Raw genomic sequence first — 144,179 nt, 5'->3', positions numbered from 1 at the left:
CATCGATAAGGTATGCTTGATCCGGGTCCCAGATGGCCGACGCATATTCGATTTTAGGCCGTATTAAGGTAACGTATGCTAGTTTTTTTAGGTGAAAAGGCGCTTGTTTAAGGTTACGTTTTAGAAGACCCAGAGAGCGGTTAGCAGCTGCAAGAATATGGCTAATATGGTAATTCCATGTTAAATTGGACTGAAGGTGTAGTCCCAAATACTTGTAGGAAGTAGAAAGTTCAACCGGGTTATTAAGGAGAGTGTAAGATGTCGGGATGCGGCAAGACTTGCGAGTGAAAGAGACAAGTTTAGTTTTAGAGGAATTAAGGGTCATTAACCGAGAAGAACACCAATTACTAATGGAATCTAAATCAGTTTGCAAAGATTGGCGGTCAGAGTCGTTAGAAATGCTACGGTATATAACACAGTCATCAGCGAATAATCTGATTTTGGATGATACGCAGGCGGGTAAGTCATTTATGAAGATTAGAAAAAGTAAAGGTCCCAAAACGCTTCCCTGGGGAAGACCGGACTAAACGGGTGAGGAGGACGAAAGATGATTATTGACAGAAATGAACTGAGATCGACATGCAAGAAAAGCTTTAACCCAGGCAATAACATCGGAATGAATGTTCAAGTGGGTTAGTTTGAGCAAAAGTCTGTGATGGGGGACCCGGTCAAATGCCTTAGAGAAGTCAAGGAATAGCGCATCGACTTGTTTGCCTGCATCCACTGATGAAAAGAGGTCGTGAGTGAAGCCGGAAAGTTGAGTGTCACATGAAAAACCCCTTCGAAATCCATGCTGGTATTTGAATATGATGTTGTGGTGCTCAAGATAGCTGATAATATTAGTGTAAACAACATGTTCCATTAGCTTAGATACGGAGCTAGTTAAGGATATTGGACGATAGTTGTCTACTTTCACAAAATTTCACTGTTATATCTCCAGTAAATTGTTTTGTATTATGCATTTTTCCTCTGAATCCTGTGAAAAGCTGCAGAGGTGAGACGATGTGGCAGAAGGTTGATTTAGCATTCATTGTGTTCTTACTGGCATTGTACTTGTGAAACATTCTTAGAAATTTTTTTTTTTTTGCAAAACAGATTTTTGTTTTGAATTTTTGTGGTGCAGTGTTGGTTCTGTTTAGAATATCAAGAGTGAGAAGAAGATATGATTCAAGAAATTTAAAATTCAGAAATTTGAAAAACAAAGAATGTCTTGACCTACAGTGTAGTGTGGCTCAGAAATGGGACAAAACGGGGTCAAAATAGATAGTCATGAAGAAATCCGCTTCACAAGGCGAGCAACCAGTCGGAAAACCAGGACAAAAGAAAACACCGATTGTTCAAGCATTTCCCTGCAATCCGCAGCTGCCACACTTCATAAAACTTTTTTAGAGTAGTATCCTGTTGATTTCTGCAATAAAAGTTTGGGACAGCTTAAAAAACTAGGCATACAACAGTTTTCAAAAAAATCAATTTTTTGGCCACATTTTTTGGATTGCAAAGCTGCATCCCCCCTTAGCTGGTCTTAGAAAAAAAATTTTTGTTGGTGGAGTCACAATAATGGAATCTGCAAGAAACAGGTATTTTTGCGTGCTGATTCCAAATATGTAATTTAATTTTATGTAAAACAACTTCTTGTGCACTTATACAATATGTTATTTAACTTTTTGCCGAGAGCTTTCAATAAATTTTGCTGCAGGAAACTTGCTGGGACGCATGCCATTGGCCTCTCTTGACATCAAACTAAGCAATAAGGGCAAAATTATTATCCTGCCCTTCATAGAGGTTGAGTTAGAAGGTTTTGAATGTGCCACTTCACAGATGGGAAGAAAGTGATAATTTCACAATACTATAACTCGCCTTCTATCACAGGCAGGATGATGATTTTACCCTTACTGCATAGCTTGATGTCAAGAGAAACCAATGGCATGCAGCCTAACAAGCTCCCTGCAGTAGAATTTCTTTCAAACCCTTGGCAAAAGTTACCTAACATATTGCATAAGTACACAAGGACTTGTTGTACATGAAATTAAATTACATATTTGGAATCAGCATGTAAAAATGGATGTTACTAGAAGATTCCATTATTGCGACTTGATTGTCATAAATTTTTTTTCTAAGACCAGCTTCCCACCCCCCTTAAGTCATTTCTGAATTGTTGTCCTTGCGAAGATGAATGCTGACTGTGTAGCTTGACTGCGCACGGGTGATAAAGTGAGAATGTCGGAGCAGCTCACTGGTGAGGTGGCATTCATCATGTGAACGCACTCGCAGCAGCAGCAGTGAATGAGGCAGCAACCTGACAGGTGACCGCATTCCAGTTTGTGCATATTCAGTGGAGCCAAAAGTTTCAATATTTCTAATGGCGCAAAAAGGCACACACACAGGAAAAAACAGAAGGAAACGGACAATAAGAGCGCCGTTTCTTTCTGTCTTTTCCTGTGTTGTGGCCTTTTTTGCGCCCTTAGAAATATTGAACATAAACCAACGAGCCCTGCATCAAGTACTTTTGCAACCAAACATTTCGTTGCAACGCACTGAAGCGAGATTGTCCCAGAGTAGCCTACAACATTGTGACTGGTGTTGTGTAGTTGAAGGTTGACCTGCGTTGTGCTGCTTTCTCTTTTTATGCCTGAGGGCGTTTGTGGGGAGTTCTGTTGCCGCACTTTTGGCGATTCTTGGCTTGTCGTCTCATTTTTTTTCCCCTCTGGGATGCATTGTCCATTTGCCAGATGCATTCAGCCAACCATACGTGCAGCCCTTTGTGCAGCAGCAGGACACGTGTGTGTGCTTTCAGGGGCCGGTAGACTGTGCACCTACGTACCATATTTCTTCAAGAAATGCTTCCGCGCGGCAGGCAAGGACAAAACGTAGAAAACACACCACAGAGCGCCAACCAACAACTGATTTTTATTGGAACCCGCGTCAATGAGTATATGCTTTGCTCTCATCAAAGACAAAAAAAGAAAAAATACGGTGAAGAGATCACTAGGTACAGATGATTACCAAACACGGCACGTGTGACACAAGCGAACATCGTCTTGCACCAAATCTAATCATTTTGATAGAAATTCTCATTCTCTCTTGAGAAGCGTCACAGATGGATTGCTCACGCATGTGTTTGTAACTGTACCGGTCTTCAGCGGTACAGTTATTTTATGCCGGAGAAAACACCAGTTTCAAAGAGAAAAAATTTTTGAAGCAGCAGTCATTCTTCGTTCGGGGACAAACACATGCGTGAGCAATTCATCTGTGATGCTTCTCAAGATGAATGAGATTTCTATCAAAATGATTAGATTTGGGGCATGACGATGTTCGCTTGTGTCACACATGCCATGGGTGCCAATCATTTTGTACCTAGTGCTCTCTTCACTGTATGTTATCTTTTTTGTCGTTGATAAGCGCAAACCATATATTCGTTGACGTGCGTTTCAATAGAATCAGTTGTTAGTTGGCACTCTGTGGTGTGTTTTGTACGTTGTGTCCTTGTCTGCTGCGCCGAAGCATTTCTTGAAGTGTGGATCACCAACTGGCCTACAAAACAACCCTTCTAAACCATATTTCTGCATGCTGAATACTACTGAGCTATATAGCATGTTTTTTGTATTTCACTGTACGAGGCATCTTTGGTGCCTTGTGTTTTTTTTTTTTTTATAAGAACGGATGTGCATTTCAACGAGAAAAAAAAATTGAGCTTTTGCACCTTTTCCTTCAGTCAACTGCCTCGTAATATTTCTTGAAGCAATTTTCAAATTTGATTCAAGTTGTCTGATAAGTACTGAGGGAAGGATCTTTGAATAGGATCGAATAGGGTCTTTATTCGAAGTCAGTGGTACAACTGTGGGCCTCTTTTTCTACAAAACCAGTAGTCGAAATGTCTCGAAAATGATGTCATTCAAAGCCTATAGCCATTCTGAGTGCAATGTCACGATTTGTATGCATGTGAGACATGCACACAGTTTGCACTTTATAAGTGCTTAATTAACAGTACCGTCCGAGCAACAGACAAATGGCCATACAGGGAACTGTGACAAAGTGAAGCGGGAAGATCAGTGCGAATACATGCATGAGCACAGAGTCTATGCCATAACAAGGTGCTGATGTTGTTGAACACCCTTGTATGACTGAGAAGTTAATATCAATTGCTCTTGCTTGCAGTATCAGCCAGGCAATGCGTAACAACAGATTTCAAAGTGCTGTTTGTATTACATCTTCCAATGATGTGATTGCTGCGACAATTGCACCAAACTGTGCATAACGCAGAGGCAGCGCCTAAACTCTGTATTTCCTTAGAAAGAAAATTCTCGGGCACTGCGTGTTATCCTATCCCTGCGTTAGGTAGCACTTGCAGAAAAGGCAATTTTTCAAAGAATCCTTCAGTCCTTAGTATATATATATATATATATATATATACATATATATATATATATATATATGCGGACAGGCGTCATGCTGGCCGGGCATTTTGTCACCCAGCCTAATGAAAACAGAGAAGTGAAATAGACATGCAGCACACAGAGATTTACTCTGTTGAAACCGAAACAACATGAGAGAAAAATTCGATTATAAGTTATTTAGCGGTCGTAAGCGAATACCACATGGTGGTTCATGCATAGTAGTGTCTACCGCATCATTGTAGAGAATAAAACATGCCATAAAAATTAAATGTCTCTACATCTTTAAAGAATTGACTGTAAGTGTCTGGCTACTGCTGCTATTCTGTGAAAAAAACAGTTGGATACAGAGACGGCTGATAGAAATTTGGGCATGATACGAATTCATAAAATTTCGTGGTCGAAATGCATTGTGTACTGTACTCCATCTGACTAGTCATTTGCAGTGCTATGAAGGCTGCAGTGATCTGAGATTCAGAACGAATGGTGCGCGCTGCAAAACGTGTCCTCACCCCCACGATTGGCGGCTCCATCCCTGGGATAAAAAGCTCCAGTATCCAGCTGCAGGAGACTCTCTGACAACTCGGCAGACACCATGCTTACGAATGACGATGCAGCACTTCGCAGCAGACCTCCGTATTGCTGAGTTTGTGCGGTCTTTCTCTGTCAATTTAATCAGTGATGAAATGCTTCCATAGTTACAGCGTGAAAGACAGGACAAGAGAGGATGACAGAACACAGTGTTGTGAGCGCTGTGTTCAGTGGTCTTCTCCTGTCCTGTCTTTCACGCTGCAACTATGGAAGATCGGCACCAGCTCGCCCAACAACTTGCTTTATCGAGTGATCAAATGCTCACTATACTTCAAACATCATCCTGAACTACCTTTCAATCACTGCAATAATTGTTTTGAAAAATAGGCACAACAGTGCTCAAATATTTGGGGCGCTATTTGTTGTCTTCCTTGGTCCTGATTGGACGAGAGAGCTCTACCTTTCACAGTGCTGCGGTAAACTTGTGAGATGAAGTGTATGTGCAAAATTTTGGGTGTTCCAAACGCACAGTGTATGCTGCATGCAGTGTGGGTGCGTGGCAGTAAAGAGAGTGTGAAGCCAGTAATTCCGTGCTTCAGCATACAGATTTTGTTTATTTTTGACGACAGAGGTATTTCTTGGGGACCTGTGAGATGCTGCGCAGTTAATGGCTGCAGGATTTTGTCCACGAGTGTTTCCCTGTGCTGTGGCTGTGCAGGTGCCATCCGCTGTGACCAGTGTGGCTTCCCGTCGGCCAGTCGGTCGGCCATGTTGGCACACCGGCGCTTGCACGTGGGCCGGCTCTCCCTGTCGTGCGTGTTCTGCCCACGGGTGTTCACGCAGAAGCCCCACCTGCGAGATCACGTGCGCACCCACACGGGCGAGCGACCCTACGTCTGCCCCGTGTGCGGCGCCGGCTTTGCCCAGAAGTCGGTGCTGACACGCCACAGCCGAACCCACAAATCGTGACTGCGAGGGCCCTGGTGCTTCAGGCCTCGATTTCAGTTACTTCCCCTGCCGTGTGTTCTAACATTTGTCTGACTGAATGTTCTGTGTGATACTCTTTGAATGTGTGATCTAACAGCAACTGAATTTTTAGCGGAACACTGTGTGGTCAGGATGAAGCATTGTCACAAAGCGAAAACTTGGTACCAAGGCAGAAGCCAACTGCTGTTCAGTTTTCTTGGCCAAGTCAACTGCACTCACCGAATGAGTTGCTTTTGATTTGGGCAGTGACCCAGCTTTGTCGAATAAGAATTTTGTTGCTTTGTACCTCCTGGGCGAGGGTGTTCATTCGTTTGTATTAGAAGCCCCACCGTGGAAAAGAAATTGTCCGGCATCGTGTTATGTGCACCTGCCGGTGATGACAGGTGGCGAAGTAGAAAGAAATCTCAGACTCCACTTGTAGAGGAAAAGGAGGGATTTAGAAGAGTGTCACTTTGGGCTAGATGGTGCATTATTTGAGACAGAAATGGTAATAGCGCTACAGTAAGACATACACAGTCCTGTGTCAGTCTTCCTTGGGTACGTCTTGCTGTAGCGCTATTACCATTTCTGTCCCGAAAAGGAGGGAGAGGCCAAAAGGTGGGTGCCATGGAAAGGACCCCCCCCCCAAAAAAAAATGACTTGTAATATTCGGAGTGACTGGTAATGACCACGAACGACTGTAAAAAGGAAGAAGGCTTAGAGTGATTCAGCACAGTACGTAGCAAAGCTGCTCATCAGTTGATCCAAGAAATACGTGGGAAAGTAGCAAAAAAGAATATGAAGAGGACATCGGAGGTGAGAGGCAGTCAGAAAGCAAGGAGGAGACCCAGTGGTATTGCATTGTCATCGCATAATGATAATTAAAGGGGCTCTGAAATACTTTCTCAGGAGAGCCCAACATGTAGCAGAGAACCCACAATCGCGCACGAAAGTTCGCGAGCCCTTGACTTTTTGAAACTCTTGCTTTCTTCTGTGTTGTGCATCTTCGTATGATGGTTAAGTCATGCTTTGCAGCTCATCTCCTGAGTGGCTTAGCAAGGCAATGTCATCAGCGAATCGCAGATTACTCAGGAATACCTCGTGAAAACAGACGGTGAATAGCATTGGTGAGATCGTGTCTCCCTGCCTGATACCTTTCCTTATTGGTATTTTATTACTGAATTTGTGAAGGACTATGGTAGCTGTGCAATCGTTAGATATCTTCTAGTATTTTCATATCACACTCACCCTGATTCCGCAATGCCTGCTCGACTGCTGAGGTTTCCACTGAGTCAAATGCTTTCTCGTAATCAATGAACACTGTGTATAGGGGTTGGTTATATTCTGCGCATTTCTCTATAACCTGATTGATAGTGTGTCGAATATGGTCTATTGTCATGTACCCTTTGCGAAAGCCTGGCTGATCATTTGGTTGATTGAAGTCTAAGGTTGTCCTGATTGTTTAAGTGCCTCCAAACTTTTTTGGTTCACTGTAGTAACGCTAGTTGCTATCCGAGTCTCGGACCTTTTGTCATTGTGTACTGTCATGCGGACAGGATATGGAGTCTGCCGCCACTGTCAGTCACTTTTCCTTTAACAAGATGAAAGTTGGGCTGATTTGGGCATGATCTTGTGGTGAAAAACCGCTTAATCGAGACAGAGGAGGGTGGGCTGTCTAACAACCACATTTTATTGCGCGTTGTTCAGTTACATACTTCTTGTTTGTACAGGAAGTGAAAGATATGCAAGAAACAAACACCAAAAAGTAACAGGTGCCATATTACACAGATATTCAGTTTCTCCACCACAAAGTGCAATTGACTATTGCTCTTTTTGTGTAATGTTGATGGCTTCGTTAATTTCCCAAGTCCGTTGATGGTGGTACATATGCCCCTCGACTTGTCTGGTGCTGACATATGCTGGGACTAGGTCATCATCTACATAGCAGAACACCTGTGCGATGCTTTTCACTGCAAGAGCGGTCATCAGACTTCGGTCAATTTACACGAGAAACAGATCACTTGGAATGGAGATGAGAGATGACCTGATGTATGTCCCCTCCCGTCGAATGTACAGGCTACCTTTATGACTGGTGACGGTGGAATGCAGGAAGCTAGTGAGCAGTTGCGTGAAATTTTCTTTTGCTGGACCACTGGAATTTTGGAATTTGACCATGCCATGTGAGGTACGGGTCGTCCTCTGTCTGGAGGTCGGAGAAAGCCCTTTTTCAGGAAACTGCCCACAATCCAGCGCCAGTTTCTTTTCTCAATACGGTGGCTCTGAAGTGGCTCTGAATAGATGCTTCTCTGTGTGGTGTTTACTGCCTAGTAAAAGATATTCCTAACAGGTGCCACCGGCAGCAGCAAACTAGCGAAGCACTGCTGCAAGCACGAGTGTGTTCCCCAGCTCAACAAGAGCACCGTCATCTCCTCATTAGTCAATCAACGAACCTGGGAAATTAACGAAGCCATCAACATTAGAGAAAAAAGCGACGCATGCATCAGCATGTACCTTAAATCGCACTTCCTGATGCAGAAATTTAATATCAGTGTCTGTGTGATACGGCACTTGTTGCTTTTTGGTTTTTTAATGCTTTGTTTGCATACCTCCCCTTCCCTGTGCGAACAGGAAGTATTAGCTGACAAACTTGGAGTGAAATGTGGTTGTTAGACAGCTGTGTTTCCCCACTCTCCTCTTGTCGTGTGTAAGCAGTGTTTTTCACCGCAACACCTCACCTGCTGTGCACCTCTGAGGATACGCGACAGCAACACACATGTGCTGTGTACAGCAGTGCCAGTTGTTGCTGTTCGAGCCTGTTTTGAAGTTTTCGTCTTTTTGTGACGCTGTGTACAGAAAGTGTGTTCACACTTTACACATGCTTATGTTTGATACACACCCTGGTCTTGATTTTGGCTCCATCATGCTGCTTCCTTTTTGTTTCTCTCAGTCATGAGTGGAATCTGCTGTGCTGTTATTTATTTTTAGCTTAATTTTGAAGTTCAATTTTCTTCCAATGTGCAATAGTTGTGGAAATAGACGCGAGCTCGAATCTCACCGTTTTACTCACTGCTCTGCTTCCTGCTGTGTAAGCACTCAAAAGGGAACAGGTCTTTTTCCGTTCCCATTTATTTCTTTCATTTTCCTTCTTAGCCTTTGCATCATTGCCATCGGGCATGGTGTGCTACAGTGTGTGACATTTTGCAGGGAACATAATGTGGCATTGATGTACAACACCCTTTGAGCCCGAGCTGTGCTTTGTGCATTGGCAGCACTCCAGATACCTCGGAAGATGTGGACGTCCCTTATGCAGATCGCCCTAGTCATTACTTCACCGGTTGCTATGAGGGCTCCACCACGTGGCGTAGAAGGTTTTTTGCCTATGAACAAGGTGGTTAGGGATTTTGTAATTTCAAGATGTAATTGTACTTTTTTTTTTGTTATTGGGGCAAACAGTTGTAGACAATTAAGGGAGTAATTACTCATAGGGGTCTACCTGAGCGCAGCTTCACGGTCTTCTCAGAGGTTTTTAATTGGCAGCAAGACAGCGCAAAAAACGACAACCGCAAGGGAGGACAAGACACAAAAGAACGCTGCTATCAACTGATTTATTTTGTCATCAAGTCACGTTTATATAACCAGCCAGTCACATCACATCACACTTTGCAGTGCCAGCTGTCTGAGACTAACAGATATGAAAGGTGTTATCACCTCTTCAGCTGTAAAAGCAGCTGTAGTCATATACAGATTGCAAAAAAAAGAAAATGAAAGAACCGCACATGACATAAGACCAGGCAAGTAAGAAAAATCTGCTACAAAGATTGTTATAAAAATTCTTCCAAAAAACCGCGCTCCGCTGAGTACAGGCTTATAGACGGATCGCTGATGCAGTGGCCCGCCTTCTTGTTCTCAGAAGTTGTGCAGTGGAAGGAAAATTTGCCCTGGTCTGCGTCCAGGTGAATGTTTACGTGAGCTTTGTCTAGAAGAATTCACACCAGCTGTTTCATGATGAGTAGGTGTGAGTGTTCTATCGAGGGTTGCACAACCGAGACATGAAAGCGGGTCCTCGTCTCATGTCTTTATCCTCACGCTCTGTACAGCCCTTCTGCATTTCACCGCCACATGGGCATTCTAGCTAGTTATTAATGCAATACCATTTAGGTTGTCGTCTTTCGAAGACCACCATGTTTCTCCATAATGGAATTCCCTGGTTAGTCGAGGGACATTGTGTCATCAGTGCCGCCAAATTTCAAAATTCGAGGACTAGAGTGTTTCCGTCCCTCCCATTGGATTATCATATGGGATTATACTAACAGGACCACCCACTCTTCCATTTTAATCGACCTTAATGCACCCTCTAATCCCCACTGTAGTGAAAGTGCTGCGGTGTTCTTTGATGCTCTTTTAAAGGTCTGAGCGTTATTGGAATAAATTACATTGCATATATCCCTCATCTGTAAACAAACCTCCATCAGGAATGATGTCAGGTCAGTGATGAGCTCGAGATAGACCACTCGGGTTGTTGTGCGTCTAGAGGGCTGAATGTGTCTCTGTCATTTCAGAATATCATCTGGCTACGGGTTGGCATCTTTGTCGCTGACAGGGAATACCATGTAGCTTGTCTTTCTCAAAGCAACCAGTAGCGCTCACAGAGATGGCGCAGCGTGTCTCGCACTCCACCCCGTAGCAAGCACTTGTGCTCGCCAGTGATGATCAAGAATGTGAGCGGAGATCACTACAGGGTGTTCTGTCTCTTCTTGTTCTGTGCTGCACTGAAGTCTGCTGCCAACCCTGAGTGCACCGTCAGCGCCGAGAGTGGGGTGGAGAGTAGTAGTGGTGGCCGATCTCTTGTCCAGTGGAGACTGAAGGGCATTTATTTCCTTCAACACGTTTGCCACATTTGAAAGCAATGCTTGTCAGCCTCCACCCGCTCTGATGCAGTTCATTCGGCTGCTGTGCTGTTATGTGGAGAACTCTGGCGAAGGAGGTGTTGTTCTCAGTGTCCAGGATCGCGCTGCACACAAATGCATTAAGCACCTTCACCACCCTTTGCTTTTCTACGCAGGCCCCGGAGGCGTGGGACACACCCCTTGTTGTTTTCACCCCACTTCACTTTATTTTCCTTAGATGCCCCAGTGGGGGTCTTTGAGGGGTCGGATTTGCAGGGTGCAGGCATTGACAGCAGTCAAAAAAGTTGATGGACAGTTTATGGCAGCGATATGATAGGAAAAGTTGTTCCAGTCGGCTGCTACTCGACAAAAAAATGAGTTGGCAAAGGCTTCTTGAATAAACAGCGCGAACGACGACAAGCACAAGAGACAAGGAAACGGACGACACAGCGCTGTGTTGTCTGTTTCCTTGTCTCTTGTGCTTGTGGTTGTTCGCGCTGTTTATTCAAGATGCTTAACCAAGGAGAACTTTAAGAGGGTGACTGATGCGATGGGATCTGCGAGGTGGGGATCCACAGATGTAGGGTTTTTGTCTGAGCGGTGAATCAAACAAACTTGTGAAACAAGACGAGATTGGCAGTGTGACAACAGCCAGAAAGATTACGCAAACCTGACTGCAGTTTTAGAGACGATATGCTATACGAGTACATAGAGTGAATGAATCTGGTGGCTCTGTTTTGTGCAGCTTCAAGGGCATTTGTTTGATGAGGGTTCCAAATGGCCAATGTGTATTCCAGTTTAGTTCTGATGAGCGAAATGTATTCTTGTGGTCTCACATGGTGAGGGGCATCCCACAGGTGTCGTTTTAAGAAGTCAAGTGTTTTATTAGCCGATGATATCGGGTCAGTCACATGGAAACTCCAAGATAGATCTTTAGAAATAGTGGCGCCTAAGTATTTGTATGACTGTACAAGGTCAAATGGGGAGTAATAAATTGTGTGTTGGAAAACAGAAGGATTCCAACTGCGGTGAAAAGACATGTACTTACAATTGTTAAAGTTAAGCATCAACAGCCACCTCAAACACCAGTTTTGCGCATGATATAGGCCTGCCTGTAGAGATTCATGGTCAGATTGGTTAGTGTCTGAACGATAACGCAGTCATCAGCAAACAAGCAGATATAACATTATACGTGCTGGGGTAAATCTTTAATGTATACGAGGAACAACAAAGAACCGAGGACGGAACCCTCTGGAACACCGGAGGTGACTGAAAGCGGGTGGGGGGGTTGCTTATTAATGAAGACAGACTGAAAGTGACACATGAGGAATTCTTTAATCCATGTGATACGCGACTGGGAAAGTTTAAGAAGCAAGCATTGATGAAGTACTTTGTCAAATGCCTTAGCGAAGTCTATGAATGTAGTGTCAGTTTGTAGATTAATGTCAAGGTTGGTGCAAATGTCGTGAAGAAAAATTAGGCAATGGCTTAGCTCTGGTTAAGCCTGGATATGCAAGCGAAAAGCTTCAGTTATGCTTGGTTTGACGGCCGTCCACGCACTGCCTGTACGGAGGCGGAGGAGGAGACTGAAATCGGCGCGGTTAAAACTGCCCGCAGGAATGCGGAGAGGAGGGCTGCCGGCTGCGATGCGGGCAACACGAGGCTGCAACGAAAGGCCAAACGGTGGGCGAGGAGGCGAAGCGCGCAGTTGTAGCGACAGCGAGGAGGCGACGCACATGCGCAGTAGCGTGCGGCTGCGCCGAAAGGAAGGTCAGGCGGTGGAGTCGGCGACAGCGGCAAGGAGTGACCACCTGCGCGGCGCGTGACATCACTCGGTTTCGTGCAAGCGCATAACTCACCAGTTCGGCTCACGCGAAGCTCGACTCTGACTAGTGTAGTGAAGCTTTTCACTTCAAAAATGGCTAGTTGAGCTTGGCGGGAGAAACCCTTGTTAAATCCATGCGTTACTGAAACCTAGGAGTTGCGTGATTCCTCCACGTTTGACTCTCAACCAAAGTGGAATGCATGACGTCTCTTGTTAACAAGCCAGCCAGGTTCTTCTTCCCAGGGCAGTGCCTCTAATCTGGTTAGCGATTAGATTTCTTGCAGTCGGTTTGCCGCAAATTGCTTCCACCTCACTTCACTGCAGAGTTTCTTATCGAGCTCAGGGCAATGGTTGAATCATTCCAGCAGTGCACAGAAATGGCTCCCACTTTGAGCTGCTGAACGAGTGTTTTAGCCAACCGGTCTCCAACCATTACCTCCAACGGTGGGAGCAACAGACGCTTTAATGGAGCTATTCATTATTTGACCATTAAGGGGGGAAGCTGGCCTTAGAAAAAAAGTTTTGTTCATGAAGTCACAATAATGGAATCTTCAGGGAATATGTATATTTTTGCGTGCTGATTCCAAATGTGTAATTTAATTTTATGTAATACAAGTCCCTGTGCACTTATATAATATGTTATGTAACTTTTTGCCAAGAGCTTTCAATAAATTTTTCTGCAGGAAACTTGCTAGGAAGCATGCCACTGGCTTGTCTTGACATCAAAGGGCAAAATTATTATCCTGCCTATCATGGAAGAGTTACAGGGTATTGAATTTGCCGCTTCAAAAATGGGAAGAAACTGGTGATTTCAAAATCCTGTAACTCACCTTCTATAACAGGCAGGATGATAATTTTACCCTTATTGCATAGCTTGATGTCAAGAGAAACCAATGGCATGCAGCCTAACAAGGTCTCTGCAGTAGAATTTCTTTCAAACTCTCGGCAAAAGTTACCTAACATATTGCATGAGTGCACAAGGACTTGTTGTACGCAAAATTAAATTACATATTTGGAATCAGCACGCAGAAATGCGTGTTCCCTGAAGGTTTCATAGTTGTGACTTCATTAATAAAGATCTTTCGCTAAGACCCTCTTCCCCCCTTAGAAGAGCCGCGGTGAAACTCCCATCTTGTCTTTACATAGGTGCCGTAGGCCTTAGAGCTGGCATCACAGATTAGATGTGAAGCTCTGGTGCAGCACAGTCCTCTTTCAGTGGTTTTTCAAGCTTACTAGGGACACGGTGAAGCTCGGGAAGCTGCTGGCACCATTTGTCCCATGAGCCATGTACATCAGCCTTCTTCTATCGCAGCCAGTTCCTCGCTCCCAAAGGGTTTGAAACAAGTTCCGCTGCGATGGAAATAGCCGCGAGGAAGCTGAAGGGGTTGAAATATTCTTACTTTTGGACAACACCACCGCAAACTCCGTTGGGTTACACCGCCACTTGAGAGGATGCATTCCTGCCTTCTCCATAATGGACTGCAATTCCCAGCAAGATGTGTCCAGTCTCCTCTGTGGTGTCAGTGCCTGTTATAAGATTGTTCACATATAGATCATTTTCTAAAATCTTTGATGTGCTCGGTATCCGTTTCGCACTGACCCTGTGTTGTATCTCGGTTAATGCGAGAAGTTGGGCTAGTTTCAGGCATGCCAGTTGCTCGAAACACACACAAGATGGGGTACGAGATGAGCGCAAACTTACAACTCTGTAAGTTTGCACTCGTCTCGTACCCTGTCTTGTGTTTTTCGCGGAACTGCCATGTCTGAAGTATTGAACCAACTAACCCGACCACACGTTCTACTTGTGCTAGTTGGTACGTATTCTTGGTTAACGAGCGCAAAAAGACAATGATGGCAGCGAAGAAAACACAACTCTTGTCTTCGTCTTTTTCGCGCTTGTTAACCATGAGTGGTATCTCGGGGGTTGCAGCGAGCAGAAATAAACATTGTGTTGCCCCGAGAGTCGCGCTGGTCATTCGGTACTCCTTAATTCGAGGTAGCCCCTCTGATTTCTTGGGTGCTCGCTCGTACCACAGAAAGAGCCGGGTGTCACGGTCACTCTCGATGAGCTGCACCTGTAGGAATGCCACATCTTTTTCTGAGGGGACAGCAGTGCTGTGGGTTTGGAACCTGGTCAGCATGTCAGAGCTTTTTGGCAAAAAGAACGTCATTAAGGGAAAGCTGACCTGGTGCGCTCGAGGAGGCTTCGAAAGCAACCCTCAGCTTAGTTGTTTCGCTGGTTCGTCTGTTAACGCCTTGATGAGGCATGTAGTAAATAGCTCCTCGCCCCTTTCATTGGTCTTCTCGGCATGCCCAGCAACCAGGCAGTCCCACAGCACTTGGTCATAAGCTTGCATGATGTCATCATTCTGTATCAGCCTTGTTATCAGAGACCGAAGCTTTTGAATAGCTGTGGCCCTATTGTCCTCCAAATCTGAGGCATTCTCCTTGGGCAGGTCGACCCGATATCTACCTTCTCAGTTGGTGGCACTTTCATTAAACTCTTGAAGCACATCGTTCCGTCTCCTTTTCTATGCTCTGTGTCGACTGTTCCCGATGTTCCAATTCCCAAAACGACTTGAGCTGCCTGGAGAGGTCGTCCTGTTCGGTGGTCACCATCGCGCTAGACTAGTGGCCATCAAACATGTCGCTGTTGTTCTTGACACTGTGCCTTGCATTCTCATCAGCAGCAGCCTGATAATGCCTATAATAACAATAATTGTTTTTTTATGGGGGGGAAAGGAAATAGCGCTGCCTCACATATCTCGGTGGACACATGATAATGCCCACTGCAGGGCAAAGGCCTCTCCCATGTCTCTCCAATTAACCCTGTCCTTCACCAGTTGCGGCCACCGTATTCCCGCAACTTTGTTAATCTCATCTGCCCACCTGACTTTCTGCCGCCCCCTGCTACGCTTGCCTTCTCTTGGAATCTAGTCCGTTACCCTCAAGGGCCAGCCTAGTTCTGGTACTTACGCCTGGCAGACCGTGCTGAAAGTTAGCTCTCAGGGTCCAAAAAATTGGCTGTGGCTTAGCTAAGGTTAAGCCTGGATAAGCGAAAAGCTCTCGCTGCTTTTCAGCCAACTCCCAAGCTACCACTTCTGAATCGGTGTTTCTGCGACTGTTGCTTCTCCTTCCATGGCTAATGTCTGTGCGTGTTCTATGGGCAAGCGCGCCTTATGTACCCCACCTTTCAAATGCACACGGCTGCGGCAAGAGATCAAACGTTGGTGAGGAGGAGAAGCGGTGACAGCAGCCACCTGCGCCGTGCGTGACATCGCTCAGTTTCACGCATGCACAGAGGTGGCAAATCTGGCTTTCAGCTCCCACAAAGCGCGGTGTTGACTAGCCTAGTGAAGCTTTTCACTTCAAAAATGCAAATCTGGCAAGCACGTTGTGCTGCAAGTTCTTCGTCACTGACCGTTTCGGGCAGTGGTTGGGAGTTGGCAGCGTTTGGTTTGTGTTTGTGCAAGTGCTTGGCTGAAGAAGGTTCTGCGGTCCTTGTTGGCTCAGTACTTGCAGAAACTGCCGCTTCACCACATGCCTCTCTTTTCCTAGCGGATGCCTGCAGCAGCTTGGTTTCTGGATCAAAATTGTTTTTTTGGGGAAACCGCGGTCAGCGTTTTGAGCAGTGCTGTTTGGTGGTCGCAGCTCTCACCTTTGCTATTGTACCCCGGGGAGTAGTGGGTTTTTTTTCCAGAGAAGTCAGAGGCAATGAGGGAGAGACAGAGGAAAGGAAAAAAAAGGGCAGGGAGGTTAACCAGGCATAGCCTGGTTGTTTGCCGGGGCAGGTAGTGACAGCTGATACGGATCATGAGAGGTGGCAGGTTCTCTCGGATCATGAATGGCAGTTTACCAATATCCCTCAAGAGAAAAGCATACAACAGCTGTATCCTGCCGGTAGTCATCTATGGGGCAAAAATGTGGAGGCTAACAAAGAGGGTTCAGCTTAGGTTAAGGACAACGCAGCGAGCTATGGAAAGGAAAATTATAGGCGTAACGTTAGGAGATCAGAAGCAGAACGGAGTGGGTGAGAGAACAAACGCGGGTTAATAACATCCTAGTTGAAATCGAAAGAAATGGGCTTGGGCAGGGCAAAGGCAAGATAACCGCTGGTCTTTAAGGGTAACGGAGTGGATTCCAAGGGAAGGCAAGCGTAGCAGGGGGCGGCAGAAAGTCAGGTGGGCGGATGAGATTAAGAAGTCTGCGGGAATACAGTGGCCGCAACTGGCAAAGGACAGTGTTGGTTGGAGAGACATGGGAGAGGCCTTTGCCCTGCAGTGGGTCAGGCTGATGATGATGATGATAAAGGGCACGAAAGAAAAGAGGCCGAGACTTTTTTGAAAGCTGAAATTAAGACCTTGCGTGCACTGTTCCGTCAAGCGGACAAGTGCTTGTTGCATGAGCCGGCCACACCTGCCACTGGGGAGGACGGGGGGGACAAGTGGGAAGGAGCTGTTCCATTTTGACCCAGGGGCAGTGGCAGTTCTGGCAGGAGAAGTTTGATTGCAAAAAGCCTATGGGGGCAGCCGGGGTGATGAGTGCATTAAGTTGTATGGCTCTCGACGTGCAAGGTGGTAATTGGGGGAAGGGGGGAGTTGTTGTATGTAATGTTGCTAACTAGGAGGGACACCCGCAGTGAATGTACAGCCATGCTGGTGTTTCGAGCAGACAGCAGTGCTTAAGGAAAACCGAATGTCATTGCGTTGCACTGCGATGAGTGAACGCTGGTCCATTTTGGTTAAGTAACGCAGACTGTTGCATCAGTTGGCAAACGATCATTTCAAAGAAAGTCTTTGCTCAAAACATACAGCACTCGCCATTCTATCCCAGCTCCAACTGCACAAAATTTTGTCACACTCATAAATTGCGGCGAGTTCTAATACTGCAACTGATGCAGTGGTTAAGTGATGTGCTACTGCACTGGCAGGTGGCTGCTTCAAACACGGCCGCCGATGGGGCTTGTCAGACCCAGGTTGCTCTTCCCGGGCAGTGCGAGGAGGAATAGCCTCCACAAGCACCATCTTTGTGGAGAGAGTTCTTCGGAATGCTCGATATTTTGCACAGCGGCCTGCTGTTCTCCCCCCCCTCCCTTGCAAAGGGAGGCAGACATCACCCAGGAGCTGGAGGCTTCATTGCTATGGCGTTACAAGAGGAAGAAAATGTGCAGTCATCATTTTCTTGTTTGCGCAAACATACCCTGCCTCCGTGATCTCTCTCAGAGCCTCTTTTGGCAGCACAGTGTGCTCGTTGTGGGACAGTCGTGCCTTTGTTGCCTGACCTGTGGTGCAGCTTACGAATTGGCTGTGGTGTCATTGTTGAGTGAAAATGAGCCTACACTGGTTTGCAACTGTGAAAAAAAATATATGTATATATGTTTCTCTTATGCATGAAATTCCTTCTGATGTGCTTTTATGCTTGGAAACACTGGTGTGCTTGGAGGGTTATTGCATGCCATACAAATGGATGCTGTGAACAGAGAGCCCTTTGATCATACCAATCACAGAGTATCTTACTGAGTTTTTGTATTGAGATCCTAGTGTGATTAGGAAAAAATTCGGAAATTAGTGGACAGCCGCAACAACTGTGGGCAATGATGTAAACTTTGTTCAAGTTACAGCTCCAAGGTGATGACGCACCTTAACACCTGGCACCAGAACCAGTGAAGCAGATGTGGTCATAAAAAATGACATGAGATAAACTAAGAGCTAAGACCAGCAATACGTTTCAGCATATAATGGTAATGGATGCCCACAGTTTTTGTTTGCTGCTCCTGGTTACTGCCTTCTTCTGCCAACCCCTGTGGAGTGACCTAGTCAGGTTTTCAAGGGGAGTTTCACTGCTGGTGTGATCAAGGAGCTCTGGTTACAAGAGCTAGTGGTATAGAGCAAAAGCGTGTACAAGCCTTGCTCAAATGCCTCTTTTAATTGTTCCAAAATAAACTGGGTCATGGCTACTTTCATTTCTCTTGAGGGGGTTAGGCATGTTGCACTGAAGATTTCTGTTCAATCTGTGGAAACTTTGTGCTGAGATTTTGACTTGTGAAAAAATACCGAGTCTCTCTTCTGTTCCGAGATGCTAGTAACAAGTTTAGTTAGCTGATAACTTGTATGTTCTGGTGGATACATCTGTTATGCTCCCTAGCACTTCTCTGTGAGGAGATCTAAATATGGCTAATTGGTGGTAGCTTATGGTTGATAGAACAAAGCAGAAAAGATGCTGACAGAGGAGCAGTACAGGACGGCACAAACGACAGAGTTAGTACAGTATTGTGCATTTTTTTTTAGAAGATATTTAAAAAATTTTCCACTTTTAACTGCTGGCTCGCTTGTGGCGGGACTGTGCACAGAGCTTAGATATTGTGGTAACTTTTGTCTCTTAGTAGTACTGAGAGCGGTGCTTATCTGTTTCAGCCATGCATCATGCAAGCCCTTAATCGTCTGCTCTCAGATCAACGAACTGAATGCCGCCTGTGCAGGGTTGCTGTCAAAGGTACCATCAAACAACCCTCGCACCTTGCAACGCTCGCCTTGGCGCTTTTCGCGTCATAGTGCTTTCCTCTGTGGACAACAGATGGCGTCACCATCACCCTTCAGTGAAAACCCGGCATTGGCAGCTTTCAGTTCGCCAATCTCAATAAACACATCACGGGCTAGTTGGTTCATCACAAGGCAGAACAGCGCAAGCTACACACGGACAAGAAAGTAGACGAGACACACACAGCGCTGACTTTAAGGTTTATTCTTTCAGACACTTTGGTAAATATAGAGCAGCATCAATATTTACCGAAGTGTCTGAAAAAATAAACCTTCAGTTGTAATCTAGCAGAACTTTTTGCTGGGCTAGTTGGTCCATTCTGACATTAGTGAAAACAGCGCGAAAGAAGAAGCCCGAAGGCGAAACGAGGAAGTGACAGGAAAGAGCGCTGACTGACAACTGAATTTATTGAGCGAAACTCGCGCAATATATAGGAAGGCAGTGGCAAAGATAGTCAGATGCAGTCAGCGTCACATGGTGCAAAGAGCCATAAAAGCGATAAAAACAAAACGGTGATAAAGCTAACAGTGAACTGAATCTCAAAAGGGATGGTAACAAAATGAAAACTACACTCAATGACTATAAACAGTTAATGTCACATGGTGTAAAGAGACTATCTTTGCCACTGCCTTCCTATATATTGCGCGAGTTTCGCTCAATAAATTGAGTTGTCAGTCAGCGCTCTTTCCTGTCACTTCGTCATTTCGCCTTCGGGCTTCTTCTTTCGTGCTGTTTTCACTAATTTCAGTTGTAAGTCAGTGCTGTGTGCGTATCGTTTACTTTCTTGTCCTATGTAGCTTGTGCTGTTCTGCCTTGTCGATCTCAGCACAGGTGATTATGGGTTTGCGTCTGGCATGACTGAACCAAGTAAGTACCATTGTCAATCTTACTACGAGAACAAAAGTTACCGCAGTACCTGAGCTCTGTGTGCAGTTTCACCTCAAAAGAGCCAGTGGTTGAGGTGGCAAAGTTTTTAAAAGTCGTGATAAAGATTCACAGTACTGTATAAGGCAACGCAAGCACTTGTGTCCTCCTGTAGTACTTGTTATTTTCAGCTCTGTTTCGTCAACCATTCGTAGATCTGTTGAATGAAAGGTAGGGAGGGCCTGCCGTGCGATACTGACACGTGAACATTTGTCTGCCTCACACGCAGCGCCATCTAGCAGCAGGGACGGCTGCGGTGTGTTCGGCTATGACCAGGGGCGCCCCGTGCACCGGTTGCCCTGCCCCTACTGCCCAATGCGGTTCAAGCGCAAGTGGAACCTCAGCATGCACCTGCACACGCACACGGGCGAGCGCCCCTTCCGGTGCGCCTACTGCTCGCGGGCATTCGCCGACCGGTCCAACATGCGCAAGCACATGCTCATCCACACGCGCAAGTACCAGACCAAGGCCTGACGACGGTGCTGTGGCTCTGCGGTTGCCACGACGCTGTTTTCCAAGCACACTGCAGAGATGGAGACGAGAGAGCGAGTGCACAGTGGCCGCAGTAAAGGACGTGGAGCTTCTACATGGTGCAACTGGCACGGTGAAAAGAACGGAACCGCTTGTGAAGACTCATTTTCGCATGTATTTGCTTAACTCATCTGAGTGCCTTTAAATTGTGCATTGTCTGAAAGCATTCAATTTAGTATATTGGAAATGCGATTTGTTGAATGCATTGTATTGTGCTGCACTTTCATTGTGAGAGTGTTTCACGAATGGAGTGAGTTGGTCACACTGCATGACTGCAGTGTAAGAAAGGCCTTGCTTAGTTTGACTTGCAAAGTCCAAGTCTGGCTGTTTACCGCACCTAAGTAGCACGTTGAGCACAGATTCACCACACAACCGTTATGAGCAGCCACTTTCTTAGTGTCATGTGCCTTTCCTTTGCTTTCGAAGCTGCTGCTGTTCACTGGTTTTGTAGCTTAAAGCGTGACTAAGGTGTCCACTGTCCCAGGGGGCCAGTTATGCACTTTCCTTTTTTTTGCTCTATCTCTATGTCAAATGAAGGTGAAATCTGCAGGCATGGTGACCTTGGCTTTACGTACCTTAGTGAAGCTTTCACTTCAGAATGTTACCATCGTGGCGGCAAATGCAGATTCCAAGGTGATAAACTTATGTGACAGCTTATTCCATAGTTCTGTGACAGATGGAAGGAAGGAATATTTGATGCATTACAGTGGGAAATAAATGTCCTGATACAGCTCTACTCTTGTCATGGTTTGTTCTGACTGAGCACTGGTATGATAGCTTAGGTACTCTTGTTCGTTGACATGAATGCAGTCATCACAAACAAGTTTAAAGAAGCAACACTTCGCCTGATCATCAAAATTTGAGTGGTTGCCTTGTTGCATAGTGCAGTTATGCTGCCGTCACGTGAATACTGTGAGTGGACAAATTGAAGTGTGTTATTTTGAATTCCTTCCAATTGAATAACCTTTTACCTACCGCTGTTCTAAAATTGGAAGACGTGAAGTCCAATTTGTTATGTACTGCACCATGTCAGTGCACAATAAAGAACCCCAGGTGGTCGGAATTTCCGGAGCCCTTCACTACGGCGCCCCTCATAGCCTGAGTCTCTTTGGGACATTAAACCCCACTAAACCAAACGAAAGCAATTTTTTTATTTCCCTTCAGAATACATCTCTGTTCAAAATTTTTGTTTTCGTATGTTGTATAATGATTGCGGAAAACAGCAGACTATAATTCCGAAGAAAACATCTGACGTAGGTCTGTCTGGTTGGAAAAGTAATTTTAGGTAGAAAAGAGCGGCAATGAAAAAAAATAAAAACATGACGTTTCATAACTTACTCGGTTCTTTCCTGCTTCAGGTCCGACTGAAGGTGAGTTACCATGCACAGACTGTAGACCATGGCTGTAAGATACTGGAAGGGTTCCTGGGGAGTGGTTTCATGACATGGTGTACCAGCACATCATGGTTTTATGTATTTCAGGCACTAGGCACGATGTTGTTATGTGTACTTAAAAAGGAAGTAGGGTTCTACATGTGCATTTGAGCTGGAAACTACAATTAGAATTTATTGGCCCTAAGCCCCTCTCCCGCTTGCACTGTTTGACACTTGGTATCACTGGAGTTGAAGCGGTCTCGACTAGCTAAAATAGAGTTCATGTAAACGCACCGTCGTTGAGTTGGGCTGACCTTGCTCATCTTGATCCCCTGACTCGACCCGCCACTGTCGGGTTCATGTGAACGCTGCTACTGTACGAGATGCGGTTGCGCACGTTGGCTCCGACGGTTTTGTTTCTGCCATCCACTTTATTCTTGTCACCTGCACCTTGAGATACACAATTTAGAGATTCCGATGATTCTATGGGAAGAATGCGGCTACCGCAATGACAGTGAACAAGCGCACGCGTACCGCAGCTTCGCACGTGCTAGGCATGCTACCTCTTTACTGGTAAAAACCTTCTACAGACAGCTGCTCAGAAGCAGAATCGACATTTGAGCTAGTTGGTATAGCAACATGGAAAAAATAGCACACTCAGTAAGCGTTTGTTTTGTTTGGCCTTCCACGTCTGTTGTCTTGAGTGCACTATTTATTCCATGACAGCTGCTCAGGCTATCCGAGACTCATCGCAGTGCATTTCTGAAGTTGTGCACATGCAGAATGATTGTCAGAACCACACAGCCTTGCTAATACCGGAGAAGGATATTGTGCACACCTCATAATAATGAAACAAACTGCAGGCAACAGTGCAAAATTTTTTCTCATGCTAAACATTCAGCTACTACGTTTCCTGGCTGTTATGTTTTTTTTATTTTTGTTCGCGGTCCTATGAAAAACTCTGCAGCAATGTTCTGTTGTGTTCGACGCTCTGGTGCATTTAACAACTATATGTGGACACTTGAGTGCACTCTCAACTCTCACTTTAGGTTGTACATGCATATGTGATGGTGGCCCAAAAATTATGGTTTATGGTTTTATGGGGTTTAACGTCCCAAAGCGGCTGAGGCTATGAGAGACGCCGTACTGGAGGGCTCCGGAAATTTCGACCACCTGGGGTTCTTTAACGTGCATTGACATCGCACAGTACACGGGCCTCGAATTTCTCCTCCAAAGAAATTCAACTGCCGCGGCCGGGATCTAACCCGCGTCTTTCGGGTCAGCAGCCGAGCACCATAGCCACTGAGCCACCGCATTGATCTTCATATTGTCTCTGGCACTTTAAATAAAATAAGTGATGTTTTCCTGTATATAATAAGATCAGATCATCTTGAGAACATCAAATTGCACCTATATGATTCAGCATATTAGCATACCAAAAAATCACGTATATTAATGTCCCCGGTGCCAATGGCGAAATGCGACCCAGGTTGGCCTGCCCTAGATGGGCAGTCGCATATGCCCGTCTTCCTTCGCACGGAGGATCTTTGGCAAAGTCGCAAAGTGTGAAAGAACGGCTGGTGGCAGAGTGTAGCAACTCACTCACATGTATATACAGCTAAGTGGCAGCAGCAACTGCTGCGAAATGGAGGGAGAGGTGTGCATGGCCCCTAGGGGCATTGTCTCCCAGATGCACACAAATCTCGTACATCATCACCTGGATGACATGACCGCAGCTGTCATGCATACTCAAGAATGCTGATTCCAGGGCTGCAGTTGAGGTTTTCAGCCAGAGGCGTGGGTAACGGGGCGAGCTGGCACAGGTTGATCGCTTGCAACAGAGAAGTCATCACTAGCAAAATGCGTCGCAGTATGTGCACTGACATTTGCAGCTGAAGTGGTTTCTATTGCAATGTGAAATGTGTAGTAGTCACTGAAGAACAAGAAGATAAGTAAAGCGTGTATTGCACAAAACAAACAAAAATAAAATTCATTCAGCTGGTGAACGTGAGAGTTTTCAGTTGCAAAGTATATATGCCAATCCTAATTTATCTTCGACTCAGCACAGTAAGTGCCAGCAGCCCCTGTGGAAGAATCTAAATGCCCAGATGATGGCAGTATAAATCAGTCATCAATCTATATGTTCAAAACAATGCTTGCGAATTTTCAAATCGGGCCATTTATTGAGCGGAACGAATAGAATGTACTGCACTCGTCCTGTCTATGCGTTTTTGAAAAGGCATGAATGCCTGGTCATGTACCAGACCTCTCTCCTGTTCACCTTCCATTCGCACAATACTAAATTAAAGAATAAAATAGCCTGACAATTGTAGATACATAAGGGTGAACTATATAATTACTCCTACAGGAAGCAAAAGAATCAAAATAAGCAACAAGAAACAATTATCCCAGGCACAAAAAATATGCATTAATTTTTTTCTGTTTGAAACGTTAGTCATACTGATCCTAGTGCATCGATAATGAGAACGTTATTTTGCAAGAAGTGTGTGCTATCATGTAGAATTAATTTTCATGACATGTTATCTATTGTGCCGAGATTAAACATTTTCAGCCTCACCTTATTTATGTTCTTTCCCAAGACGCCACCTGGGAAAGGTACTTCCATTTAACTTGCACACACACACATCTTTTTCACTGCCAGAAGACTGCGCATGGTAACGCAGCAGTTTCAGTGGCCCCTTCAGGCTCTGCACAGTAAAGAGCTCATTGTGTGATCCATCAAAGTTGTCAGGTACATATATGCCAGTGTGCCGCCTTCCTGTACCTAGCTAAATTTCGTGGTTCCGCAACTTTCGATGGGAAGTGGATTTTGTTGAAAAGTTTCATATCTAAAAATGGTGATGAGTGACTGTTTGTAAAAAAGACAATGGAAAGACCTAGAAACAGGAAAATGAGAGCAGTTGATGACATAAGAGAGAAATTAAAAACATTTCAAACATCCTTCAAGCTTTACGGGCCACATGGCAAACGTGAAGGACTTGAAACAAATAATGTAATACCTTATCTGAGAGTATTATATGTGAGTTTCTATATTGTTTTCTTTCATGGATACTAGAGCCAAAGATTTCACATTAAAGAGCAGCCATGGAATCTCCCGTAATGTGATGCAAACATAACTGAAGTAGTCACACCATAATATTTATTTATTTATGCAAATTACCCCTAAAGGCCCCCAGTTCGAGGATATTACATAGGGGGGGTACAGGCATGTATTCAAAAGTAAACAAATAAACCACAACTTCAAGGAAGTTACAATGAAACAGATAAAAGCATATGAGTAACTGCAAGAAAAATACAAAATGCAAAGTTAAACATTGAAGCGTAAAGGGGAAAATAAAAACATGAACATAGCAGCAGACAGTAGCGTTAATACAAGTTGTACAATGTCTCAAACCACAGCATGAAAATAAAACTAGAATTGCCAATAACATAAATACAAGACAGAAACCTAATGCACTAGTAATGTACTAAAAAAACTTAAGCAGCTTAAGCAAAAAATAAGCTACTATTATAGTATAAGAGAATATGCTATGCTAGGATATTTGATTCAGTTCACATATTCTATTGGTTTACAGCTGCAGGAGAGAGAAACACGGTTAAGTAAAAATACCACTGTATCTGTTAGCGTTCAAAATATTCCTGAAACAGATAATTTATTTGTGCATTAACTGAAATTCCATTGTCAGAAAACCATTTACAAATAATTTGTTTTCCTGCAACTAATGCATTGCTGTCTCAAAGTGTGCTTGATCTGTGAGCAAAACTGTGCTGTCCATGCACTGGAAGACCAAGCACCTGAAGTTATCGAGCTGAAGTCATTAGAGATTAAATTTTTTCAAAGAGTATGGAAGATGAAATGGAATACAGCAGTTTACCAGACTCTCTAATTGGCAGTTTATCACCAGGTTCAGTTTGGTTATTTAATTTATGAACCACCGTGCAAAAAATTCTCAAGGATTGTGAAAAAGGGACCTCGAACGCCAAGTAGTTACAGTTTGCTTGGTAAAATGCCATGATTCACCACATCAATGATTTTCTGAACACTGAGAAAGGAAGCGCGGTTAAACAATTTGTCAAATGATGAATGCAGCTCATCTGCAAATTTGTCTACAATTAATGCAATGCCCCTTCCTGTACTCCAGCCTTATTGATGATTTAAAAAAAACAGAGAATGTTAAAAAAATTTGTCATGCATTTAATAGGAATTTTTCTAGTATTTGGGATGGAATCAATAGCGGGTAAATTGGCCAGTAGTTCTCAATGCGTTTTTTGTCTTCCCTTCAATAGTGGCATATACTAAATCTTTTCAAATCATATTACAGTATTTTCATGAAACTGATCAATCAAAAAGAACAGAATGTTTTCAAGAGCGCGATGATACCATGGTAGCAGTGAAGTGGGCTTATTTCGCCTGAAAATGCACTAACCTAGCTAGGTCCCCTTTCGAGAGCCTCGGAAGATGTGTTAAAGCAGGTAAAGGTTTTTTTTTTAGTGCACAAGACGTGTCGTGTTGAGTTACTGCCATTCCTGTTGCAAGCCTGAAATACTGATTGAAATTATCAGCTTTTTATGCAGGATCATCCAGCAAACCATCGGTGCAAGGCGAGACCTTATCTCTGCCGTGAAGGGGGTTAATCTGTGACACTTTTGCAGGTTTCTTTTTTTTAATTAGTAACAACAGTAACAATAATGATAATGCTTTATATGCATTAAAACAACTCTGTTTATAAAAAAGGCTTCTAAAATACTTCAGCACAAGCACTCACATTCGCTCGAAGACGACACAAAATAATCTTCTTGTGACAACATGAGAGGATCTCTCTTGCAGCCTTCCTGTTCCTGAAAAACCTCTCACCGCCCCCCAACTTTGTATTCTTCAGTGCATCCTTTTTAAGATACACCCCTCACCCCTGGCCATATTTTCGTCTACCGTCTCGGAGCCTGCCCTGCATGCCCCATTTGCTACGATCCCTATGCTAATCTGGAGCATTCCCTCATCTCCTGCCTCATTGCCTTTCAATGGCAGCATTACCCACCATAGCCTCGGACAAGCTGATGTGGACCAGTTGGCTTTGGTCACCCTGGCAGAGGACATCCATGGTCTTTCATGTTGCGTCATAATAAAGGTTTCTCTCGCTCTCTCTCACACACACACGGCTGCTGCAGCATCCGCACGTTTCTTCCTTAATTCGAATGTAGGTGTTTGCGCTGCATTTACGTCTGAAGTGTCAAACAAACTTGCCTAAAACCTCGTTTTCCTCTTAGTATTAACAGTGGGTAGCTGGGCCCTTGGAGTCTGAGCTGAGTGCTGGCCATCTCAGAGCAGCCGCCAATATAGACTTACCATTACGGTAATACCGTAACATCACCGTAACATCTTTTGGTGGAGTTGCCGGGTATGTTACGGTTTTACCATTACGGTAAGTCTATATTGGCGGCTGCTCTGAGATGGCCAGCACTCAGACTCCAAGGGCCCAGCTACCCACTGTCAACGTCGTCGTCGTCCAGCGCACCGCCACTTCTTCGTTCACAATTCGTTCACTCATTCAGTAAGCAGTTCACAGGTAACAATATTTTTTTTTTACTGGTGATTATATTGGTGTGCCTATCTATTTTTTGGATTGGTGGGTGCCATATATCAACTTTCTTCCCTTTGTATAAACTGAATGGATGATTTGTTGCTTCGTCTCACGTCTTTAAATAATGCTGCTCATTCACCTACTTCTTTTTTGTATCGTATATTGGACAGTTGATCACTTGCTTTTGTTCTGCTGTTCAGTATGCAGTAATGAGTATGTGTGTGCATGTTTATGACCAAGTTGGATGAGCCCATGCTTCTCTGTGGTTTGGTTTTATGGGGTTTAATGTCCCAAAGCGACTCAAGCTATGAGGGAAGCTGTAGTGGTGGGCTGTGGATAATTTCAACCACCTGGGGTTCAATTAAATTCAATTTTATTTTCCAGAAAGATTCAGGCAGGTTTATAGGCAAAAAGCTGTTCCTGACAGCTTGACAAAGGCCTGTACAAAACCACCAACGAGGCAGTAGGTGATGACCTGATGATGCAGAGTATTAAAGAAAAATCAAAATATGTTTTACACACCATATATGACTAAAAACATAGATAACTGCAAAGTAACAAAATATACATCGACAAGAATTACATTTTAAAAGTTCACATCAGTTCTACAGCAAACAGTTTTGTATTGTGGGTTTTTTGCGCAAAAGACACGACACAAAGGAACGAGGTAGACAGGACAAGCGCTTTCTGGACAAACTGGCAGGTGCCTTAATGAAAGGCTGAGGGAGCACGCAAGAGATGTAAAGAACAAGTCAGGTAGCAAAATGATTGACCATATTCGGAATTGCCGCAACTGCACTCCCGCGCTCGAAAAAACTTCAGTACTGCGCCGGTGCAAGACACAACTTGGAAGAGAGATAATTGAGGCCAATGAGATAGGAAAATCGGGTAACTCGTGTGTCAGCAATCCTTCAATTTTGCTCTCAAAAAAAGAAATCAGTTATCTTGCGCAGAATTAGAGCTTAAAACATGCATTCACTCGTGCGATGGTGGGATCTGTGCTGATCTGATATATGTATGCTAAGTCTCTTCTTTCCCTTTTCGTGTTTGATAAGAGCAGCTGCTGTATTTAAGCAAATGTTATGTCAATAAACACCTGAGTTGTTAGTAAGCGCTTGTCCTGTCTACCTCGTTCCTTTGTGTCGTGTCTTTTGCGCAAAAAACCCGCAATGCTTAGGCACCAACTAGCCTGCAAAAACATACTCGCAAGCAAACAGTTGTAGGTACGAATTGCGCACAAAAGACACACACAGGAAAAAACACACACGACGGAGACTGAAAGAGCGCAAACTATCAACAGGTGTTTATTGGATTCAGTGCCGCTTGATAGGCAGTGTGCACACGTGCCTACAAAGAGGGGAAAGAGAGGATGCACCAACTCGCCCAACAAGAAGTTCTTCTTAACTACCTACAGCAAACAGTATTGACGAAGTATCGGTTATACCTTCAAAGGAAATTTACACATAATGTTTTGGTAAACAATTATGTGCCATACAAACATAAAAGACCTCAAAGCTAAGCAATAAGTAGCATGAACAAACTCTCCACCAAACAGTTAAGTGGTAATATTTCAAGGAAAAAAAAAAAATGTGCACTGACATTGCACAGTACAAAAGGCCTTTAGCATTTCACCTTCACTGAAATGCAGCCAACAGGTCCGCAAGCAGACCTGTGTCTTTCGGGTCAGCAGCCGAGCACCACAACTACTAAGCCACCATGACGGCTTGCCCATGCTTTTCATTCCGTGTTTCATTAATACACTGCATTTGTCATCACCTGTTGGGTCACCGTGTCAAGCTACTGACAGCAGTAGCTTTTTGTTGTTGCTCCCTCTTTTCATGAAAAATGTAAAGAAAATGCAATTTGAAAAAATTATGCATAAAATATTTTGCTTCATCACCTTAATTATTTACTCTCAAGGCTCAAGGGCGTTTACAAGGGTAGATGTGCAGGCTAGTTGGTGAACCATGATTCCTTAAAGCAGCGCAAAAGACAAGGACAAAGATAAAAAGGACACACACAGCGCTGACTTACAACTAAATTTATTCATGAAATATACATGCATATATACACATGTACATGTATATTGTCCATGTGTATATATACATGTATATTTCATGAATAAATTTAGTTGTAAGTCAGCGCTGTGTGTGTCCTTTTTATCTGTATCCTTGTCTTTTGCACTGTTTTAAGGAATCAAGGGTGTTATTTAGAGAAATGGGTAAACAGAACAAATTATTAACAGAACAAATCAGTTACAGCTTTCTTAGAGGCGATGTTATTGGCGATCACAGTGACGAAAGCAAAAAGGTGGTTCTAATTATTATTGGTGTGGGGAAAAATTGAATGTATGACACGAGAGAACACAGACTTTAAGCATGTGGTCATTACGTGATGAAATGTAGGGCTCATTGTAGAGCTCATGAAAAGCTGAATATCAGTGCACCAGCGGAAAGAAATAAAAGCTGTAAAACAGAAAACAAGACTGTCTGTAGAGTTCAAACTGAGTGGTAAAAAAAAGGCAAAAATTTGTATTAAAGCAAAAGAAATGTAAATATTGAGTCATGACAAATTTGGCGTCAAAGAAAGGGCATTTGAAATGTTAAAAACATCTTGTCATCCTAATATATCACTCCCAAATTTTAACAAGAATTGTGTTGTGGACTATTTTAGAATGTGTGGTAAAATGATTAGTTTGATTTAAATTTAATACTTGCCTTTGCTGCTCTGCCAATGCCAAAAGTGACAAAATTTTTCTCAAAACTTGTAATACCTAAAAGCACAGATTGAAACACTTTTTGCATAACATGTCCATACCTCTGGATTGTAAAGTTGAGGTTTCGGGGCATGGTCAAAGGTGTTGACCACTCATATTAATAAGACAAAGAGGTGCATTACAACTATCCAACATTAAAATGATCATTAAACTGCAAGATCAAATGGCCCCAGTTGAAGGACTCATTGGGCTTCTGCAAGTTCCAGTGGTTCTCGCTAAGCTGGTCCCAACAATACATGATCCCAGCTTTTTGGACAGCACTTCAACAAACCTTGTTAAGAGAAGCACGAAGTTGACAGTGTACAAAGTGCAACGAACAAAAGGTTTTCCTTGTTGCTAACCAATACGAACTTGTCGATTTTCAGTCTGTGACACTTACGGCCAAGTGAAACGTGTCTTGAGCATTACTAGTGCTTATATCCATTGCTTACAAGGTGACTTATTATTGAGAAAGATGGCTTAGATCTGAAGAAAGCATATCAGTTTGAGCAGTTTAGACACACAAATAAGGAATGAAAACATGGGGAATGAGCTGCAAGCAATCAATTTATTTCCTGGTTGAAGCACCGTACACAGGAAGCAATTAATCATTATTAGGATGGCTTCAATGCACACCAATAGTGCAATCAAATTAAAAATTCAAAAGACAAGCCAGTTATGAAAGGTGTTCACGTGCCATCATGTCTGTGCTATTATAACCAGTACAATAATCTCTTTAAAAGACGTTCAATTTCACAGGCAAGTGAATGTGCCTTAAAGGGAGGGGGGTATACCCCAGTGACACGCCATCTAGCATATTGAAGATGTAAAAAACAGTGCAGCGCTGACAGTGCTTGTCTTTCTTCTTCCTTCAGTCTTGTCCGTTGTCGCTGCGCTGTTTTTTACATCTTCAATATGCACCAACTCGCTCAGTTTTTGGTTCTTCTGCAGGCCGTCTAGCATGATTTACTGACAGAATTAAGTATTCCCACAGAACACCACTGCAGTGCGTGGATTCAGGTAAGACAGCTTCAGGGAAGTGGTACAAAACAATTAAGGATTCCGAACCTGCTGGCCACCTTTTTGATGTTGTGGAAATCTTGTGGGCTTTGGGCACAACTGCTGTTAGCTTCGATGCATTGGACACACTTTGTTGTTTCCATTTTGCATTAATAGTAGAACGAAACTTTGGTTATTGACCATGTCGAACACTAGGTTCCTTGTTCGCAACGAGGGACCGGTCATGAAAAAGCAGCTCCTTAACTATATTAGCATCGTCTATATTACCAAGGATTCCAGGTGCAGCCACACTAGCAAATTTCCACGTTCTCCCAAGCAATTTCACGCCCTGTTTGTGCATGTTCTGCCACAGCACTTGAGGCTGTTCGATTCCTGCCGACAGTACTGCGGTGCTCTTTCAGCCGCCTGGGTAGATTTCTAGCTGTCTCCCCGATGTAGTACGGTGAATTAATCGTCGCAGGGTAAACGATTCCTTGGAACTTCGAACGAGGCAGAGCATCTTTAACATTTACTAGTTAGCACGTGGACAATATTCACCTAGTGCGTTTTGAAAACACCCGCCCTTAGTCTGGAATGTACGGGGCGTACGGGGTCGTCCGCTCTTAGTAGGCATAGAGTTAATATAACCAACTGTTAGTAGGAATACGCGAGCGCATGGTTGTGCTCTTCGGAGAACCACTGCGTCCGACACGGCCGCGCATCGAAGCGCGACCCGGAAACCACAGAGGCGTTGATAGACGCGTTGATCAAGCAAGCAAATGATGCAAATACGGCGGCCCAACAAGACGGGCACAGCCAAAGCACAGCCGATCCAATCCAAGGTAAAGGCTGGCGTTAGTTGTAGTTGAAACCGTCATAGAGCAGCTTTCGTTTTCTCTGTTGCGCTCACCGTTGCGCATTTTAGCTTTCAGGCCGTTGGTGGGAAGTTGTGAGGGCTCTGTGCCGGAGCCAGAAGTGCGGTGAAGCCTAGGAATAACGCTGTAACGCAACTATACGTGTTAATTTGGTCTCTGCTGTGGCGGTGTTGCGCGTAGGTGTGAATCACGGATTAGTGCTTGCAGGGCTTGTGAACCGTTACGTGTCCCCACGCAGAGGTAAGTCCGTCAGCCGGCTCTTGTGTCCGATGTAAGCGTCTGTTCAATGGGAAATTGAGGCGCCTAGATCGTCCCACTTGCACGGCTGGGAGCGGCGCTTCGGCATGAGCGTATTTAAAGCCCCTCAAGCGTACTGCTTCGCTCTCCTTCCCATTGAGGTGTATTACGCCGTCGAAGCGACTACCTTGAAGTAAACGTGTAGCGAAGCGCCCACCGAAGCACGCGCAAGGTTTTTGTTCCAACAGTAGTTCCACATTGCGTAGAGTTGCGCCGCTGTGTGCGCGTTTGCTCGGTGTGTGGCGAAAGAACGCTCGAATTGTATTGTCACGCCTGGTTTCTTGAGGCGCTGGCAGGTATCAGTCGGCTCTGTACGAGAATTTTACATCCGGTGAGGTCGCCGGCGAAACGATGAGATGCATCGAGCCGTGACAGGTGTCATCGACCTATCACACCACCGTCCCACGCCGCAGTGTTTACGTCGGCCGCTTGGCGTGTCGTTCGTTATCAGCTGACGAGAACCCATTCCGGTCAGCCGAGGCTCAACCGATTCGGTGCCCGTTTAGGCGGATCGAGCATGGTTGCATTTCCTTGGGTTGAGAACAAAAGTAATGCGGGCGTCCTTGGCATCTCGGGTTATTGCCACCAACGCTTTGGTGCTGTTCGCGCGGGATCGTGGATCTGCACCGCATATTGTAAAGAAATTAGCGCAAAAACAGAGTCAAAGGGCAAGGAAGGAGACACATATGACGATTAAGAAGCGCTACTGCGAACTCTTTTGCTGAGGTGTAAAGCAGAGAATATAATGGAAACTATGAGCATACGAGCATGTAAGGGAGTTCATGGGTAAAAACCAACCCACGTCCTTGTTGATTAAGAGCAGTTAAAACCAGTAAAACAACTTGGTCAGGGATGTAAAGATCCCGGACATTAAAAGGATTAAAAAATCAACATATCTAAATACTTTTAGAACTGTACCCTCTCAAAAGTTTTGCTGCAGTGATCTGGTAATAAAAGATACGAAGATATCACAAAGTAGGAGGTACACAGGAACCAATGCAAATTTTTGCAGTGTGGAAAAAACTGGTTTTCACGTAGGATAAAAGCAGGTAGTGATCTAGAAACTTTAAAAAATGATTTTTGGAAATGCCAGCCAAGTTCTGAAAGGCTACCGCCACTTGTATCTAACAGATCGCAACAACTTGGCTTGTGGGGTTGAATAAAATAAATCTTGAATGTCACGGAAGACGCTGTGCCTATGTGATCGCTTTGCAAAAACTAACACCTACTGATTTTATTGCCAAGAAGGGATCACTGACGGGCAAGTGTTCAGACTTATACAGCAGAAAACTGTTGACATTATGTTTCCATGATCCCGTTTCACCTAAAATAACCCTGAGCGGCATATCAGGTTTTGGGTTTTTTGGTGAAAAAAAGACAATTCCTTGAACTAGCATCAGCAGCATTCTCCAATGACGTGCATATCATATTTTGGGTTTTTGGGCGAAAAAAAGACAGAATTCCTTGAGCTAGCATCAACTGCATTCTCCAGTGACATCGGCTGTACGCTGTTACAAAAACCAATAAATTTAGTTTTTGCCCTCACTGGCTTCTCTTTATGGGGAAAAAATTTTTGCGAACTTACCAGTTTGTCAGATTGCAGTAGGCACAAACCATGGATTTTAAAATGATCAACGGCAGAATTGACAATAAGTGGTTTAGAAGAACGGCTAGATAGAGAGGGAAATGCATCTATTGGTTATATTTTTTCTCGGACAATAAGTGAAATGCATGGAGAGCACAGTTGCAAGGCGTACATGTAATGTGTTTTTACTCAGGCGTGTAATGCGACTTCAACCTGTGACCGGCCAGTGAATGTGCTCTTCTCTCTGTTGCTGAAGGGGCTGGAATGACACTGCTTTTGTCACTGCGACCAAACATCGGAACCAAGTTTATTTGTCAATTTGAGATTGATTACAAGGTTGACATGCAAAAGCAGGTCCCTAGGAGAATGGTTCTTTTCTGTTTCATAGTTTGCATTTGATTTCAGCCTGGCAGTATGACTGCACCGCATAGCAACGACAGTTCACCATTTCTCCATCCTGCCCTTGCCCTGTCCAGTTCTGTGCTGTCGATCCTTTAGATAGTGGGGGTGCAGTGTCTGCAAGAAAGGAGGAAATAAGACGAGAGTGCACACAGTTTGTCTGGTCTCTATTCCCATGTGCCATTATGAGCAAAAGCGCAGGCTGAACCATGGCACAGTGCACTGGTCTCCACACCAGGGGTGCTCTATTCAGGTGGCGACCACATTCAGTGCGGCATGGTTTGGCAGGATTCTCGTACTTTTGCTCATGATAGTGCGTGCCAAAATTGCTTTTAGCACAACACCTAAAAGTGAATACTTTTGAGAAAAAAAAAATTCAGAGTAATCACTCAGTTGCAAACAGAATTGGCATGAACATGTACACGAAGGCAAGTTAGCACATGGACAGTATTACGCCGTTTTATTCCAAACAGTAGTGATTAAAAATTTTGGGTGACACATAAGCTCTGCCTTAAGGGTATGATATGATAACGTTAACAGGTACTTTGAGTGACCTGGGGTCCTCTGCATATCACTTCACAGACCTGAACACTGTTATATATACAGGTGACGCATGAAAGTGACGACATTGAAGTGTATCGCGCTGGCTGGCTGCCATATTCTGCCTGTGAGTGATCTGTCGCCCTATCTTCCGTGACTATAAAGGCAACGACTGCAGTTCCTGAACTCAGAGATCGATTCTCGCTGGATATACTCGCACTTCTCAATGGCTCTAAGGTTAGCGCATTGGCGGACACTGGCGCTGATTTCTCGATTTTAAGCAGAAAGCTAGCGGCGCTTCTTAAAAAGGTAATGATGCCATGGTCTGGCACGCAGATTCGCACGGCTGGTGGACATTCCGTAACTCCACTTGACCTGTGCAAGGCAAGAGCCCAAATTTGCAGCCCCACATTTGTTGTCAGCTGCCTAGTTCTAGCTGACTGCTCCCGTGACTGTATCCTTGGCGTTGATTTTCTCTGGGAGTGTGGAGCTATTATTGACCTCCCAAAGCGCACTGTCACATCTTCAATCGAGAAAGCTGATGTGTACTCCGAGGGCTGTCAACGCCGCACCGCCCTTTGAATTTCCGGCGAGAGCGTTTGGATTCCGCCACGCACCAGTGTTTTTGTGAGTGTTCACTGCGACGGACTACGTGAAGGGACAGCGGTTGCAGAAGGCAACCTGTCCCTTTTGCTCACCCACGGCTTCTGCTCAGTGCAAAGCCTCAACCATCTCTGCGACAGCTGGTCTGAGCTCCTGGTGACTGACTTCACTAGCGAGCTCTGGCATCTTTTTCGTGCTACTGCCATTGCATTCGCTGACCCCTTAGCGGAGATTTCTGAATGTTTCGCGTTCGAAGCTGTTAGACCTGTGCGCCCGCCCCTTGCCGGTCTTGACATCAGCCCGGACCTTTCGGTGACTCAACAGTGAGCACTACGTGCCCTCCTACTCGAATACACTATCAGGTTCGCATCTTCATCGCAAGTCCGGTAAACGGCTCTTCTGAAGCACCGCATCATTACTCCCGATGACGCCTGCCTTATCCGCCAGCAGCCGTACCATTCTCACTGAAGGTGCGGGAGGCATTTTAAACGCAGGTGAAGGAGATGCTTTCAGATGGAATCATTCAACCTTCCAACAGCCCCTGACTCGTCACCTATCATGCTGGTGAAGAAAAAGGATGGGACACTCCGCTTCTGCGTGGATCATCGAAAGCTGAACATCACTAAAAAAGATGTCTATCTGCTGCCTCGTATCGACAACTCGCTCGACACCTCCTGAATGCAAGGTGGATGCTCTACCACAAGGCCACTGCTGCAGTCCAATTTTCATTTTCACATCTTGCTGTTTTCACAGTGGTGTTAATGCAGGCTTTTGTGCAGAACTGCCCCAAGTCTATACTGCACAGCTGTCCTCTTCAAAAAGGTGATCGCAGAGTCCTTTTTTGGTTTTGATGTCATCGGTTTGATTTGAGTGATGACAGAAAAAATGTCCCCTGTGTAAATTGAATTTTTCCTGCATCTTTTGCTGGCAAACAGATATCAGCGTAGCCACAAAGGGCTAAAGAATTAGGTTTTACCTAGTTGAACAAGAATTGCGTGCAGTTGTTGTCAGTGTCCCCTTACACAGGCGAACTTCCTTGTGGTAGTGTGTGCTGGTTGGGGCTCTGAGATCATGCCATTTGGGAAACTCCACTTCGAAAATGACTGGTCCCAGGGGCCATTTTCCAGGTACGACCACATGGCGGTGCCATTTGAAAGCTTAAAGGTGCACTGAAGAGGAATCTGAACTTGTCTTTTTGCCGCGGGAACTCGATCTACACGTTACGAGCTTTCTTAGAAACTGCGATTTACTGCCCTGTGTGGCCGATTTCCCCAATTAAATCGATCTAACTTCCGGCTCCCGCCTTTTTTTTTTAATTCTGCCTCGTACGGTGGGCGGAGTCGACCAACGCGTGGGAGCGCCTTTCACCCAGTCCTGTGGCGGCTTGCCGCTATGACATCGGCGGAGTAATACGTAGTAGTCCGTAGTAGCAAATAGTCCGCGCGTATTTTTATTTCTTCGGGCTTATTTTGCGGCTATATTAGCTGCGAATGAAACTATTTATTCATGGAAACCTAAAAAAACAAAATAAAGCGAAAGCAAAGCCTCCACGGGACTGGGTGAAAGGCGCTCCACGCGTTGGTCACTCCGCCCACCGTACGAGGCAGAATTAAAAAAAAAAGGCGGGAGCCGGACGTTAATTCGTTTTAATTGGGGAAATCGGCCACACAGGGCAATAAGTCACTGTTTCTAAGAATGCTAGGAACGTGTGGATCGAGTTCCGGCGGCAAAAAGACATGTTCAGAATCCTCTTCAGTGCACCTTTAAGCTAAATAAAAACTGTTGCAAAATTTTATCGCGGAAAAACCCGGACAGAAAGAGTAGCCGACACGAGCGCTCAAAGCGCTCGTGTCGGCTACTCTTTCTGTCCGGGTTTTTACGCGCTAAAATTTTGCAAGATGTATGTCAACCAACTCGCCCAATATGCAGTACTGTTGAAATAAAAATTGTTGCCGTATGTCACCATTGTCTTTTGAGAGCGTCTTTCTTTTCTCCTTTTACCTCTTAATTTATCTGTTGGAATGTTACTCGTGGATTTTTGCTAATGCATCTCTTTTACTGATTTTGTTGGCAGGTGGTTGTATGTATATCGACAATCTCAAAGTTTACAACTTGAACAGCATTTGTCTTATTGACTGTTGGTGGCATCATAGTCTGTAAACACCCAAATTTCGGCCACCTCTTACACCATTTTTGATACATGGACCCTATGGGAAGTTTCGCAGCTGGTATATATCAAAAAGGTCTGAGTCCCTCCATCCAATCATCTCAAGGCTATGCGATGTTTTGCACGGGTAGGGGTCAACTTAGCTTGATGCTTTTTTTAGGCCGGAGGTCTTTTTTTTTTTGTGCTTTATGTGATGTGAGTGACACTGAGCCAAGAAAGCCGGAAGCCTATGAACGAGGAGACTTTGCAGTGAATGACAATAGTAATGTGTTCTTCAGCGAGGCTTTGTAGGTGTGATATGAAGCTGGCAAGTACTGCCACACTGTTGCTTGTGCAGATTAGTTGCAGCTGCTCTTTGGAAATGTATCGCCTTTCAAGTGCATTGCTGGCTATACCCACATGCTTTTTCTGTTTAGTGTCAAAAAAGGAGCTGTGTGTGGGTGCGTAAACAGACTAGTAATGGCCTTTTTTGAAAGGAAGTACTCAAGTAACACTTGTTGCTGGGCTAGTAGGTGCATAGTTCTAAGCACAAAAGTTAGTGCAAAAACACGAGACAATCACAAGAAAGGTGGACAGGACAACACGCTACTGACAACTGATTCTTTATTCAAAAAAACACGTAATATATAGGCACACCTTCACACCACCTATCAGCTGCAGCAAACGTCAGAATGATGTAAAGGGTCATAAAAGCGATAAAAGACACAAATACAAAAAACACGACATAGCTAAAAACGATAAAAGTGGCCAAGAACATTAACAAGCATGACACGTGGTGTATAGGGCCAAAGAAACATGACTGAGTGGAGTACAACAGGATGATAACAAAGCGATATTGCATAAAACTGTAACAAATTCAGAAAAAAGCACGTGAGACAAGAAAACCCTTATAGAAAGGCTTGTGCACTGAACACTTCAGATTACATTAGGGAAAAAACACCTGTACACGCGCTCGACTCAGTAAAACCTTTCTAAAAAGCCTTCTTCAGTTTTGTTCAAGAAGATAGATGCATCACTAACAGCATTTACGCCCTTTATGCACTAACAGCATTTATGCTGCAAAGGAAGTGAGATACAGCGTGTTCCGCATTTATCGGTCTTAGTTATAAAAACTCTTCTGCTCAAGCTACTGGCCTATTTGGGCTCAAACACTAACCACAAGGCAGCATGTGGGGGCCTGTGGTTTTTGAAGTAATTTAACAAAGGAGCTTGCCTGGATTTTCGGATTAATCGGAAAACTGCAGTTGGCTGAATGCAGCATTTTTAAAGTCAAGGCAAGCGGAGCAGCCAATTTGAGATGCTGCACTATCTGGTAAACTGTGAGACCCCCCCACACTCTAAGCTAGTACACTGGTTGTCTCACAGTTCATCAGATGGCACAGCCTCTGAAATCAGCTATTCTGCTTGCCTCAATGAAAATTCTGCATGTAGCCGACTGCAATTTTTCGCTGAATCAGGAAAGTTCAGATGTTAAATTACTTATCAAAAAACGCAGGCCTTGTGGTCGGAGGTCAGTAGCTTGAACAGGAGAAGTTTTTTACAATGCGGACCAATAAGTACGGAACGTGTTGTACTTGAGAAGTCTGCGTAATGGAAAGGTACAGGGATTGCACAGTGGCTGGCAAGCAACTCTTTTTCAGCACTTGCGTTGTCTCCTTGTGATGTCCAACCCTCTGTAACATTATCTGTAACATTATCTGTAGCGCCATCTGTAACATTATCTGTAAGGGAAATGAAAATGCTACACAGTGGATAGTGGATCTGTGGATACACACGTGCTTGTAAAGCGGTTTTTACCTTTTTTAGTACTATGAGATTGTTGACACTGCGCATGTGCGCTGTTTTTTCATGTGTGTTGTTTTCGTGTGTGTATATAATGACATGCTTCTTCCTAATAAAAAATTCAGTTGTAAGTTCAGCGCTGTGTGTGTCTTGTCTCCTTCTTGGTCTGTGTGTGTTTGCGCTGTTGAACCATCACTATGAATCTACACCAACTAGCCCAATCTGCAGTTCTCCAACCCTCCCTAAAGGGACCCTGGGGACAAATAAAAACCAGAGGCCCAGCAGCACTCAAAATTTTGGTGTCAGTGGGTTAAGATTGTGAATGATCTATATCTGAGGTGGGGGCGAAGTGCTTTCGTGTGTAGAAAATTTCGTGTGTAGAAGCTCATTGGCAGTAGTAGCCCATTGTTATGTGGCAGTGATTCTCTGCATTTCTCGATCGGTGTGCTTTTTATCCTGTAGAGCTGTTGCTGCAAAAGCATTTATTATGTGTTGTATTTGCTTCACGAAATGGTTTGTTTGTTTGCTCACATTATCCAGCCTGGTGTTTCCACTTTTCCTGCCATTGCCTGCCGGCACCGGTGTTGCCACAACCCCGGGGGAAATGTGCGGAGGATTCTTATTGATAGCCTGAAAATTTAAACAAAAATTTGTTGACTAATCAAGTTATCTGATCACCATTGCGCTGTACTCTTTCTACTGTGTGAAATATAGCATGGAACCCCAGGTGGTCTGAATTAATCGGGAGCCCTCAACTGTGGTAACCTTCATAGCCCATAAGTGTCACTTTGAGATGCCAAGGCCCCACAATTTACACTTGACAATCTGTAGCAAAGAATAAGTGCTTAAATTGGCAGTATGAGCTCGGGCATCAAAATAAGCATCATCATCATCATTAGCCTTCCTACGCCCACTGCAGGGCAAAGGCCTCTCCCATGTCTCTCCATTTCCTTTGCCAGTTGCGGCCATTGTATCCCCACAAACTTCTTAACCTCATCCGCCCACCTAACTTTCTGCCACCCCCTGCTATGCTTGCCTTCTCTTGGAATCAACTCCATTACCCTTAAGGAAGGACCAGCAGTTATCTTGCCTTTGCAGCATAACTACACTATCTGGTAACTGTTAGTGGGCACAAATTCTGTTCCTCACACTGCTTTGGATGGTAGATTGGTTTATTTTTACAAAAGGTAATCATATTTTTGCTCACTGATTGTCTCGTTCGGATGATGATAAGCATGGAAAATTTTCCACTCTGCTGCTCATGGTTGGTTCTTTGCGGAGGCATTTGATGTGGCCAACAGATGTAAAATCTGCAGTTACTGCATAAAAAGATGAGTGGTTTATATCTGGGACAAGCAGAAAGGAAACAAGAAATACTGCCTCTCTAATGGCAATGCCTGGCAGTTGAGTTCTGAAAACTGTGTGTGCAGTATCTGTACTTGGTCTGAGTAGTGCCTTGCAGTGCTACCAGAGCTCTGATCAGTGCACAGGTGACGTTCTGACGCTGCAGAACGTAGTGCAATTATAAAATGGGCGCATGGGCCTTAAAGTGCGCACGCGTCAAACGATGTTTGAAATCGAACCTTAATGTGTGCTCGCATTGCGTACATATATTCCAATGGAATGTGGAGGCTAACAAAAAGGGTTCAGCTTAAGTTAGGGACGACACAGCGGGCTATGAAAAGGAAAGTGATAGGTGTAACGTTAAGAGATCGCAAGCGGGCAGACTGGGTGAGAGAACAAATGCGTGTTAATGACATCCTAGTCGAAATCAAGAGGAAGAAATGGGCTTGGGCAGGGCATGTAGTGCGAAGGCAAGACAACCGCTGGTCCTTAAGGGTAACGGAGTGGATTCCAAGAGAAGGGAAGTGTAGCAGGGGACGGCAGAAAGTTAGGTGGACGGTTTGCAGGGATACGATGGCCGCAGTCAGGCTGATGATGATGATAATGATTCCAGAGTTTACTAAAGAAGCATTTCCTATCTGGCGGCACACTTCGAAGTGGGATCCCTCTCTTTGGTGTGAATTTGTCATTCTTACCTCTGTATCAGTACATTCATTCGCCATAAATGGGGCACTGGGCTTTTGGTTTGCCTCATCTCTCCTATAGGAAAATGTATGAGTGATAAAGTTGCTTTATATTTTATTTAGAGTGATGGTTCTCCCCATTCTAGTCCTAAAGAGGAACATCGGTTTGTTGACAAGGATGGTTTGTGACCTCAAAACCATGTGGCGCTACTAGGCTGAAGTTATTGAAGTTATGTGATGAACAGCCTAACATACTACTTAATGCTTGGGCTTTGACAGCATTTGTTTGTTCTCTTTTACAGCCATATCTACATGTGCTGCAAGTAGACGACGAGGTGCGGAGAAACATATTTAACGCACCCTCCTAATTGACTGTGGAGGTCTCCAGCTTGCATAGTGCCGCAAGGAATGTATGAGATGGAGTATAGATGTCTTGGAGCATAGAGAGGTCACAGTGATGCCATTTGTGGAAAAAACAAGCTGGCGCATTTCTTGTGGGTGGGGTTTGTAAATTCCTTTATTGTCTTTGTTTCAGGGGCTCTGGACCCCTGGCTGGGGTGCCTGTGTGGCACTTGCCTGGGTGGCTGCCCATTGCAAGGGGATTTTGGTGACTTGCATAACTCCCCCCTTCTTCTCCACCCCTCCTGGCCATTTGATTCTGTATCTCTGTCATTTTCGGGATCAGTGCAGTTTTTTTGTTTTGCTGCTCTTTCGCACAATCATTGTCTGCCAGTGTGTGGAGGTAGGTATTGCAATAGCACTAGCACTGCAGTAGCAATAGCACATAGAAATGGTTTCGCACTAAAAGCCTTGAACTTTCCCGGTAACATTGTTTTCTTGATACATCGCTGCAGTATTCTTCTGTTGGCTGTGCTACCTTTTTTGCTGTGAACCAACTAGCTCAGATGCACATTATTCTGCAGTAGTGCTGGTCCATCAAGAACTGAATCAACATCTTCGAAAGCCAAACTATCAACTCAATGAATAAAGCCTTCAGTATTATTCTCAACATCAGGTGCAGCCATTATTGAGCCGATTCCAGTTGTTGATTGTGTTAGGAAAAAAAAATTTCAACACAGTAGTGTGGCACTGATAAGAGCTGTGGTTTTGTTTACATTGACCCTTCTGGACAAACATAATGAAGCTCCTTAGTGAACTGTGGTTTGTCAATACCAGTTTTATTTTTGTATGTATTGTTTGATTTGATTTATTGGGGCTTAATGTCCCAGAGCGACTCAGGCTATGCGAGACGCCGTAGTGGAGGGCTCCGGAAATTTCGACCACCTGGGGTTTTTTAACGGGCACTGACATCGCACAGTGCACGGGCCTCTAGAATTTCGTCTCCATCGAAATTCGGCCACCACGGCTGGGACTGAGCCCACGTCTTTCGGGTCAGCAGCCGAACCCCGTAACCACTGAGCCACCGCGACGAGTTGTATATATTGGGAAGGAATTTTAATATTTGTATTCTTGTACACAAAGAGCATTTTCCAGCTCAGCCCTTCGTTTATTTCAGAGCCTCTGTGCTGCTTATTTATTTCTTAAATTTTTCTGATTTATCTGTGAGGTTTTTTGAGTAGGGGTCCCAGGTGACACATTCATATTCTAAAATAGGCCTAATGCTAGTGACGTACGAGCTTCCTTCAACCCCCTAGTAGTCTTAGATGAGGCAGGCTAGTCGTAAGACGTCTGCCATTTCTGGTCCCTGACGAGTCCAGCTTGTGGCTTGTTCTCTGGTCCTCTGTGTCGGGTTTAAGGCTGAGTACGGCTCATCCAGATTTTTTGTTTGTTTGTTTGCTAGCAGTTGGAAATACGAGTACTAAATTGCCATTTTGGTACCGTTTTCAAAAAAAAAAATTGTTCGTTAGTGGGTTAAGTGATGACGGAGAAGGCTGAAAATCAGATTGGAAAAAAGTGAAGGAGACTGTAAGATTTTGCGGTAATTAAGTAAACATTATCGGACCGGTTGAGGCCAACACAGTGAGCTATGGAAAGGAGAATGGTGTAACGTTAAGACATGGGAATGAAGCAGAGTGGGTCAGGGAACAGACGCAAATTAAAAAGACATCTTGGTCAAATTCAAGGAGAAGAAATGGGCTTGGGCAGGGCATGTTATGCAAAGGCAAGATAACTGTTGGTCTTTATGTGTAAGAGACTGGATTCCATGGGAAGGGGTGGCAGAAAGTTAGGTCGGCAGATGAGATCGAGAAGTTTGCGGGCGTACGTGGCCACAACTGGCCAAAGACAGGGTTAATTGGAGAGACATGGGAGAGGCCTTTGCCCTGCAGTGGGTGTAGTCAGGCTGATGGTGATGATTAGACTGGTCTTGGGACAGGCTTGAGGAGAATAGTTAGGTGGAAAACACTGGCTCACCGGAGACTAACGCAAAATTAGAACTTTTTTTCCAAATATGCTGTGATCTCACGGGAATAAAAAAGGGCTTGTACATTGTACCTCCACATTTTATCTCTGTTCTACGCCGTGATCATAAGTTGAAAGTTCTTGTAACGCGATGTCGAACTGATGTGTTTCGTAATTCTTTTTTTCCTCATACTTCTTCACATTGGAATAGGCTTCCCAAGAGCATAGAACAATGTAAAATGGGTAAACATTTTCACTCTTTCCTGGCGTCCAATCTGTCGTAGAGGCTTTCCACCCTTTCAAACTTGTTTTCTTCTACTGACATTTCAGTGATGTGTTTCTATTTTATTTTTAAACAGATGTGCTTTATTGTTTACTTTCAATATTGTGACATGCTCATTTTAGGTATATGTTTACTGTTATTGTCCCCCCTGCTGTAATGCCCCTGGGCGCTGCAGGTACTTGTGTGAATAAATAAATAAATAAATAGCTGGAGTGAGCAGTGATTTAACTTGTGCCGTTGTACCAGGCCTGTTCTTGGGCTCTCCCTCTGTTCCAGATGTTGGGGGCAGTCTGCAGTGCCGTTTCTGCGGCTACCGGGCGCTGTACCGCTCACTGCTGGTGCACCACGAGGTCATTCACACGGGCGAGCGCCCTTACCAGGGCCCCAAGCGCTTTGTGGAGAAGACGCACCTCGAGAACCACCTGTGGTGCAAGCACCCCTACCGGTGTGCACAGTGCCAGCGGACGTTTGCCACTGCCTCACGACTAGCCAGACATGCGCTGGGACATAGGACATGGCGGTAGCCACTGACCTCAAAGCCTGAAGTGGATCTTTTTCAGATACTGCCAGTTTGACAATAGCCTATTCGAGTGGTGTATTTGTCCCTATTGTTTGCATTGTTTTGTATAATTTATTGCGTGTGTGTTGTTAACAGATTCATTCATAAGCTCCTTGCACTTTCTAATTTTACGATTGACATCTTTGTGTGCACTTTTATTTTGCTGCCCCATTTTTAGTGTTATTGACACAGTTACCAACAGGAGGACATCTTGACGGCTGATATCTTGGAACCTCCTTCTGTAGTAATTAAACCGTATACTTTATATGGAAGGCTTGTTCATAGAGGGATACGGTGGCCACAACTGGCAAAGGACAGGGTTAATTGGAGAGACACGGGAGAGGCCTTTGCCCTGCAGTGGGCGTAGTCAGGCTGATGATGATACTTTATATGTATCAAATCAAGAAAATCAGTCCAAATAAAAAAAAAGAATGCAACATTTTGATGTATGCTTACTAAACAAGGCAAGGGCACTAAAAATTTTTCACACGTAGTTTCATTATAGTTATTACAAGATGCTTGCTGCGACCACCTTTATTTATTTGCTAGATGCCTGCGTAACCTTTGCAGGCGTTAAAGCAGGGGGCTGCGCAGTGAATAAAAAGTTTGTGATATATTTTAGACAAAGCATGGCAGAAAGCATTAGTGTTGAATTGGGTGTAGTCAGGCTGATGGGGATGATGGTCTTATGTCCAAACCATAGCAGGGGGCAAGTAGGGGCCTTTCAATACAGTGCAGACAGGAAACATGTTTTCATATAAAGTACGAGAACATTCACGTACATTTGTTCTGACGTACAGCATTGTAAAGCTTAAAAGAGCCGTGACATGGACATATTGTTGTTTCAGTACAAGAGCCGAGTCTATTTCAGAAGCCTGAATAGTCGTGCATATGCTGCATATTCCTAAGGGACCAAGTGGACCTCTTCCCACGTACAGTGGTCGCCATACACACTGAGACACTCAGTGCAACATTTTGATAATCAGTGCTGGCTGGGGTAAGCTATGAATGTTGCCCATTTTTGCTGAAAGTATGCCATTGGGTAGAAACCACTGTGGCTCCCGATGGCTACTGTTGAGAGTGGCTCACAGATCAACAGAGGTCGTTCACCTTTGTTTTGCTGAGAGAGGTACAGGTGAAATGGCAGTGAAAGCCACGTCAGCAGGCAACTAGTTTGGCATTTTTTGAGAAGTATTCAGTCTTCCTGGTTTACCAGACCTCGCAAGGAAACAACTTTTTAAATTTATCGTCCACCTGACATGGGCTCTAGTTTCCAGAAATGGCAGTTTGGCATATCTGGGATAAGCTGCAGTAAGTAATCTGTAAAAGAATTGTGTGTCAGGGTCCCTTTAAGTTAAAAATCAATGAATTCATGTTTAAGCGGCTGTGCTACGGAGTTTCTGAAACTGGTATTTATGGATAAAGTAGGTTTGAGTAGGGTACATTAAGAGGGTTAACTGCTGAGCTAGTTGGTTTTCAGACATAATAAATTATTTTTAGCGCAACGGGGACACAACACAAGAAAGACGCCCATGATGTCGTCTTTCTTGTGTTGTGTCCCCGTTGCGCTAAAAATCATTTATTATGTAGGGTACATGCATATTTAAACTCTTGATGTAAGACTGCGCAGTGTCTCTGCTGTAGCAGCAGTTCATCTGCTGCAGAAGATGCACTGTCAACTGCTGAAGCAGCCTTGAAAGCTCCTGGCCATTGTTGGTGCTGTAGTCGGGTGCCACCTTGCTAGTTCCCTCCTGGTGCTTTTATGGCAGTAGTCTGATTCTGTGGTGTCTATCCCTTTAACCGCCTACCCCGAGCTGTACTTGTCATAGATTGTTGCAATGACAAATCGCTCATCGTGCCCAATGTTACACTGTTCCCATCGCTAATGATTGTGTTAGTTGCAATTTTCAACTCTAGAAGGTGGTAGTTGACCACGAAAAACTTGCTTGCTTGAATACTGCTCATTGCAGTGAGCTGTGTTCAAGCCAGGAGGCTTTTGTGTTGAGAAATGCATCCTTTTTGGCGAAACATGAGTCAGCCTCGCCTTGCAGGCTTTTGCTTCCCTCCTGTATTCTGCTTTGCACATTGCAGTGTTTTGAATCTCTGTATGTTGATCATGTGTTTAGTCTTGATTGCTGCGTCGCTAACTGGGATTCTGGTGTTTAGAATTAGTACAATGTGTACTGCCGCAGTTTGATTCAAGGACGCAAGACGTGTGTTTTGCCATGCAGACTCCCTCGTTTTTTTCTGGGTCTCTTCTGAAAGGCCCTGTGGATGAAACACCTGAGCTGTGTTGTTAGGACGTACGGAAATTGAGGAAAATTGAGGAATATTGTGTCGTACCGCACAGAGTGCATGCTCAGGCAAACTCGTTGGCAGTGGCCAATTTCATGTGCCAGGCCTTAGTCACTGCGAAAATTGGCGCTGGAAGCCGCTCTCATCAGTGTGAAATGTCAATTGAAATACTTGCGATTTCACCATTGTCACTCTGCATTCATGCTCCACTGTGTGTCACACTATGGAAATGCTTGATTTGCGTTGCAGGGCCCCTTAACCCTTTAAATGTTCATGGCGACCTCAGCTCGTCACGGGTGTTTCACTGCTTTTGATGAGCTGAGCTCGTCCTCTGGCATTTTTACATTAAAACAGATGGCAGCACTCATTCTTTTGTTCGCACTTTTAGTGACTGAGAGTTTTCACGCTAGATGGGAGATGTTCGTTATGTCTTGAGGATTGGCTATTTTACCGTGCAATGCGGAGGAAGTGCAGTGTTTTGAGCGATACCACACCGTTGGTAGTCTCCGGTAGTTTGGATGGAATCAATGGGCAAATAGCGCATTTTGTGTATTGCTATTTGAAACCAACCATTTCTTTCTGAAGTTCTAAGAGTGGACAGTTCATAGTGGCTAACAAAAAAATTATTTAAGGCTGCGATTTGGGAAGTTGGTACTGATTCATAATAAAACATTATTCTCTGCCCGAAAATGTTTTCGCAGATATTTTCGCGTGTTGAACGTTACTGAGGCATTTCAGCTCATAAAATAAATGCCATTTTGTTACCTTTTTGGTACATTCGTTGTTTTTTGCACTGTTAAGTTCCTGCTAACTTGCCCCACTTTGTCCTTCAGAAGTTGCATTATGAATGGGGTTGTTATTCATAGAACTGACTTATTTTGAATGTCATCTGAATCGCTTCTGTGAGTCGCTCTTTGTGCTGTTGCAACAAGTAGGATTTATTATCGAGGTGTATTGAAGTTATCTTGAATTGTATTTTGCATACTCAGTTGTTTATAGAAATGCATGTGGGGAGCACAGCATTACCTATATTTGCCCCACGGTTGATTGCTTTCCTTGGTGTGTTTTACTTAGTTTATATACAATCTCATATTCCTTCACTGTTCATGAGAGTGTACTTTCGCCATTTGCTAATTTATTGTTGTAATTATTTTCAGTTCTCATGTATTTTCCTTCATCGTTTCTCCAGATGCCTTTCTTTTACATTGTCGCGCTTGTTTGCTTTATTGTCCCGTCATAGGGTTTTCTTGGGTAACAGATTCATCAAATGACTGCTGTCGCGGCTAATTCTCTTCATGTGCTGCTTAGTAAGCTGCCAATATGACCTGTAGCAGATAACTGCCATCATGTTTTCTGTTATACTGAAGCACACATTATTGAGCATACATATAGAGAGCAAAATTGTTAGGTGAAATTGATCTGGAGGCCTCCATTGCAGCTTCAGGGCGTTTCGCCCCACATGCAATTACCATTTTATTTTCGTATCTTGAGAGATGGACCCACTTCAGTTAGATTTATCTGGTGCTGCAGTTAATAGAAGCTGTGGTAAGTCTCCATTCAAGAAAGTGCAGATCAAAACTGCTGGCATTAGGATTTGAGTGTTTCTCTCTTTTTAAAGTTGCGTGCATAGCCAGCCTTGTAGGTCAGTTTGAAGAACTATCCTGTGTACCAGCCAAAAAGACTGAGACAAAGGAAAGACGAGGCACACACGACGACTGGACTAACAGTTGTTAGTCCAGTCGTTGTGTGTGCCTCGTCTCTCCTTTGTCCCCGTCTTTTTGGCTGGTTTTTCTTAAGTATAATGTACCAACTAACCCAGATTTCAACTCTCCTGCTATCCTGTGTAGAGCTTCCAAGCCGTGAGTAACGAAGCAGTTGTCCGGATAAAGGAAATTGTGCGCCAGGTGACTGTGTGGAATTCAGCATTTCTTTACGACCGAAACTGTCCTCTCCGATAGGGAATGCGCACAGTTTACAGCATTTTTTGGTTCCTTTCCAGTCACACCTGTGACAGCTTTCTGGCAGTATTCCAGCAGCCTGTGCAGAGGTGGTTTTGTTCCATATTTATGTGGGCTCGTTTTTGATGAGCCCTGTCATCCAATATCCCTCAAGAGAAAAGTATACAACAGCTGTATCCTACCGGTACTCACCTATGGGGCAGAAACGTGGAGGCTAACAGAGAGGGTTCAGTCTAAGTTAAGGACAATGCAGCGAGGTATGGAAAGAAAAATGATAGGTGTAACATTAAGAGATATGAAAACGGCGGAGTGGGTGAGGGAACAAATGCACGTTAATGACATCCTAGTTGAAATCAAGAGGAAGAAGTGGGCATGTAATACGAAGGCAAGATAACTGCTGGTACTTAAGGGTAACGGAGTGGATTCCAAGAGAAGGCAAATGTAGCAGGGGACAGCAGAAAGTTAGATGGGCAGATGAGATTAAGAACTTTGCGGGGATACGGTGGCCACGGCTGGCGAAGGACAGGGTTAATTGGTGAGACAAGGCCTTTGCTCTGCAGTGGGCATAGGCAGGCTGATGATGATGATGTCATCCATCCCTGGGTCCCGCTTTGAATGACCTGGTGTGTGGCTTCGCAGGTGGCGCTGTGGTGGCCGGACGGCGTCCGTTCTATGCGCGTGGCGAGACGTTCCACTGCGAGTGCTGCGAGTACACGACGCGCCACAAGTGGAACATGGTGGTGCATGTGCGCACCCACACGGGCGAGCGGCCCTTCCGCTGCGCGCTCTGCCCGAAGTCCTTCTCGCGCAAGAACGTGCTTGAGGAGCACGTGCACACGCACACGGGCGCCAGGCCCTTCCGCTGTTCCCTCTGCCCCGTGGCTTTCGCGCACAAAAACTCGCTGGTGACGCACCTCAAGCGCCACGTCGGCGAGCGGCCCTTCGCCTGCCCCGAGTGCGGGCGCGCGTTCGCCGGCCGTTTCGCGCTCAACCGACATCTGATGGCACACGCACGGCCTCTGCCGCCCGAATGAGCTGTCCTGCTGCGTCTCTCTGGTGCTATTAAGTATTCTCTGCAACTGCAGGTCATTCAGAAATTGATCAAGGTGTGTTGCTGGGCGAGTTGGTTGAGGCACATCTTGAGAAAAACAGCGCTTGCAGACAAAGGACCAGAACAAGAAGGACACACAACTGCACTGTTCAGTTCAGTGCATTTGTGTGTCCTCGTTGTGGTCCTTTGTCTGCAAGCGCTGTTTTTCACAAGAGGCATTCAGAAATGTTGTGACTGGCCTTCAAAATTAGCCTCTTTGTTGATTTATTCGTCGTAAGGTACGGCATGCAGTAGCTAGAGAAAGCAACTTCTCATCCGCATTTTTCGTTTTCTCCAATTCCATGCTTTTTTTGTTGCGTTCGAAAGTATCCTTGAGATACCATTTGGCTACTTGCTATTACACTCAGTAATACTCATAAATATGATGGAAGCAACTTCAGAACTCTCTTAGTGAATTATCTTTTGCAACTGCCTTTAGAGGGAAAAGTTCCTGCTAGCCAGCATAACCCATGTTTAATTTCAGCCATTGACAAGGCTTTATCATTGGCTTCTGACATCCACAAAGGTACCAGGGAAAATCATCACCAGTGGCAGTTTCGTTTATGTTACATTTCATGTTGTTGCTTCTTGTCTGTTTACCTGCTCAAAAGCTGATCCTCCTTCTGTTCACATGTGTACATTCAGCAACTTGAAGAAATGTACAGTTAAAACCTGACTTAACGGAGTGAAGAGCATACACAAATTGTTTCGTTAAACCGAGGAAGGCATTTTTTTCACCCTTCGAAATCTGGACTGGTAACGCAGCGGCACACAAAAGCTGTACCACAGCATCGTATTTGATGACAACCTGCTCCTGCGCTCTTGGAAAGTCCAAGAAAGCAGCCCGAATCGCTTGTGTGTGAAAGCGACATCCGGTGAAATGGATTCGAAGTCAAGTTGGAAGCGCCGCCAACTGCCGAGTCCTTCGTGCCATGCAGCTTGCAGCCCTGTCAAAACAAAATCGGGGCCATGTCTTGGCTGCCTGGATGTTGCTACGGGCACGTTTCCAAAAAGCTGCAATACATCATGGTAAAATAAATGAGAAATCGCCTTTCTTTTTTACTCAGTTATTTCCGGAAAACTTTAAAAATCGGGTTTAGGGCTCGTTTGTTTCGTTATTTCGGGTTATTGAGAACGTTGGACCCCATGGGCACTTGCCGGGGAATCAAAATCTGTTCGTCAGATGGGGACCTTCGTAAAATTGGGTTTCGTGAGATCACGTTTTAACTGTATTTGCATCAGAGGACTGATGAGGTCAAATTATAAGTTTGTTTGGCCAGGGTATTTCCACCATTTGAGTGTGACAGTTGTAATTCGAATGTTTCGGTCTGTCTTTTATGTTCCTTGCAGTCACAAAGCGGGCATGGCTTTGCTTAGATGCTTTTGATTTCAGTACGTGTCGCGTAGCATTTCAAGAGGGATGTGGCAATGGCGTAAGCTCCGCCAAGTGACGAATTTTGACAATGAATCGTGTCGGCTGAAACTCGCGCTAAGGTCATTAAGTTCTGCTGCAAGCTGAGTGGGTATAGGTAAATGTAAACATAAGGGCCGGAAATGTCAGAAGCAGACGGAACAAGTGTGTATGATTCACCTGTGATACAAGCAGTTTGATGCTATTTTGTTATTTGCACTTTATTTTATTTTTTTTTTACAGATGCAATGTAGTCAACATTTTAAAGTTTTCTGACTTTGTCTTGTATTCACTGAATGTTACCGTGTCAGCAGTGGTGGTGTTACATGTTATATTCCATTGCTTATTTAATTTCAGAAATTGTGTGTGCTGCTTTTAATGCATGTGCAGTTATTCACCAGCAGATACTCAGTTTTTTTTTTGTGCATACTTTTGCTTTATTTAATGTATTTATTGCTTATTGTTAACACCATAGTCTTCAGAGCTGATGCTGGTACTGTGTGGAGTTATTTTTGTGCACCGTAATCTCATTAGTTTGGACTGACAATGTGGTCTTTTAAACTCAAGTGTTTCATTGGCAAAACGGCTGATAATTTGCATTTTTCACATGGCCGCTCAGTGCATTCACGCCTCAGCTCTGCTGGTTGAAAACAAACCACCAGCTTGTACTGTGCATGTGAATTTCGCGTTGCCAGCGGCCACAAGTGATAGTTGGTTTGGTTTGGCTCATTGGGGTTTAACGTCCCAAAGCGACTCAGGCTATGAGACAGTGTACACATGCCATTTCACATACGCAATTCGCACTGCGTGCATTTTCAGCCATCATTCTACTCTGTAAACATGAATGGGCCAGTATGGGAGTCAGAAGCGTTCTTGAGTGCACTCCCTTTCAGGGGTCTGGGCCCAAGGCCCAGGCTAGATTACGGAATATACAGCTTATTCGTGGGAATGGAGACATATTCCCACTGCAAAGTACAGTATAACCCTTTCAGGCGCCATTTTTTGTTTTATTGAAATCAGTTATTCTTTTCACCTAAGTAGTATATTCAGGCCTCGAGAAAGGCACTTTGTTAGTTTTCGAGCGTGAAAGACCAGTGGGTAAGTTTGTACAGCGATGTGCAGAATTCCATACAAAGTGTCAGATTTGTTAGGAATAGTACCATTGAAATGTTCTCATGTGTCAGGTAGCCCTAGGGATTATGGAATCATTTTGCGTTTCGAAGATGCACATTACGCCCAAAATTGAGCAAAAACAATCGATGTTTTCGCTTGCAACAAAACCCGTCTGCACAAAAATGGTGGACAAAGTGCTACCTAGCTCACTGTTATGTGAAATATTACTTACTGCGTTCGCTACATGGCACAAAAAACTAACTTATTTGCGACAAGAAGGCTACTCAGTTTAACTGAAACAATGGAATCACTGCTAGGTGCACCAGTGTCTCAGAAAAAGCTGTGAGTTTGCTGTCGACACAATTGTGTACAAAGCGCCTGAAAGGGTTAACCTGATGCAGTTGGGAGGGGGCCTTTAAATGTGGCACCCGAGGTTAGCAAACAGAGGGGATAGAACCATCGCTTCAGATTTTTCTACCTGCTAGCACTTTGCACGTTCTTGAAGAGAGAATTTGTTTCTGTTGCCAGTCGTAAGTATTTCGTATTTTCAGTGATGGAAATCAATCCCAGGGCTTGCCCTGCCGCGGTGGCTCAGTGGTTGCGGCACTCGGCTGCTGGCCCGAAAGACGCGGGCCGAATTTCGATGGAGGCAAAACTCTAGAGGCCCGTGTGCTGTGCGATGTCAGTGCACGTTAAGGAACCCCAGGTGGTCGAAATTTCCGGAGCCCTCCACTAAGGCGTCCGTCATAGCCTGAGTCGCTTTGGGACATTAAACCACAACAAAACAAAAAAATATCCTAGGGTTTGGGCGTACCACTTAAATGGGAGTGCACTACAGCTTACGCTCTTTTTACACCTATTTATGCTAATTTGTCTTGCAACAGACGAATGTTTGCATACGTTCAAGAGGACGCCAAATCATCCATCACTTGCTGAGCGGACCGCACACAAGCGCAAAGGCCTAGCACACTGTCATTCTGGTTAATTTGAACAAATTATCAGACCATTTTGAGTGCGAACTGTTGTGGTCCTACTGTCTTGCATTCTTGTTTAGCGATACACCTTTTCGAGTGCTGTACAGTTTCACAATATCTCACGGAAACATTAGTGGTGTCGGTGCTGAATAGTTAGAAGCAGTCTTTTTATGCTGTGCAAAACAACAGCCCCCCTTCAGATCAACGTGAGGCATTTCAAAGGGATGCTCTGCTGTTGGAAGGAGACAAGTAAAAAAATATTGGCATATTCTGTACAATGGCAGAGACCAGTCACATACTTGTTCTTGTGTGACTTTTTAAAAGTGAGCAGAAAGCCAACAGCGATGCTGTTTGCTGGGAATGTAGTACTACATTTTACGAGCACAACTCAGTGCAGTATAGAGGGTATTTTATTGCAAGGAACTTTTTCTTGCAACCAGTCACCACCTCTTGCACAGTTGAAACAATTTTTCATGATCCTTTCAAACGCTTTGCAAAGGCAGGCTAAATGCAGTTGCAGATATACGCGATATCCGAATGGGTGATGGGGCATAGCCTGTTACTCGATGCACTGCATGCATTTATTTTGAGCCTGTGTTCAGAAGAAGAACACTTCATCCTAGCATCTCTCTCTCAATAGTGTCTGTCTTTGGAATAATGCACCAATTAGTCCACATCAAGGTTCTTCTTATGTTATATCAGCAGGCTTATTTTGTTCGAAGTTTTGTAAAATGACCTTGGTGCTTTGGACAGTAGATTTAAGAAAACCTCTGCATCTTTGTTAACGACTCTCTCATTATTGCCTAGGTGATGGGCCTTTGTTCTAGCATCTCTAATGTGCAGCTTGAGACAGTGACTATTTGGTCCAAATATTTAGGGGAATCCCCCAAGGTGGAGTATATTTGTAATAAGGGAGTAAATTACTCATTGACATCCACCCGAGCGCAGCCACATGGCTACAAAGGAAAGCTGTACAACTTTCTCAGAAACTTCCTAGTTGAAGAAAAATTCGTCCTGGTCCGGGGTTCAAACCCACTTTCCTTTGTGGCTGTATGGCTGCGCTCGGGTGGACGTCAGTGCGTAATTACTCCCTTATTAATGACTATTTAAGTGCAAACTGACATTCCAGTTTTGAAAATTTTGTTCAGCTGCCACATTTTTCGGCCAGCAGCTTTAAGTGGCCACAAAGAAGTTCGGTGGTGGGCGCAGTGCTCCAGACTTTTTCTAGTTGAGGGCCCACAGTGCTGCACAGGCCGTGAGCAGAGAGAATTGGGTTGATAGACTGCAGTAGACTGTCCCTTGAAGGGTTATGCATATGTTGCCAACACACTGCTTTTCTTGCATATAGCCTGTTACTCGGTGCACTGCATGCATTTATTTTGAAGGGCCTGTGTTCAGAAGAAGAACACTTCATCCTAGCAGTTGAATGACACCATCTGCCGGGCTGGTTGGTTGCGATTCATATGTATCAGCAGTGCGAACACAAAACACAGGAATAAGGAGGAGAAAAAGATAGTACAGACCAACTTTTATTTGAGCAAAAACTGAACCCGCACTTATACACACACACACACCGGGTAAAAGCCCACCAGAGGGAGTAATCAAGGCAGGCGATCGAACTGGGACCCACACAATGTCCAGGGCATCAAAAGATAACAAGAATCACACTATACAATGCGTTGCATGAAATATACAGTGTGATTCTTGTTATCTTTTGATGCCCTGGACATTGTGTCGGTCCCAGTTCGATCGCCTGCCTTGATTACTCCCTCTGGTGGGCTTTTACCCGGTGTATGTGTGTGTATAAGTGCGGGTTCAGTTTTTGTTCAAAAGTTGCAAGTTCAGTGCTATCTTCTCCTCCTTCATGTTTTGTGTTCGCGCTGCTGATACATATGGATCCTAGCAGTCTTTTCCGACGGCGGTCTGATACTAACTGCATTGTGCCTGGACTGCTTGGATCACCCACCTTTGTGTTCTGCAGTGTAGCAACCTCCTCTCTTGGCATTGCATGGCAAGAAAGATGTAAGGGCTTCCTCAATGTCTGTTCAGGGAATTTACACGCAGCACAGGTGTCTCCATCCGTGTGTACTGAAATAAACAGCTTTTGTAACATCATGTATGCACTCTTGAAGCAAAAACAGCAGAAATTGCTGGGAAGACTTGTGCGAGCTCTCTTCCATTTAATGGGGGAAGCTGGTCTTAGAAAAAAAGTTTTGTTAATGAAGTCGCAATAATGGTATCTTCTAGTAACATCTGTTTTTGCATGCTGCTTCCAAATATATCTAATTTAATTTTGTGTAAAACAAGTCCCTGTGCACTTATATAATATGTCACTTAAGTTTTTGCCGAGAGCTTTCGAGAAATTTTGCAGCAGGAGACCTGTTAGGACGCATGCCATTGGCTTGTCTTGACATCAAGCTATGCAATAACAGCAAGACTATCATCCTGCCTATCACGGAAGTTGAGTTACCGGGTTTTGAATTTGCCACTTCCCAAACGGGAAGAAACTGATGATTTCAGAATCCTATAACTCACCTTCTGTAGCAGGCAGGATGATGATTTTACCCTCACTGCATAGCTTGATGCCAAGAGAAACCAATGGCATGCAGTCTAGCAAGTTCCCTGCAGTAGAATTTCTTTCGAACTCTCGGCCAAAGTTACCTAACGTACTGCATAAGTGCACAAGGACTTGTACAAAAAATTAAATTACATATTTGAAATCAGCGCGCAAAAATGCAAGTTCCCCTAAGGTTTCATAGCTGTGACTTCATTAATAAAAATTTATTTCTAAGACCCTTTTCCCCCCTTAGGTATGTCACCACCTTTTTCAAATTCTTTTTAAATTTTGACCATTAAATTTTTATTTCACATTTACCTTATAAAGCACTGTTTTATATGATATTCAAATGCAAAAAAGAGTGAGAAAAGTCATGCTGGCATTTATTATCCACAAAAAATTGCCCAAACTTGGCTGTTATGCAAACATTCATAACTAGCGAATGGAGAGCAGGAATTGTAAATTTTTTGGCACAGAGTTAGCGAACTAACCATACTGTGCAACGAACTAGGATCTTTGCCATCCGATAATTGCGAAAAAAGTTATAGCAAAAATGCCAAAGAAAACAAAAAATGTGTCATTTTTGCGTGCATTCCTTCACGTAAAACATGATTATATCAAAACTCACCATTCGATTTCATTTATCCTAGTTCATTGCACAGCCTAGTAACAAAGGAATGAGTGTGCAAAGTTTCATTGAAAAATATTTATTCATTTCGAAGTTATTTTTTGCGCAACACGAAAGTGTAAGAAATGAAGTTTTGAGAAAAAAAAGATTAAAGTTTTTCAATCCTTGTAGAAACAAGATCATCATACCCTAGGAAGTTAAAATCCATCACCTGTTCGAAAGTTGGCTATAACTTTTGAAAAAAATAAGATACAAACATTATTCTTGCTGCAAAACATTTTTGAATGTTTGGGGATTCCTGAAATATAAAAAAGAAAAAATGTCATTTAGAAAAAAAAACGCCTTTTCAAAGGTGGTGACATACCTTAACAGAACTCTTTATCTGCTGAGTGTGGAATCTGCAAGGAGAAGCTGCACAATATTTCTCGCTCACAAGAAATTCACCGAGATGCATATATTCTTGGAAACGGTGCTTCATTGAAATGCAGCGGCTGCCATAGCTGGGATTTGATCCTCGGACGGGTCAGCCACCGAACACTGTAGCCGCCATCTCACTGCAGCAGATCAAAGTATGACGGACAGTTACAAAGGAACACTCAGTTTGGCACTCTGATGCCATTCTTAATAGTTGATCTGAGCTACAAATTAGGGGTACACTTAACCTCCATGGCAGTTTCTCTACACACAGTCAGTGTTCTTTGTTCGCATTCACGTCGTTCTTCCGTACTGCAGCTTACACACATAATATTGCTTCTATATATGCACACACTGATTAGTACTTGCTGCACTACACACACAATCACATTGCCACGAAGGAGCGTTGTTCCACCCGGACGCAGGTTCTGCTTTGAGAAAAATTTATGCTGCCCGCACGCATCTGTTGGGGCGTACATGAGCGAAAGTGTGTACATTGGGCAGACGGGCAGATGTCTAAACGTGAGGCTGAGTGAACACGCATATTCGCTTCGTCAGCAAACTGATGAGCACTTGCCAAAGCATTGCAAGAGCTGCCCAGGTTGCTTTCCCTCTTTGAACCGCACGGAAGATTTTAGGAAGGGGTAAAGATCAATTGGCGAGGGAAGCTCATGAAATATCACAACGCGGTAGTGACACGTGCATTAGCACACCATCTATTTATCTAATGGAAAAAGAAAGAAACTTTCTAAGACGCACTTAATGTTTGTAAACAGTTTCATGACCGGTGGCTATTCCACGCCTTTTCATCTCTTTTTCTTTTACCGGTTTTTTCTAGTTTATCACAGTTTTGTCATTCTTTCAAGTTTGCGCATGCGTGTCTTTGCTCGAGAAGGGATGTGTCTTTCGTTTATCGATTTCATTCAGTTGTAAGTTGTAGCCCCGTCCTGTCCTCATCTTTCTGTGTCCTGTTTTAAACGCTACGTTTGTTCGTTCAGATTGCGTACATGAGCCACTGCGCGGAAGCTCCACTGAGCCATTTCCAGCGAGGAGAATATGAAACCCGAATGTGCACATTCCATTCCATGCCATATTCCATAGAGGCCTCCGACTTGCCTCTATACACTGCGTTATTACAAATAGATTGTCCTCCAACTGTCTGTCCTTTCGGAAACCGTTCTGTAATTCTCCTAAGATCTCCTCACGCTTTGCCCATTCTTCCATTCTCATTTTCACCATCTACATTGCTAGCCTGTATATAACTGATGTGACCGTAGTTGGTCGGTAGGATTTAATGTTGTCCTTGTTTCCCTTGCCTTTGTATATTATTCTCATCCTGCTCACCTTCCAGTCTTTTGAAAAGTCTCCTCCCCCTACTACTTTTTCAATGATCTGTCGTAATTTCAATTTGCTTTTTTCGCCCAGTATGGCAATTAATCTCATAGGTATGCCGTCTGGCCCTGTCGCTGTTCCGATGGGAACCTTGCCTTCTATTCTGTCCCAGTCCCCTGCTGTCCTCTCCCCAATTTCTTCCTCCCTTGTCCCATTGCTGTCCCTGCTCTCCCTTAGTCCGTCCGCCACAGGCTCTGCAAATGCTGCGTCGATTGTTCGTCTGATAAATTCTTGTACTACAACCAGGGTGGCCGAATCCTGCTCATAACAATGAAAAAATATTTTACGACGTCGTTCATTGCCTCAGCGGAGAAATTTCATGATAAAGACACGAATATCTCATCAAATATTGAGAGCAGGAGGCGCAACGCGGACCGGACGCCGAGAACGGCAGCGCGCGCGGGTGACCAGGGTTGCCAGGTCCTAATCTCAAAAAATAGCCACGAAAATGATAAAAGTAGCCAAAAAGTAGCCATTCTATGGCCACGGTCTCAAATGTAGCCAGAATAGGCGCCAAGACACCACAAAAACGTCACGAGAGGCAGGAAGTTTACAGTTTAAAGACAAAGGGCAACCTATGGGACAACAGTGCTTGTAAATAACTTGGAAGCATAAGAGGTATTTATCACATGACTTGAAAAGTGGCCAGAACAAATCATTTTCTCTTCGGCAGAGCAAATACTTTGTGTTCTTTTGACGCAGTCACAGTTATTAATGCTTGAGCATTAGAGGGGACATGTCGCGATTTCATGATGGGTAAACAAAGTGAAGCCCTACGTGAAACCCTTGTGAGTCCTACGTGAAGGCGTGAAGGCATACGTGGAACTCTAGGAGTGAAGCCCTGCAGCCTACCAGATTATGAGTACTCTCCCTACCGTGGCTTGTGTAAGTTAAATTACTGGTTGGTTGAGACTGATTGCTTGGGAAGACCAACCTGGGCACAAGCCCCACCAATGGCAGCACCTGCCATCGCAGGGCAGTAGCGTATTGCTTAAGCACTGCACCACGGCGCCAGGAGTGGTAGGACTCTCAGCGATCAATAAATATAGAGAATGACCAATTCCACATATCTGGGCATTAACCCATTAATGTTATCTCGTCATGCACTTAAGACGGAGCTCAAATTCGATTAAGTCGCCAATCTTTGTCTGAAGCCTGCTTGACGTGTAAAACCGAGCCTCGAAGCGACACCGAAGTGAAAACCGAAGTGCCTGCACAGATAATTCGCATTTGGCCTAACCCCGCTAAATTGTTCGCCATTTATTGACAACAAGGCACGTACAACAGGATAATGGTGTTCATAAATAGCACTTCAAAAGTAGCCAAGTAGCCAAGCTCAAATTTTTGTCGCCAAGAGCTCTCAAAAGTAGCCAATTTGGCGCAAAGTAGCCAAACCTGGCAACCCTGCGGGTGACTGCCGCTCGCATGCCGCTCGCCGTGGGTCAAATCGGCGAGTTGCGTTTCCGGTTTTCCGCGCAAGGAGTCTTGGGAAATGGTCTGCTAGATACTTCCGCTTCGAAATCGCTGAACTGATTGAATGTTTCGCCCTATTCACCGCGTATACTGGCATCGTTTATGAGAATAATAATTAAGGCGAAAGCCTTTAATGTCTCATCGTTGTAAGCAGCAGTTGTCGACAGAAATTTCACGCATTTCAATTGGTCGAAACGGTCGTGACGTCACAGTGCGCGAATTTCAAACGGGGCAAATTGTACTTTGGCTAGTCACCAAGTGGGACTGAGCTTAGTTGATTGCTTAATTACCCAATTAGCCTAATTGACTTTTCTAGTCAGGCCATATAAATAAATAAAACCGGGTAGGAAATTGGTCGAGCTCGGGAATCGAACCCCGGTCTTTGGAGTGCGAGTCGAGCATGCTATTCCACTCCGCCATGCCAGCTCTTTTTTTTTTTTGTCTTTATTGACCGCCATGCCAGCTCAATGGTTTGGAAAAGAACAAAGGCGCGTCTAGTGAATACGGTGTCTTCGCTCATTCCCATCCTCCTCCCTTCCCTTCCGGCGAGGTTTAGGTGTCCACCAAGATATGAGAGACAGATACATCCTTTCCTCAAAAACCAATTTACCGACGAGCGAGGCGTAGAACCGAATGGGCGACGGCAGCGTTGCAAGACGCTGTCGCGTTCCACTCTTAGAGGCGAAGCTTAACATCTTAACCACTCATCAGTGACCGCACTTTAGGTCAAAAAAGTGCACCCCCCCCCCCCCCCCCCTGAATTTTGACGGGTGTCCACCGAGATATGTGAGACAGTTACTGCGTAATTTCCTTTCCTCAAATGCAATTTTCATATTCTTCATTACGGGCCATCTTTGTCTTTCTTCTTTCACTCCCACTTCCTCCCTTCCTCTACCTACGGTTCAGGTGTCCACCGATATGACAGAGAATTACTGCGCCATTTAATTCTTTTCCTCAAAAAGCGTTGCGTTCAAAGGGCAAGGCATCGCGCCGAACGGGTGGTGGTGTTCCATGGACCACCTGGCAGCGGCCTTCTCTCAAAGCCCCTAACAGATCACGTATGACAACGAAGTGTATTGTGGCATGTATGTGCTTTTTCCACGCGTTATTATAGAAATCGGAAATTATAATTCCGTGCATTATCAAATGCACACCTCGACTGATATCTTGATAAACATTGAGAAGACAATGGCAGCAGTTATTTTTTGTGACTCGTTTGAAGAGCAACCGGCGCTTGTATGCCGGTCCCGTAGGAGGGTTTAGAGAGTCTTGTTGAATCTCGTTAATTCTCGTACGGTTGCCGGATGTTCTCGTTTGAGAGCCCGGATGAGTGGATTTCAGTGCCCGGATGATATGGCTCTCGGTCTCGGCTTGACGTCACCACAATGCCGAATCCAAAACGCAGAATAAAGTGGGCCTGCGCCGTCAAGCGCTGCGCCGATCTTTGGAAGTCGGAGCGCGAGTGTGCCAGTTTTTCTTTTATTGCGTAAGCAATATTATGACAGGTTTGAGCGCGTCGGCGCGCCCGGAGGCACGTTTGACCTTGAAGGGCGGCGCGAGGCGCACAACAGCTGTAGCCGGCTTGACGAAGCCAGGAAACGACAACGGACTTTGTAGACAGATGAAGAACGCGAGCAGCAGCGGCGCGCTCAAGACGCTGCTATAGACAGGCGCACCGCGCCTCTATCCAAACCGAATCGTCTACAACCGGTGATGATCCCGAATGGAGCGCTATGGATGCTTACGCAACCTACCAGATTTAACCAAAGCTAAACCCCAGCAAATTTTTTCTCTTCCCAAGTTAACTGCTACTTGCCGCCAGAGTTACGCGCTGATTTTTCTGTGTTTTTGCAATTGCTCCAAAGAAAGGTCCTCAAAATGTTGGTTCTGTGCCGGCACTACGACAAGAATTAATTAATTAGGGTGTCTGATATATATGCTGCGTTTAGGACACCGAACAGATGGCTTTGTAGCGAGTGCTTATGCAGGGCTGCATGCTTGCTGGTACTGTGCAGTTTTCCCAGGTATATTGTGACCTTGAGAAGACGATAGAGGCCTCATCGCGTCGGTGGCCTGTGATGCCAGCTGACACGTCTGTGTCCCGCGATGCCGGCCGGCATGAGCGATTTCAACGCAAACAGTGCCGATGTTAACTCAGTGCATGAGGTAACAGTGGCAGGTTCTTGTGATCAAGACTTTACTGGTGAATATACCGTGCGCCTGATGAAATCGCTGCCGCCTATTGCAGGGTAAGTAATAATTTTTAAAAATATAGCGCACCCTTAAGACATGGTCTGAGCAAGATAGGACGACACAGCACTGTAGAAATATAACTTGCAAGAGTGATCGGCTAGTTGGTGGTTCATATTTGAAAGAAAAAAAAACAGCGACCGAGAAAACGGGCCTCGACGAAAGTTGGCCGCGGGTTTTGTTCCCCTCACTGTAGCGATCACAGAATGGTAAGGTCTCATATTAGCTTAGATTTGAAAAGGGAAAGAAGGAACGGGTTAGCATTAAGAGGGAAAGTAGAGGAACTCAGGATTTTGCAGCACAACAGATTTTCATTTTTTAACTGAAGATGACGACAGTAACGTTGAAACAAATGAACGACTGCCTCACAGATATCATTACGGAGTGCGCCTTAGAAGTAGACGGTACAATGGTTCAGCAGGATACCGGGAATCTATCTCACGAGACTCAAGATCTGATTAAGAAATGCCAAAGCATGAGGGCGTCTACCTCCATAGACAGAATAGAACTAGTACAGCTGTCAAAGTTAATGAATAAGCGCAAGGTAGCCGACATCAGGAAGTTTTACATGGAGAAACTTCAGCATGCTCTAAAGAGCGGAGGTAGCCTAAAAGCAGTAAAGAGAAAACTAGGCATAGGTAAAAACCAGATGTATGCGATAGGAGACAAAGAGGGCAATGTCATTAGCAATATGGATGAGATAGTTAAAGTACCTGCAGAATTTTACACAAATCTATACAGTAGCGATTGTAATCAGAATGCCACTGAGAGAGGCAGTAGAGCACAGCAATGGCACATCCTGCCACCAACGAAGGAGGAAGTAAAGAAAGCCATAGGAGCAATGCAAAGGGGGAAAGCAGCTGGTGAGGATTACATAACAGCAGATTTGTTGAAGGATAGAGGAGAGATTGTGCTACAAAAACTAGCCACCCTGTATACGCAATGCCTTGTGACCTCAAGCGTACCTAGAGCTTGGAAAAACGCTAACATTATCATAATTCATAATAAAGGAGACGTCAAGGACTTGAAGAATCACAGAACGACCAGCTTATTGCCTGTTGCCTGCAAGGTATTTCCTAAGGTAATAGCTAATAGGGCCAGGACAACCTTAGACTTCAAAAAAACCAAATGATCAGGCAGGATTTCGTAAAGGATACAGACCATATTCACTCTATCAATAAGGTGATAGAGAAATTTGCACAATATAACCAGCCCCTATATATAGCATTCATTGATTACATAAAAGCATTCGACTCAGCAGAAAGCTCAGTAGTCATGCAGGCATTGCAGAATCAGGGTGTAGAAGGGTGTTTTGTGAAAATATTGGAAGGTATTTATAACGATTGCACAGCTACCATAATTATCCATAAAGTCAGTAATAAAACTTCAATAAGGAAAGGCATTAGGCAGGGAGACATGATCTCGACAATGCTCTTCACTGCCTGTTTACAGGAGGTATTCCGGGGCCTGAAATGGAAACAGTTGGGGGTAAGAGTTAATGGCGAATACTTAAGCGATCTGCGATGCGCTGATGAGATTGCCTGGCTAAGTCACTCAGGACAAGAACTGCAAAGCATGATCAATCAGCTAGACATGCAGAGCAGAACGGTGGGACTGGACTAAAAATTAACTTTCAGGAAACCAAGGTAATATTCAACAGTCTGAATGGGAGGGGCATCTCTATTTTGGTGCAAGAAAATACTATCTGTGAAAAAGTGGCCGAATTCTGTGCAGTCACTCCAGATTATGAAGTGCTTACTTTATGAGCACAAGTGAGTGCCTATTGCGTCTTATATCGGCCGCCCTCTGGAAATTTCAACAATTTCATTCATTTTCTTGAGAATTTATTCAGTTACGTCATGGACACTAGGTTAAATCTCTATTTAGGCGGTGATATAAATCTGAATATGCTCGTGCCGACATACTCCCAAAGGAAGCTGTGTAATACCATTGATGCAAACGGTTTTTGGAATGCCATAGTAGAACCCACTCGTGTTACTCCAGACAGTTCCTCATTATTAGATGTGTTCATCAGAAATATTAATGCAGATTTAGTGAATGCAAGTGCCTGTGTACTGGTCTTAGTGACCATTTCGGAACTGTTATGTTAGCAAGGAAGCCCTATCAAATCGTCAAAAAAATGAAACAAACAAAATGTATACGAGAAATCAAAGCAGGCAATCTTGAGCCTTTTCGTCATGCTGTTGGTAATGTAGAAACTTTGTTTACAAAGCTGGAAACAGTAATACCGCGTATGGCAAGTTTATTGAGAAGTTCAAAGCTCTATATGACACACACTTTCTGTTAATACAATTAAAAGAACCCAAAAAAGCTCGGAAACCATGGCTAACTGGAGAAGTATTGAGCATTAGTAAACACAAAAATGCCTTATATGCCAATGTTGTCAAAGACAAGAACATGCAAGCATTTTCTGAAGTTAAGGCGTACCGTAATAGGCTTACGTCTAGATTACGTGCAGCAAGAAATGAATATTTGGAAACATATTTTCTGATGACAGCGCAAAATGGTGTCATGTACTTTGGCGAAACCTGGGTTCTGTATTGAGCTCTTGCACTCGAGCAAGTACACCTGACACATTTATTCATGAAGGAAAAGAACTAAAAGGCAGCCCATTAGATGATGCCTTAGTTTTTTCATACAGCAGGCTGATTGCTGCGACGGTTCTGGTGGCATACGATATGGACGTGTGCATGTCTCAGTTGGTAAGCAGCCAATCTCTTTTTCTCTCTCCTACCGATTGTACAGAGGTGTCATCTTATATCAGGACCATCAAAAATTGAAAAGCCGAGGATGTTTGTGACATGCAGGTACTCTCTGTGAAGCATGTACTTGATATCATTTGTCCCGTTGTCACTTTTATATATAATTTAATTCTGTCTACAGGTGTATTTCCACATGCAATGCAGATTGCACGAGTTGTTTATATAAATCTGGAGATCGAAATGTGTTTTCTGACTATCGATCTATCTCGGTACTACCAATATTTTCCATAGGTATAGAAAAATAACGCGCATCAGAACTATATCATATTTTTCTCGACATGACTTTCTCCTGGACTATCAGCATGGCTTGAGGAAACACAGTTCAACAGAAACAGCACTTCTAACACAAAAGGTAATCATAATAGAAGCATTTAGTAGGAAACATATCGTGGTAGGAATCTACATCGATTTTTCTAAGGCATTTGACCTGGTCTTAGTGACCATTTCGGAACTGTTATGTTAGCAAGGAAACCCTATGAAATCGCTAGAAAAGTTAAACAAACAAAATATATATGAGAAATTACAGCAGGCAATCTTGAGCCTTTTCGTCGTGCTGTTGGTAACGTAACATCCTTCTTTCAAAGTTACATAGATACGGCATTCGCGAAACACCGCATGCACTGCTTAAGTCATACCTTACTAACAGAAAGCAATATGTAGAAATGAGTAACGTTAAATCTCTTTCATAAACCATATTCATACCAGCATGCCACAGGGAAGCATACTCAGACCACTTTTATTTCTTATATATATTAATGATATGGGACACAGGGTGTAGTATTCAATTCCTGTGCTGATGACATAACTATTTTTATATCAGGGATCATGGAAACGGACGTTGAACAACGGGCAAATACCACGTTAAATGACTTAAATGTTTGCGTAAACGCAAATTGCTTGACAATTAACATGCACAAAACAAAAGCAGTATGTTACTCACAAAAAGGGAAGAAATTATCAGAAAATATAAACATAAGGCTAGAAACAGATCAAAATGAACTTGTACATTCGGTGAAAGTTCTCGGAGTTGTTTTTTTGCGGCACCTAACTTGGAATGACCACATAGATTATCTTTAGTCTAAAGTATCATCAGCTGTTGGTGCCATTGCACGAACATATATCTTTTACCTTCAAGAATCAAACTTCTCTCATATAATGCTCTTGTCTTACCTCTTTTACAATATTGTTCCTTAGTTTTTTTATTTATTTATTTCATACTGCAGATCATCTTACATATCTAAGCAGAACAAATGCATATTAGATAACACAGATACACGGGCAAAGAGTAAAATAAAAAGAAAAACTAAAAATAGAAAGGCATGGAGGATGGCTATGCACTTACATTTTATCGTGTCAGAGAATTCCACTCACTGATAGTACGCGGGAAAAAGGAAAACTTAAAAGTGTCAGTTCTAGCAAAGTATGGGGTAAGTGAACCGGGATGATGGTGACGTGTGATGCGCGTAGCTAAAAACGATAAATAGGGAGTAGGATCAAGCGCCAATTTGTCATTTATGAGCAAGGAAAGAAATTCTCGTCGAATATTTTTTCTTCTTACCTCAAGAGGTTGGATACGGTTAGATTTCATTAGCTCAGATGGAGAATCAAAAGGTGAAAATTTAGAATAAATAAATCTTATGGCTTTTCTTTGGATTCTTTCAATTGTCTTAATATTGGTGTTAGTATAAGGATCCCACGCCATGCATGCATATTCGAGCTTAGCCCTGATTAGTGATGTTAAATGCGAGAAGTTTAACCTGAGGGGGGCTTTGGAAAGTTTATTTCTTAAAAAACAGAGTTTGCGTAAGGTGGACGAACAGATATTTTCCACATGTGAATTCCAGGACAGATTGTTAGTTAATGTTACACCCAGGTATATAAAACTGGAAACTTCCTGTAGTGGTGTTTGTCCGAGATGATACCTGTGCTCAAAAATATTTTTTTTTACATGTGACACGAAGGAAGTTTGTTTTTTCTTTGTTTAAAGCCCATTTCTGGCACCATGCAAGGATGTTAGTTACAGAGGTGTTTAGGTCAATCTGGTGATTAGAACATGTAATATCTCGGTACAGCAAGCAATCATCCGCAAACAATCGAATCTCAACGCCACAGGTTTGATATACCACAGGAGTGACTAATTTATCTAAATTACAATTATTGCAAAAAAGAGCCGTACGGTATATCGCTGGCGTTAACTACTTTCATCCCACCCAAGAGCTTTCTTTTAAATTTCATGTACTTCCTGCATTCTAGTTGTTTGATTACAGACTGATAATAATTAACTTAATCTCACATTAGATATAGTTAGAGTGCTATCATCTTACTCGCCGATTTAAGAGAAAATGTTGGAAATAGACAAACGATGTAAATAAAAATATCTCGTTCCAGTACCTCGCACCTACTAACATATACAGTCACTACGCTACACAATACCGAAATTATTGAGCAGGTTGCATATACTGTCGGATTTGATCCAGCCTGCGTGTCAAACAGCGAAATCAGCCTCTTCTGTACGAAATAGTTGTATTGAACTTGAAACTGTTTTGTTTTGTATTCAACTCCTTATTGCTTCTTTGTTGTTTTACATTTTAGCTATGTGTAGACGGATCTAGTCTGCGAACATGCAAATTAATTTCTATCTCCTATATGCTGCTGTGCCAACACTGTAAGGGGGCCAGGACCCCGTCAAGCTCTTTCCACAGCTTTTAGACCTGGCTCCTCCTTTCCTTGTTGAAAGGAAATAAAGTTGAGCTTGAACTTGAACTACTGTGACAATTTCTTCACTATGACACAGACTGTGACGAGCAAAGCTTAATGCAAGTTAAAAACACCTGCTCTGTGAACATCTCCCATCACGTGGTGAGCCTTAATAAAGTAAGCTCGAAAATGTTTGTGGACTTATGCACTTGCAGACCTGAAAAAATTTTAGTTTCTGAAAACGGAATGGTTAGAAGGGCCCCACTAGTTTGCACCTACTAATTAACATTGCTTGTCTAAGTGGCAGTTATTTTCAGGTGTGTGGGGTTCAACATTTTGAACCTGCACGTGAGCTTTAAGGAAATGGTGTAACAGACAGCTGTGGATTATTTTCGACCACATTTTATGGAAGCGTGCACTCTTGTTTTGCTTGCATCGAAATGTGGCTGCTACAGATGCAAATAAATAGCAAGACCCTGTACTCAGCAGCAGAACACATCGGCCACAGAGCCTCCACCCTGGCAGGTTGTATTTTTAGCTGGAACAGTTGCACATTTTCTATAGCTTGCTTTCTGGTGAAGTGCTTGGAAAATGGGCCTTTGACCCCACCTTGTGCCAAGGAGCTCTTTGGCAAAAGCTGCTTTTGCCAAGGTGCTCTTTGGCAAAAGCTGCTTTTGCGCCAAAAAAAAAAATGCATCATCATCATCATCATCACCTGTATATATGGCTTGCAGTGTTGGCACAAGGGTGTGGCCCTCTTTTTTCTGTGCACATAGGCAGCCGCAGTGCCTTTCATGCAGCACCAGGCAGATCTGCCCCCTTGGCCAAGCAGCAGAAATGACGCAAAGAAATGCTGCTTTCCGAAGAATGTAAGAGAGTGTTCCTCTTTGATAGTGTCATGCTTTCAGAGTACTTTCCAGAAAAAACTGCTCTTATTTCCTACTCAAGATGGGGCAATAGTGCCTTCTGGCATCGACGGTGGGCATCTTCCGCGTCAAAGCAGCAATTATGGCTGCTCGCTCCTTTTTGGTGTCGTGTTATTTATCTGCTGGAAGAGCAGGTGTGAATGGACGGTAATAGGTACCTACTAAATTAAACAATGCAATGAGCAATATCTTATTGTGCCTATGCTTTTCTTATCCATGAAGAAGCTGGCATTTTTTATTGATGGTTGTGTGGCAAAGTTGTAACTGCTGCAATGCACTCTCTTCACAGATTTGTTTGCCCATGCTTTTGGTTTCCTCAGTGGCTCGTTCCCTTAGCAAACGGCAGTTGAAAGTTCCGCTTTCAACCTGTGCACTTTCTTCATGTTTACAATGTATTTTCAGCTGGTGTTCAATTTGAGTTTGGAAGTGTTGTCTATCCGTTCTCTCAGTGCATCTAAATGTTTTCTAACTCTTGATCTCATTACATTGCATTCCTCACAGAAAGAAAATGTTGCAGTAACATTTTTATTAAACGTTATATCATGTGGCTCTTAAATTACTCACAGTAAACGTCCCGATATCACAGAGGAAGCATGCATGCAAATGCATGGATGACCTATGGTCTGTATGGATTTTCAAGGCAGCTGCGGTAGGCATTTCCGCGTTTCAATCACTTTTTTTAAGTGGCGGATGCTACGTCATGATAACAATGAAAAAATATTTTACGACGTCGATCATTGCCTCAGCGGAGAAATTTCATGATAGGGACACGAATATCTCGTCAAATATTGAGAGCAGGAGGCGCAACGCGGCCGCCAAAACGCGGACCGGACGCCGAGAACGGCAGCGCGCGCGGGCGACTGCCGCTCGCCGTGGGTCAAATCGGCGAGTTGCGTTTCCGGTTTTCCGCGCAAGGAGTCTTGGGAAATGGTCTGCTAGATACTTCCGCTTCGAAATCGCTGAACTGATTGAATGTTTCGCCCTATTCACCGCGTATGCTGGCATCGTTTATGAGAATAATAATTAAGGCGAAAGCCTTTAATGTCTCATCGTTGTAAGCAGCAGTTGTCGACAGAAATGTCACGCATTTCAATTGGTCGAAACGGTCGTGACGTCACAGTGCGCGAATTTCAAACGGGGCAAATTGTACTTTGGCTAGTCACCAAGTGGGACTGAGCTTAGTTGATTGCGTAATTACCCAATTAGCCTAATTGACTTTTCTAGTCAGGCCATATAAATAAATAAAACCGGGTAGGGAATTGGTCGAGCTCGGGAATCGAACCCCGGTCTTTGGAGTGCGAGTCGAGCATGCTATCCACTCCGCCATGCCAGCTCTTTTTTTTTTTTGTCTTTATTGACCGCCATGCCAGCTCAATGGTTTGGAAAAGAACAAAGGCGCGTCTAGTGAATACGGTGTCTTCGCTCATTCCCATCCTCCTCCCTTCCCTTCCGGCGAGGTTTAGGTGTCCACCAAGATATGAGAGACAGATACATCCTTTCCTCAAAAACCAATTTACCGACGAGCGAGGCGTAGAACCGAATGGGCGACGGCAGCGTTGCAAGACGCTGTCGCGTTCCACTCTTAGAGGCGAAGCTTAACATCTTAACCACTCATCAGTGACCGCACTTTAGGTCAAAAAAGTGCACCCCCCCCCCCCCCCCCTGAATTTTGACGGGTGTCCACCGAGATATGTGAGACAGTTACTGCGTAATTTCCTTTCCTCAAATACAATTTTCATATTCTTCATTACGGGCCATCTTTGTCTTTCTTCTTTCACTCCCACTTCCTCCCTTCCTCTACCGTACGGTTCAGGTGTCCACTGATATGACAGAGATTTACTGCGCCATTTAATTCTTTTCCTCAAAAAGCGTTGCGTTCAAAGGGCAAGGCATCGCGCCGAACGGGTGGTGGTGTTCCATGGACCACCTGGCAGCGGCCTTCTCTCAAAGCCCCTAACAGATCACGTACAACGAAGTGTATTGTGGCATGTATGTGCTTTTTCCACGCGTTATTATAGAAATCGGAAATTATAATTCCGTGCATTATCAAATGCACACCTCGACTGATATCTTGATAAACATTGAGAAGACAATGGCAGCAGTTATTTTTTGTGACTCGTTTGAATTGCAACCGGCGCTTGTATGCCGGTCCCGTAGGAGGGTTTAGAGCCCAACAAACACAAAACCTCCTCAGAAACTCCAAAAAAGGATGGAATGTCCCAGTCCCAGTACAGCATTTATCAAACGTTTCCAGGCCATAGAGGCAAGACATAGAAACACAAGAAAAAAGGCAGTGCTCCCACTAAAAGGTCTAGAAACGTTCTTTCGAGAGTTTTAAGCAGCAACAAAAAAGAATTAATGCATTTTGGTCCCAGAAAGGTAACTCGGTATAACGTTTCGGGACCAATGGTTTTCAACAAGAAATACAAATTGACAGCTCGCTCTCTTTTCTCTCTCCCTCGCCCCACAAGCTGCGGGGAGAGAAGGTTTTCCTCTTGCACTCGCCGGTTTGAGAGATGAAACAGCACTTTCATTCGAACAGCCGAAGGAAACGGTAAACCCCGCATCTCTCTCGGCGCATGCGTTTTTCGCACGTGGGCCGTCGGCTCCATGCTTCAGGCAGGCGGCGGCGGCCTGCATTTTCATCGCGCCGCCGGCAGCGGCGGTCCCCAGCTTTCACGTCTTCTAGCGTTTTCCCAGCTTGCGCCCAACTTCAACATTATGTGGTGGTCCCTCCAGGCGTCTCCGACTATTGGCACTCCTCGCTGCGCCGCTGTCTAGCAGAAGTGCAGTAATGGCCTCCCTTCGCTCGCCTGGCTTCCTCGCTGGACGGACGCCATTTTGCGCGCGCTTATTCGCGCTGCCCGAGACGTTCGAGCACAAGCCCCAGCGCGGCAGTTCTTGCTCTCGTCACTGCGCCAACTGGGCTGTCGTGGACTTCGTAGCTACGGATTCACGGAAGTTTTCCCGCGCACCTCGGCGTGCCCACACCATTCCTTTTGGAACTGATGCCGCGGCGGCGCATCGCAAGTCCTTTGCGCAGCTCCACGGCCCTGATGCCGCTGTTCGAGGCGGCGTTCGCGGCAGCGGAGTTCGTGGCAATTAGGTGACCCCTCGCACGCACCCTGCATTCCTCAGCGCCTCCGACGACTGCAGCACGTTGGTGGTGGCAGCGTGGCCGTCTACTACGGTCTGAGGCGGGAAGGACCTTCGGAGACCCACCACTCTCTTTCTGCGAGTGCCCATGGATTAGCCTGCTCTACCTACTTCGCCACCGCTCAGCCATCCTGCCGCAGCGGTATAGTTTGTGCAGTGTTCGCGTGGTTATATTGACTCTCTCCCACTGGATTAATCGTGCCTTGATCTCGACTCCCAAGCTGGACTGTGCCGCATGCGCGGTCTGCCGCACCATGGATGCAGCGCGCCACCGCACGTACCTGAGCACGTTCACCTTCCCGCCTGGCTCCAAGCAGTCTTATCCCCACACTTAGTCACAAGAAAATTAAACTCCCAGGATCGTTACGAGGGTGTAACGCGTATGTTTGAGCGCTCGCTGTGCTGTGAGAAGGCGCAGGACAGAAGCCTGCGTTTAATTTATGGTTTCAACTGTTGCAGCCTTGTATTTCATCCCTGGGTTTCCGTAGGCAACGTCGTCAAGGTATGTTTTCTTTATTTTAATTATTTAATTAATTAATTTATTTATTTATTTAAGCATACTGCAGGCCCTTTTCGCGCTTTTTTTATTTTGGCCTAGTAGAACTAATATTTTTTTTCTGTTTTGATAACACGTCGCTGAAGCTTGCTCCGAGTCTCTAAGAGTGAGGGGGGTTTCAATTTGAAGAAAATCCGTGACCTGAAACTGCGTGTCTGCAGCGTACGCCCATCTCGTCTTTTCTTTTGTCACCCAAGTTGCTCTTTACATACGTTTGCTTTTGCGTGTGCATATCTGCTTTTGTAGCTGTTACGTCCTTTATTGCTGGTGGCAGGGTACAGACTGGCGGGAAAGCCGCCAACACGTGACACATGGTAGCTCAGGGTTGCTTGGCCCTAAAGATTGTCCCGCTATAACACTCCTCCCCCCTACGTCACGAAGTCCTTCAGATACGCAGGGCGGCTGCGTTGGCGCTGTGGTCGCTGGACTTGAAGGGAAGCACTCGCTTCACGGTCCTCACCACAGGAAGCAGATTCGGTACTGGGCGCTGCAGCCTCCTCCAGTCTTTCTCCTTGGTCCCGTCTTCCAGGGTCCTCTAGGCTTGAAGGAATGCCAAGCCCGGAACACCCTGCCGGGGAAGCAACCAGCGGTTCCTCCTCTTCACACATCCCAGAAGCGAAACTGTCTAATGCGTAGCTGGCAGAACGACTTCTGAGTTGGTCAACATGACGTCTCCATCGACGACCGTCCTTGGTGACGACCAAGTACGACACTGGTCCTGTGACAGCATCCACAATGCCCGGCAACCACTTGGGCCCATAGAGATAGTTGCGCACAAACACTCGATCCCCCACATCAAACAGTCGCACTGCCTGGCTACGGCGCTGCATCACCTGCTCTTGTTTCTGCTGCACACTGGACTGCAGGTCAGGATGCAGACGCTCTAACACAGTTGAAAGTTTCCTGCCCATTAGCAATTCGGCCGGGCTCTTGCCTGTTGTAGCATGAGGCAGGATATGCTGGGTCATTAAAAACCTAGCCAGACGTGTGTCGATATCGCCTCCAACCATTCGCTTGAGTACTCCCTTGGTTTCGCGCACCATGCGTTCTGCTTGACCATTCGAAGAAGGGTGATATGGGGCAACGGTCACATGTCGGATTTGATTCCGGCACATGAAGTCTCTGAACTCCTCCGAACAAAAGGCAGTGCCATTATCAGAAACAAGTTTCTGGAATGCCATGGGTAGCAAAAAGGAAACGAAGCTTCGCACAAACTGTAGCTGTCGACATGGAATTCATCCGGCACACTTCCAACCACTTTGAGTGAGAGTCCACCACAATGAGGAAAACTTTGCCTTGGAAGGGCCCAGCAAAATCGATGTGTAGTCTTGTCCAAGGACGCTTGGTGAATTCCCAAGGGTGAATCTTTGCAGCTGCTGGCGCAGACCTGGATTCCTGACAACGTGCACAGTCTCTCACCTTCTGCTCAACATCTCTGTCGATTCCTGGCCACCACACGGCTCCTCTGGCAAGCCCCTTCATCTTGACAATTCCTGGATGAGCTGTGTGAAGAATGTCCATGACATACGGTCGAGCTGGCTCTGGAATGACCACACGACTGCCCCACAGCAAACAACCTTGGTACACCGACAGTTCATGCTTGCGGCTCACAAATGCTGCAAACTCTTCTGGCAGCTTACCCTCTGGCCACCCATGCTGCACCCAATTGCAGACTCTAGCCAACAGCTTATCCCTTGACGTGAATCTTGCCACCTTCCTAGAGTTCCATGCTACTTCCGGCGCCATTTCCAGCATCCCTACTTCCCCAAGACGCTGCTCCTCTTCCTCTGCCCTACTGGCTCTCAGTGGTAAACGACTGAATGCATCAGCATTGGAAAGCTTCTCCGCTGGTCGATACTCAATTTCATAGTCATAAGCCGATAACATGAGGGTAGCACATGTAACATGAGGGTCCAACGCAGCATCCGTGGTGATAGCACCTGGGGAATGGGCTTGGCATGGTGCAACAGTCCTAAGAGGGGTTTGTGGTCTGTCACAATTTTGAAATGTCTCCCATATAGAAACTGATGATACTTCTTTATGCCAAAGCCGATGGCGAGCGCTTCTCGGTCTGTCTGGGCATAATTCCGTTCTGCCGCACTCATAGTTCTCGACGCATATGCAACCGGTCTCTCGCTGCCATCTTCGCACACATGACTCAACACAGCACCCAGTCCGTACGGGGATGCGTCACAGGCCAGCACTAGGGGTTTGTTGACATCATAGTGCACCAGAACATGTGATGACTGTAGCAGATCTTTCGCCTGGCGAAATGCTTCCGCCTCAGCTTCCATCCAACGCCACTCGCGACCCTTGTCCAACAGCCGGTACAGTGGCTCCAAGGCATGAGCTGCTCCTTTAAGAAACTTGTTGTAAAAGTTCAGAGCTCCTAAAAAGGCTTGAAGTTCCTTTTTGCATGTCGGCTCTGGGGCCTTGTGAATAGCACGCACCTTGTCTTCTGTCGGCTGCACACCTGCAGAGTTCACACGGAATCCCAAGTAACACACTTCCTCAACACCAAATTGACATTTGTCAAACTTTAGTCGCAGACCGTCTTCATGAATTCTTTTGAGCACTTCTTGTAAACGAGCATTGTGCTGCACCTCATCCTTTCCACCGATCAAGATGTCATCCAAGAACACAAGAACACCATCAATTCCATGCAACAGTTCTTCCATGTACCTCTGAAAGATAGCCACTGCCACTGCCACGCCAAATTGAAGACGGGTTACGCGGAACAGTCCCCGATGTGTTGGCCACTGCCACTGCCACGCCAAATTGAAGACGGGTTACGCGGAACAGTCCCCGATGTGTTGTAACCGTCAACAAGTCAGCTGTTTCTTCATCAACAGTCTTCTGTTGATACGCCTGTCCGAGGTCTAGCCTTGAAAACTTCGAGCAACCTGCCAGCCTGGCAAACAGCTGCTCCGGTGTCGGCAGGGGATACGTCTCCCACTGCACTACACGATTGACTGTGCTCTTGTAGTCCCCACAGATCCTTATCGATCCATCTTTTTTGACAACTGGAACGACAGGTGTTGCCCACTTCGAGTGCCGCACAGGCTGGAAAATGCCTTGGCTCACCAACTTGTCCAGTGCTTCGTCCACCTTCGGTCTCAATGCAAACGGTACTTGTCGTGGCTTCAGAAATCGCGGCGGAGCTGCCGGGTTCACCTCTATGCGTACAGGAGGCCCTTTACTTGTCCCAAGTCCAGGCTCAAAGACTGAAGAATACTTCTTGAGCAAGGCTGTTGTTCCCCTACTGCCAGTTCGACTCGGCTCGTACACACTGTGAACACCACTCAGACTTATTCCCAAAGACTTGAACCAGTCCCGACCGAGAAGTCCGATACTAGCACCCTTAACCACCACCAATCGCAGGCGATGTTCCTGCCCCTTGAATTCCACCTTCACGGTCAGTTCACCCAACACTCGTAGTTCCTTGTTATTGTAAGCTCGGAGATGAAGAGTACTTGGGCGCAACGCCCTTTTCGATATTCGCAGTTTCTGCATAGTCCGGTCGTTGATGACTGAACACACTGCACCAGAGTCCACCTCCATCTCTAGGGGACTTCCGTTGACGCGCACTTCCACTCTCACGGCTGGCTCTTCACCAGACAGCACGAACACGTCGTAAACGTCCGACGCAGCATTCTTGTGACGGCCTCCACTGGCCCGTTTTTTGTTCTGAGAGTTGGGTTCAGCCGAAGCGCGAGCTGCCGCCTTCCTCCTGCATGCTCTCACTAAGTGCCCTCGTTGCTTGCAGAAGTGGCACTGCATATTCATGAATGGGCAACTGCTTGGCGAATGCGCACCCTTGCAGCGGAAACATACGCTTGTGCTTCCAGGCGAACCAGCCTGCTTATGGGTACCCTCCTTGGCTGTCACTGGCGCAGAGACCTTCGCAACACACGGGTCGAAACGCTGCCCGCTCACGCTGCCAACTTCACACGATGCGGCACTGCCGCGAATTTGCTCGGTCTGTCGCTGCGCAGATTCCATTGCAATGGCTTTCTCCCGAGCTGTAGCAAACGTAAGCTCCGGCTCCGCCAGCAACCGACGCTGAAGGGTCTCGCTTCGCACCCCGCACACTAGCCGGTCGCGCAACATGTCATCGAGCGACGCACCGAAATCGCAGTGTTCCGAGAGACGTCGCAATTCTGCGATGTAGTCGGCAATTGACTCACCGGGCTGCTGTTGACGTGTGCCAAACTTGAAACGCTGTACTGTCACCGACGGTCGCGGCGAGAAGTGGTTTGAGAGACGCCTGACGATCTCATCGTAGGCCACGGCCGACGGCGCATCCGGAGAACAAAGGGAGCGAACGATGGCATACGTTGCTGGGCCGCAAACGCTGCAGAGCGTTGCTCGCTTCTTCTCGTTACCGTCGATGTCGTTTGCTTGAAAGAAAAATTCGAGGCGCTCCAAATACAAGGGCCAAGACGTCGCCTCTGTTGGAACGAATTCCCCAATCGTGCCCAGCGCAGTTGCCATTTTTACCTCGTCGCCAATTATATGTTACGTCCTTTACTGCTGGTGGCAGGGTACAGACTGGCGGGAAAGCCGCCAACACGTGACACATGGTAGCTCAGGGTTGCTTGGCCCTAAAGATTGTCCCGCTATAACAGTAGCCTTTATAATGCTCGTTTAAGGTGCATGAACTTTCAGCGTGTATTCTGTTTTACTTAGTAAGGTGGAAAGTTGGGCGAGTTGAATCTTATTCATGATGAAGTTTAGCGCCAAAAACGAGGACAAAGTAGGAGTGAAGACACAACACGAGCGCTTTTTCGCAACTAAAACTTTAATGGAAGAACACATAACATATATATACCCATCTCGTGAAGTAAATCAAAAAGAAGAAACATACATGATATGGTCAAGATAAACCTTAGAGGGCGATACATCTGAAGAGTGCTGAGGGTGCAAAAGGTACGTAAAGGGTGCAAAAACAGGAAACTTCATGGTCACAATCACGAAGGCGAAACCAAAATACCAAAAAAACCAAAAAAAAACAAAAAAGGGGGAAAAGAAAAAATATTAATTCCACGTGTGATCCAGGTATACCAGCTCTTTTTCTGTTAACGAAATGGACGGTGCGCTTATGCATGAATTTCCCTGTCGCGAAATATAAAAAGCCTCGGTAATTTCGCGCTGGAGGCGTTCTCTATGATGTGACAGAATTTCAGCCTGCGCATAAAGTGGATTGCATTTTTTCTTGCACACTGGGCCACATTCATATTGCAGATTTCTCAGGGCTGGAGAAGAAAGTGGCCATCATTATATGCATGGCGCCGTAGTGTTATGTACACTGTGTATTAAATGGTGCATACGTTTGCGTCTGCTGTTTGTATTCATTCAGATTTGCGCCGTTGAACGTAAGTTTTGTTCGGCACGAACATTCATTTCGGTCTGTATTGTTTTTCTTTGACTGAAACATGAATGCATTTTGATTGTGGTGGTGTATGGTGCGGTCGCCGGCATGGACGGCAGGATGCAATTCGTGCTAAAAGCACAGCTAGTAAACTGAAATTACTTCTGTATGGCGCTGCTATTTGCTCTTATATGGGCCAAATCGGGTTACGTTTTGAGTTCATATTTCCTTTGTGTGCAAAATCCTAGGACATTTCACGTAAACGGATAAGTGCAGAACGGCCGAGCCAGCACGCATTCAGAGAGTGGAAAGGCGATTACACCACCTGTAACGTAAGTGTGCACCTGAAATTTGGCACATATGTGCGCTTGAATCCCTGCAGGCTGCATGAAAAAGGAGGAATAATTTTATTGAACCAGAGCCGAGAAATCGAGCATTAACCTTTTGGGGCTTTCCATGGGAAGCACAACTTTTTGGACATTGCTATAGTTGTGGGGACGTTTTTTAGATGTGTTCGGGAAAAATGAGCACCTCCTGGGGAGATTCCAGATGTCCCGATGGGTCATTTTGGGGAGATTTTGAGGAGGTTTTGTGTTTGTTGGGAGAGTCTTGTTGAATCTCGTTAGTTCTCGTACGGTGCCCGGATGTTCTCGTTTGAGAGCCCGGATGAGTGGATTTCAGTGCCCGGATGATATGGCTCTCGGTCTCGGCTTGACGTCACCACAATGCCGACGTTCCAAAACGCAGAATAAAGTGGGCCTGCGCCGTCAAGCGCTGCGCCGATCTTTGGAAGTCGGAGCGCGAGTGTGCGACCGGCACTTTGTAAGATTCACCGCCAGTTCTTCTTTTATTGCGTAAGCAATATTATGACAGGTTTGAGCGCGTCGGGGCGGCCGCGAGGCACGTTTGACCTTGAAGGGCGGCGCGAGGCGCACAACAGCTGTAGCCGGCTTCACGAAGCCAGGACACGACAACGGACTTTGGAGACAGATGAAGAACGCGAGCAGCAGCGGCGCGCTGTAGTGCCGGTGCCCACATTTCGCTGGCGGGCCTGTCTAAACCAGCGCTGCGCGCCCGCCGGCGCTCAAAGCAGGCCCAGACTTTCTCGGACAAGTCGCGACATGCAGCGTGACTCATCCCGCCGGCGCGGCGCCGACACGGCGCCGACACGGACCCTTCCTCCTCTCCGTCGGTGCGAACTCCTCCGACGCTCGCCGGTTCTCGACCATTGGTCTAATTTGAACGGTGGCCAGTGATTGGAGGATTTGAACGGCTGGCTGCCGTAACCGTTACCAGCGGCTATAAAAACGGAGCCGCGCTGAACCCGCTTCGGCGAGCGCGGCTTCGGCCGCTTATCTGTTTTTTGAGCCGCGTCCGTTCCGGCGGACGCAGTTGTTGCTGCGACGCGCGTCTTTTCTTTCCTTTTCTCTTTCCTCTGATCTTTTGACTCTCCTCTGTCTGCACGAGGCAGCGGTGGTGGCTTGGCTCGAGCCAGTAGCAGGCCCGTGCAATTTCCTTTTCATCCTTCTCTCAGTCACAACAACAACAACAACCACCCGAGCAGCAGGCGGGCAGCAGAAAAGCCATCACGCCGGAGCTACGCTCGCCGCCGGGGCCGCCCTTCTTCTGTGTGCCTGCCCGTGGTGCTCTTGACCCTTGTATCATGTAAAAGCCCTTGTACATACTGTACATAAACGTCCTTTACTCACCGTCGCCTCGACCGTTTCCTGGCTCGGACTCCCAGTCCCAACAGCGCTCAAGACGCTGCTATAGACAGGCGCACCGCGCCTCTATCGAAACCGAATCGTCTACAACCGGTGATGATCCCGAATGGAGCGCTATGGATGCTTATGCAACCTACCAGATTTAACCAAAGCTAAACCCCAGCAAATTTTTTCTCTTCCCAAGTTAACTGCTACTTGCCGCCAGAGTTACGCGCTGATTTTTCTGTGTTTTTGCAATTGCTTCAAAGAAAGGTCCTCAAAATGTTGGTTCTGTGCCGGCACTACGGCAAGAATTAATTAATTAGGGTGTCTGATATATATGCTGCGTTTAGGACACCGAACAGATGGCTTTGTAGCGAGTGCTTATGCAGGGCTGCATGCTTGCTGGTACTGTGCAGTTTTCCCAGGTATATTGTGACCTTGAGAAGACGATAGAGGCCTCATCGCGTCAGTTGGTGGCCTGTGATGCCAGCTGACACGTCTGTGTCCCGCGATGCCGGCCGGCATGAGCGATTTCAACGCAAACGGTGCCGATGTTAACTCAGTGCATGAGGTAACAGTGGCAGGTTCTTGTGATCAAGACTTTACTGGTGAATATACCGTGCGCCTGATGAAATCGCTGCCGCCTATTGCAGGGTAAGTAATAATTTTTAAAAATATAGCGCACCCTTAAGACATGGTCTGAGCAAGATAGGACGACACAGCGCTGTAGAAATATAACTTGCAAGAGTGATCGGCTAGTTGGTGGTTCATATTTGAAAGAAAAAAAAACAGCGACCGAGAAAACGGGCCTCGACGAAAGTTGGCCGCGGGTTCTGTTCCCCTCACTGTAGCGATCACAGAATGGTAAGGTCTCATATTAGCTTAGATTTGAAAAGGGAAAGAAGGAACGAGTTAGCATTAAGAGGGAAAGTAGAGGAACTCAGGATTTTGCTGCACAACAGATTTTCATTTTTTTAACTGAAGATGACGACAGTAACGTTGAAACAAATGAACGACTGCCTCACAGATATCATTACGGAGTGCGCCTTAGAAGTAGACGGTACAATGGTTCAGCAGGATACCGGGAATCTATCTCACGAGACTCAAGATCTGATTAAGAAATGCCAAAGCATGAGGGCGTCTACCTCCATAGACAGAATAGAACTAGTACAGCTGTCAAAGTTAATGAATAAGCGCAAGGTAGCCGACATCAGGAAGTTTTACATGGAGAAACTTCAGCATGCTCTAAAGAGCGGAGGTAGCCTAAAAGCAGTAAAGAGAAAACTAGGCATAGGTAAAAACCAGATGTATGCGATAGGAGACAAAGAGGGCAATGTCATTAGCAATATGGATGAGATAGTTAAAGTACCTGCAGAATTTTACACAAATCTATACAGTAGCGATTGTAATCAGAATGCCACTGAGAGAGGCAGTAGAGCACAGCAATGGCACATCCTGCCACCAACGAAGGAGGAAGTAAAGAAAGCCATAGGAGCAATGCAAAGGGGGAAAGCAGCTGGTGAGGATTACATAACAGCAGATTTGTTGAAGGATAGAGGAGAGATTGTGCTACAAAAACTAGCCACCCTGTATACGCAATGCCTTGTGACCTCAAGCGCACCTAGAGCTTGGAAAAACGCTAACATTATCATAATTCATAATAAAGGAGACGTCAAGGACTTGAAGAATCACAACGACCAGCTTATTGCCTGTTGCCTACAAGGTATTTCCTAAGGTAATAGCTAATAGGGCCAGGACAACCTTAGACTTCAAAAAAACCAAATGATCAGGCAGGATTTCGTAAAGGATACAGACCATATTCACTCTATCAATAAGGTGATAGAGAAATTTGCACAATATAACCAGCCCCTATATATAGCATTCATTGATTACATAAAAGCATTCGACTCAGCAGAATGCTCAGCAGTCATGCAGGCATTGCAGAATCAGGGTGTAGAAGGGTGTTTTGTGAAAATATTGGAAGGTATCTATAACGATTGCACAGCTACCATAATTATCCATAAAGTCAGTAATAAAACTTCAATAAGGAAAGGCATTAGGCAGGGAGACATGATCTCGACAATGCTCTTCACTGCCTGTTTACAGGAGGTATTCCGGGGCCTGAAATGGAAACAGTTGGGGGTAAGAGTTAATGGCGAATACTTAAGCGATCTGCGATGCGCTGATGAGATTGCCTGGCTAAGTCACTCAGGACAAGAACTGCAAAGCATGATCAATCAGCTAGACATGCAGAGCAGAACGGTGGGACTGGACTAAAAATTAACTTTCAGGAAACCAAGGTAATATTCAACAGTCTGAATGGGAGGGGCATCTCTATTTTGGTGCAAGAAAATACTATCTGTGAAAAAGTGGCCGAATTCTGTGCAGTCACTCCAGATTATGAAGTGCTTACTTTATGAGCACAAGTGAGTGCCTATTGCGTCTTATATCGGCCGCCCTCTGGAAATTTCAACAATTTCATTCATTTTCTTGAGAATTTATTCAGTTACGTCATGGACACTAGGTTAAATCTCTATTTAGGCGGTGATATAAATCTGAATATGCTCGTGCCGACATACTCCCAAAGGAAGCTGTGTAATACCATTGATGCAAACGGTTTTTGGAATGCCATAGTAGAACCCACTCGTGTTACTCCAGACAGTTCCTCATTATTAGATGTGTTCATCAGAAATATTAATGCAGATTTAGTGAATGCAAGTGCCTGTGTACTGGTCTTAGTGACCATTTCGGAACTGTTATGTTAGCAAGGAAGCCCTATCAAATCGCTAAAAAAATGAAACAAACAAAATATATACGAGAAATCAAAGCAGGCAATCTTGAGCCTTTTCGTCATGCTGTTGGTAATGTAGAAACTTTGTTTACAAAGCTGGAAACAGTAATACCGCGTATGGCAAGTTTATTAAGAAGTTCAAAGCTCTATATGACACACACTTTCCGTTAATACAATTAAAAGAAACCAAAAAAGCTCAGAAACCATGGCTAACTGGAGAAGTGTTGAGCATTAGTAAACACAAAAATGCCTTATATGCCAATGTTGTCAAAGACAAGAACATGCAAGCATTTTCTGAAGTTAAGGCGTACCGTAATAGGCTTACGTCTAGATTACGTGCAGCAAGAAATGAATATTTGGAAACATATTTTCTGATGACAGCGCAAAATGGTGTCATGTACTTTGGCGAAACCTGAGTTCTCTATTGAGCTCTCGCACTCGAGCAAGTACACCTGACACATTTATTCTTGAAGGAAAAGAACTAAAAGGCAGCCCATTAGATGATGCCTTAGTTTTTTCACACAGCAGGCTGATTGCTGCGACGGTTCTGGTGGCATACGATATGGACGTGTGCATGTCTCAGTTGGTAAGCAGCCAATCTCTTTTTCTCTCTCCTACCGATTGTACAGAGGTGTCATCTTATATCAGGACCATCAAAAATTGAAAAGCCGAGGATGTTTGTGGCGTGCAGGTACTCTCTGTGAAGCATGTACTTGATATCATTTGTCCCGTTGTCACTTTTATATATAATTTAATTCTGTCTACAGGTGTATTTTCACATGCAATGCAGATTGCACGAGTTGTTTATATAAATCTGGAGATTGAAATGTGTTTTCTGACTATCAATCTATCTCGGTGCTACCAATATTTTCCATAGGTATAGAAAAATAACGCGCATCAGAACTATATCATATTTTTCTCGACATGACTTTCTCCTGGACTATCAGCATGGCTTGAGGAAACACAGTTCAACAGAAACAGCACTTCTAACACAAAAGGTAATCATAATAGAAGCATTTAGTAGGAAACATATCGTGGTAGGAATCTACATCGATTTTTCTAAGCTATTTGACCTGGTCTTAGTGACCATTTCGGAACTGTTATGTTAGCAAGGAAACCCTATGAAATCGCTAGAAAAGTTAAACAAACGAAATATATACGAGAAATTACAGCAGGCAATCTTGAGCCTTTTCGTCGTGCTGTTGGTAACGTAACATCCTTCTTTCAAAGTTACATAGATACGGCATTCGCGAAACACCGCATGCACTGCTTAAGTCATACCTTACTAACAGAAAGCAATATGTAGAAATGAGTAACGTTAAATCTCTTTCATAAACCATATTCATACCAGCATGCCACAGGGAAGCATACTCAGACCACTTTTATTTCTTATATATATTAATGATATGGGACACAGGGTGTAGTATTCAATTCCTGTGCTGATGACACAACTATTTTTATATCAGGGATCACGGAAACAGACGTTGAACAATGGGCAAATACCGCGTTAAATGACTTAAATGTTTGGGTAAACGCAAATTGCTTGAAAATTAACATGCACAAAACAAAATCAGTATGTTACTCACAGAAAGGGAAGAAATTATCAGAAAATATAAAAACATAAGGCTAGAAACAGATCAAAATGAACTTGTACATTCGGTGAAAGTTCTCGGAGTTGTTTTTTTTGCGGCACCTAACTTGGAATGACCACAGATTATCTTTAGTCTAAAGTATTATCAGCTGTTGGTGCCATTGCACGAACATGATATCTTTTACCTTCAAGAATCAAACTTCTCTCATATAATACCTCTTTTACAATATTTTTCCTTAGTTCTTTTTTTATTTATTTATTTCATACTGCAGATCATCTTACATATCTAAGCAGAACAAATGCATATTAGATAACACACATACACGGGCAAAGAGTAAAATAAAAAGAAAAACTAAAAACAAAAAGGCATGCAGGATGACTATGCGCTTACATTTTATCGTGTCAGAGAATTCCACTCACTGATAGTATGCGGGAAAAAGGAAAATTTAAAAGTGTCAGTTCTAGCAAAGTACGGGGTAAGTGAACCGGGATGATGGTGACGTGTGATGCGTGTAGCTAAAATCGATAAATGGGTGCAGGATCAAGCGCCAATTTATTATTTATGAGCAAGGAAAGAAATTCTCGTCGAATATTTTTTCTTCTTGCCTCAGGAGGTTGGATACGGTTAGATTTCATTAGCTCAGACGGAGAATCAAAAGGTGAAAATTTAGAATAAATAAATCTTATGGCTTTTCTTTGGATTCTTTCAATTGTCTTAATATTGGTGTTAGTATAAGGATCCCATGCCATGCATGCATATTCGAGCTTAGGCCTGATTAGTGAGTTAAATGCGAGAAGTTTAACCTGATCAAGGGGGGCTTTGGAAAGTTTATTTCTTAAAAAACATAGTTTGCGTAAGGCGGACGAACAGATATTTTCCGCATGTGAATTCCAGAACAGATTGTTACTTAATGTTACACCCAGGTATATAAAACTGGAAACTTCCTGTAGTGGTGTTTGTCCGAGATGATACCTGTGCTCAAAAATATTTTTTTTACGTGTCACACGAAGGAAGTTTGTTTTTTCTTTGTTTAAAGCCCATTTCTGGCACCATGCAAGGATGTTAGTTAGGTGTTTAGGTCAATCTGGTGATTAGAACATGTAATATCGTGGTACAGCAAGCAATCATCCGCGAACAATCGAATCTCAATGCCACAGGTTTGATATACCACAGGAGTGACTAATTTATCTAAATTACAATTATTGCAAAAAAGAGCCGTACGGTATATCGCTGGCGTTAACTACTTTCATCCCACCCAAGAGCTTTTTTTCAAATTTCATGTACTTCCTGCATTCTAGTTGTTTGATTACAGACTGATAATAATTAACTTAATCTCACATTAGATATAGTTAGAGTGCTATCATCTTACTCGCCGATTTAAGAGAAAATGTTGGAAATAGACAAACGATGTAAATAAAAATATCTCGTTCCAGTACCTCGCACCTACTCATATATACAGTCACTACGCTACACAATACCGAAATTATTGAACAGGCTGCATACTGTCGGATTTGATCCAGCTTGCGTGTCAAACAGCGAAATCAGCCTCTTCTGTACGAAATAGTTGTATTGAACTTGAAACTGTTTTTATTTTGTATTTCAACTCCTTATTGCTTCTTTCGGGGCTATTTATTTTTATGTTTTAGCCATGTATAGACGGATTTAGTCTACGAACATGCAAATCAATTTTATCTCCTATATGCTGCTGTGCCAACACTGTAAGGGGGCCAGGACCCCGTACGTCAAGCTCTTTCCACAGCTTTTAGTGCTGGCCCCTCCTTTTCTGGCTGAAAGGAAATAAAGTTGAGCTTGAACTTGAACTACTTTGACAATTTCTTCACTATGCCACAGACTGTGACGAGCAAAGCTTAATGCAAGTTAACAACACCTGATGTGAACATCTCCCATCACGTGGTAAGCTTATTAGCCTTAATAAAGTAAGCTCGAAAATGTTTGTGGACTTATGCACTTGCAGACCTGAAAAAATTTTAGTTTCTGAAAACGGAATGGTTAGAAGGGCCCCACTAGTTTGCACCTACTAATTAACATTGCTTGTCTAAGTGGCAGTTATTTTCGGGTGTGTGGGGTTCAACATTTTGAACCTGCACACAAGCTTTAAGGAAATGGTGTAACAGACAGCTGTGGATTATTTCCGACCACATTTTATGAAAACGTGCACTCTTGTTTTGCTTGCACCGAAATGTGGCTGCTACAGATGCAAATAAATATCCAGACCCTGTACTCAGCAGCAGAACACCTCGGCCACAGAGCCTGCACCCTGGCAGGTTGTATTTTTAGCTGGAACAGTTGCACATTTTCTGCTTGGGGTGAAGTGCTTGGAAAATGGGCCTTTGACCCCACCTTGTGCCAAGGAGCTCTTTGGCCAAAGCTGCTTCTGCGCCAAAAAAAATGCATCATCATCATCATCACCTGTATATATGGTTTGCAGTGTTGGCACAAGGGTGTGGCCCTCTTTTTTCTGTGCACACAGGCAGCCGCAGTGACTTTCATGCAGCACCAGGCAGATCTGGCCCCCTTGGCCAAGCAGCAGAAACGACGCAAAGAAATGCTGCTTTCCGAAGAATGTAAGAGAGTGTTCCTCTTTGATAGTGTCATGCTTTCAGAGTACTTTCCAGAAAAAACTGCTATTATTTCCTACTCAAGATGGGGCAATAGTGCCTTCTGGCATCGACGGTAGGCATCTTCCGCGTCAAAGCAGCAATTATGGCTGCTCGCTCCTCTTTGGTGTCGTGTTATTTATCTGCTGGAAGAGCAGGTGTGAATGGACGGTAATACCTGGTACCTACTAAATTAAACAATGCAATGAGCAATATCTTATTGTGCCTATGCTTTTCTTATCCATGAAGGAGCTGGCATTTTTTATTGATGGTTGTGTGGCAAAGTTGTAACTGCTGCAATGCACTCTCTTCACAGATTTGTTTGCCCATGCTTTTGGTTTCCTCAGTGGCTTGTTGTTCCCTTAGCAAACGGCATTTGAAAGTTCCGCACCTGTGCACTTTCTTCATATGTTTACAATGTATATTTTCAGCTGGTGTTCAATTTGAGTATGGAAGTGTTGTCTATCCGTTCTCTCAGTGCATCTAAATGTTTTCTAACTCTTGATCTCATTACATTGCATTCCTCACAGAAAGAAAATGTTGCAGTAACATTTTTATTAAACGTTATATACGTTATCATGTGGCTCTTAAATTACTCACAGTAAACGTCCCGATATCACAGAGGAAGCATTCATGCAAATGCATGGATGACCTATGGTCTGTATGGATTTTCAAGACAGCTGCGGTAGGCATTTCCGTGTTTCAATCATTTTATTTTAGTGGCATGTGAAATTGTGATTCTACGTCATGATAACAATGAAAAAATATTTTACGACGTCGATCATTGCCTCAGCGGAGAAATTTCATGATAGAGACACGAATATCTCGTCAAATATTGAGAGCAGGAGGCGCAACGCGGCCACCAAAACGCGGACCGAACGGCAGCGCGGGCGGGCGGCTGCCGCTCGCCGTGGGTCAAATCGGCGAGTTGCGTTTCCGGGTTTCCGCGCAAGGAATCTTGGGAAATGGTCTGCTAGCTACTTCCGCTTCGAAATTGCTGAACTGATTGAATGTTTCGCCATATATTGATCGCGTATGCTGGCATCGTTTATGAGATTAATAATTTGTGCTGCTAATCACTGATTGCACTCAAGCATCGAAAGAGAAATGCGACTTCGCCTTGTGCACAGTCTGCAAGTTGGTACGCTTTGTAGCCTGCTGGGTGAAGAAACGAGACTGGGACGTACGTGACACACATTTCGCTCTAATATGGTACGTTACACAGCGCAGGGCTGTCGCAGTCCTTCCTCCGGAGACAAAAAAAAATGTCTTTTGCGTGGCATCCAAAACGCATAATATAGTGGGCCTGCGCCGTCAAGCGTTGCGCCGATCTTTGGAAGTCGGAGCGCGGGTGTGCGAACGGTAGTTTGTAAGATTCACCGCCGGTTTTTCTTGTTCTCTTCCCAAGTGAACTGCTACTTGCCGCCAAACTTACGCGCTGATTTTTCAGAAAGGTCCTTGATTCTGTGCCGGCACTACGAGGACACCGAACAGATGGCTTTGTAGCGAGTGCTTATGCAGGGCTGTAGTGCGCAATTTTAAGGCGGAAGCCTTTAATGCCTCATCATTGTAAGCAGGAGTTGTCGACAGAAATGTCACGCTTTTCAATTGGTCGAAACGGTCGTGACGTCACAGTGCGCGAATTTCAAACGGGGCCAACGTACTTGGGCTTTTAACCATGCAACCAATTGGGATCGCATAGTGATGCTCCAAGTAAGTGGGAATGAGTTTAGTTCATTGCCTAATTACCAAATTAGCGTAATTAAACTTTCTAGTCAGGCCAGATAAATAAATAAACCCGAGTAGGAAATTGGTCGAGTTCGGGAATCGAACCCCGGTCTCCGGAGTGCGAGACGAGCATGCTAACCACGCCGCCATGCCAGCTCTTTTTTTTTTGTCTTTATTGCCTGTTTTGACAGATTACAACAGATCATAAACAGATGTTCTGCGCTGCACTCTCAAACATCAAGAGCGGACATGTGTTTCACTGGCGTGAGAAAATCAAAACTGTTTCAGGGAACACAACTGTCCCATCAACTCGATAACTTCATCTCCAAAACATAGCTCCTTGTACACTTCACGTAGCTTAAATATGTTTTCTTTGAAGTAATCGCGGAGAGAACGCGCATCTTCATCACAGTGTCGTACAGACATCCTGCTTCGCCAAATACTGTGCAGGCCAAGCAGGAAAATTACATCATATTTATAAAGATCCAGCTTAACGTCCAGGAATCGTATCCCATACGACGTCAAGGGTAAATCTTTCTTTATTGTATGCTGGAGCACGTCCCAAAAGAGCAGCGCATCCCAGCAATCAATAAAGACGTGTTCTATTGACTCTGGTTTATGACACAACAAGCAGTCAGCACCCCATGGTAGAAACAATCCCTTCTCCTCCATCCATGTTTTAACCGGCAACGTCCCAGTGTGTAACTTGAAGAAAAACGTCTTTACACCCTCTGGCACCACCATTTTTCGTACTCTTTTTAAAACATTTCCTGCTTGGCCTCCGGATCATCAGGACCGATCAGAGATCGATAGATTGGCTCCGGAAAGACAGAGTCCAGCAAATCTTTTAACAATTTCTTACGCGTGACATTAGAAAGATATTCCAAACTGAAGCGCGCATTAAGAAACCGGAACCACCATGCCAGCTCCCATATCTGGGTGGACACCTAAACCTGGGGAAACGGAACAGGAGGAAGATGGGAGTGAACAAAGACCTTGGTGAACAAAGCCATCGAGCTGGCATGGCAGATGGCTTGGAACCAACAAAGGCGCCTCTAGTGAATACAGTGTCTTTGTTCACTCCCATCTTCCTCCTGTCCACAGGTTTAGGTGTCCACCCAGATATGGGAGACATACATTTCCTTTCCTCAAAAACCAATTTACCGAGGAGCAAGGCGTAGAACTGAACGGGCGATGGCGTTCTATGGACTTCCTGGCAGCGTTCTGTAAAATCCACTTTGCGAGTGCCTGTTCTGGGTATTGTCCTAGTCTTGCATGTATTTCATGTGAAATCAGCACAAATAGTTTAGAAAAGGAGCTTCAACAACTGAAGCAAAATTAGCTTATATACATGCTGTTTCGTTGTATAGTAGTTTTACTTTGTCAATTTTTTTTCCTATGCCACAGACTGTGACGAGCAAAGCTTAATGCAAGTTAACAACACCTGCTGTGAACATCTCCCATCACGTGGTAAGCTTATTAGCCTTAATAAAGTAAGCTCGAAAATATTTGTGGACTTATACACTTGCAGACCTGAAAAGATTTTAGTTTCTGAAAACGAAAATTGTTAGAAGTTGCAACTGCTAATTAACATTGCTTGTCTAAGTGGCAGTTATTTTCGGGTGTGTGGGGTTTAACATTTTGAACCTGCACGTGAGCTTTGAGGAAATGGTGTAACAGACAGTTCTGGATTATTTGCGACCACATTTTATGAAAACGTGCACTCTTGTTTTGCTTGCACCGAGATGTGGCTGCTACAGATGCAAATAAATATCCAGACCCTGTACTCAGCAGCAGAACACCTCGGCCACAGAGCCCAGCCTGGCAGGTTGTATATTTAGCTGCAACAGTTGCTCATTTTCTGCTTGGGGTGAAGTGCTTGGAAAATGGGTCTCTGACCTCACCTTGTGCCAGGGAGATCTTTGACCAAAGCTGCTTCTGCGCCAAAAAAAATGCATCATCATCATCATCACCTGTATATATGGCTTGCAGTGTTGGCACAAGGGTGTGGCCCTCTTTTTTTCTGTGCACACAGGTCGCCGCAGCGCCTTTCATACAGCACCAGGCAGATTTGCCCCCTTTGCCAAAAGCAGCAGAAACGACGCAAAGAAATGCTGCTTTCCGAAGAATGTAAGAGAGTGTTCCTCTTTGAGAGTATCCCTAAGGTGCAAAACAAAAACTGTAGAAATGCTGCTGGCAAAGAAAATAATAAAGTGCATGGTAATGTCAATGCATACTTTTACGTGGATTGTACGTTGCATGTAGAATCCTCAGGTTAAGGTTTAGGATGGCACTTGAAATGTGCGTTGATGTTGTGTGTCCTCAACATACCAAGCTACATGAGTGATTCACACTCAAATACGAAAAACACGACATGCTCTCCTAACTTTCTTGAGCACTGTGTGCATATTTCATGCTGTTTCTTCTACCTTACCAAGTTGCCAGTGTTGAACTGAGCATATATTGGGCAGAAAGTAAGTTACTCTCTCTAGTGTTGGCACAGGGTTAATGATTGCCATTGCACTGTGGTGCCATGTGCAAACAGAACACATCATTGTAGGCTCTCCGTGCGGAATGTCTAATGGGGTAATAAATTACTGAGCAGCGAGTATGCATTGTGATAAATGCGAGGAACGTTATTGAATGACCTCACCTCTGTTGTCGTCAGTGGTTACTTAGTTCCTGTTGCTTTCCAGTGTAGGGGCAGAGGCACGTCCACTTGGCAGCTTTTTTCCCTCCACTCACGACTGGTCAGCGTGGCAAACTAAACTGAACTTAATGCGTGCTTGCTCAGACTTGGCTTAGACTACATTCTGTTTCATTTGTTTACCCTCAGGGCCGATCGGTGTCACAGAGAGGAGTGGGTGACTAACAAAAATAGATGCAGATTAAGATGTCGGGTGGAGTGATGGACACGATGGTGGAGGCGGAGAAAATGTCACAGTTGGAAACATAGAAAAGTAGAGATCTACGTGACTTAAGCTGAACAAAACTATGAAAGTGCAGCAGAGGACTGAGGCCATATTTAGAGCTGTAGTTTGCGATAGAAAAGCACTCCCCAGCAAGCCAAATGAGCACATGCACATGAACATGAAAAATGAAACTCCTTTTTGGACAGAAGAAAAGCCAAGGCACATTGCGATTTCGCTCAGAAAGTAGGCGTCTAGTTGCTCCCCTCCATATCGGGTCCTTCCACACCCAGCAACTGAAATGCCATCAAAAAGGAGCATCTGCAGTCATTAATTACATGGGAGGAGGCACACATCTCCAGATGTCAGAGGCTTGGTGTCTCCTCATCTTACGAACTAGCTAGATCGGTTGATGTAAACTTTACTGTGTGTAAGAGGTGTGTGGTAGCCTTGTAGGTGGAGTATTTCTCAAGTGCATGTTCTACAGTGCAGGCATTTTTCATTTTTTAGATTGTAGTAATATGTTAGCACATTCTAGAAAGTTTGTAACTAAGCAGAGATAACAATGTTGGTCTTAGCCACCTTCGTAGTACAATATAAAATATAGTGCAAATAAGGAGACTTTTTTGCCTTCAGATGTTTCAGGTGTTTTCTTTGGCCTGCTTCGAGGGATGATGAGGAGGAGGAGGAAATGTAAGTGTTCCCACGTAGTATTGTGCTCCACCTATGGCACCGGTCACCTTCGTACACAACAATTACATGCAAATTAAATATTAACTTCTTCAGATGCAAGACTAACTTGAGCTCCCTAGAAATTGGGAAAAAATTTAATTGTAAATTGTGTCACTTTCGTCAGCAACACGTGAGCTATGAGGGATGCCATATATCATGGGTCCAGATTAATTTTAACCACATGGGGCGCTTTAGGGTGCACGTGCAATTCACAGCAAATGAGGATTTCTGAATTTCTCCTTGACTGAAGTCGTACCGACATGGCCAGGCGCCGCGGTAAGGCCGCTGACCCACTGCAGCGGTTTAGCTCTTCCTTGTTAATATCTTAGAAGAATCTGTTTAAGCGTTCCAAAAAGTAGAACCCAAAGCTACCTTCACCCAGTCCACGCATGTCACGTCAGCGCATACACCCTCATATGTGCAACCAAGATATGCAATGCACCATTTCCAACTGCAGTTCCCACTTTGTCAGACAAGAAATAATGATATAATTGTTGTGAACATAGATGAAAAAGGGTAGGGTTTTAACATAGTTATCCAGAATAGACGTGTGAAAGCATGTGTTTAGCCTGATTGGCTCATGGTTTTGCTTTGCTGGGTAGTCGGCAAGTCTGGCAAGGATATTAGACTAGCTTAGGCTCTGATCGAGGCTAAGATGATCCGATCCATTCGCGCCTGGAAGCTGATGGAGACGACAATGTGCAATGCAGAGTGCAAGAGTGTGTTGCAGCTTAACTCGAGGCGTGATTGGCTGTGGCAATAGCATAGTGCGCTAGAGCACTGGCCAGCGAAGCTGATCTGTTCACGCCGCTGCAGGTTCGAATTCCAGTCGCGGCAATATTGATTTTATTATTTATTTCACACACAACAAACTTAATGTGGTGTCGTTGTTGCTAGGCAAAGGCTGGAAGGTCGGTTTACAAGATTCATGGTCGGAGTTGGTGAGCGCATGAGGATGCGCAAAGCATCAGTCAGAGGCTGCCTTTGTTTGAAAAACAAAAGTTGAACATAAAGGCTTTTATTCCAGGCCACACTGCTGGAGAGCTTATTTACAAAAACATGTGCAGATATGCACTTCATGTTATGTGACAGTAACCAATGAAAGCCAGACAAACGGTCTGGCTCCAGAACACTTCAGGTCTTTCATATTTGAAGGCGTCACTCAATCTTCACAACCTCCCCAAAAAAACAATATTGAGGGGCGGGCAGAGGGAACTTTCTTTGCTTTCAATAGCTTGAAGCATCACAGTGGCATCGAGCGCAGTGCGCCATCGAAGCCCTGTGTGTAGTTAGAAACTGCACTCCATGAAATTTCTATGCACGCCAAATCTTCTGAGATCCTGCATGAAAATTCTTTCAACCCTGTGAAACAGTGGAGCGCCCAGCTAGCCGAGACAGCCTGATGATGATTGTGGCCTTGCACTTTGAATCAGACGAGCACAGCTTGTGCGGTGCCCCGCCAGAGTACACAAACACATGCACAGTGCACACACAACCAATCACTCCCTACACAGAATGCATGCACACACATGAACACACGCACACATATGTACAACTGGAACAGAAATGACAGCAGCACATCGTAAGCTTGGTGGCCATTTCAGTGACTGCTGCCACATGACACCCCCAACCAGTGTTTTTAGAGGTGCTCCTAGTGTCGTCGGCACACAGCACCCACCATCCAGCAAGGTGCTTCTCGATGGTCTCCACTGGGGCTCGGATACTACGTTTGCTGCTGTGATCGCGATCCAGTTCCTCTAGCTGGGTGGGAAATGAGACCCAAACGCCTGTACAACTTGTCATCCGTGGTGGACTAGAAAAGCCTTGGCAGCAGAGAGCCAAGTGTTCCGCAGTTTTGTCTGCTTGCCCACACATTCAGCATAGCATACTCTCCACTGGCTCTTCAAATCGGAGCCACGGAAGGTGAGGGCAGCCTGTCGGTAGCCTTGTGAATGGATTTTCAGCGAATATCTCTACTCCCAGACATCGAAACTATAAACGCTTGGCGAAGGTCTTATTTTCCAAGGTTAATTCTTAATCCGCCGCGTTGGTTCCAGCCAAACAGAAAACCACAGTCTTCTTGTAACTGAGCCGCGGCTTCAGACGAGTAACCACATTCTCGCAGTTGTTTAGCAGAAATTGCAAATTCTTGAGGGTAGTCCACACGCAGTACTAGATCGTCCGCGGCGGTCGTCATCCATGCCAGCTGAGGCGAAAACCAGTCTGCGACCTAAGCAGCTCGGCAGCAACGATCTAGCCCCCCACCTCATTGCTGACAAGCGCGTCACCAGGCAAGGCACTCCACGCGTTGGTTGAGTCCTACCATCAGTGGAGAGTTCAAAAAAAGGCAGGAGCCGGGATGTTTAATCCGATTTAAATTAGGGAAATTGGCCATGCAGGACAGTAATTCAGTTTCTAAGAATGCTCGGAACATGCAGATTGAGTTCTCACGGTAAAAAGACGAGTTCCGATTTCTCTTTAGTGCACCTTTAATGTCCATAGCAGTTTTTAGAATTTCTAAAACGCAGTTACCCTCGGCGCTTTGGCCAAACAAATTTTCGTTATTTCAGCGAGTTACGTGCCATGGAGAGGTTGCTTTGCCTGCAAGCTTCTCAAAAGTACATGTATTTTGGCGCGATGTAGCCAAAGTTTGTTTGGCCACAGCACCGAGGGTAACCGCATTTTCAAAATTCTAAAAACTGACATGGATATGAGTGGGTGACACGCCTCTCAATTAGAAGCCCAACTGTAGCAGTTAAAAAGTTAACTATTCAATATTAATTAACCAGCATGCTGGTTAGCTTGCATTAGCTGTATTCTGATGTACTGCACTGCTGACGATGCTATGCTGAATTTATGGATGGATGGACGGACAGAAGGACAGGATGGATGGATGTAAAACTTTTATATAACAGAATAAAAGGTTCTCTTCTCTGCTGAGCCTGAATTGGTCCACTAGGTAGCCCCATTTCTGAGACGACCTCCACAGCCCATTCCACCACATCTTGCTGTGCTTCTTTGTCTTGGAGTAGGCGTTCCCAGGAATCCAGGTCCGGGGATGGCATGAGCTTTTTTTGGGAGGGGGAGGGGGGGCTTTGCTCGACATCCCCATATAATGTGATTTTGTGTAGCAACGTCACTAGATTTTGGACATAGGGGACTGAGGTCCGCTCTAGTGATTAGTGAAAGCCTGCAAGGGCTTAAGATTGATGAGGTTTGAAGCCTCCTCAGCATTGTCGCTAGTGTTATATTTAGCTGTATACTGTCACGTAATAGTGACTGCAGCCCGGCGAACAGGAAAACAGCGAGAATGTCTTCGAAACGAAACTCTTTATTTGGGCTGACTTGCGCCCACAAAGAAATGAACCACTCGGTGGCGACGTAGCAACAAGCGTGCTTGGCGGTCGTCGAACAGCATATGCCTGCCGCTCTCGGCTGTGCTCTTTTTGAAGCTGATAGCGAACTTTCGAGATAAATCTTGGAAAGCTACCAGAACATTCCGGAACAATGTAGAATCGGCTCCGCCTGGATGCAATCAATCGAAATAAATCTAGGCACGTCTTGCATCACAAACAAAGCGATAAAGCGGCGTGCTGGCAGCTTTGAAGAATGAACAAACATACACTACAAACATTAGCGGCAATACTTAGCTATGAATGGACATTAACCTTTTACCGTTATCGCGTCATATACCCTTCAGGTGGAGCTTAATTGTCCCCTCCAATTTTAAGGGGAAAGCCTTACTAGCCCCATTAGACGAAATTGCGTTGGCGCCCGGCATTGAAGCCGAGAGATGGCCCCAAGAAGATGGCGTCACAATAACTATCGTCTACCCACCAAAAGGCAAGTGCGATGATTGGCTAGCACAGCAGATACCAGGAGCATCCACCCTCCCAATAGCCTTAGACGCGCCATTTGCTAATAGGGTAAAACTGGCGGAACTCAATGCGATGTTTTGTTTCCCCCACTTTTGTATCATAATTGTGCTGCTATCGTTTGTCACACACCGTTGTGGGTGGTGTCGTAGGATTCGTCACTGCATAAGCTTACGTGTGCTAGTCAAGTTGGAGGCTAGCTTGTGACAGGGATTAGAACCGATGACATAATGCAGCTTCAATTGTATGCCTTCCCAGTCTCTTTACCTCTTACCTTAAAGTGCGGTTGAGGTGTTTAAGATGCGAGATAGTTACTGTGTCTTCGAAAACCAATTTTCGTATCAAAATTGATGCAGCTGCTCGTTGCAGAGCATTACAGGAGGTGTCATATGATTTCTTGACGCATATAGCATACGTCTCTTAGTCAAGTTGCAAGCTAGCTTGCGGTAAGGATTTCAACCGATGACATATGTGCGTTTAAAATTTCCCAACTTTCGTTTCACAGTTGTGATGCAACCATTCGTCATAGAGCATTCCAGGTGGATTTCTCATTCCACATAGCGTACAGCTGCTAGTCCAGTTGGAGCTCGTGACAGGGACTCCAACCAACGGCATATACTCAGGATGAGACATTCATGCTTTCGCCTTCACAGCAAGCAAGCAGTTTTAAGTGCCCTCCATATATTTTTGTGTGCAACCTTGGTATTCTCCTTAATCTGGTGATGGTGTGATGTACGGGGGTTTAACGTCCCAAACTGACGTGGGATGCTGTAGTGAAGGGCTGCGGATTAATACTGACCACCTGGGGTTCTTCAGTGTGCATTGACATCGCATCGTACACAGCTGTCTTGCTTTGTCTGCATTGAAATGCGGCCGCTGCAGGCGGGGTCGAAACCTCGCACTTGATATTTGTAGTCTTAAATCTCAACATTTCCCTCCCCCCTTTGGGAGTCAGTTTGGACTACGTAGCCACACGACAAGAGAACTGAGCACAAGTGTGACATTGGGCCTGAACTCCCGATATATCATGCCACCCAAGGCAACAGTGAGTTACAAGCAGTAGAACTGCAGATGGGCTAGTTTGTGTAGATTCATAATGATGGTTCAACAGCGCAAACACACACAGACCAAGACAAAGACGCACACACACAGCTCTGAACTTACAACTAAGATGCAAGTTCAGCGCTGTGTGTGTGTCTTGTCTCCTTCTTGGTCTGTCTGTGTTTGAGCTGTTCCATCATTATGAGTTACAAGCAGACTCTGATTAGTTTAAAATAGTAGCAGAGAAATGTCCACACATTTCACCACTGCTGTCCAAAAGCCAGTGTCGCAGTCTTCTATTTCTACCTCCTCCAATTTCATTTAAACTTTTACGGTACCTGCTGGCACGTCACTGATCAGTGAGGTGCCTATTTTTTCAGTCAGGTTACGTGGTTGTGCAGTATCTTTTTCTCATGCTTTTCTTGTGTTTTTACTTGGGCCATTTCATTTATATGCTGCCTTGCCTGTAGCAATAAACCATTTGGTTGTTAGTCAGCGCTGGTGTTTGTCCTTCTCTTGTCTCGTCTTCTGTTGCGCTGTTTTATCCAATTCTTCAAACATGCACCAACCAGCCCGTATTTCGCCTCTTCATGACATCTGCATCCTTTGGTGCTTAGAGCAGCTACACACCTGGCATGTTACCATCAGGTGTTACCACCAAGTGCAGAGCTGCAAGTCCAGCCTGTTTTCGGTAAAAAAACCTCAATGCAACTTTCAGCAAAAAAAAAAAGCGAGAGCTACGCACGCTAGACACCCCACAGCAGCGAACGTAAACAGCCGTTGGATAGTGGATACGCTTCAAACTTGGCTGTCTGTCAATCCAGTTCGCTGCAGCGGCAGCGTCGGGAATTACAAAAAGTGTCCTGAACATGCCCTTCTCAGCAGTACACGGTTGCTTGGACACCACGTGATGGTGCTCTACCAGTGGAGAGGCGAGGGGCATTTTGAAAACAGACGCGCAACTCTGCTGCCTTTGGTAGCATATACAGTTACTCTAGTTGCTCCATGTATTGTGCACCACTTGCCTAATTTTTTTCACGATGAAGCTTCTAATGCCGCCACATTGAAATACAAAGTGTAATGCCTGCAACACAAATGCTCCGGATTACTGCATCACCCTCGTCGGTATCCCAAAACACTTGCCACATGCACTGCCTCCATGCAGAACAAAGGACTGCTGCTGGTCAGAGGTGCACATATTTAATAAACAAGTAAATAACAAAAGTTGACTGCTGTTCTCATAACCCCTAAAGAAAGAAGTCAAATTCTGTGCTATGAATCTTTGTTGTTGGCACGTCATCACAAGACTAGCAATGTATTAGCAGGCATCAATGAATTTCCTGCACACAAACATTCATGTTGACAAAAGAAACGGCTCCGATCATTAGCCACAGGCAGCTGCAAATCAACTGCACTTTACAGTTTCTATAAGTGAGGCATGCTGTGCTTCAAGCCCCTGTGATGTACAAATATCCATTATACAAAGCAAGCATACAAAACATGTGGGGACAGCACAAGTACTCAGCATCATGCTCTAGCAAGTTTTCACCAGCCAAACATACAGTAAAGGCACAGCATAAGAGTTACTTGCAGTCTGGAGGATCTTAGACTCTGCTTCACCATCATCAGCCTGACTACGCCCACTGCAGGGCAAAGGCCTCTCCCATGTCTCTCCAATTAACCCTGTCCTTCGCCAGTTGCAGCCACCCTATCCAAACTTCTTAATCTCATCTGCCCACCTAACTTTCTGCCGCCCCCTGCTACGTTTGCCTTCTCCTGGAATCCACTCCGTTACCCTTAAGGACCAGCGGTTATCTTGCCTTCGCATTACATGCCCTGCACAAGCCCACTTCTTCCTCTTGATTTCGACTAGGCTGTCATTAACCCGCTTCCAATCTCTCAACATTACACCTATCATTTTTGTTTCATTTTTTCTATCAGTTCAGTGCTGGCTTTGCTTTCCGCAGTGATTGCTGCCAATTCCCGTCTTGTTGTCCTAATTTCATGCTCTTCTTCTGGCTGCTGTGCACATGTTTCAAGATGAAAATAAGAGTCAGAATTTGGCACTGTAGCTTGTCTCATTGGTACATGCATCATCAGAGTCCTAGGCCTACAATGCATCTTACTCAGTGGACATCATCGGATGATGTCCGAATTCTGTGCCACAAAAGAACCACTGTAATAAGGGAGTAATTACTCATTGACATCTACCCAAGCGTAGCCATACGGCTACACAGCTTTCTCAGAAACTTGGTAGTTAAAGAAAAATTCGTTCTGGTCTGGGGTTTGATAAACAGATTCACACAGTGCTACGAAACGAGGACGAGAAGGAACACGAAACACAGGACGGGCGCTGACTACCAACCCTTTATTGCGTGAAAAAACCAGCACAAATCACTATGTTCCTTCGCTGTGTTTCCTGGCTGACAGTGTATCACGTGGTCCAGAAAAATGGTATAAATCTGTGCTGGTTTTTTTCACGCAATAAAGAGTCGGTAGTCGGCGCCCGTCCTGTGTTTCGTGTTCCTTCTTGTCCCCGTTCCGTGGCGCTGTTGTGAATCTGTTTATTAAGCGTGAACCAACTAGCCCACACCAGAATCCTCTGGGGTTTGACCAAAAGAATCACTGGCTAAACCTGGACAAGATGCCTCCTATGACATCAGACGGCACCAAGTACTCTGGCAAGTGGACAGATGCATACATACATGCTCATCTGTTTCCCACGTACAAAAGAAAGGACACTGATTTGACATATGTCTCAGTAACCAACACATTCTCAGCAGATGGACATGGAATGGAGTATTTGTGGAAACGACAGCAGTTGCAGGTTATACCACTGCACAGCACAAGATGAGTATATTGCAAAAGGTGCGTCAGGTACGGCGGTATCTGAAGTGCCTATACTCCATTGCATACACAGCAGGCAACGCTGCCAAAGCTAGAGCACCTGCTCGCGCAGGCTAAGTCCGCATGCAAAAAGCAGTTCACCATACAACCAAAGCGAACACAAACATATTTCGTTGCAACAAATCTTAAGTGCTGTGACTGGCACCTCCTGGACTTCGTTTTACCTCTTGCCACATTTTCGTCCTGCAACTCATCGAGATTTCGAGAAGCAAAAAGTACATGTGGCGGTATGATACACGGTTGGTAGGGCGAATCGCTTCTACTAAATCCGCGCTCAAAAAGTAGTTCACTTTCCGTGAAAATCATAGCCAGAGAGCCCGGACACTGAGCGCCTCACAGCTTTGACTGTGATTTTCAATGCAACCACATCGTTTTATACCGCTCTTTGTATTCCAGACTGGAGTTTCGAGAAGAATGAATGATCTGAGGCTAAAAAACAGCGCAAACGGGGACGAAGCAGAGAGAGGGACACGACGCTCGTGTCCCTCTCTCTGCTTCGTCCCCGTTTGCGCTGTTTTTTATCCTAAGATCATGCACCAACCAGCCCAAATTTCGACCCTTTTGAATGAATGATACGTGGCGGAGTAACATGATTTCGCGGATGCACTACTTCAGCAACCTCTGCAGCGTTGCTTGCTATGTATGAAACGGAGTATACTAAGACTGCGTGTAAAACAGAAAAAGGCACAAAGAACACTGTTTGAAGCAACTTGGAGTCGGTAAAAAAAAAAAAGCAAAAATGCCCAAGCACCCTGTTACAACAAAGTGTCTGAGCAGGCCCTACGCAAACTTGGCTCCAGCTGTGCACGCAAAGGAAGAGTACTTTTGGACCACAACAATGCACTCGCACCCTGTGAGCATCTGTGATGTACAGACATCTCCAATATGAAAGGAACACCCAAAAAGCAATTGCCCCTCGAGTATGATTTTTTGCTTTGTTCTAAATAGTCCTCCGCCGGATGGATGATGCCCATGTGATGTCATCAACCTCAGCGTTTAAGTGACAACGGAATTTGCTGTTGTGTGCCAACTGACTACTTCCTTTCATAATGGAGCCACCTGTAAGAGTTTGTGCATTCTGCCTTGCACACCAATGGTTTCCAGCATTAGGGTACATAAAAATAATCACATGCACTGATTTAAAAATTCCCGCCAAAAATTTCCCACAGCTTTCATAGTAAAACCTCGGCGGAATACAGCACCTCAGACAGCAGCCTTTCCATTGAGCTGAAAAAATTTCGGTTCATAAAGTTCAGTGTTCTGTCCCTTTAAAGGACATAATAAAATTCTTCTGCTCCATGTGCACAGAAAAACCAACCACATTTTCCCTCCTTCATAAAATTTTAGCTTGGAACTACCTCTCCTTCATTCCTTGGGCAACCGAGCACTACAAAGACCCACTGTGCCAAGGAACTCTTTGTAGACACTTTTTGCTAAAACAAATGCATACAAACACAGTTTCTTCTCACAGACTGTCTCTGACCGGAATGCGTATCCAGAGTCTGTTTTTCGGTCCACTAACATTGAAGAACTCCATAATTATTTTCTAAATTAGGCATGTCTAAGCTTTGCACTCAAAACTTGCACGCATTTGCATATATTCATCTATTTTGCTTTCTTTATGTGATACGCAGTGTGCTTATCAGTATTACCACGCGTCATGTTTCTGCATAGAGCCCCCACTGCCCGGGCCAATCCGGCCTGCAGCATTGTGAAATAAATAAAACTTGGGACTTTAAAATACACAACTTATTTGCCAGAAAAAAAGACAGGCCAGCTACAAACACTGCAGCAAGCGTAATACCACTGTTGCCAGTGACACAAAAACAACCAACACCAGCTTCTTCACAAGTCTATTCATGCTACTACAGCTTGCCCACGACAATGAAGTTCGTTTCAAGGGTGATTAATATTACTGCAACAAATAAATTTTTCTTTCATCTTTTCAGGTTGACCTTGTAAGCTGATTGCTAGCCATTGCTAGCATGCCTGCAAAATTACTGGCAGCGATGGTGGCGCCAGAACACCTTAGTGTGGGATGATGGAAACTCTCCGTGGTGATAGAGTCTGCCGTGTGCGTCCTTCCAGTTTCGATGGTGATGGAGAATCTCAAAGGCTCTCGAGTCAATAGCCATTGAAAGTGCCTGTATGACAGGGACATCACAGTGTTGCGACTAACTGAATTTGCTCAGGATGAACTGACGGGCTAGTTGGTTACACATCTCAAGCAGACCACAGTACTGCGCACGTGTGGGAAAAAAACCACAAGGGAGATTATTCAGGCTAGTGAAATCTATAAACTCAAAGATAATTGTGTCAGCATTCCTTCTGTGCAGTTAAGTACAAAGGAGTATCAATTCTTAGACATAATGCCCCAGTAATGGCTGTTGCAAAAGCTACCCTTACACGTGTTTACTCGCTCTGGATACTGTTTGTTTATTTTTTGTTTATGAAGTGGCTTGGTTCTTCGCACGACGGCCATCACCACTATCAAGGAGTAGCCAGGCATATCACCGCGATGTTTGTTTTGATGTTTGTACTTTTTCTGCGAGTGACAGTGAAGCATTGTATAAATGTGGGTGCATCGCATGTAAATAAATCAGTTAAAGTACAGCGCTTTGTGGTGTGTGTACTTTCAATCAGTCTTCGTTTCGTTCTCGTGCGCTCAGAAATTTTTGAAAAAAAGGTACATTCAATAACAACAATGACTGGCTGCAGAGTTAAACACTGAGCAATAAAAATTAGTCTGGTTTGTTCCAATACAAAGTGGGTAAAAAGGTGCAGGTTGAGCGACGCACGAATTCACGTAAGAAGCACTCCCCAAAGGTTCTTGCAAGCCTGGCTGACGAGCTAGCAAAGATCAGTGCACCTTTTTAGAAAAGACAGTTTGTCCTTCACCTCATCGTTGCCTAGAAAGTATCGCTGTCTTTTGTCTTTGCTGCCAAATGTTCTGCGGACTCAGTTTGGGAACCCCTGCACCAGTCTGATTGCTGTTTCTACTGATAGGTGGAAAATGCCTCATTCACAATCCACGAGTAGCTGTCCCTGTTGATGCCACCTGTCGATGCCACGTAAACTGTTTTCTGTGACTGGAAAGTCGGCGCTTGTACTCCAGGTGTTGACAGAAAGAAGCAAATGATGACCTTGGCGGTTCTCCAGCAGCCCAAGCTCATTCCACCATGAAAGTGTGTTGAGCTCGGAACGTGCTCTGCTCGCCACTCGAGGACACTCGCCACTGTGACAACTGGCGGCCACTTCAGACGGTGTCCTTCTCCGAGTACTCGGTGTCCTCGTTGCGGCCCGTGTCGCTGATGCAGGCCCAAGACCCATCACGCGACTCCTTCCACAGGGTCACCTGCACAGCAACGAGAGATACCATTTCGGCTGTAGTCGCACAGAAAATTTCCGGCTTCTCCGTCACAAAATTCCCAACACCATGTGCACCAATCATACGGCCCCGTCAAATTCGAACATCTGAGGACCCTCAATATTTGGAAGTCAGTCCACCCCCCAAAATTCCAAAGAACCCCCAAAACTTTAGAAGTAGGTACACTGGAGAAAATACATTAAGGTGGATTAGTGGTTCAGATTAGTATAATCCCAAAGGATAATCCAACGGAAGATACTAGAACATTCCATAACTCAGGCATACCATATTAAGGTAATGGAACCGATTATAGCTGGAGTTCTGGCGGACAAATCTCAAGGACATTAGACACTCGTTGTAGACAGTATATCAGGCAACTTGAATGCTTCGATGTCAGTGCACGTTAAGGAACCCCAGGTGATAGGATAGGATAGGATAACTTTATTCAGCTCTAGCACAAGGTTTTTTTATGTGGTCAGATGAGTCCATCCGCAACGGTCGGTTGCCCCTATTCCAGGGCTCCGCTGGATGCTGCCGTCAGCTGAGCTCGCCGTATCAAACCGATCTGGTCATCGCGGCAGTCGCTGGAGAGCAGACCCTCCCATTGCTCCACACTTGGGTTTTGTATAACTGGGACGATGTCGACTTTTTGACATGCCCATGTGATGCGATACAGTGTAGGTTTTTCATGGCACCACGGACAATTGTGTGTGTAAAGTGTGGGGTGAATTTTACTTAGTGTGTTTAGATTTGGATATGACCCCAGGTGATGGAAATTTCTGGAGCTCTTCACTACGGCGTCCTTCATAGCCCGAGTCATTTTGGGATGTTAAGCCCCCATAAACTATAAAAACAAAAGATGGCATTTGTAATAGTAGTGAGTGTGTGAAGAACCACTCCCAAAAACTCATTTTTCAAGCCGAAATTCGAAGAATGGCAGCCAATGCCAAGTGCCAGAAATGAGGTAAAAGAGGACCACTCAGAAATAGTATTCGGGTGCCGTAGTAGTGGTGTTTCGGTGGCTTGCTGCTAGTTGTGCAAACTGCAGTGAGCGGGCAAGTGTGACAACTGAGTATGATGAATGTGTATGAGTGTGAGTGTATGCGTGTGATAACTCAGCAATTCGTAACTGAGAGTGACAAGAGTGCTCCTCATGTGAAAGAATGCCCATGAACAAGGACCACATTTTGTTCTGTGGCATCTGCTTTCGTCTATTGGTCACCGTTCAGAGATGGTGCTGCTAGTACAGCTTTTGCGAAAACTCTGGTTTTTGTCTGGAAGAGCCATACGTGAAGCGCATTTTCGATTAACTGTGACCAAACAAGGCAAGGACCCCACCAGGATGTCACGTGAAAGTAAACAGATCGCCGTATGCCGCAACGCTCTCTCTATTCACCGTACTTCAAAAACACATGAAGTGTGAACAGCACTCGTCCTGTTTCGGAGGCTTGCCTCCGTTCCACTGTGGAGCACAGATCTGAAGCATCAGACAGCTTTAGCACAGCCATACAGCCGTATGGCAAATATGGTAACCCACCACAACGGGCTTGCCCAGCCACATCTGGCATAGGGTAGCAGTTGCCACAGTTAATGTATTTACCATATGCACAATTGCTTTGTCATGGCCGCCTATACAGGCCTGACACTGGGGGCACGTCACCCTCTCAAAAGGGTTACTAATTAAGCGTGCAGCTGTGCAGACAAGTTCACCAAGTGAACCTCGCCATGCGCTGCACTGCGCCCCTGATGCATGCAGCCACAAGTTTGTCACCAAATCTAGCCGACTCCATTGAAAGAAGTCTATTGAGGACACTATGACCACGATGGCCAGCAGATGAGCCAGTAGGCAACAGCCACCCGCAGCTTTGTTCCACTGCAGACACAGGGAACAACTTTTGAACATGACAGCTACAGTGTAGCCAAGGCTACAGGCAATGCTGGACTGCCCCACTCTCCTTCGTTCCACCACACTGTCTTCAATTCCTCGTCTGATAAACACACGACACTGGCCCTATAAAAACTTCAGGGCCTCCTTAATGACATACTTAAAGAAGAAAATGTGACTGCATTTAGTTTGCCTCGACAAATGTTTTAGGGGAATCCCCCCAGGCGGAGTAGATTTGTAATAAGGGAGTAATTACTCATTGACGTCCACCCGATCACAGCCTCACGGCTACAAAGAAAAGCTATACAGCTTTCTCAGAAACTCCGTAGTTAAAGGAAAAATTCGTCTTGGTTTGGGGTTTGAAACCGGACCACCGCTTCACTGAAGCAGCCGCCCTACTAACTGAGCTAACCTGGACAGCAAGCTTATGGTAGGGCGAGAGCGAAATGATCAATAACTAGAAGTGAGAACAGTGTTGGTGAAATGTTCTGGCTATTTTTGGCATTTCCGCCCTGCTATGGTGTCTACAATGACTGTCTAATGTTCTCTTAATTTTTACCCCAAAACTCTGGCTGTAACCGGTTCATATTAATGCAACTCACTAACCCCACCCACTAATCCACCTTAATCCATTTTCTGGGTTGAGCCTAGTTCCAAATCTTGGGGGTCTTCAGATTTTCAAATTTAGTGGTACCCCATGATTCATCCACTGGTGTTCATGTAGCGCCAATGACATCATGACCTTCCTGACCAATCACGAAATTGCGTGACAGAGAAGCCTGAAATTTTCTGTCAGATGACAGTCTAAATGCTATTGCACTAATATCTGCCACAGTGGCTATGGTGACCCCAGTCCTGCACCTTGCCTCATTTCTGGACACTGTCATGACTGTTGTGTGAACTGGCCTGTACACCCCATAAGCAGCACCCCCTGTTGTGAGAAGAGATGGAGAAGGCCCTTTAGTGGAAAGCAGATTTTTACCATTGCATCTGAAACCAGCAACATCCTTTTATGTGCAGGGAAGTTTGTTCCCCAAAACAAACCACTTCCTATTTCCTCTGAAGCCATGACAGTTCTTTCTTCAGGGCAATGGTTCACTTCCTAGACCTCGAAAAACTATGTAGAGCCGGTGGGTTACCGGCAAAAGTCGCTAAAGTACACATCAGAACATGCTGTTCTAGCACTCTATGCTCTGTTTCATGCATAGCACGCAACGCTGCGGAGGTTGCTGAAGTAGTGCATCCGCGAAACCATATTACTCCGCCATCATTAGTTCTTTTCGAAACTCCGGTCATTGTTTGGACGAATACTAAGCAGTATAAAACGATGTGGTAGCACTGGAAATCACAGTCGAAGCTGTGAGGCGCTCAGTGTTCGGGCTCTCTGGCCATAATTTTCACGGAAAGTCAACTACTTTTTGAGCGCGGATTGAGTAGAAGTGATTTGCTCTACCAACTGCGTATCATACCGCCACGTGTACTTTTTGCTTTTCGAAATCTTGACGAGTCGCAGGACGAAAATGTGGCAAGAGGTAAAGCGATGTACAGGAGGGGCCAGTCACGGCACTTGAGATTTGTCACTGCGAAATAAGCTTGCGTTCGCTTTGGTTGTGTGGCGAACTACTTTTTGCGCGCGGACTTAGTCTGCGTGAACAGGCGTGCTAGCTTTGGCAGCATTGCCTGCTACGTATGAAATGGAGTATAGACAAATGCAGTCGCCATGGTGGCTCAGTGGTTATGGCACTTGGCTGCTGACCCGAAAGGCGCGCGTTCAATCCCGGCCTGAGCGGTCGAATTTCGATGGAGGTGAAATTCTAGAGGCCAGTGTATTGTGTAATGTCAGTGCACCTTAAAGAACGCCACATCGTCGAAATTTCCGGAGCCCTTCACTAAGGCATCCCTCATGGCCTGAGTAGCTTTGGGACGCTAAACCCCTATAAAACAAACCTAGACAAGTGTGTGGATGACGTTACAATGATAACAGCGCATGACAAGATTTTGTAAGATAAGAATTAGAACAGAGATAACATAGAATATAAGATAAGCAATAAGAGGAAACAGTTGGGAATAAGAGAGAGCATTACAGTACAGTCGACCCGGCATGTATCGAACTTGAAAGAAATGCCTATGAATTTGATATAATGTGCAATTCGATATAAAAGCAGCAGTAAATTTAGCAACATACGGACATACTGAGATGGCAAAACATTAATCTCTTTGATAGCCACTTACTGCATGCAGATTACTGAGTGAAACAGTCTTGAATTTTTAATGTTTCTTCTTCACTGCCTCGGAGAGAACACAACTTTGAATGTTAGGATAAACTCCGAACAGCTGAGACTGCAGCCTTCTGTTGACACGCAATAGCGAAGGACGATGCTGAGCGCACGGAGCACACCGAAGCATGTGGGCACACATTCTTTCAAGTCCTCATCAAAATTTGCTAAGTGTTGTCCTTGTTATCTGCGATGTAGGCAATGATGACTTCGTCCGCAAGCTAGCTCTCCTGCGGTCTCAACATCATTGTCCGCGGAGATTAAGTCGCCTACAGCTGCACCATAAAAATAGCACCAGCTAGTTCCATAAATCATCAAGAGCTGCGACGGCTTCATCGAGCTTGCCTGACAAAGAATTTGCTCCATCTTCTCCGGGAAAGCACAGACCAGAATGTTGGAAGCAGGTCTGTACAGCTTCGTTTCTGACATCATTCCACAGCCAACTTAGCATAGATAGGGTGCCTAAAAGGTCAATTTCTGGGTCTCTTCCATTCCCGGGGTTCTGCAGGAACAGTTCAATCAGACGTTTCCTAAAACCAACTTTCACCACGTGGATTATCCCCTGGTCCAAAGGTTGAAGCACAGATGTCGCATTCTTGCGTTCAGCGGCAGAAAGCAAACAACAATGTTGCTGGAATTAGCACTGAGGCGGTGGGCACAGACAGCAATCTTGACCTATCAGGTAGTCATTCCAAGCCTTCAGCCATGTGGCAAAAAAGTTTTCGGGCTATTCGTGCTTTTCGATTGGACCAATAGGTCACGTGCACCAAAAGTGTGTTATGCAAGTATCGCAGCATTACTTTTTCCGATCTTGAGTGGCTGAAGCTCCGTCGATCCACCCATGTTGGTGGTGAGCAACTTCCGATTTCTTCTCACCTCGCTTCATAATTTCCAGTTTGATGGCAAAGGGGCGGTTCTGCTGTTTCCCAGCTGCCATCGCGCGCAAACGGAGACAATGAAAACCATGCGAAATTGCCAATGGCAGCACGATGCACCAAATTTGTAAAGTGAATCACAGCACGGGCACAAGTGACTCAACGCGCTAAAAACATACAGTGAAAGCACGTTAATTCGACCCTCCTGATGTAAAAATCCAACTTCCAACTTGCCCAACTTTCCGCTTTGCTTAATTCGACCCCCGCTAAGTCGGAAAATCTGATAATTCGACGCGCATGGGCGGTACCTACAATTATACATAGGAGTCTATGGGGCAAAACTCTCGTTAATTCGTACAAATGTTGCCATGCGTCGTTTAATTCAACTTCACTCTGCAGCCCACCAAGCCGGTGCGCCGAGAGCAAAAAGAAAAAAAAAAAACACTCTACGAGCGACGCTACTGTACGGCTGATAGGCCATCCGTATGGTCATCGTCATCAGCAGCGTGAAAGAGGGCGAGGGAAGCGAGGTTAGCGGCGACCGAAGCAGCTGGTGTCTTTCAATGTGCTTTGTTGTGTCGCAGCAGTCGTGTTGGTGTCGTCCGCTTAACCCTATCGACAGCAAGTCTCGTTTTGGTGTGTGTCGTCGTTTCCATGTGTTCTTGCTGCTACGATTGCGGTTATGTAACCAGGACAGCGCCTTTTTTGGTAGTTGTGTGCTTTGTCAGCGTGTTTACTGCGCTGCTTTCGAGTGGGTAGCGTGTAGTGCCAGCGTGCCTCGCCTTTGTGTCCTGTCAGCTGACCGATGATGAAATAATTGAAGAAGTGACAGGCGCTGACAACGACGATTCGTCGGAAAGTGATGATTGTGAGCAGTTGTCCCAAATGCCGAAGTGCACGGTGAAAGAGGCCGCAGAAGCCTTGTCCGTGCGGGAGGACTTCTGTGAACAAATCCCGGACGGTGCGTGTGCCGCGGAGCACCTGGCAGCTGTTAGAGCTATCGTAGTCGCTCAAATTTGCTCGAAAAAGCAGACGACGATAACAGATTTCTTTGCCAAATAAAGGTATGTCCTATTGCGGGAAACATTGTTTTTTGTTGTTCATTCGATATTTCGACATTCGGATAATTCGACAATTTTTTGTGGTCCCGTCAGTGTCGAATTAATGAGCTTTTACTGTACTGAGGCCAGTTGGCTGGTCATGGTTGGCTGAAACTGTCCATAGGGAAAGATTCATACTATGCCACAAAGACATCATATATAAGATGCCTATATCGTGCAAGAAACAATACACTGGACAATCAGGAACAGGTGTCAACACGAGGCTACTCGAACATAATTGCTCTGGAAAAACTACCGACCCAGAAAATCTAGCGGAGCATTTTAGCTGGAGCAAACAAAATTGCAGACTGTTAATAGAAAAAACTGCGACAGTAGGCAAGCAGAAAGAACAGACCAAAAGGGAAATTGTGGAAGCTTTCCTGATAGAAGCTGTGGGCAAGGGAATGCATGTAAGTAAACCCTCTGCTGCGCTCACAAATGCTAAATAGATATGACAGGAGCGCAGATGCGGGGTAGCGGCAATGTGGAAATGGTCACACATGTCCGTGATGGTACGTTTGCGATTGTGATACCATCTGTGCATAAAAAAATTTAGGGGGGCACTTTGTTGACTTAAAGTGTGGTGAGGCGAAAGCCTTAAGCGTGGTGCTGCTGCTTGTGTCACTGATGTGTGGTTAAGATGTTAAGCTTTGCCTCTAAGAGTGGAACGCGACAGCGTCTTGCAACGCTCCCAGGGAGTCCACAGACCGCCATCGCCTGTTTGGTTCTACGCCTTACTCATTGGTAAATTGGTTTTTGAGGAAAGGAAATGTATCTGTCTTGCATATCTCGGTGGACATCTGAACCTAAGGGAAGGGAGGAAGATGGGAGTGAAGGAAGACACCGTATTCACTAGATGGGCCTTTGTTCATTCCAAACCATTGAGCTGACATGGCGGAGTGGTTAGCGCACTCCGGAGACCCTGGTTCAATTCCCCAACTCGACCCATTTCCTACACGGCTTCATTTATTTATGTGGTCTGACTAGAAAGGCTAATTGCTTAAATATTATTACTCAATCAGTCATTCGAATGCCATCGATTAAGTAATGATTGGCATATGCCCATATAAGGCACGTAACCGAAATGCGGATCATCTGCTGACACGGCTGCTAACGACCGTATGAGGCATTTCAGGCTTTTGCCTTAATACCCCCTTCGATAAGCTTGCCCTCGTGCCACGTGTCACTGTGTGTGTGTGTTTTATGGGCAGAAGAGGGACGCACATTGTTGTCACCCCCCGAGACGGCCAGCACGCCGCCCGTCAGGGACCAGCTGATGAGCCAGACGACGTCGTCGAAGGTGGCCAGGGGACGGGGCTGCCAGCAGTCCCCCCCCTGGTGGCAGGTCCAGATGATGACGCGGCAGTCCTGGGAGCAGCTGGCAATGCGGCCGGGCTGACCCGCAGCGGGGCTCCAGGCCACGTCCCGCACCCAGTCCGAGTGGGCCTCCAGCTGGTGGGCCTCCTGCCACTCCCCGCCCTCCCTGGGAGGAGGAGGAGGAGCTGCCACACACACTCGCCAGGGTTGTTGGCACGCCACATTTAAGGCACCAAATTTTGGTTGCATTTGCTCTCCTTACAATCATCATCATCAGCCTGACTAGGCCCAGTGCAGGGCAAAGGCCTCTCCCATGTCTCTCCAATTAACCCTGTCCTTCGCCAGTTGCGGCCACCGTATTCCCGCAAACTTCTCAATTTCATCCACCCACCTAACTTACTGCCGCCCCCTGCTACGCTTGCCTTCTCTTGGAATCCACTCCGTTACCCTTAACGACCAGCGGTTATCCTGCCTTCGAATTGCATGCCCTGCCCAAGCCCATTTCCTCCTCTATGATCTCGACCCGCTTCCGATCTCCTAACGTTACACCTATCAAGGAACAAGTTTAGCACCGCATGTCATTCTGAATGGCTCAGATTGCTGCAGCCTTCACAGCACTGCAAACTACTACTTGTGACATGGAGTATAAGCATGTCTCATATTTGCAACACTGGCATTTCCCGTGCACAGAATGCCAATGTCGTTGTGATAGCTTGTGATCTCTGTGGTGCAAATTTCTTGCTCTCTGAAGGTAACCTGATATAGTTGCTCGCAATATCTTGCAAGCTTGCATCGAATTCAGTGCTTCAGAAGCCATTTTAGGCAGGAAAGCATTTCTTGAGCAATTACTTTTATGGTGTAACTATGATGCATGATTCCAATTAAGAACCTTGTGTGGCTCCGTTTTGTGATCACATGCTTTGCGCGTGTCTCGCACTGCCTGCTTTGCAGTCTTCAAGAGGGGGCTGTGCATGACCACACCCATATTACACCTCGCCTCACGCTTTGTGTGCAATTTTTGATGTCATCTGGTGGAACGCATGGTTGTGAACATGCCTGAAATGCTTCAAAATGCCTCTCACACGCCGGGAGGCAAGAGGCTGAATACGTTTGCCTCTTAAGGGGGGACGAGGGTCTTAAAACTGACCTTTTTATTTGTGGCTAGAGTCTCATGAAATTTTGCATGCAGATGGGTTTTTCTCTTTTGATTCCAAACACATAATTATTACTGAGCTGGTAGTCTTAGATCTTACAAAGTCTAGAATGCAATTAGGTAATTTCTCATGCAGCTTTAATGAACTTTCTCACTGCATTGTGTTGCTCCGCATGAATTGATAGCCAGAGAGTTCCCATACCAGGTGACATTCTTCGTTTTTCTCTAAATGCATGTCCTCCTGACATACTGTGTCGAGAGTAAGAGGCCGCAGTATTTGACACTGCAACTCATTAAGCTAATTGTAAATTGCTTGCTATTTATGCGTGGCCTAAACAAAAAAAAAGTAAAAATGTCATCGTGTATGGGAACTGTCTGGCTATCGATTCATGTAAATAAAAGCAACGAAATGCAATGAGAAAGTCCATTAAAGCTGCATAAGAAATTACCTACTTACATAGCAGACCCTGGAAGATTTAAGACCAGCAGCTCAGTAATGACTACATACTTGGAATCGGAAGAGAAGAACGCACCTGTGTGCAAAATTTCATGGGATTCTAGCCATAGATAAAAAAATGTTAGTTTTAAGACCCTCGTCCCCCCTTACGATGGCGCAAAAGACACGGACGTGTCTGCAGAGGGATACGCAAAGAGGACTCCAGGCCACTGAAGACACCCATCAATGCTATCGCATCATACGCTTAAGGCGGAGATCTAAAGGTGAGATTTAAGGTACCCCGCACGTCTACCCTTGTAAGCTAGCATACATACCATGCGCTTGGAACTCTGCTCACAAAAGAGTTGCCCAATAATATTCTTAAATCTATGTTTAAGCATTTGATAGGCTGAACGGGACAGCGTTTATGCCAGCCGGCTTAACGCAGGAGGCTCTAAGATAGGAGTTTTCTCTGTCTTTGAATTTTGCCATTGCCAAATGGCAATGTTACAAAAAAAAAAATGGAAAATTTTCTTTGAACGCACTACCAGTAACAGACACATTGGCTTCGGTTCTATATTCTTCTTTCATGAATTCAACGATTTCTCCTTACCTTTGTTCCATTTTTGCATTTTTAGATTTTTTTTTTCTGAGATCGGTTTCGCAATCATTGAGCTGTGACAAGGCCTAAAATATGTTTGGTTGCCAGTAATAATTCAGACTCGATAAATATAGTTGCAAATTGTGCCACAACCATCATACAGTATGCGAAAATCGAAAATTCCAAGAAGGGTGCATTTTGAAGGGAAATAAAAAAATTGCATTTCATACGATCCAATTTTGGAACGCTGGTTAGTAAAATGTTAACGTGTCACGCACAGCTCTCTTCCTGTTTCTTAACATTACAGTCACATTTTTTCTCTCCATAACTGCGTGTGGTCCTCCATTTAATTTCAAACTTTTTTGTTCACCTCCAAGTTTTCGATCCGTATGCAAGTACTGGCAAGATAATTTAACAAAACTTCTCTTTGGGCCAGATGGTGCATAGCGCTTTTTTTAAAATGAATTTAAGTGCCCAAGAACACGCACACAAGAAGAGGAAACACACAGGACAGGCGCCAATTTGTGGACGGGTGGAGGGACACATTTGGCAGAGCATTGTGCGAACTGCAGAGCGTGCGAGCCGCGGCTGAAGGAGATAAAGATACTTGGCAGAGGACGGCACGGGAACTGTTTGAGGCCTTTCGTACCAGGAAGAGGGGGCATGACTGTGTGAGTGAATAACGTCTGTTAATCTTTTGCAGGCAGAGTACAGGTATCTTGAGCACGTATTGTGAACTGACAATGTGTTTCTTTACTGTGCATGTCTCCTTTTTATGTATATATACTTGCTCTCTTGCCTGCGAATAAATCAGATGAAGTTGGCGCCTGTCCTGTGTGTTTCCTCTTCTTGTGCGCTTAAATTCATTTAAAAAAAAGTACTGGCAAGATGCAACTACCTTCTCTCTACTGGTAAGCTGTGGTCCACAGTGACTGCCAGATGTGCTCCCCCATTCCTGTTCTGGCTGCTTCCCTGGCCGCTGCCTGTATACTATTCTCATACCACTACCAAAGGTTGAAGGGGAAGCTCAAGCTCCACCCCAAGGGTATAATAGCGTTAATGCACACATAAGCAGAATATGTTCCATAGCACAGCAACAACTCGGGGACAAACACAAGTGCTGACTTCCACTAAGGCTTTGTTTGGAGCACACACAATTTAAGGTTGTTTTAAGGTATTTGTTCCCAAATTATCTTGTCTAATCTGACACGTGTCGGTTTCTCTTCATGTATAAATTCTGTGTCCACCAAATAAAGCTTTAGTGGAAGTTAGCGGTTGTGTTTGTCCCCTGAGTTCTTGCTGCGCTATGGAACATAACACATCAACATACATAACACACAACACATATGGAACATGACTCATCAATCGCGCAGTTCCCAAGTTACCGAATGGGTGCACATAACTGGACTGGTGCCGAAATTACTCTGAAGGGGTCAGCTTTCTAAATGTGAGAAGTAGCTGCAGGAGCCATTGTGATGACGTGTCGCTGTAAACTTGTGCCCCTACACTGCTGCCCTTAGCAATGTGCTGAATTCCCTGGCAGACATTCCCACAACAAAACACTGGCTCCCCAAGTGATATGCAACACTGCAAGATTCAGTGAAACAACCTCCTGGACAATCCTTGGTGGATCGTTTGAATGCGTTCATATTGCCGCTGATTCTACTGCAGCTCAGAATGACGTGAAAGTGTTATGTGAAATTGGCCATTCTTTACTTCACAGTCATAGATTGCAGGGAGTCCTCATACCAAGCATGGCTGTTTCAAACAGTCACTGGTGGGACTTGCAACCAATCATTAACTGGTGTTGGTCAAACTTCGAGTTATTGATCAATTTGCTCTTGCCCTACTATAAGCTTGCCGTCCCGGTTAGCTCAATTGGTAGAGCGACTGCTCCGGTGAAGCGGTGGTCCCGGGTTCGAGCCCCGGACCAGGACGAATTTTTCTTTAACTGCGAAGTTTATGAGAAACCTGTGTAGCTTTCCTCTGTAGGCGTATAGCTGTGCTCGGGTGGATGTCAATGAGTAACTACTCCCTTAACCATTAACAGAACTGCCACCTGCCATGGTGGGCAGGTTATGCTGACGTGACAAGGTTCACACCATGTTATTCACATGGCAATTTCCGCTTGCACATAACCTTCTAATGCTAGCGTGTTAGTAACCGCCTGGGGCAGTCATACAGCCAAAAAGGGAAGCAATGGCCCACTTGGTTGCCGACGACAACATTCTCTCGAATGAAGCGCCTTGTAGTGACAACTCCCCCCACAGAGTGTTGCAGGGCTGTCCCCAATGAGATGCCAAGACTCACTGCAGGCGCCAGATCTTGACCAAGTTGTCGCAGCCACCCGTGGCAAACTGGCGCACTCCGGTCCACATGCCGGGCTCCCCCGACTGGCCCGCACTCTGTGCTGGGGCCCAGCTCACCGCATTGCAGCCAATCTGCACAGCAGATAACAAGCACTGGTGCAAAGGCTGGCCTCTCTTTATAGGGCACCCTTCAGCACAGATTAAAACAAGAGACAAGGAAAAATGCTCCGCTGAGGAAGAAGAAGCAGTCGTTGATGCGACCACGACGCGCAGAAGGCCGATACTCTAGTTGTACAGTTTAACCTAAAAGACGGAGTTTGTGATTCCTTTGGCCGGTTGATACGACACTCATATGGTATTAGGACTGGGCCTCCGAGCCTGGTCACGACTGTTGGGACTTTAGCATCTCAGCCTGCTGCCTCTGTTGCGCAGAGCTGAGCCAAGAAACGGTCGAGGCGACGGTGAGTCAAAGGACGTTTATGTAGAGTATGTACAAGGGCTTTAAATGATAAATACAAGGGCCGAGAGCACAACGGGCTAGCACAAAGAAGTAGGGCGGCCTCGAGAGACCGTAGCTCCAGCGTGATGGCTCTTCTGCTGCCCGTCTGCTGCTGCGGCTCAGTGCAGCTGTTCTTATAGCCGCCGGTGTCCGTTGCGGCAGCCAGCCGTTCAAACCCTCCAATCAGGTCACGGCACTGGCCACCGTTCAAATTAGACGAATGGTCGAGAGGGACTCGGCCATTGAAGACTTGCAGACTGGAAAGGGCGGCCGGCGTAGCGTCATAGGCATAGAGTTTCATACTATTACCTAGAGGGAAAGCTGGCGACCCGTCTATGGGAGTTTGCATGGCGACCCCTCGAGACCACTTCAGCCACCATGGGCGCTCAAAGCATCATGGGGCGGTGAGCTACCGACTGCAGAACTGCAACTTTTGGCCAAAAAATAATAGAAAAATAAAGCTGTTAGATAACTACGAATGTCCTAACATTCAATATCTTGTCTAATGATCGCAACAAATGAGCAGAAAAGCATTTAAGTGCAAAGTTTGTACAAAATAAGAGATGGCTAGCTTTCCTATTGGCCAAGTAATGAACACTACAAAAACTAATATTTTGTAATTAACAGGCACACTTCTAAAAGCAAATATGTTTAAAAAAAATGTTGTTGCTTAAACACTTTAAGAGGTTTTTAAAGGCATTTCAGAAAAGTGAAGCCTTTTATTGGCGTCGTGTGCTGTTGCGTTTTTATTACTATGGCTTTTGCACACTACGTTCGCGCAAAAGTCGTCTGCGCACACACGAACAGCGTTTTTGGAATGAAACATCTTAGTAGTGCCACTCCGTGCTCCCCAAAAACTACGACTGTCTCGCAACAAGTAGCTCACCGTCCCATGATGCTTTGAGTAGTGTCCATGGTGGCTGAAGTGCAGTGCCGCCAGCTTTCCCTCTAGGAAATAGTAAGAAACTCTATGGTCGTAGGAGCTTGAACCGACGGTGAGGAGGAGGAGGAGGAAGGCTGGCCGGCCAGCCAGGGTGACTCATGCTGCAAGCCGCGACATGCCCGATGAGAGTCCGGGCTTGCTTTGAACAATGGCGGGCGCACGGTGCTGGTTTCCAGAGAGGCCAGCGGAACGTGGGCTCGAGCACAACAATGGTCCGATCGGTTAGCTTTAACATTTCAGAAGTGGGATTAGTCAAAGTGAACCTGAACAAATGGCCAGTCCCACCAAGCCTGTCACCTGCAGTGGTGAGTCTCCAAGAGCAAAGAAGGTGGCAGACGAGGCAGTGATGGCAGGGAAGACAACGCCATCCAAGGTGGATGCGGCAATGCGGTGACAAGCAGCACCGTTCCAAATCCCAAGTCGATGTTAAATGCGCCGGAGATACCGCAGGCCAGCGTTCGGGCGGCAGCTGAAGAAGCCCTCAGCGGCATCGCGCTGCTCCAGGTGCAACACGCAGCAGTGAAACTGACCTTCGCTGAAGTCTACCACTGGACCGATCGACAGACCTTTTGCAATGCACTCTTGAGGTTAGAAGGACCAGAGGAGACCAGGTATGACTCCCCGCCATCCTTCAACAAAACCTGGCCACAATTGGCCAGAATGGAAAGAGCAGCTCGAGCGCGCCTTCCCAATGACAACACGAATGCAATGGCTTCAATGTGAAATGGAGGAACAGTGTCACAAGTGAGCTGAGCCCACTGAGTGCTACTACGTGGACAAGCTCTTGAAGGCGCACCGGTGCAACCTTACAGATGAGGCTAGCATTGAGTATCTCAGAACGGTCCTTAAGAGGGGAGCTGGTCTTGAAAAGAAAAATTTATTAACTTAGTCATAGTTATGAAATTTTCAGGGAACATGTATTTTTGTGCGCTGATTCTAGATATGTCATTTAATTTCGTGTGAAGCAATTCCTTGAGCACTTATGAAATTTTTATGCAAGTATTTTGCGAAGAGTTTTGAAGAAAATTTGCTGTAGGAAACTCGCTGAAATGTATGCCATTGGGTTCTCTTGACACCAAGGAATGCAAGAAGGGTAAAATTATCATCCTGGCTATCACAGAACTTGAGCTATTGGGTACCGAAGCTGCCACTTCAGAAACAGGAATACGCACTTTTCTTCTCATTTCTGTAGCGACAACTTCAAAACCCTATAACTTAAGTTCTACGATAGGCAGAAGACAATTTCACCCTTATCGCATTCCTTGGTGTCAAGAAAACCCAATGGCATACATTTCAGCGAGTTTCCCACAAGAAGTTTTTTTCAAAACTCTTTGCAAAATACTTGCATAAAGATTACATAAGTGCACAAGGAATTGTTTCACATGAAATTAAGTGACATCTCTAGAACCGGCACACAAAAATACATATTCCCTGAAAATTGCTTAACTGTGACTTCATTAATAAATTTTTTTTTTTTCAAGACCAGGCTCCCCCCTTAAAGGGGCTGCGAAACACTGCCTGGGGGAATACCGGCTATACTTCAGGTGGGTTCTTTATGTCACACAGATGCTGACTTAAAAAGAATTACAGGAATCGATGCACAGGAACGGGAGTTATTCAGTAAAGAAATTTCAAAATACAAGCAAACAAAACACTGCCCTCAACTCGATTTTGGCGGGGCTTCCCACTCCTATTTCGCTCTCCCAATGACGGCACCTGGCGCAACCAATCAAAACAGCCAGCCAGAGCACGTCGCGGAAGTTTGCACTCCATGGTTGCCTGCTCTCTGTAACTCGTTCTTGCTGAGACTGGCAGCGTTGTTTCCATACCAGAGCGCCCCTGGTGGTGTATTTTTATTTTACTTGCTTTGCAGGGCTTTTATCTAAGACAAGCAAGTTGTTTTTGTTGATCTAATATAAAACGCAGACAGGTGACAAAATGTGTCTCTATTTATTCACACAATTTGCAGTATATTTACTGTTTGTCCGGTTATCAAGCTCGCGCCAGGTGATGTCATATCCGCTGCTAAAAACCCGCCGCTGTGTGGCGACACCATCAGAGCCATGAAGTTGTTTTTGGGAGGACATTAAAATATTAAAAAACGGAATGTACGCGGTATTACCGACGCTAATAGCACCATTATAACTCACTGTATGCAATCAACAGGCAAAACAGTTAACTAAGATTGTGTTTCTGGGCCCCCTTAACAACAAGGATGCCATCAGAGTAGTCAGCGTGTGCACGTACAACACCTACTTCAGTGCCTCAAATGTCTTGAATCGGAAACACTGGTTCTCAAAATTCCAAGCCAAGCAGTGCCCAAAATGCGCCCACCAAATTCAGCGCTCCTGGCAACAAAAACCAAGCACCAGCATCGACCTTGAACATCAGCTGCGTCCGCAAGGACCCTTCTCAAAGCGCAAGGAGGAAGCCGTTCTCCCAACGAGAGAGGAGAACCCCCTCTGCTTTAATAGCAGCGAGTACGGTCATGTCTCCCAACTCCATGAAACCACAGTTGAGGATGAGATGCAATGACGAAGAAAAGAATCGCACAGAAACAAGAGAGAGCACTGCTCAGAATGTCATGGGAATTTGATTTCCGATCGTGGAGGCAGCAAACGAAAAATACTTCATGGTGGTGATAGCACACAGCTGCGATATACGGGCCTCCATCGATCTCGGTAATTAGTGTGTAACCCTACACGAAATTCACGAGGTTGTTCACAGTCGGAGGTTATGGGTCAGGACGTGTGACACTGTGGGAGGAATGAGCATCACTTTGATGGCCGATCCAGCACAATGGACTTTCCCGCATGAAAGCAGTTTTCTGCAGGTGGACACCACCACCCCATGTACCTGAAAGCGCCCATGAAGTGCCCACTGAAACAGGGAGCCAGTCATGCACCTTTTCTTTCCTCAAAATCCATGGAGTCTACAATGTTGCCAACGCCTATTGCTGTATTGCTCCAGTGCCATGTTTCTGCCAAAACATCATCAGCACAAACCCAAGCAGTGCACATCGTGTCCACTGAACCAGGGAGAGAGTTATGCACGTTTCCTTTCCTTTTTTGACCAGATGGAAGTAGATGGAGACGACCATGTGCAATGCAGAGCGCATGAGTGTTGAGTTTAATACGAGGTACGATTGGCTGCGTGACTGGCTGATAATAGTGCCCTCGTGCAGTGGCTAGTGAAGCCGATTTGTTCGCGTTGCCGTTGGTTTGAAACCCAGTCGTGGCAATATTTATTTTATTTCTGCAGGTATGTCAGAAACTTCAGACAGACATCGGCTTTTTCAGGACTGCTAGTGAAGTACTAGTGCTTTCGCATTAAAAATCTGCAGACACTCTTTTTTCCCGTGAATGAAACCTAGCCATAAACTCGGGTCAACTTTTCTGGAGAAGAAAGTGGCTTCACTAAGTGGGTAAATACGACACTTCAAACCAAAGTTTTGCTTTGTGTGTCGTATGCCGTATTTTCAGGTGTATAAGACGCACCCTTGTATAAGATGCACCCCCCATATATGCTGGCTGTCATTGAAAAAGTTGGTATGTATGACGCACCCCAATTTACCCAGTTAGGCTAGTGAGACTGAATTAAACACGCTTGCATGACCATCGCCGAATGCACCGTTAGGCAACGCTAAGTGATCGAAGAAGGCAAAACTCACATCATACCTGCCCACATTTTAGAAAAAAGAAAGAAAAAACGAAAGAACTCTCCTATATGCCCATAACAACATTTTATTTCTACTTGAAACCTTCGAAGTCTTCATCTTCAGATGCGCTATCAAAAAGCTCGCCCATTTCTGAGGCAACACGGCTGAAACATTCTCTGCGCACTACGTACACGAAACAAAAACAAAGTTGCAAAGGGTGGCTAAAAAAGAACGCTGACTTGTCTTGGCTTGACAATGGCGAGAAGTGGGATTGTCGCCATCTTTTGGCATTTCACATTGCTTTTGCTTGGGGCCTCCGAAACGGTCGCGTGTTTATGATCCCGGAAGTCGTCATCCCCACTGTTTCATGATTAAGTTCACCTAAAAAAAAGTTGCGCACGGCGGTCTCCGTATTGAACTATTAAGCGTGTTACAACCGCGTCATTGGTAGTGATATTTTTTCGGTAAGAAAAGCTTGAACATGAAGCTGAGTAATTTATGAACTCGCAAAAAAAAAAACTGAAAAATATGCGTATAAGATGCACCCTTGTATAGGACGCACGAGCAAGATTTTTGAAAAAAAGCTGCGTCTTATACATCGGAAAATACGGTAGTGCGAATTTTCACTCCTAGAAAATACACTTGGGGCTTGGCACTCACGGTGTGGGCGTTGGCGATCTTCTTGGCGGTCCAGACACCATCGCCGCTGCTGGACAGCACCGAGACAGCGCCGTCCGAGCTGGCACAGGCCAGCACCAGGCCAAACTCGTGTGGCGCCCAGCAGATAGAGTTCACTGCAGAGATGGCAATAATGCATGCTCAGGGCACCTTCCATATGTGCTCTCCTTTCCCCTTACTTGCAGTCATAATCATCATCATCATCACGCCCACTGCAGGGCAAAGGCCTCTCCCATGTCTCTCCAATTAACCCTGTCCTTCGCCAGTTGCTGCCACCCTATTCACGCAAAATTCTCAATCTCATCCGCCCACCAAACTTTTTGGCACCCCCTGCTACGCTTGCCTTCTCTTGGAATCCACTCCGTTACCCTTAAGGACCAGCGGTTATCTTGCCTTCGCATTACATGCCCTGCCCAAGCCCACTTCTTCCTCTTGATTTCAACTAGGATGTCATTAACTCGTGTTTTTTCCCTTACCCACTCTGCCCGCTTCCGGTCTTTCAAGGTTCTTTCCATAGCTCGCTGCGTTGTCCTCAACTTAAGCTGAACCCTCTTTGTTAGCCTCCACGTTTCTGCCCCACAGGTGAGTACTCTCAGTGCATGTTGCCAAAGGACAGGATGAGACTGTGCAGTCTGAAAGGGACACCGAGAAAAACTCAACCCAATTATCGCTGGACATGTCGGTGTTTGTCTGGCAGCAAAAGACTCACTTATTGCAGAGAAAATTCACATTCAAAGATTTTGCCACTGCATGACTGAAAGCCACACAACGTCTACAGTGACAAAAAATTAGCCCCCAATTTACCTGGTGCAGCTAAATGTGACTTACCGTATTTGCTCGAATCTAATGCAAGGGGTGCCTTCACATGGTTCCCAATGGGAACCATTAGAGAAAAAATAGCGCCAAACCATGCATACCACGAGAAAGGAACGAGGACGAAAGCGCTAACTCACAACTGAAATTCTATTGAAGCATAGGAAGCACCTTGTATGAGGTGAAGTAATCAAGCGGAAAGAAGGGAGACCAGGATGAGAAGGTGAACAGAGGCAACCATCTGGGAATGCACAAACAGGCAGGCAGCCTCAAATCACAAAAATTTCTTAGAAAGGACAGTTACCTGAAAGCGGAATCTAGAAAATTGAACTCAGAGGCAAAAAGAGATTACGATGGAGTGCTGACACACCTGCAGCCAAATTTCTCTATGTAGAAAGCCTCCAGACTAACACGTGCAGTTTTATCCTTGCACTTGCCAAGAATTTTTGTCTCGATTAACCGAGCCTCGCAACCGTCGCAACTCATTACGTGCGCAACCAAATGTGCGTACTTATCTTTCATAGCTGATGAATTTTGGCCATAGTGCCCCGAACTTATACTGTGTTAATGGGAACCATGAATAAAAACCACGAAGGTAATGCGAGAGCAATTGAGGCAAAAAAAGGTACCTAGGTTTTGAGGGTAATACATTCACTGTTCCTGGTCCTTGGCGGCCAAGTGCTCAGAATTCTCAGACAATGTCATCCTCAGTGCTGTCGAGGTCATTCAATGAGGAGCATTTCTTGAATGTCAATAGCTTTGGATATGTCAAGCAGTACTTGCCCAAGCTTGTGTGTTAGCAGACAAACCCTTCCTAAAGCCATGTTGGTTGGCAGCCAATATGCTGCATTCTTCGATAAATGTCAGAATGTGCTTAAGAATGATTTTGCATGAGCACATCACGACATTTTGCTGTCCCCAGCACACTGAGACTCACCAGAGGAGTCATGGTCCTGGTATTCGTACACGCAGCGCCAGCTGTCAGCACCCCGGTCGGCCCAGACACGCACCGTGCGGTCGTAGGAGCATGAGGCTAGAAGGCTGCCAAAGACAGGATGTGCCCAGGCCACCTGCCATACAGGTCCCTCGTGCCTGCAAACACGTGTGCTCTGGGACCAGCCAACACCTGCCCACATTTACTCATGGGAATCAGTCTGGAACAACCTCATCATCATCATTTATTGACCCTTAAAGACCCCTGGGTGGTCGGGCATTGCATAAGGGGGGGGGGGGGGGTTACACCACAATAATACAACAGGTCACAATCAGTGCCATATACATATACTGGCAGGATATAAAGAAAAAAATGTGCATGAACCCATCACAGAGAGTGGCCAAACATACATGAAATGGTAGTAAAACACAAAGAGAGGAATAATCAACATCAGGTTTATAAGTGTGACAGCAGCAGTTGGCGGAACTCACATGGATCGTGTTCAATGACAATGCACTCGGTTAATGAATTCCATTCTTCGATGGCAACAGGCAGAGAAGACTTGTTAAATGCGTTTGTGGAGCCGTGCACGCGTAGAATGCTCATGGAGTTAAAGAGACGGCGCGAAGTTGTGAGGGGCGGAAGCAAAATGGAGTCCCGAAGTGACGGACTCCACCATCAATCCGACCACAAATCCTCCTCTTGTAGGCCCACTCCTTCCAAACTGATCGTGATCAAACTGTCAAAACCACCTCCAGTACCTTCCGGAGCCAATATTAATGTGATTTCATTTAGGTTGCTGCCTCACCAAAAATTTCCAGCTTCTTTGTGCGACCACCAGATACCATATTTACTCGCATATAGGTCGACCTTTTTTTTTTTTTTTTTCAGAAATGTTGCCCATAATTAGTTATTGACCTATATTCATGACCAAACAACCTCGACCTATATTCGTGATGGAGGTCTTCATCATCACCATGCGGGTGCACACAGTGAATTGCTGTGTGTACCCACATTGCTCTTTCGCTCATTTCTGTGGTCTTATCGTGGTAGACAGCTTAGGAAGCAATATATTTTGGCGTTCTGGGCAGGAGCGGTGATAGTAAAGAACGGGAGGTTTTGGAGGTGTAACACGTAAGAAAAAGAGGAAAAGTTGTGTCAGTGATACATGTTTGAACCTTTTTAAAGTTGAGTTTTCATATCTTGAACAGTTCTGTTGATTGCACATGACGTTTGTTTCTGTGCATGCCTAGGTTTCTGTATACTTGCTCGCTTTTCAGAGATTTAACTCAGATGAAGTGTGTGGTTGTCCTACGTCGTATGTGCATGTTTTCCAAAAAATATGGGTCAACTTATATTCGAATAATTTTTTCTTTATTTCTCGGCGAGTCCAATGTACAGGGGTCGACCTATATGCGAGTAAATATGGTATGAAAATCTCAGGATTCCCAAAACTTGGAAGATAGCCCACCTACAATAATTTCAAAGGACCCCAAAGTTATGGAAGTTGGCCCGCCCAAGAAAATATATTAAGGTGGATTAGTGGGTTGGATTAGTATAACCCCATATGATAATCCAATGGAAGGTACTCCAATATTCTTGAAGATGATGACGCATGCATACCATATAAGGGCAACAGAACCGTTTCCGACTGGAGGTCTGGCGGGAGAATCGCAAGAACAACATTGGACGCTCACTGCAGACACCGCATCAGGCAGCCGATATGCTACCGCATTTTAACGCGACAGCGTGAATGCTCCCGCTGCACAGAAAATTCGGCATTGTGAGAGAAAATGAAAGGGAGAAGCAACCTGCCCATCGGATTATGAGAAAACTAATTGTTGTGGCACGTGGCAGTTAATTTAACAGCACGCAGTATTGGGCGAGTTGGGAGTAGTTCATCTTGAGAACCAACAAAGGAGAAGACGACACGGGCGCTGTCTAACAACTGAAGGTGTAATAGAAAAACCCAAGAAATATATAAGGTGCAAATGCGCGAAACTTAAAACGAAAAAAAGGAGAAAACACGAAGAAAAACATCAAGGATTACACTGCAAAGGGTCTTAAGACACTTATCGACGAATGCTATCTCGTTTCCCTGTAAAGCAGCGGACAGTTTTGCCACACACATGTCTGAGTTCTTAGCAATGCAATAAGCTTCAAAAATTTCCCTGCCTATCGGGTTACTGCAGTTGCATGCGATCATCCCCATGCACGACAGGGACAAGCAGCCGGGTTTGCCATGGCTCATTTGTAATCCCCTGAAGGCAGGCGTAGCAACAAAAGAAAAGCCTTCAGGCAGCGCGGGCCAAGAAAGAACCGGACACATATCTCAACCAAAACCAGTCTCGGGTTGCTCGGGCGCAAGACGGGGAGACACTTTCTCAGTCATCAGTGTCGTAGCCTGGTGGCAGAATATGAACTACTCGCAAGACAGTGGCAGTGGAACCGCCACCTTAATACCTGCTACACCCTCACATAGCACTGCCAGGTTAGGCAAAGTGAATAAGATTTCTAGCGTTAAACATTGCCAGCGATGCAGTGATAGTGTAGAGGTAAAGCATATGCCTCGCATGCAAGAGGACCAGGGTTTGAATCTCGGTGCTGCGCAATTCTCCACCGGGTTTAAATAAAAAAAAAACACACACAGCATGTCGACGGAATTGCATAACCAGGCCTGAGGTGGGGTCTGATTTCAGTGACCAGAACCGATAACACACTTCCTCACCAGAGCAGGATTTGGCTACCCTAGTGTAGTGCTTGGCCACAACCTTCTATGAACAACCCAATTAACCCTCGGTCCTCAGTCCCCTGCAGCTGCAGAGCAATTGACTAAAGCAGCGGCCAGACCTGTGATGCAGCGGATGGTGCGAAGAACCTCTGGCTCCGGACAGGCCGCCATTGGACACTGAACCTGGCTGGAATACATGATTAATTTCCTCCTTTGATTGGGTAATTCCCACTTAATAGCCAGCTCGTTGAATTGAACTTGACCTAACTTTCAGAATTTTTTTTTCGGTTTAAATTGAGAAGTCCAACCTCTAGGCACCAGTGAGCCACCAACGAAGCCAACCTGTGGGAACTGCACGCTGACAGCAATAAGGAATTGGCACGTGTGCTTTTCCTACAGTCCTGAGCTTCCCTGCGGGTTCATCGTGTGATTCGGTACTCGTGCCACGCAGCACGAACCCATATGACGCACCGGAGACCAGTGACCATACCTTGGCACCATGAGAGACGGCTCCATCATACCCACACTCATGGCCACTCACACACATGGCCACTAACTCACACTCATAGACCTGAATGTCAGCTCTTGTCGAGAGACCACATTTCACGTTTTTCCCACTTCAGTTCTCACCAGTTCAGTTCAGTTTCAGTTCTCTCACCACTGGGGAGGTGGAAAAATGTAGCCAGTGATGATAATGCACAGCATGCAAGAAGTATATTCAAGAAAACTGCGCAGAATAACACAAGACGGAGGGTGAAACACGTATACACACATGCGCGTTTCTCCCTCCGTCTTGTGTTATTCTGCGCAAAGTTTTCCTGAATATGTCGCTACACCAACTGGCCCAACATTCTGCTCCACTATGCAAGAAGTGTCCACAGCAAAGCAAAAGAGCTATCCTTGAAACGGCAAATAGTGCATTCAAAGCACATTTGCCAGTGGAATTCTCAGTGCCAAGCTTCAACACCAGGTCTAAACATCCTCTTCACTGATTTTAATAGCACTGATTGATACGTCTCTATCAGTAATGGTGACCAGCTGAATGATGTTATGTGAGAATACAAACTGGAAGTAAACAAAGCATTGCAAACAATGCTGCTTTGTTCCAGTACAGTGCCCCTCAAGGGAGGGGCTGCCGCGTGATGCAACACCCACTGAGAGTGCGACAAACTGGTGTCGTGTCCAAGGTGGCAGGAGCACCGCCACACACTCACCCTGTGAGCACGGCAAGAAGCTTCTGTGTGTTGTTGCTGATGTCGAACACCCTCACCGACTTGTCCGATGAGCAGGTTGCCAGGCGTGTGCCATAATAGTCTGTCTGGGCATCGTGCTGCAAGCAAGCCAAGTCTGCGTCACCAATAGAACCCAGCCACAAATGGCAAAGCACAGACTACCATGAACACTGCCAATAGCTCTTCAACAGCACAGGCACACACTCATAGCGAAACCCATACAAGCATATGCATGTAAGCAAGTAAAAATATTAACCACCCATTTACTTTGTTAAACTAAATGCGACGCATGAGTGGCAGCACAGTTTACTTATGATGGTTTTTGCAGACAACGTAATCGGCAGCCTTTCCATTTGGCTGCAGCTCCTGTGAAACCCTCTTTTCCGCTGTCCGTCACCCGGACACATGAAGGCTTTTTTGTTAGTGACCTACCGCTGTGACACTGTGACAGAGGGTGTCGCCCTCTGTCACAGGGTCACAGCGGAGCACCAGGAACAGAGAACCAGTGTAGCAGGCATTCAGAACTGAACTGCCCATGCTGTGCTTGCACACACAGCATACGCCGCTCATTTTTCCCTCCTTCACAGCCGGCAACAAGCCACCAGCGGCCCTGCGGTGTGGCGTAGGTAGGCGCTGCAGAATTTCCCTCTCTTTTCAACCTACCAGCCACGGCAAGTGGGGGACGTCATCCACAGACAGGCCAGCTTTTTCGCTAGCAAGGCATCTATCACACCAACAGCCACACGTCATCATCATCATCAGCCTGACTACGCGCACTGCAGGGCAAAGGCCTCTCCCATGTCTCTCCAGTTAGCCCTGTCTTTGGCCAGTTGTGGCCACTATATTCCCACAAATTTCTTAACCTCATCAGCCCACCTAATTTTCTGCCGCCCCCTGCTACGCTTGCCTTCTCTCAGAATCCACTCCGTTACCCTTAATAAGGACCAGGGGTTATCTTGCCTTCGCATTACATGCCCTGCTCAAGCCCACTTCTTCCTCTTGATTTCAACTAACTAGGATGTCATTAACCCGCGTTTGTTCCCTCACCCACTGCGCCCTCTTCCAATCTCTTAACGTTACACCTATCATTTTTCTTTCCATAGCCACACAGCAGCAGTGAAAATCACAGTGCAAGGTCGCAGGCATACCAGTAATTCTTGCTTTACCTAAGAGTGCCAGGGAAGCATGAGTTCTGTGCTTTTCTGATGGGGAAATTCAAATTCAAAGTTTATTTCCCATCTAACACTACAGATGGAGGAATCGTAGAAAAAAGCTGCCCTTGGGCAGCTTGAAGGCCTCCTAAACCTCCTGTGTCACAATACGGTACACCACCCGTGTGTTCCTGAAATTCAGGCAGGCAGGGACATCATACGCGGTGAACTGCCAGGTCCGCTCGCACTGCCAAAGCTTTCCTTCTCCTTTAGCCACTGACTGATACAATCATAACATAAGAGTAGCGCAAAACCAGGACGACAGACAAAAAGGCAGAGAACGCACACCCACAACACAGGCGCTAACCTCCGACTGACGAAGAAAGCCAAACCCAACCAAGTGAACGGAACCTGAGCAAAAGTAGCGCATGCGCTGACCTAAGAGAAAAAATAAATAGAAAAAAGATGCAATAAAAATGGAAGATCACGGATGTTTTGAACCCAAGAAGGCCAGCTCTCGTTTAGACAAGGAAATGGATGGTGTACTAACACAGTTATCTTGTAAGGCAGCAATCTGTGCAGCTTCACAATTTCTGGAGTTAGCTTATCTCTACTCTTGGCAACGACTGAGCATTTATCCAAAAAAGGCACGCACTTGCAATCTTTGCAATGTAAAGCTAGATTTCTGCCCGTATATGTTTTCATGTTGTTATTGTGCTCCCAAAGTCTATCGTTCAGGCACCTACCAGATTGTCCAATATACTGCTTGTCACAAGAGTAGAGTAACAAAAGGGTTAAATGTTGGGCTAGTTAGTGTTCAGACTTCACAGGCACATTTTAGCGCTAAGGACGGGATGACAGAAAGGCAAGACGAACATGGGCGCTGCTGACAACTGCTTTTATATTTCTTTGTCAACAGCGCAGTTGTCAGCAGCGCCCGTGTTCGTCTTGCCTTTCTGTCATCCCATCCTTAGTGCTAAAATATGCCTGCGATGTCTACAAGGAGTGTCTAATATTGTTCTTGTGAGTTTTCTGGCAAAACTTAGGTTGGCACAGCGTTCCGTTGCCCTCACATGTGGGGGTTGGGCACTTCGGTTGAAAAGAAGAAACGATAAAAGTTTGCAGAATTCAGTTTGCAAAATTCGATTTTAACCGAAGAAGGTCAGTATTCTCGGCATGCAAGGCATAGCTAGCTGGCTGCTGAATGCGAGTCACATTCATTCACCACGGAAATTAAGGAGGAAGCCAGGGGCATGATAACGAGCCCAGTTGTGAGATTTGAGGTACTGCCCAGGTTAATAGACAACATGAAGGACACTGACACCAAAACTGCGCATGGGCGTCACAAAAAAGAATGTTCTTGCTACAGTGACAATTGAGCTGCAGTTCTATCGCCGCCATCAACACGCAGATCACATGATGCCAGCACGACAACCCAAGATTAATATGTCAGTCTAGTTTTTAGATGCAAACTTCAACTTGAAGAAGAGAACCGGTCAAAAAGGACACAGACAAGAAGAGGCATACACCATGATGACTGGACTAGCAACTGTGCTGTAATGAAATATGTTCCAGCAAGGCTAACATATGGGCATGCGTAGCACAACCATCACAACAATCGCCATGCTCCAGAAATGACAAAGGGAAGATAAGCATCGTATCTATCGCCAGCGATCTAAAAATGCAAATTCTTTTTCCAACCGCGCACCGGAGTGGTAATGAAACAATTGTCGCCATGCATACTGCATGATAAAGCATGCTTCTAGAATTTCGTGCTCTTCTTTGGCCCTACCTCTGACAAGAATGCTAAAATTATGGGAACAGAGGGTAGTAACCGCACACAGCCTCCAATGGCGAGGCAAATTTGCTCCACCATCAACAGACCCCAAGGACTTGTGGTGTGCACGACGCAGCCGATAATTGATACGTCGGCCTGATTGGACGATGTAAACCTTTTCGCAGGTAAGCAACTACGTGCGTCGCACATGGTGTGAACAGGCTCTCATGCTGCATCAAACAAACAAGGTTTCTTGACCTGTCTCTTGAGATGAGCCATAAACACGTCATTGCCGTGCTTTACAGTTACCTTCTCAAAGCAGGGCACTGACGTATTTTCTGCCCCCGCAAGCCCTCTGGCTTATGGTCGCGCATCTCAAGAGGCAAGTAAAAATAGCAAAAAGCAGTTGCAGCTGCACGTGTTGTTGCATATTTAGGAAAGGCCTTCTGCGCTACAGTGCCTTTCCTAAAAACAGCGATCGAGTTACAACATAGCACACCAATTGGTGCCATCATCATCATCATCATCAGTCTGACTACTCCCACTGCAGGGCAAAGACCTCTCCCATCTCTCTCCAATTAACCCTGTCCTTTGCCAGTTGCGGCCACCGTATCCGCGCAAACTCCTTAATCTCATCCGCCCACCTAACTTTCTCTATGTTTGCTTTCTCTTGGAATCCACTCCGTTACCCTTAAGGACCAGCGGTTATCTTGCTTTCGCACTACATGCCCTGCCCAAGCCCATTTCTTCCTCTTGATTTCGAGTATAATGGCATTAACCCGTCGACACGGTGGCTCAGTGGTTATGGTGCTCGGCTGCTGACCCGAAAGACGTGGGCTTGATCCCGGCCGCACCGGTCCAGTTTCAATGGAGGCGAAATTCTAGAGGCCCGTGTACTGTGCAATGTCAGTGCACGTTAAAGAACCCCAGGTGGTCGAAATTTCCGGAGGCCTTCACTACGGTGTCTCTCATAGCCTGAGTCGCTTTGGGACGTTAAACCCCAGTAAACCAAAACAAACCATTAACCCGTGTTTGTTCCTTCACCCACTCTGCCTGCCTCCAATCTCTTAAAGTTACTCCTATCATTTTCCTTTTCATAGCTCGCTGCGTTGTTCTTAACTTTAGCCTCCACGTTTCTGCCCCATCGGTGAGTACCGGTAAGGTACCGCTGTTGTATACTTTTCTCTTGAGGGATATTGGTAAGCTACCATTCATGATCTGAGAGAACCTGCCATATGCGCTCCACATCATTCTTATTCGTTTAGTTATTTCCCTCTCATGATCCGGATCAGCTGTCACTATACCTGCCCTAAGTAGACATGTTCTCTTACTACTTCCAGCACCTCGCTACCAACTGCGAACTGCTGTTCCCTTCCTAGACTGTTGAATATTACTTTGGTTTTCTGCATGTTAATTTTTAACCCCACCGTTCTGCTCTGCCTGTCTAACTCACTGATCATGCTTAGCAGTTTATGTCTTGAGTGACTTAGCAAAGCAATGTCATGAGCGAAGAATCGCAGATTACTTAGGTGTTCTCCATTAACTCCTATCCTCAGCTGTTCCCATTTCAGGCCCCGGAACACCTCCTGTAAACAGGTGGTGAATAGCATTGGCGAGATCATGTCTCCCTGCCCGACACCTTTCCTTATTGGAATTTTCCAATTGGTGTGCTCTGTCGTAACTATATATGTTGCAGTATGTTGTAACTTACCACCATGTCATGATGAGCTGTGTCGACTGTGCTTGCAAGTGATGCCTGCTTTCCGTAAAAGAAAAAAAAAAAGAGGAGGGGGCAGGGGGTGATTGATTAAACCGCGCGGTCAATCTCTGCCGGTTTGGGTCATCTGAGCCAGGAAAGCGTGCACGAATTTATTTATTGATTCAAGTTACTCACAGGCTCCTTTACATTGGAGCATTGTGTGAGTGGGGCAGTACATAGAAGTTAGAGAACAGCGCAAAAAAAAAAAAAAACAACGATGAAGAGAAACGTTATACAATAGTTAGCAAGAGGCACTGAGTAGAATACAAATAAAGTAATACAATACACAATAATTAAATAAGTTTCAAAATGTGGCAACATGGAAATGGAACACGATTTGACAGTGAGGCTAAAAAGTGCACAAGTTGGTTCACACTAAGCAGCAATAAAAGAGATTTTTCGCAAGAATATAGAGAACTGAAATGCCTCGGACGAAAGCAAAAGCGTGTCGAGGGCGGCTACTCCGTGCAAGAAGTGAAAGAAAACGACAACCAAACGAGCGAAGCTACGTGTTGCGTGGCGTTAAAGCCAAGGTCGACGACCGCAGCTTGTGTTTATGCGGCGGCAGCGAAAGGCCACCGCCGCTGCTAAGCAGGGACGCGCTAGCGAAATCGGCGGGTCTTACCATGTCTGAGCAGCGCTGTCTACGGTTAGAACACAGTATCCTGGCCGCATAAGTCTTTCTATCTAATCTGACACATGGCAAGCACGCACGTTTAAACAACCGATGAGGTGCCACGCATATGTGACGAACGCACGTGCCACGCACATGTGATTAGATGCGCTTGTTGTCGCTACTGCCTCCACCGCCGTCTGGGATGTTTACTAAAAAATGCCAATAATAAAATCATTTAGATATTATTTTGCATAGTTTTAAAAACAATGTACTGTTAACACTTGCATATATTTTTGAAGGCGTGAAATTTTGATTTTGTTTTCAAATTTTGTTTCGTTTTCGATTTCGATTTTATTTTCAATGCAAAGGAGAGTTGAACTGAAAAAAAAAAAGATTGTTGTTCAAGAAAGGAAATGGCGTAGTAACTGCTAACTGTCCCACTTCTCGGTGAACACCTCAAGCAACGTTTTTAGCATGGAGGAAGGAAAATTCCGCTATTTTTAGACATGGGTAACAGGAAAAGAGCGCGGTGCACCGTGCGATGTCAAGGGTGTTCCGTATTTATCTGCCCGGGATGTAAAAAATTCTCCGCAAACCGCTGGTCTATTTCTGTTCAAGCGCAGACCACAGAGCAAATTATGATAGTTTGCATTTTTCGATAAATCATTTAACATCGGAATTTGCCTGGACTGCCCGGAACCAGTGAAGAACAGGAATCATCTGCGCGCAGGATTTTCATCAAGGCGAGCGCGTCTGCCGATTTATGAGGCTGCGCCGTCTTGCGAACTGCGAGACAACCAATATCGCTCTCGTGGCTGGGTAGGTCTCGCAGTACCCCAGATGGCGCAGCCTGTCAAATATGCTGCTCCGCTCACCCAGACGAAAAAATGGCCTGGCTTAGCTTATGGTTAATCCTAGGATGCGAAGCATACCGCCGGCGGAGGCTGCGCGTCCGCAAGCGAGCGCACGAGTTGAGCCCCAGCTTTCACAGCTGTTGTGACGTCATATCACGTGGTGCGCCAATGTAGGTCAAGTGGTAGCTACGCGGCCGCGCGCGGCGCAGCAAGGAAGAGCTCGGTTGTGCGGCTAGTATGCTTCGCATAAAATTCTCCACGCAGACGACTGCAGTTTTTCGATTCAAAGGCGCAGACTATCATAAGCCACCCTATGGTCTGTGCTTGAGCCCAAACAGGCAAGTAATTTGAAAAAAAAAAAAAATGGAAAATTGGTTTTTTAGAAAGGAAGAGGCGCAGTATCTGTCTCACATATCGGTGGACACTTGAACATAGCCGTAAAGGAAGAGATAAAGGAGGGACTGAGAGAAGAAAGGAAGAGGTGCCATAGTGGAGGGCTCCAGAATAATTTCGACCACCTGAGGGTCTTTAACGTGCACTGACATCGCGCAGCACACGGGCGCCTTTTGCGTTTCGCCTCCAGGTTCGAACCCGGGAACTCCGGCTCAGTAGACGAGCGCCTTAAAGGCCCACTTGACCGAAAGTTTAGTTCGCTAATTTTGCGCTCGATATAGTGTGCATGTTATAAACAATGTTTAGTTTTACTTTTCCCCTTTATCAAATGTATCTCCTGAATTTGCATCCGCCCAAGGTGTGCTTTCTATGATCCTTAATCTAAAAACAAAATCTACCCCAGGACCGGATAAGATACCGAATGTTTTTCTGCGCTGATACGCAGAAATGCTGTCACACTTCTGGTAATAATTTTCTGTGCGTCACTCCACTGCAGCCCTTCCCCCTGACTGGCGAACGGCACGTGTAGTGCCAGTGCCTAAGAAGGGAGATCCTACAATGATTACTAACTACCGACCAATTTCGCTAACATCATCTTGTTGTAAGATGCTTGAACACGTCATAGCCAACTTCATCAGAGATTTTCTGGAGGTTAACAATATACTTTTACCTGCGCAGCATGGTTTTCGTGAAGGATTTTCTACGGTGTCACAATTAACAACGGTAATCCATTCCCTTGCTAGAATTTTAGATAAATCCGGCCAGGTGGACGTTATTTTTTTAGACTTCGTGAAAGCCTTTGACCTTGTTTCATACTCTAAGCTTATTGAAAAACTTAAAATGATTAACCTTCCTCCTTTCATTATTAACTGGGTTGCTGCGTACGTCGATCGTAGACAGTTTGTTAATGTTGATACTTACTACTCCCATAAACTTCCAGTTACTTCCGGCGTCCCTCAGGGCAGTGTGCTAGGACCATTGTTGTTTTTAATATATATTAATGACATTATGAGCGTTACTACCGAACCCGTCCAAATACGATTGTTTGCAGACGACATGTGCTGATCAGGGAAGTGTCAAGGAGGATGACCAGATAACTCTTAATAATAATCTTCAAAGTATTCTTTCCTTTTGTCACTGTTGGGATATGCAATTGAACGCTGACAAAACAGTGCATATGAAAATAACCAAGAAACTTAATAACCTTTCTTTTCCCCACGCCCTCGGGACAGAACCATTAACCGAAGTGAGCGAGTATAAATATCTTGGCGTCACACTAACAAATAGCCTAAATTGGAACACACATAACTAACGTATGTGACACAGCCTTTCGGAAACTTTGCCTTCTCCGTCATAAATTGAAGCACGCACCGGCCGAAACTAAACATTTAGCTTATACATCATTAATAAGACCAAAACTCTAATATGCATGCGTAGTATGGGACCCTTATACCAAAACTAACATTGGCGCTCTCGAAAGAATCCAGCGTAAGGCAGTCAAGTTTATTTTTCTAAGTACCGTACAACTGGTTCCCCGACAGCACTACTGAAACAACATGGAATACCGACACTGGAACTGAGAACAAAAATTCAGCGCTTAAAATTTATGTTCCTTCTTAAAAATAACCGTCTTGCTCTAACTCCTGACCCGAACATAACACTACTTAGGCACGCCGAACACGACATCGACACGATGACATTCTAACGCCATACAGCACCAGAACTAATGTTTTTAAATATTATTTTTTTTCCTGGCACAATAACAGATTGGAACAACTTACCTCTGCCTCTTCTAACCAGCATTGATTCAATTGAAACCTTGAATTGCTCTTAAATGTTTTTCTTGTCTGCTTTTTGGTTGCCCAAACTGATCGTGTTTTTGCCATGCTGCAAGTTTGACATTACATTTTTGGATATTTCATTAATTGGCTTACTTCTGTTTGTTTGTGTTTATGACTTTTCCAAATGAAGAGCGCGGTTTGCACTTCGTTTAGTCCTTGTTTTGCTCATAATCTAGTGCCCAAACAACAAGTGTTTTGAAATTATTATTTGCTATCTTCGTTCTGTACACTGATGTCATTTGTATGCCCCTCCTGCTTGGGCCGTAAAGGCCTGCAGTATTGAATAAATAAATAAATAAATAAATAAATAAATAAATAAATAAATAAATAAATAAATAAATAAATAAATAAATAAATAAATAAATAAATAAATAAATCTCAGATCATGAATGACAGTTTACCAATATCCCTCAAGCGAAAAGTATACAACAGGTGTCATCATCATCATCAGCCTGACTACGCCCACTGCAGGGCAAAGGCCTCTCCCATGTCTCTCCAATTAACCCTGCCCTTCGCCAGCCGCGGCCACCATATTCCCGCAAATTTCTTAATCTCATCCACCCACCTAATTTTCTGCCACCCCCTGCTACGTTTGCCTTCTCTTGGAATCCACTCCGTTACCCTTAAGGACCATCGGTTATCTTGCCTTCGCATTACATACCCTGCCCAAGCCCACTTTTTCTTCTTGATTTCGACTAGGATATCATTAACGCGCGTTTGTTCCCTCACCCACTCCACTCGCTTCCGATCTCTTAACGTTACACCTATCATTTTTCTTTCCATAGCTCGCTGCGTTGTCCTTAACAACAGGTGTATCTTACCGGTACTCCCCCTATGAGGCAGAAACGTGGAGGCTAACAAAGAGGGTTCAGCTTAAGAGAAGGCAAGCGTAGCTAGGGTTGGCAGAAAGTTAGGTGGGCGGATGAGATTAAGAAATTTGCGGAAATATGGTGGCCGCGGCTGGCGAAGGGCAGGGTTAATTGGAGAGACATGGGAGAGGCCTTTGCCCTGCAGTGGGCGTAGTCAGGCTGATGATGATGATTATTATTTAGGCGCACTTGCGGGTAAGCTAGTATGTGAAGCTCTCGTCGCAGCGTTTTCTTCAATTTATTATTTGTTTTTCTTGATGCCACGAATGCCCCTCCTCTCTCTCCACGTCTTTGCGCGAGCTCACTACGAATATCCTGGTGCTAAACTTATCTTCTGTGCGTCAGTAAGCAAAGAAGTTGTGGCTGCGTGACGCCAACAAAAGGCGGCTCGTTTCCCCTGTAACGGTTTATTTCTCTTCCTTTTCGTATCACTTATCACGTAAAGCAACTACAAGTGGCGAAAAAGGCTCTTTTCATTGCCGTCATGCGCGTTTCTGGGCAACCGTGTCCTAGAGATTACATTTTTTCTAGCCTCTTTTTGATGACAGCAGCAGGGATGAGTGCTTGTCTGTCGTGTTCTCTAGTTCGCGTCTTCCTCCGCGCCGTACTGCAAACGTGATTTTTCAAGTAGCCCAGATCCATGCCTTAATGAGTGGTCTATTTCCCTGCCCGACGGCAATCGAGTGAGGCAGCAAGCCAGCGTCTCTTGGCAACTGGAGCAGACGATTCCGCGGAAGCGTCCCAAGCAACCACCGATATCCTTCGGACGACCGACAGAGGTCTGTTTCGGATGTTCTGTACGTCCGCTGAACATCCGCAAACAGCCGGTAGACGTCCGTCGGCCGTCCGAAAGGTGGCCAAAGGTATACGGTTCGCCGGCCGACGGACGTCCAGTTGAGTACGTCCATTGGCGGATCTTTCTCGAATATTCGCATATATGTTGCATGCGTGCTTTTTTCACTCCGCGCGATGCAATAAAACAAAAAACAGTTTGATGCATAGCAGGCATATTTTATTGTGGTTGATACATCAGCAGAGCAATGGGTTATATTCGGAAAATTTCTTAAATGTGACTCTTCAAATGTGGCAAGCTTGGGACACACATCCGTAATCTTCTCACCCACAGTATTTCTGAAATAAAAAGAACGCGGCAAACATCAGTCATGTAAAACAAATGGCACAATGCAGCAGCCCAAGTAAAAACATTGGAACCAATTAATAGAAGTGTTTAATGCTGCAAGTATAACAGACAATGCACTTAGGGAAAGGCATCCCTGCCTTTCCCCCTCTCTCTCTCAATAAGTATAAGGCAATAACTGCTCTCACTTTCCACACCATATTTGACAATGTATATGTTCTTTATTTATTCTCATGGGCCTTAGCGCACTAACCTGCGCAGCACTGTACGCGACTGTGCACAGAAAGCCGCAAAGCTTCCGTTGCGAACCACTGCGAACTACACGTGCTTCCTATGGTCTGCCTTTCGCGCGTTGTCACTCTTTTTATAGGCACAGAGAACCTAGCGATGCCTTAAATATTAACAAGATGCGAAAATACTCCGTCCCGCAACTTTGAAGAGGAGTGGGAATTAGCCGCGCGAGTCGAGGGCTCCCGAAAGTGTGAGAACAGCACACACTTGTGGAAGCCATCTCCTCGCGCTTACTCCCACTGTCCTGTGAATGAATTTTATATGAGCATGCATGCTGCATTGTCCTAGAAGCAAGTTCCAAGAAGTGTACTGGATACATACCTTCGTAGGCAATCACATGTGCACTAAGCCTTCTTTAAACCAAGGTCGACGCAGTACGGGATTCCGGTGTTCCAGAAGAGCTTCAGGAGCTTCCCGTATCTTTCGAATTGCTTAGTTACATACTACTTTCGTCCACGGACCGAACAAAGCCACACATTATAATAACAGAGCTATAAAGCTCTGCGCGACAACACTACGCGACAAATCAAAACAGCGCTACGGAGCCGTACTGATGGATTGGATTGGACTGACCGCGAACTGACATCTATGATGATGGTGATAGCAGAATGCACGGGAGTTTTGATACTTACGAGTGGTTTCAATGGCAAGTTTAGCTAGCAAAACGGTGGACATGTCGCACAACTCCACTAATTTGGAGAAGTTTTATAAATATAAAACTAGTTATTGAGTTCTTGCAAAATTCTGCAACACCTGCTTCTCTTCGATAAAAGCTCATTGGCGGCTCTTGCACTGCAGGAAGGAGTGGAATCGCACCAATTTACAAACATCTTCGCGTCAAGCCCTCCAACTGATGCAAATAAAACAGTATACATACACGAAAGACGCGAATTTTCTGTGAAATAAAAAACGTCCATACTCATGGCGTGGGAAAATACTCGGCCTTACATCCTTCGGACGTACACCTCGTCTCTCATGCGGATGTACAAAAGTGGACACTGTCCGTACGTCCGGCGGATGTACGAATACGGACATCCGAAATCGGATTGTGTTCGTACGTCCGATGGACGTCCGATCTCGGCAAAGGACGTTCGGATCTAGCTCGTACGTCCGACGGATATCTGTGGTTGCTTGGGGTGTAAGGCGGCCTGTGTTGCTCCGACTCCTCTTTGCCAGTGTAGCCTGGCGGGGACAATGGGATTCAAAATAAGTAGTTACCAGGGGCTTATTTTGTGGGGTCTCTTTGTGGATCTGCCGATGTTTGTGTTTTTTTTTCATGTTTCGAAAGGAAAAAATAAATTCTTTCATTAAATTTGTCCTCGAATAAAGCTACTTAGCCACCACGAATTAGGAAGACGTCGCCGCATCGCATCATCAATATAAGTGTAGTCGACACCATCCAGAGGGGGACGCAACCATCTGCATTATCTTGTGGCGGTACAAGCCACCAAGAGAAGCTGTTCAGAAAATATGACCATTTGTTTTCAGACGTGTCCTGCTTTTCACTCCAGAGCAGAAGGCGACGGATCATTTGGAAAATAAATTTGCCACTACTACGTATAATTTTTCACATATAGTGCAGTAATAAGACAAAGGCACCCAAGAGAATGTTGGACAAGTGGGTGTTTAATACAAAAAAAAAATATTACATTTGGCAGGTCATCCTGCGCGCTGCTTGCATGCCCGAAAAACTTGGGGCCTTGTGAACAGTCCTTACGTTCAAAACAACAAAAACAGCATAAGTTCGTTGAATATCACTATCAAGGAAGACCAAATAACCACTTTCTTTTTTCAATGCCACCGTTGAGTGGAAAACAAAGCAGTTCGTCATAACTTTTCGTTTGTCGTGTATAGTGGGAGCGACTGCATCATGCGTAAAGTACACTCAAAACTGCCAGCACATCAGTACCATGAGTGAAACAACTATGCACTGTCTATTTCCACTTCAGTCGCATTATTACAGTCGCCACGGAGCCGCACAGAAAGCGTGCCACGCGTATAACGCGCGACGAACGCGTGGCCTCCCACATGTCTCCGCGAGGGGGAAACGGCTGTGCGGGTTGCTGCAAAGGTGTCTCACCCTAAAAGCTGAGGCAAGCGGGTGTCCAGGCACCCTATAGACGACGCGGTTTTAAGGCGGAAGCCTTCAATGCCTCATCGTTGTAAGCAGGAGTTGTCGACAAAACTGTCACGCTTTTCATATCGGTCCCAGGCGCTACGTTTTTGATGAGATCTCGCAAACTGAAAGAAATAACAATCGCGACACCCCGATCCGATTAGCAATCATCTCTTCGCAAACAACTAAAAACCCGCCCCAAAAATGTTCCCCTGTCCGCTGTGTTCACCAACAAGCGTAGTTTCCTTTCCAAGCGCGAACTTATTTCCAATATTGTCTTGTCATCTAGCAGCAATCTACTGATACTAACCGAAACCTGGTTGAACGGTGCCATCACAGATAGCGAAGTACTAACTGACCTGCCAGACTTCCAAGTCTTTCGGAAAGACCGCCAGGACTCACGAGGAGGGGGAGTACTGATAGCGGTGAGCCAGCAGTTATCATTGTCGATAATTGACGACTCGTCCGATCTGGAAATCTTATGGCTCCACTGCCACGCTGTACCACACACGATTTTACTCCATGTGTGTTATAGGGTTCCACATAACTGTCGTGATTTTTCCTGTCAGCTTAATAATTCCCGCCAACTTTATTCCACTATTTGATACACAAGACTTAACCTTATGTTTCTGTGGGTTTTACCTTTTAGCTGTTAGTTTTTCCGCGATGTTTTCTTAATTTTAGCTGTTAGTATTTTTGCCGTGTTACTTGTTGGCATCTCTTTTTCATTTCCATTGCCCTGTTAACTTTATTGCTTTTATCGCTTTTATTGGTTTTTACCTTTTTGTTTTTACCTGTTTTTGTTATCAGTATCAATTTTCATCTTCACGAGGTCTGGCGTTTTTTTCTTTGTTTTTTCCTTGTTTTTTTCCCCCCTGTTGTTTATTCTTGCTTCCATTGAAACTCCTCACCTTCACATGTTATATTAGTTGAGATCTTTGGTTTGCTTGTGCCGCTTGTCTCGTCATGACCTTGTAGATTCCACTTGTTCTTGCTTTCCTTGTGTGGCACGCCCCCCCTGACATGGCTGTATATATACGTTGCATCTTCACTTCCGAAATAAAGTTGTAAGTTCAGCGCTCCTGTCCGTCGTGTACCGCCTTTTTCTTGTCCGTTGTGTTTTGTGCGCTGGTTCCTTCAGAAGTTAATAATTCCGTAAGTAAACTTATCCGAAGCACCCTAACGCACACATCTTCCTCTTTGGCGACTTTAATTTTCCTAATATTTATTGGCAGCACCAGCCCGCATCGACAACTAGTAATGGCGAAGCAAGGGAATTTCTAGATTTCTGCTACAATTTTAACCTTACTCAAGTAATATCGAAACCTACGCGCGTAACACAAAACTGTGCGAACATTTTAGACCTATTACTGACTAATTGCCCAGATAGCGTTCGGCCCATTACGTACCTCCCTGAGATTAGTGATCACAAAACTATGCATGTCAATATCGACCTTAAAGCAATTAGGCGCCCAAAATACAATAAAACAATCCGCCTTTACAACAAAGGTAATTATGATATAATGAATGCCGAACTGACAGCGTTTTTCGTAAGTTTTTCCTCAAGTTTCCATTCACGAAGTATTCATGAGAACTGGCTAGCATTTAAGAATAAACTTGATGCCCTAGTCAATGCATTCATTCCCCAAATAACTTTCCACGCTAATCCACACAAACCATGGTTTACTAAAAGTCTTAAAAGGTTGGAAAATAAAAAGAAGCGCCTGTTCCGCTCAGCAAGAGCCCATGGAACGCAAAGCGCATGGGCGAAGTACCGCGCTGCAGAAAAATCATATCAAACTGCTATCCATGACGCCAAGCACAACTTTTTTCATCAAGACCTTCCTAATATGCGCAGCGATAACCCCAGGAAGTTCTGGCAAGCCGTTAACCCTGATCATGAACACGCGATTACCCTCAAATATGAATCAGGCGCGGCTATGACCGACTCTGAGTGCGCTACTTTATTCAACAGCAGCGTTCTCATCCGTCTTTACTAATGAAACCGAAACACAACTTCATACATCTAATTTACTCTTTGAGCATGCTATGCCGGTAGTCGCATTTTCCTCACTGGGTATTGCGTCCTTAATTAGAAAAATGAAAATCTCATCTTCATCTGGTGTAGACAATATTAACTCGAAACTTCTAAAGAACACTAGTGATATTTGTGCCGAGTTCTTATGCTTACGTTTTACCCAGTCACTCTCAACAGGACAACTACCGGACGATCGGAAAACTGGAAAGGTCGTTCCAGTCTACAAATCAGGTAACAAAGATTCGCCGTTAATACCGACCCATTTCCCTTACTAGCGTACCCTGCAAACTAATGGAACACGTCATCTATACTCATATCATAAACTTCCTCGACTCGAACAATTTTTTTCATTCGTCTCAACACGGTTTTCGGAAAGGTTTTTCTTGTGAAACGCAGCTAGCCATATTCATTCATGATTTACATGCTAATCTCGATTCTAACCTACAGACCGACGCCATTTTCCTGGATTTTGCAAAATCATTTTACAAGGTACCTCATAAACGCTTAATCCTAAAACTTTAACAAAACTTCTGTTTGGGCTAGATGGTGCATAGCTATAAATGAAATGAAATTTAAGCGCACACGAAAAACGCACACAAGAGGAGATACACACAGGACAGGCGCTAACTTCATCTGATTTATTCGCAGGTAAGAAAGCGAAAATATATGCATAAAACGAGACATGCGCAGTAAAGAAACAGATCGTCATATCACAATGCGTGCTCAAGGTATCTGTATTCTGCCTGCAAAAGATTAACTGATGTATCACTCACACAGTCATGCCCCCTCTTCCTGATGTGAAATGCTTCTAATAATTCACGTGCCGTCTTATCACCGCTCCTGCCAAGAATCTTTATCTCCTTCAGCCGCGGCTCGCACGCTCTGCAGTTCGCACAATGGTCAGCCAAATGTGTCCCCCCACCCCTTAATGCCCGCAAATGTTCCCCCGCCCGGTCATTGACACACCGCCCAGTCTGGCCTATGTAAGCCCTACCGCAGGTCAAAGGTATCTCGTAAACGACACCGGAACAGCAGTCGACATACTTCTTTGAGTGCTTCTTCGTGCAGCCACTCTTCTTTTCCGTGCACGAAATGCGTGAGCAAAGGTGGGCAAGTTTCTTCGGTGCGGAGAACACCACAGGAACGCCGTGTCGGCTTGCCACCTTCTTCACATGATGGGCAACCTTGTGGATATAATAATAATAATAATAATAATAATAATAATAATATCTTTTATTCATTTCAATTCGCAAGTACATGCTCCAGCCCGCGTAAGCGTTATCGCTTGTGTGCGGGGCTGGGCAGCCGAAGTGTGAAGTACATGATCAGCGGTGAATAAAACACACACACACACACACACACACACACACACACACACACACACACACACACACACACACACACACACACACACACACACACACACACACACACACACACACACACACACACACACACACACACACACACACACACACACACACACACACACACACACACACACACACACACACACACACACACACACACACACACACACACACACACACACACACACACACACACACACACACACACACACACACACACACACACACACACACACACACACACACACACACACACACACACACACACACACACACACACACACACACACACACACACACACACACACACACACACACACACACACACACACACACACACACACACACACACACACACACACACACACACACACACACACACACACACACACACACACACACACACACACACACACACACACACACACACACACACACACACACACACACACACACACACACACACACACACACACACACACACACACACACACACACACACACACACACACACACACACACACACACACACACACACACACACACACACACACACACACACACACACACACACACACACACACACACACACACACACACACACACACACACACACACACACACACACACACACACACACACACACACACACACACACACACACACACACACACACACACACACACACACACACACACACACACACACACACACACACACACACACACACACACACACACACACACACACACACACACACACACACACACACACACACACACACACACACACACACACACACACACACACACACACACACACACACACACACACACACACACACACACACACACACACACACACACACACACACACACACACACACACACACACACACACACACACACACACACACACACACACACACACACACACACACACACACACACACACACACACACACACACACACACACACACACACACACACACACACACACACACACACACACACACACACACACACACACACACACACACACACACACACACACACACACACACACACACACACACACACACACACACACACACACACACACACACACACACACACACACACACACACACACACACACACACACACACACACACACACACACACACACACACACACACACACACACACACACACACACACACACACACACACACACACACACACACACACACACACACACACACACACACACACACACACACACACACACACACACACACACACACACACACACACACACACACACACACAAAAAGAGCTCGAACAAGACAGACTCAGAAATTGCTTCCGCAATGCAATAAAACATAGAAACACTAAAGAGCTGAAACCAGACAGACTCAGATACTGCTCCCGCGGTGCA

At 45.2% G+C, this 144,179-nt stretch overlaps 4 protein-coding genes, 1 long non-coding RNA gene and 1 pseudogene across 7 annotated transcripts; 4 read left to right on the top strand and 2 right to left on the bottom strand.

Annotated features, from left to right (window-relative positions):
- The first annotated feature begins 2,217 nt into the window (after nt 1–2,217).
- Nucleotides 2,218–8,937, top strand: LOC149337805 (uncharacterized). The gene is made up of 2 exons (XM_089554521.1): nt 2,218–2,236; nt 5,641–8,937. The coding sequence occupies exons 1-2, from the start codon at nt 2,218–2,220 to the stop codon at nt 5,889–5,891; spliced, it is 270 nt and encodes an 89-aa protein (XP_089410647.1). The 3' UTR covers nt 5,892–8,937.
- Nucleotides 8,938–20,228: 11,291 nt separating this feature from the next.
- Nucleotides 20,229–21,654, top strand: LOC149337804 (ichor-like; the record flags this gene model as incomplete). Its single annotated transcript, XM_089553533.1, has 1 exon — nt 20,229–21,654. A coding segment is annotated over one exon (306 nt), but the record flags the coding sequence as incomplete, so codon positions are not given.
- A 12,709-nt stretch (nt 21,655–34,363) lies between these two features.
- LOC149337802 (uncharacterized) lies at nt 34,364–57,553 on the bottom strand. Its single transcript, XR_016284432.1, has 3 exons — nt 57,256–57,553; nt 55,604–55,725; nt 34,364–34,591 (listed from the first exon to the last, which is right to left on the bottom strand). It is a non-coding gene; the product is annotated as an uncharacterized LOC149337802 (long non-coding RNA).
- Nucleotides 44,441–55,195, top strand: LOC149337803 (uncharacterized; annotated as a pseudogene).
- Nucleotides 57,554–70,992: 13,439 nt separating the features above from the next.
- On the top strand, nt 70,993–102,555 carry LOC149337801 (uncharacterized). Its single transcript, XM_089553532.1, has 5 exons — nt 70,993–72,415; nt 86,421–86,514; nt 89,683–89,745; nt 90,311–90,405; nt 101,689–102,555. Exons 1-5 carry the CDS (start codon nt 72,149–72,151, stop codon nt 101,704–101,706), a joined length of 537 nt encoding a protein of 178 aa, XP_089409658.1. The 5' UTR covers nt 70,993–72,148; the 3' UTR covers nt 101,707–102,555.
- A 187-nt stretch (nt 102,556–102,742) lies between these two features.
- LOC149337800 (uncharacterized) lies at nt 102,743–132,027 on the bottom strand. Of its 3 annotated transcripts, none has more exons than XM_089553531.1 (8): nt 131,859–132,027; nt 131,186–131,233; nt 126,529–126,644; nt 122,587–122,741; nt 120,819–120,952; nt 115,060–115,190; nt 110,467–110,744; nt 102,743–103,094 (listed from the first exon to the last, which is right to left on the bottom strand). In XM_089553531.1, exons 1-7 carry the CDS (start codon nt 131,859–131,861, stop codon nt 110,474–110,476), a joined length of 858 nt encoding a protein of 285 aa, XP_089409657.1. In that variant the 5' UTR covers nt 131,862–132,027; the 3' UTR covers nt 102,743–103,094; nt 110,467–110,473. The 3 variants fall into 3 exon arrangements, with proteins under 3 accessions (XP_089409657.1, XP_089409655.1, XP_089409656.1); XM_089553529.1 differs by having other exon boundaries at nt 110,467–110,725; XM_089553530.1 differs by having other exon boundaries at nt 110,467–110,725; nt 131,186–131,230.
- Between the last annotated feature and the right edge of the window lie 12,152 nt (nt 132,028–144,179).

Source organism: Amblyomma mixtum, chromosome 7, assembly GCF_055824585.1.
Source record: "Amblyomma mixtum isolate Tamu chromosome 7, ASM5582458v1, whole genome shotgun sequence".
NCBI lineage: Eukaryota > Metazoa > Arthropoda > Arachnida > Ixodida > Ixodidae > Amblyomma > Amblyomma mixtum.
Note: the sequence above shows the minus strand (reverse complement) of the source record. Positions and strands in the feature narration are given on the sequence as shown.

Bases quoted from the DNA above. Each gene is read 5' to 3' on its own strand.
- LOC149337801 (XM_089553532.1), top strand. From the start codon at position 72,149: ATGCGCGGTCTGCCGCACCATGGATGCAGCGCGCCACCGCACGTACCT. The intron at 72,416-86,420 runs GTATGTTTTCTT...CTGTGCACACAG, and splicing joins CCGTAGGCAACGTCGTCAAG to GCAGCCGCAGTGACTTTCAT. The intron at 89,746-90,310 runs GTAAGCTTATTA...CTGTGCACACAG, and splicing joins TGAACATCTCCCATCACGTG to GTCGCCGCAGCGCCTTTCAT.
- LOC149337800 (XM_089553529.1), bottom strand. The intron at 126,645-131,185 runs GTAAGTTACAAC...GCTTGCTTGCAG, and splicing joins CAGCTCATCATGACATGGTG to CACGATGCCCAGACAGACTA. The intron at 120,953-122,586 runs GTGAGTCTCAGT...CCATCTCTGCAG, and splicing joins CCAGGACCATGACTCCTCTG to TGAACTCTATCTGCTGGGCG.